Here is a 144,179-nt window from a genome sequence, read left to right as displayed (position 1 = left end):
GGTGGGACAAATCGAATTCATAGCTGAGGCCATATCTGCCAAAAAACAAGCAGATCTGCTATTGGATCTGTGGCAAAGCCAATATGATCCAAAGCATCAAAACATGATTTTTTTAATAAAACTAATCAAAATAAGATCAAAATAAAATTTAAACAGTAAAACAAAGGAAGAAAGCAATACCAAACCGGGCTGGATGACCTGGGACTCCCGATCCTTCGAGGGCTCACCCGTATCGGTACTAGCATCCTCTTTGCCTCCTTGATCCAGATGTTGACCAGCAGATTTGTGATGTACAGGATGGTTGTGCCCTAGAGATAGTTCTATAACTAGGGTTGTTGTGCCCTAGAGATCTAGGATTTTGGCTTAAGGTTAGGGTTTCAATAGGTTAGGGTTTTTGAAGCTAACTCTTTCTTGGAGTTTTTAGCCTTTTTTGAAAGAGTTCGTCTGCGACCCCTCATTTTTAACTTCATATACCCTTAAGTAGCCACCAAAAATGGATATACAAGGGCCCAATACCTGTTGGAAAGGATATACATCCATAATCAACAAATCTCGAGTCAAACATATCAAAATTTGGGGCACAGATTTGGGCGGCACGGGTCGTGTTGTACAAACCAAATTTGGTCCAAATTGCGATTTTTCACTTTTGGTGTGTTTGTCAGCCTCTTGTGAAGCTACCAGAAAACATTTGGGTCAAAAAAAATTGTTTTAATATTTTTAAATATTTTTTTGGTAAAATAGGACATTTGCAAGACGACGTGGGCGACATGCCCCATGTCACCCAAACCAAAACTTGTCTAAATTGATGTTTTTAAATTTGGGTGTCTTCTTCAGCCTCTTGTAAAGCTGTTAGAGAATCTTTGGGTCAAAATGGATTTTTTTACTATTTTTAATGTTTGTTTTGGTAAAACAAGGCATTTACAAAAATTTAGGCCAAAACAATCATCTGCTGGGTTTGGGCTGACAAAATGGTTCCGGCTCACAGGGTAAGTTGTGTCCTATGGATTTTGGGTTTACTAGGCCAATTTGATCCTAAGGATCTGAGAAAACCACAAAACTTGCTAGAATTAAGCGGGGTGTCTATAGTTGCCCCTCTTTGACACTCCTTGTCCTTCGAGGGAAGGAGAGTTGCAAAGAAGTAGACACGCTGTCGTTCCCTGTTCTTCAAGGGGCAGACGAACGTGCACTCCCTATCCTTCGAGGCATAGGTGAGTAGCAATAGTAGACTCTCTGACACTCCCTATCCTTCGAGGGGCAGAAGGATGTCAAAGATTAATGTCATCCCAACGTCATGTGGGCAGATGGCACACCAACTATCCATCCAAGTCATTTCACTCTCATCCTACGGTTTTCAGCGTGAGATGTTGGCGAGTTACACAAGCTTGAAACTCGAGGTGGATTTTACAGCGATATCACTTGACCTCAAGGTTTTCTCAGTTTGAAAATTTTAACCTTGACAATTTCTTTGATTTCCTTAGGGGTTTCCCAAGGCTGTCTATAGGAAAATTCTTTCTATAGGACGAGATTTGTCTGATCAATTTTGAGCAGAGAGGTGAGGCAGCAACGCGGTAATTGCGACATCGCGGTGTTCATCATATACGGGCGTCCAAGCTCCTTTATTTTTGAAAAGTGTTTTAGAAATTTTGAAAGAAGGAAGGGATTTGAAACAGAACCCGGAGCAGGGACAAGCTACAATTTTAACAAAAAAAATAAAGTTTTTGAAAACATGAGACATATGGTGAAAATTTTGAAAAGGAAAAGATATTTCGAAAGACGAGGTTGGTTATCATTTTTAACTCTTGCAACCATAGAGCCCTCTAAGCAGTTTAGCGTCATGTAGCGATGGACGATACACCCGACCTTTTACATCATACAGGGATAGACAGTACCTGTCTCAGCTCTTTTACGTCGCACGAGTTTGGCATTGAACTTGATAACCCGACCTTTTACATCATACGTGGCTAGACATTACCTGTCTCGACTCTTTTAAGTCGCATGAGTTTGACGTTGAACTAGATGATCTGACCTTTTATGTCATACCCTATACGTATTAGCTCGACTTTTTAACGTCGCACGAGTTTGACATATTAGCTCATTTTTTTAGTGTCATACGAGTTTGACATTAGCTCGGCTTTTTAATATAGCATGAGTTTAACAATCTAAATCCTGGTTGGTAGTTTAGGCTCATGCCACCATGGAGCAAAAGATTTTTCTGAAATTGGTTGGCAGTTTAGACTCATGCCACCGAGGAGCAAAACATTTTGAAGCCGGTTGGCAGCTTAGGCTCATGCCACCGAGGAGCAAAAGATTTTGGAATCGGTTGCCAGTTTAAGCTCATGCCGCCAAGGAGCAGAAGATTTTGAAATCAGTTGGCAGTTTAGGCTTATGCCACCAAGGAGCGTATGGAATATTGTGATTTTTTTTTAATTTAGAAAGATTGGTTTAATTGAAAAAAAAGGTTTTTGGCAAAAAAATTTGGGCGACACGAGGCGTGTCGCCCTCACAGGCTAGGCGACATCAAGTGTGTCGCCCATTTCAAATTTTTAATTTTTTTAATTTTTTAATTTTTATTTTATTTTTTATTATGTTTTGGTTGGGCGACACCAGGTGTGTCACCCATAAAAATGTTTTCTATTATTATTATTATTATTATTATTATTATTATTATTATTATTATTATTATTATTATTATTATTATTATTATTATTATTATTATTATTGTTATTATTATTATTATTATTATTGTTATTGTTATTATTGTTATTGTTATTGTTATTATTGTTATTGTTATTATTGTTATTGTTACTATTATTATTGTTATTATTGTTATTGTTATTATTGTTATTGTTGTTGTTATTATTGTTATTGTTATTATTATTATTGTTATTGTTATTATTGTTATTGTTATTGTTATTATTGTTATTGTTATTGTTATTATTGTTATTGTTATTATTGTTATTGTTACTATTATTATTGTTATTATTGTTATTGTTATTATTGTTATTGTTGTTGTTATTATTGTTATTGTTATTATTATTATTGTTATTGTTATTATTGTTATTATTATTATTATTGTTATTATTATTATTCTTATTATTCTTATTATTATTATTCTTATTATTATTATTATTATTATTATTATTATTATTATTATTATTATTATTATTATTATTATTATTATTATTAGTATTATATTAGTATTATTAGTATTATTATTATTACTATTATTATTATTAAAGTGTTGCTGCCCCTGTTGTGAGGTCTTTCTCAAATGTTCCCCTGTTGTGGGGAGTTTGAAATTTATTTTTTTATTGCCCTTGTTGGGGGTGTTTGCTAAGCTTGCCCTTGTAAGTGTGCAATTTTATTCATCGAAGCATAGTAGAACATTTTCTTTGCACATACTTTTCAAACTGAATATTTACAAACTCAGCCCCCTAGTTGTAGAGTTTTTGTCTCGAATTTCTGACTATTGGGTAGTTGTATGCACACGCAGGGATGAGCTTGTCCCATTTTTCCTTAGGGGATCCAATCGAGAGAAAAACACTCCCAGACTAACCAATATCATCATTGGAGAGGTTCACCCATCTCTGATATGTGGTACTTGGTAGTTATACTCATACAACCATGGAGTGCCTGGCTAGTTACAAGCCTTCATAACAGGCATAGGAAATTGGCTTCGAGAGCGAGGCCAGCGTGACTAACAGTTTAGCCTCTTGTAGTGATGGAGGAAATCCTTTCTAAAAGGGATATTTTTTTGAAAATGAATGATTTAAAAGTGAATTTGAGAAGCATTTTCAAAAGGGACGAGCCTTACAGTTGTGCTACTTGTGGCCCCTTTGGTGGTTATTTTCTTTATTATGTTTTACCCAAAGATGATGAAAGGGTTTCCTTGTGGGATCGTGAGAACTCAAAAGTTCTCGAAGATATCTTTTTACCTTTGGAGCTTTCACGTGTGCTTCACGGGTTCATGGAGAAATTTCTGGATTCTTGTCAGGCTTCCATCTTGGAGAGGTCTCGATGTTCTCGATGGGTTTGTCGAAATCACTTCGACCTTCCATTCATGTCACCCTCCGACATCTTTCTGAGTTGATTTTGTTGGGAAACTGTAGGGTTTAAGAGGAGTCTTCGTCCTCAGGGTCTTCTTGCGTAGTTTTGTTGGAACTTGCAAATACTTGTTTGTATTTGAGTGGAAAGCTCCTTCTTGGAGATTTCTTTTTTTTTTTTTTTTTACCAGTGATGCCTTTTCAGGTTTTCACCACTCCATTTTTTTTTTTTTAACCCGTGATGCAGTTTTAGGTTTTCACCACATCCATTTCTTCTTTTTTTTTTACCCGTGATGCCTTGTTAAGTTTTCACCACGTCTATTTATTATTATTGTTATTATTATCTTTTATTTTTGTTTTTGATGCCTTGTCAAGTTTTCATCACGCTTTTGAGCCCATTACAGGTAGTATTTCCTGAGATACATTGCATTAATGGGGTCGTTGAGTACCCCTCATGATTTTTGACCTTGCCTGCGTACGCTTGGGTAACCACGAATGGTCCCACCCAATTAGGTTTGATTTTTCCTAAAGGGTGTGGATCCCCTTCTTTGAACTGTCGAGGAACAACTTTCCTTTAATATGCCCTCTTGATTCTATGCTAGTAAGCAACGATATTTTGTGTTGCTCATAATCATTTTTCATCCAAATTAATGAGGGCAGCGATTCGTGCTTCGACCTTTTGTTCCTCATCTGAATTTTTATGATTAAGGACTTGGAGAGATGCTATCTCAACCTTGATGGGTAGCACTGCTTCCATACCATACACCAATGAGTATGGGGTCATGCCAGTAGGAGTCTTCTCAGTTGTCTGATAGGCCCATAAGGCGTCATTTAGCTTTACATGCCAATCTTTCCCTCCTTATATTATTTTGTCTATGATTCTAAGAAGTCCTTTGTTTATGGCCTCTGCTTGTCCGTTTCCTTAAGGGTAGTAAGGTGTGGAGTGCGTTATCCCGAACCTTTTGCACACATTAGTGATATTTTCATTTTTGAGATTGGATCCATTGTCAGTGATGATTGACTCAGGAACATCAAATTTGAATACGATATTGTTGTTCATGAAACGAGCAACATGTTGGCCTTCAATTTTAACAAATGATGCAGCCTCTACCCATTTGGTGAAGTATTATGTAGCACGGTGGCCGTTTGAGGCTTTTGATGATATCATTCCAATGTTATCAAGACCCCACATGGCGAAGGGCCTTACGAGCGGCATTGAGTTGAGTGATACGGAAGGTGCATGGATGAGGTATCCATAGAGTTGACATTTGAGACACCTCTTAACGAACTTCCAGCAGTCTTCAGCCATGGTGGTCAAGTAACGCTTGAATTTCTAAGGTAAGGTAGCTGCCCCAAAACAGATAAGCAGCACGCTATTATTGTGCGGCCACCCTGTAACACTAAACCATTAAAGGGACAATCACGACTGGTAAATTTTGACGCTGATATCTCACTCGTCCTAAATCGGATTGAACTCAAATTTGGTGAACATGTTGGTCTAGTCAAGACGAGCGATTCCATATGTGGTACGCCCCGTGACGATACGCGAGTGCGAAGAAAAGTTAGAGAGAAGTTGATGATCCGTGAAGAAAGTGCAGGAAATTCAGCAGCGTCATGCCTCGCTCAAGTGGAAAAATCACGCTGCTCGCAAGCCCGATCGACGCAAGACCAATTCCATTGTGGGCGTAAGGTCTTGGGGCATCTCTAATCCGAACCCCGTACATGATTAACGGTTGAATTCTGCACACGAAGCTGACAAACAGATTGTAAATTTTGTAGCCTGAATCCTTGATTCCGACCAAAATTTGAAACTTGGAAAATCTTCATTCGGCCATGGAATCGAGTTGTGTTTGGTGCCCCGTGATCGTAGCGGCATGCTCAGTGTGATTCAACGAAGAAAACATAGAAAAACATCAAGGAATGAACACACTGTCGATCAAAAGTTTCAAGATAGACTCAATTTTCAAGTCACATGATCGTGCACCAAAAAAACGATCCATGGCTCAAAGTTGGTATCAAATCGATCTCCATACCAAGTCCTACAAGAAAAAAAAATCATCTTACGATCAATCGGGTATCAAAACGACCCCGGATCAGCCATGCACGATCACACAAGGACTGTTATGGAACTCCACAACATGTTAGAAAGGGCCAAATCCGTCATTTTTCACTCTATTTTCTAATTTCTTTTAATTCAATTTAATCTTAATTGTAAAAAATTAGGGATACTTTTGATTATCCACCCATGTTTGGGGTACACCTTTATATATATGTACCATCATTGTACACAAGCAGGGAAGAGTAAGAGGCATACACACACAAGAGAGAGTTTTCACTTAATACAAGTTTCTTTTCTTACTATTGTTGTGTCACTCTTCAGAGAGGGAGTGAGGTGAGATAAACCTTTGATCGGTTCCCCTAGGTTGAGGTAAACTTTCTCTCTCTTTTTTTTCTATTTTTCTTCTCTCTCTCTTCTCCCCTTTCTTCTCTTCTTCTTCGTCTGAGTCCCTCACAGGAGTCATGCACTGCAGTGATAGTGTCATGCATGCCTCTCCCTTGGTCTCACAGGACGCGCATGGCGATGGCAGCACCATGCGTGAGGCTCCTTCCCCTTCTACTCGTCTGTTTCTTCCTTCAAGCAAGGTCTGTAGATGGCGCTGTCTATCGCTGCCCATAGACGTGGCTTTGACATCTCTGCGAAGAACCCTGACGGAAGGTTTGTTGCCACTGCAGGGATCTTTCCCTATCGAGCGCCTAGTGTAGACGGCGATACTTATCACCACCTGCGAGGGGCTTCGACAACACCTATCGTCGTCAGCCAGGGCTTTGGCAATGCCTATCACCGTCTCAAGCCTCTTCCACGTGCTCGGTGTTTGTCGCCATTCTCCCTGCATCCCACGCCCATCGCCGTGCGACCTAGGAGAAATTATTGGCGTGTGCCTCTCAGGAGCTAGCGGCGTCCACAAGGGATGCGCCGTCTCCTTGGATCGTCCACCATGACACCTATTGACATACGAATTTCCCCTTCTCTTTGCCATCTCGTTCTTTCCTCTTCACCTCTTTCTCCTCTCACTTGACGGAGGGTAGAACTAGTCTATCACCGACGCGCTAACATCGGTTTCGAGTAGTATTACCGCCGAGCTGGTCCTGAGAACCATGCCCATCATGCTACTGGCCCAAGTCAGTAATCTCTGGTTGTCATGCTAGTGTCACCTCTATGTTGAGCTCTTTTCTCTTTTCTCTCTTTCACCGAGCCTTGCACTTCATCGCCTTCTCATTTTAACATGCATTTCCCTAAGACAAGGGTGGGTCCCTTCAACCCACTTGTCTTACAAGGTAACCATAGAAGTGTTGTGCAGAAAAACAAGAGGGTTACAAGTTAATGGAGGAGATTTCAAACCAGCTCAAGCAGCTGAGGGGCTTTCTTTGTGATCTACGAGGCTGCCCACGCGAGCCAGCCTGAGTAAGTCCCGAACCCACCTAAAATTCCTCTCTCCTTGGTTGGTATACCTATCCTTGCCCTCGAGCAAGGTTATGAGAGATCAATCTCCACGCCTGGGTTCATCAGAAACCCGAGACATGTGCCGCCAGATCGCCTAGATCTGGAGGACGAGATCAAGGCACCAAACCAGCTTGACGACTCCATTAGGGACTCACTACCCCTTAGTCGGTTCTCTCTTGTTTGACTAATTTTCTTTTTTACTTTATGCACCTTTTTCTATGGCACTTGGGTTGTTCAATCTGTTTATCGAGGTCGGGTACTTCCTTATCCCTGCACTCGTGGATGTCTCAGGAAAGCGAGCCACTCAAGCAACATTCCCTACTCTACTTCTGAGTCAAGACTTACGATCAGGCTCCCAAGTTCTCACCTGGATTGGTGTGAGAGGGGACTTAAAGGTCCTTGGCTCCCCGCTTTCTCGTCCAAGTGGACTCCCCACCAAGGCCCTTGCATGGGTAGCACCCCTGCTGCGGCACACCCTAGCGAATCTCCTGCCAGTCATACTGCTGTGGTACGTCGAAAGGCTGCCCCATCCATCCCTACGAAAGGCAAGCAAAATGCCGTCGCTCCTGAGGTTCGCCACAAGGCAACCCCTTGTGCTCCTTCACTATCCCAAGCCTCCACACTTGGAGGTTCTGTACACAGAGGTGGTGGTCCTGAGGTCTTCACCCCTCACACACACTCAAAGGCTCGTGATCTATCCACTCGAGCCACACCTTGGGGCAACCCTCATGCTGCCTTGAGCTTGCATCTAGGGCTAGGCCTTCTCGGGTCAAACCCTACATGCACCATGCATTCACTTTCTACAGCTCGGGGCAATGCTAGCTCCATACCACCTCTAGCACAGGAGGGTCGACCGTCCCGTCTTCCCTCCCAGCACACAAAGCTTCACCTTGTGAGATACAAGCTCCCTCCCTGTCCCTCACAAACACAAGCTCAGGGGTCTCAGCCTCCTCAGGTCGAACCCATTGACCGAGCCCGGGCTGACCCTCAAGTCACCAGGACGGCTAAACCTAACGGTGCACACAAACCATCTTTGTAGGTCCCTCTCGGATCCAGGCTTAGGCAGAGTCACGAACCAACTTCTTCCTTTGCCGCTTCCCAAATGCCAGGAAAGCACCTGGAGGCCTGGTACCCAAAGGTCTTCCTTAAGAGTACCATCTTGAGCGAGCCCCGAGTCAACCGAACACCCGGGCCTCACAAAGGAATTCGGGGCAACGACTTGATGTCAAACAGAGGCCTCCAAGAACCCAAGCTGCCCATCATCCTTGAGCCCCACTCCCTGCTCCAGCTCACAGACGTGGCCCTCGCATGTTCGAAGAAAACGGGGCAATCTAGGTCTCAGGCTCGATTAATGAGGTCCGCGACCGCCTCAAGATTAAGCAGAAAAGAGGCCTGCGGATCTTGACTAGGGAAACCTCCAAGGCAGTAGAGAGGTCACCACCCTTGACGATTTCCTGCCATGTAATCCCTTCTTCCCTCTTTAAACTTCAGAACTTGAGCAAGTCCAAGAATATTGTTTGGTGATCACCACTCAGAAGTCACGGTCTCAAGACCGTCAAGAACTGGTCCTCACAAAATTGGCATACAAATCCTGAGTCCTATCGGGGCAAGCTAAGCCCCTCCAAACTGCTTGCCACGCACGACTCACCAGCCTCAACAGTCCGCGGCATCACCTGACTCTGGCCTCCCAAAAGAAACGGTCAGTGTCATGGTGATCAATGACATGAACGGTGCTCAGGAGGAGTGGATGAACAAGTTCAAGGAAATGATGCAAGCCATCCTCGGAAAGATGGAGCGCCTAGATGCCTCCAGGTCCCTTTCTTCATCTGATTCCCCGATCAGTGAGGACACAGCTCTTAGGCAGACTCCCCCTCCGGTCTCCCAAGACAACACCTCTTCTTGCGAGGTCTCCCAAACCGACATAGAAGCTATGGTGGCCCATAGCCTCAAGAACAAGGTCTCGGGCATGCGAGAGACGCCACTCTACCTAAGGTTGTATCCTTCGTACATTGACTAGGTGTAGTTTCCCTCGAATTATAAAAAAGGGAAACTCCCCCTGTTCAATGGTATCACGTCTCCTCACCAGCATACGACCCACTTCCAAGCAGCCTGACGGGAGACGACAATTGACGGACTTCTCCTCCTCTGCCAATTCGTCGAGACCTTCCAAGGACCAGCCTTCCAGTGGTATGCTCAGCTTTGCCAAACTCGGTGGACACACTTGGCAAGAAATGGAGCAGTTGTTCTACTATGCTTCTATGAAGTCTAAGGGAACGTTGAAATCATCGAGCTCCTCACCTTGATGCAAGATCTTGGTGAGCCGGTTGACAAGTTTGTCACCCCATGGAGAGAGATGGCTACCTTTCACGCCACTCCTATGACCGAGAAGGAAGCAGTCCATACCTCATACAAAACATGCTTCCCGAGATTGCCCTACATGTCGAGGCATCCAATCCACCCTCCATGTTAGATCTCTAAGGCAGTTCGTATCGAAGGATTGGTCAAGCACCACAGAAGGATGACGGGGCACCCTCTATCCTTCGTGCTTTTTTCTCTATAATGCTCGAAGAAGGCATCGCCACCCCACAGTTGAAAGGCAGCCCAAGTTCTTGCCTCTAGGAACCGAGAACCTTTGGTGCGTACGACTAGATATGAGGTCATGACATCAGCAACTGCATCGGCTTCCATAAACTCTTAGCAGAAAAGATGCAACAGTGCCAAGAGGTTCAGGGTGACCCGGCAAGACACACTCAAGTCCCCCTTCCGCCTGTGCAAGAAGACCCCCTGATGCAAGCCTAGCAAAATACTGAGCAAGACCCTCTGCAGGCCCTCTTCGAGGTAATGCTTTAGCAGGGTCTTGTCACCCCCAAGTCAGCCAGACAACCTACGCATCTTGGCCGAGGCACGAAAAAACTCTGGTGCCTCTATCACTAAGTGTGGGGTCCCGAACGCAGGAATGCACTGGGTTCGAGGCCATGGTCGCAGAGAAAGTTCAGCAAGGCCACAATCGTCTGTTCGGTTCTCTCAGGACATGTCCAAGCCCTCACTTCCATATAACTGAAAGCCTCCCTACAAGCCCTTCATGAGCATGCATTGGACCTTTCAGAGGCCTCGACCTCTCAGCCGTGAGAAGTCTACCATGGGTGAAGTAGGCTCAAATCCCTGAAACGTGAGGCAGTCCACCAAGCTAGGGCCACTCACTGTTCTGATAGGGCGGTCCAAACACCCTCTCAAGGATCCCGAAGGAGACGGCGAGCACCTAAGTCAGCACGTCAAAGGAATCATCTTCCTCAGCCACTAGTCGAGGAAGAATTCCTTAGGCCCCTTCCTCAATTGCCGACCTTGTGAGACTTCATCCCAAGAGCAACTCGCCTTATCTTATCGTCCAATCAGGTAGACGACCTTGAGTTATCAATATCTCAGGAGTTGGCCAAAATGGGTGATGACGTTAAAAGCACCCCACAACAGTCAAAGCTGGGGCATGACCTTAAATACCCCTTGCAAACGTCTAATTTCGACGACGACGTAAAAGCTGCCCGGAATGTTTTAACTCTTTTTCTCCTTCCCCCTCCTCTATTGCTTCTGTAGGTACCGCTCGACGATGCCCAGATTTTGACACTCTAAACAAAGAGTTCGAAGCCACTAACCTCACCATGTTGCAGTAAGAACGCCTCAAAGAAATACTGGCCTAGGCGGTAGAATTCTCTACAGCCGTCGACGCCCTTTCAACTCGAGCATAGACCGAGTCATCTTCAGATGCTTGTTCCAAAGAGGGCATCCGCATGGTGCGAATCTTTGAAGTACCAACCAGAACGGGGCAAATGGGTCTAATATCGGGAAATAAGCTACAACCCACACCTCAAAAGCTCAAGGTCCTCAAACTTCCTGATCCTTCACTTTCCCCTAAACCTAAACCTCAGACTTTTATACCCCTAATACAAGTCCCTATCACCTCCTCATCAACCCAGACCGCACTGGCTGAGCAACAAAGTCAACTAGTGTCACAAACCAAAACCCAACCAAAGCATGTTCCTAAGCCTACCCTGCCAGCTACACCAGTGACTGGATCAGGAACGTAGAAGACTAATGAGGATAAAGTGAAGTACGATGTAATTGGGTACTTGAGAAAGCTTCCATCCCTTTTAAGTATCTATGACACCCTCTTGCTGTTTGGAGACTATCATATGGCTCTGGTCCAAGCTCTTTCTAACCCATAGGTGTACGAGATTGAGGTGGAACCTATTGAGGTTGACTTAACCATTCTAAGTGGATGCCTGGAAATCTCCTTTTTCAAAGATGACTTTCAATTGGGAGGCAAATTCCACATCTTCGTAAATGGTGAACTGCACGCCTACCCTCTCAATCGGATCATGCTAGACGGAGGGTCATTAGTTAACCTGATCCTAAGAAGGATTCTCACCCGACTAGGATTAGGTTCTGACAACCTCACTCCTACCCACATCACTATGCAAGGGTTCAACCAGTCAGGAGAAAAGCCAGCTGCCACAATGCATCTTCGGCTCAAGATCAGTGATCTTAACGATTATGCTCAGTTCCATGTAATCGACACTGATACCTCTTACAACGTCCTCCTTGGTCGTCCTTGGCTTCACGATCAAGGGGTTGTCCCTTCCACGCTCCACCAATGTTTTAAGTACAGTCGAGATGGAAGGTAACACACGGTCTATGCTGAAAAAAGGCCGTTCCCGGTAGCTGAAACTCACTACGACGACACACCTTCTAGAACCAGAAAAGCTAAAAGATGATGACCGAAAGTCTGTGAGAGAGACAGGACCTTCGTCTCATGACGACGTTGAGGATCTGAGGAGAATGATCACAGACATGTTCAAAGTAGAGGAAAGACAAGGCAAGATCGTCCCTTTAACCCCCATTCACCTAAGTATACCTTGCCACCTCTCCAAGGTCATGGTATCCTCTCCCAAAGACAAAGCTTCTCCCTTTACTTCTAATTTTCCAGAATGAAACGACGAGTGAGAAGTAGCCCTGATCTCGAGGAAGCCCCAGAGGTGGACCTTCCAACACCAACGGTCACCTTTACATCTAACCAGCAAAAGGTTTTGCATGTCCCCATCACTCTCTTAGAGGCAGAACTGGTGCACCAACTGCCACAGAAGGTGCTCCAAATTCCGTCCTCCTTGAACAAGGAGATCATCGGCTGCCAAAAGAGGATCCTACACTTCTCGGGTGTTGTTGAAGAAGTACATACCGACAAGAGTCATCCCTCTGGCTCTCAGAAACAAGACCCCATGATAGAGCTGAGAAAAGCGGTTCGTAATCTCCAGAGCCAATTGGAGATCATGCGCATCGCTTCAAAGCATTTAATGGGGTTTGTCCCTGAAACTAAGGCTTATGATGAGCTTAAGACCAATGCACCTTGAATCATAGCTAAAGCTCCGCCAAACTGGAGCATTTACAACAAGAAGGCTCATCGAATCATGAAAACCATGAATTATGAGTCCTTCTCCAATCAAACACTCAGGGGTGAGGAAGCAACTGCTTCCCCATTTGAGATCATCGAAGCCACAACAGGCTGCCCCAAGACAAAGCAAGGGGTAGGCTATTCTCTCTCGTCTCAAACCATGACCGGGAGGAAGCAATGAAAAAGAAAGGAAAGTCAAAAGAATTGTTTCATTCACAAATCAAGAGAATGTTACAAGCTGCCTTCCTTTATAATGGAAAAAAACGAAAAAGAAAAAGAGAAAGAAGGCGTCATCAAAATCGATCAATCATTTCATGGATTTTTCCCCTGTACAATGTGGCCGATGGTTTCACCCATTCAATATCGTTCTTCAGCTCTACTACTAGCCCCGCCTCTTGCTCCATCAAAGTGGTCACTTCTCCCAAAGAATACTGGAGGGCCAAAGTGTTATCAGAAAGCACTTTATCCTTCGCTTCCCAATCTGCAGTCTCTTTCTCCAGCTTGTCAAGCTTATGTGTCAGCTCTAATACCTGTGCTCTTAGAGCCATCATCATGCGATGGCGGGGTGATGTCCTCCTTAGCAAGGCGTGATCTCTAGGATTTCGCGGCATCCAGCTGCTGCGATTGATTGTTTACCAATTCACAGTAGCGCAGAAGAGAAGACTCCAAAGGTGGCAACCATAAGCTTTCCAGCTACTGCGCAGTTGCTTCTTATCGTAGGGCATTCACCCTCCATCCCTCCAGCTCATTGACAACTCTGTCAAAATAAGGAAGGAGTTCGGGCACATTCCCTAGGGCAATCTCCCTCAACCATTGGATCGCCGCTCCAAGCTTTTCAAAAGACAGCTCCTTCAGCTGCTTGAGACCTGTCTGAAGCATCACAAAAATGAGGCCTGACAACCAGTTGAGAGAAGGCCTGAGCAATAAAGCAGGAGCAACCACAACATGAGGACCCTAGCTACAGCCAAGGTCTCAAGTTCCTCAGGAGCAACCTCAAGCTGCTCTGGTACTTCGGCAACAACTTTGTCGCTCTAGCCCCTGGACATGACCACATCAGGATCAATCCTTTCATGTCCAGCCACCGTCGCCTCGTCCTCTATAAGCCCCACAACCGCATTCAGGGCAAGGCTGACCTCCTCTACTGGAACCACTACCTCAGTCTTGAGTGGCACCTCGATAGTCTCCTAGCCTGGGGCAGGGACCCCTCCTTGTGTCCCCTCCTTTAGAGCCATCCCCACCTCAGGAGGTTCGACACCCTCTCCCTCTCCTTCTTCGCCCTGATCTGCCACGATGATCATTTCATCAACAGGCTCTCCCACGACACTTAACCCCTCTACAGTCACAAGCACTGCCCTAAGGCCCAGCGGACTTGACTCCTCAGAGCGTCCTGCTTCTCCACTCCCCACAGATCTATCACTCGAGGCAGCTACCTCCTGCTGCTCGAATGGTCCCTCTTCAGCTCTTGGGGGTTCGTCCTCTTCTATTATCACGACCTCTATCAAGGTTTCCCTTTCTTCGGCAGCCACATTGTCAGAATTCTAGAGGCCCTAGCTGCCTCTGCCGCCTCGTCAAGACTAGCCTCTTCAGCCCCGTTCACTTCCATCGGCACTAGCCCCACCCTTTCAGCCACAGTCGGGGTAGTAAACTCTGAGGCACTGACTTGAATCTCTAAAGAGCTAGGAGAAAGCTCAAGCGAAAGAGAGGGCGAGGCCACAAGAGCAGAAGGTGAAGGGGAAACGGCCAGAGACGCACAGCCCTCTGAAGTAGCCAAGGGAGAGGAGCCATCACTTGGCTCGAGAACCACAGGGACCTTGCTCCCTTTGTGCCTGAAGCCTTAGTTGCCTTCTAAGCTAGGGTCGTCCGCTTTTTCTCCTTTCCTTTCGCTGACTCGGGTGAAGCAGCCTACGTTTATTCTTCACTGGCTCGGGTGCAACGGCCTATGTTTTCTTCTTCACTGCCAACTCGGGCGCAACAACCTGCTTTTTCTTCTTTCCTTTCACGGGTTCCAATGCAGCGGCCCACTTTCTCTTCTTCCCTTTTGTCTGCTCAGGCTCAACAGCCTTTGAAGTCCCGAACTTGGAAGAATTAGCGGCCAATTTGCTATGAGGTCCGTTCCTTATCAGCTCATTTAAATCCTGGTTCGAACGCCCTTCATACCCGGGACTTTACGACCTTCCTTCCATTTGAAGATCTCAGAGAGGTGGTAAAAAATATTCTCTGTCTTCTTCTCCAAATTAAGAAACCGCGGCAAAAACTTGTTCATGGTAAGTCGGCGAGGCTGCCCAAGTATGCGTCAATCATAAAGAAAGCCTAGGGTAAAGATTTCTCCTAACGGAGGGGTCTTAGCCAATTTTCACTGCCGGGTGTCTTGGCTCAAACAACCATCCTCCCTTTTCCTGGGGTGATCCGGGTCCCAATACCCCTTGTTTGTGATTCTCCACCAATGATCGTGGGCTTTTGTTGCCTGTGTGGTTATACTAAATTGGAGCAGCACATACTTTTTGACCCTGGTGGTGTCCAGGCATGTGGCCCATGCAGTGCGAACGTGCCTCAGGTGCCAAGTCTCCCAGTGGGTTCCCAATTCATCCTTCTTCCAGTAGGCTGCCCTGCTATGCCTCTTCTCAAAGAGCACAAAGAGCGTGCACCCCTGATCTAGCCCATGCTTCCATGCGAATTGGTGAGGAAAGTAGCCCTCAAGCTTCGCACCATGGACAGTGCGATAGGCGATAACGCGGCCTCTGACACTTAGCATATACATCAATTCTTTCGGGCTGGTGAAGTCACCATCCAGGTGATGGCACAGCTCATCTACGTATGCATAGTCTGTGAGTCTTCCAACTAGAAACTCCACCCGGGTCATGTGGAGGTGTTGAAAATTAGGTTGCACGCATGGCCCGGGGGATGGAAAATTTCCTTTTGCCCAGCAATCTTCAGCAAGAATGGACACATGTTGTCCTCCAACTCCTTAGTTCTAAGGTATGTGTCACGAAAGTAAGCTCCATGCCAGCCGTACACGTAATGAACTGGGAAAGGGGTCTTGAAATCCCTTAGGAAGGCCTCACCTCGACTATGCCATTTTTCCCCCCTTCATCCCCCTGGTACAGTCACCCCCTTGAAATGGCACCCAAGCCATAATAAATTCTGCACAATACGGGCTGTACAAGCCCTTATTCCCTCCCCCGTGCCATGTCACAGGTCACATAAAAGGTGCCGGGATGAATGATGTCTGACTCTCCCAGTAGGGCAAATTTGCACAAGAAAAGTGCCAAGTAAGCTGCCAAGAAGACGTCCATTCTTCTTCGACAGCTCAAAAACTAGTTGGGTTTCCTTCCCCTCTTTTCTCAGAGATGGACTAACTTCATCTGTATAGTCGCCATAAACGAATGCTACCCACTTGGCGAAGGTAACCCGTCCTTTCTTGAGCTCATCATAGAGTTGTTGGTAGATCTCGAACAACTCACGAAGCCCAGCCGACGGGGATTCTTCGCATACATTTTCTCCTTTGAAAATGACTGAGTTTGGGGGAATAAACGCATCATACATGGCACCGAGGAGCGGTAGCCCTCCGACAAAGTGCAGGTCAATCAGCGAATCGTTGCCTCTCTTTGACCAAGCAGCCATGTGTTGCTAGCATGTCTCCAAGTCTCGAACAACACTTTGACCATGTTTGAGCAACGGTCGTAGTAGCCCAACGAGCACTTGAGGGCAGCCGGTAAAGAAGCCAGTCTCAAAATATCCCTGAAGTCCCTCAACACTGGATCCAAGAGGAATAGCCCTTTAGGTACCGGTGCTCCCCTTGCACCCGCAGACCGGAAGACGATCATTGCATGCCCGGGGGTCGCTTGCCTAGGGTCAGCAAGTTCGCATTAGAGGCTACGTTCTGGTGTAGGCAATGCAGAAGGCCTACCTCTTCCTCTATGCTAACGGCTCCATTATTATCTTCCCTCGTCACCAACTGAAAGGGGCACTCACGAAGGTGACGCTCAGAGGCCACCTCGAATCACATAAGGTTTTGGTGAGCCATATTGGTTCACCTCTCGCCCAACTTTCGTCGGTGAAAACGTTAGTTCTATGCTCCCCTTCTCACAGGAGGTTCTTCACGTATGGAATGGCCCCCGAAGACTCGACCATTAGAACAAGAATGACGGACGTTAGGAGGTTGCGAAGAAATTGCGCCCACTAAGCTGTTATCACCGTCTCATAGACAAGCGCTGGACTATCACCGTCGGCCCACGGAGATGGAATAGCTGTCTCGTAGTCAAAGGCAAGACTATCTCCACTAGAAGGGAATCTCCATCTCACGATCAACCAAGTAATATCGACGCCCTGCGAACCAAGGCGTATTAATGCCTCGCTCTAGCTGTCAACACACGCCATTCGTGTGACCATTGAAATCTGGACATACGGTCTGACACTTGCGACGTGGCCTGTAGCCGCACGTGCGGAGGGTGACCATTTGCAGTCCCACAACTCCAAACCTCTTCGCCCTTTATGGTCTCGTAACCCTCTGGGTCCTCACAGGCACCTCCCCTTTGCCCGGAATTCACCTCTGCCCACAGAGAAAATGCTTCCCACCTTTTGCTAGTCACCAGAGTTAGCAAAAACCCACTGAAAGTCCCCAGAAAAAGCTCCCCTAAGTCCCTACGACCCTGTGGATTTCCCTGCACCCTGGTTTCCCACTTCAACAGTTCACTAAAGCTCATCGAAATTTCGCTAAGTTTCTAGTGAGCTTAATGCAACCCCTTCTCCTTCTCCTCCAACAACCAGAGAGCGAAGAAAGCCCTCTGAACTCTTTGCGACCTCCCCTTCAGCAACAGAATGACTAGAAGAGTATTGGAACTCCGGCTGGGCACCTCTGCAAATCCTGCTAAGGCCCCAAGAAGCCCTGTTCCTTACTCAGAAAGCCTCGACACTTCCCAACAAGGTTTGTAATCACACTGTGAAGCTTCGCACCTCTTGAAGCTTGCCAAAAAATCCCTAAGGGCTTGTCTCTGCAAGATTTTGGTTCGAAAGTGCTCGTCGAAAAGCCCTTGTCAGGAAGCTTTGACTCTCTCTCTCTCTCTCTCTCTCTCTCTCTAAAACGCTTTCTAGTGTTTTACCCTTCGATAAAATAGTAGACTAGGGTTTCTCCACTTTTCATACCCCGTAGTACCTGAAACTACCAACGACAAACTCGAAATGATGCTCCAATCCTCAGCTTGATGAGACCGAGCCAGGGCATGCCAAGCCCGAGACCTGAAGCGTCATCGCTGTGAGCCTCATCAAAAGGCTATCATTGCGCACCCCATCAAGACTTATCGCGACGCGCTTAGACCAGACACTTTCGCCATGCATGTCATTCAGAAGGCTATCGCCGTGTGCCCCACCAAGACTTACTGCCACGTGCTTCACTAGGGGACCCAACTTAGTGTCATGCGTATGCCGTAACGCCTTAACGCTCCCCATTGGACTTTCATCTCTCATCCTTGAGAACTACATTCCCTACATCAGAATCTCACTCCTCAGGGGCCCAGTCTTCAGTGACGGCTCTCTTCACCCACGAAGTCATATCCCCTCATCGCTACTGCCACGGTCTGCCCTGCATGACCTTAAACTGAACTGCCACGATTCACGCTGCATGACCTTAAACTACACTGCCACGGTCCGCGCTGCATGACCTTAAATTACACTGCCACGGTCTGCACTGCATGACCTTAAGCTGCACTGCCACGGTCTGCACTGCATGACCTTAAACTGCACTACCATGGTCTGCGCTGCATGACCTTAAACTGGACTGCCACGGTCCGCGCTACATGACGTTAAATTGCACTGCCACAGTTCACACTGCATGACCTTACATTGCACTGGCATGGTCCGTGCTGCATGGCTTTAAACTGCAGTACCAAGATCACAGCTGCATGAACTTAAACTACATTGCCGCAGTCCATGTTGCATGACCTTAAACTGTACTGCCACGGTCCGTGCTGCATGACCTTAAACTGCACCACTGTGGTCCATGCAGCAAGACCTTAACTGCACTTCCACGGTCCATACTGCATGACCTTAAACTGCACAACCATAGTCCTTGTTACATGACTCAAAACTGTACGCCCATAGTCCGAACTATCTGACATTAAATTATAGCAGAGGTTTAGTTGTACGACCTCAAACTGCAAAGTCCTTGTCACATGACTTTAAACTTGCGACTGTGGTCCAGTTGTGTGACCTTAAACCATAGTGCGTGTCCTGACCGCATGACAATAAAAGGCTTAGCACCATGGTCCAAACTATATGACCCTAAACTATAGCGGAGGTCTAGTTGCACGACCACAAACTGCATGGTCCTAGTTGTATGACTTTAAACTGTATAGCTGTGGTCCGAGCTACAAGACCTTAAAACTATAATGCACGGTGTGACAAATAGTCCATATGCATAACTCTAACTAAACCCTCAGTTGAGTTAGATGTATGCAAGGGTCGTACTCGCCCTGTCATCTCCAGAGAGTTAAGGCCGTTCTTACCCATTAAACCCACGGAGAGGTTCATCTGTGCTCTAGCCCGTCAGAGTTCCATGCATACCGATATTCATTATCCCCATGGAGTCACACTAGCCCTCCTAATCCCCAGTGAAGCCTCTCCTCGAAGGGCCATAACCTTCATCTTAATCCCCCTTTTTATGCATAGCCTTAACTATCTTTATCCCCAAGGAGTCAGATGGCAGTCCACAGACCTATCCCCCATGGAGATTCATCTACATGGCGACCCACACCATGGTCCATGTTGCATTACACTAAACTGCACAGCCACGGTCCATGCTAAACTACATAGCCATGGCCCAAACTATATGACCTTAAACTATAGAGGAGGTATAGTTGCACGACTTAAACTGCACGGTCCTGGTTGCATGACCTAAAACTGCATAACCATGGTCCAAGCTATATGACCTTAAATCATAGTGTGCGTCCTGGCCACATGACATGAAACTGCTTTGCCCAGGTCTAGAAGGAACGACCTTAAAACTTGCCCCAGTTACCTGCACACCCCTTTCACTTGCATCTTCGTGCATGCTTTCCCTAACCACCCATTTGTGTGCGAGTACCCTTTTCTTCTTCCCAGTGAGCCTACTAGGCGCACACGCCCTTTACGTGCATCTCCACACATGTCTTCCTTAGCCGACCTATTCGTGTGCGCGTACCACCTTCACCATCTTTCACCATCCCCCAGTGAGTCTTACCCATTCTCACCAAATGGCAAGCCACCTTAGCACTCGTATTCGCCTCAGCTAGTGGGTCGCCACATTTCACCTACCATCCAATCAACTTGTTTATCGTGAAAATCAAAGAGATCTACAGATGTAGATCACTCTAATCTGACTCTTTAAACTGATAAATGAAATGAAAAGCAATGGTAGAGAAGGTGGGAACAAACGAATTCAGATCTGAGATCAGATCTGCCCAAAAACGATCAGATCTACTCTCGGATATGTGGCAGAGCCAATGTGATCTGAAGCATTTCAAAACATGATTTTCAATCAAAATAAATCATAGATCGATCAAAATAAAATAAATACAATGAAAGAAAAGATGAAATGAAGGTGAAGAGACTACCGGACTAGGCCGAATGGCCTTGGCTTCCCGAGCCTTTGAGGGCTCGCCCTTATTAGAACCAGTTCCTTTTGCGCTTTTGGTCTAGATGTCAATCAGCAAGTCTCTAGTGGTAGTTGTGCCTTGGAAAAATGGCTTAGAACTAGGATTCTAGGCTTAGGTTAGATAGGGTTTTCTCTTTGATTTTTCTCTCAAATCTCTATCTCCTGCACCACTCTAAGGTTTCTAATCTTTATCTCTAGGGTTTTTTCACTCTCATCCCAAAAAACCTCCTCCTGTTTTTCTCTTCGTCCGCCCTAAATGGTCCCCAAAAAGGAAAATTTGTTGGGGAGAATATCTTCCAGTGACCAACCAACAAACTCAGTCAAAAACACATTTTTAAGAGGTCTTAGAGCTAGGCGACACGGGTTGTGTCGCTTGGGAAGCACGGGGCATGTCACCTAGGCAGCACAGGTGGTGTCACCTAAGCGGCACAAGTAGTGTTGCTTGGGCGGACATACCAATTTTTGTCAAAATTGAGATTTCTCATTTTTGGTGTGTTCCTTAGCCTCTTATGAAGCTCTTAGAGAAAATTTGAGTCAAAATATATATTTTTACTATTTTAATGAGTTTTTTGGTGAAACTAGGAATTTACAGAAACCTGGGTCAAAACAGGGTTTCTGTAGGGTTCTGGGCAGGCCAACTGGAACCGGATCACGAGGTAGGCTATGTGAACTATGGATTTCGGTTTACTAGGTTAAGTGTAGTCCTAAGGGTTAAGAAAACCATAGAATTTGCTAGATTTAAATGGGTTGTCTACAGTTGCCCCTCTTTGGAATTCCCTATCCTTCGGGGGACAGATGAGTGGCAAAGAAGTAGACACTCTCGTGTTCCCTGTCCTTCGAGGGGAAGATGAACGTCAAAGATTTCTTCCTGAGGTCACATGGCCAGAGGGCACACTAACTATCCCTCCAAATCATTGCACTCATCGAGCTCACCCACCTAGGGCATTTTTCCTCCTAGGGTTTTCGGTGTGAGATGTCGATGAGTTACATAAGCTTGAAACACGAGTTCGATTTTCTGGACAGGCCACTTAACTTCAAGGGTCTTGTAGTTTGAAAATTTTATCCCTGGAACTTTCTTCAATCTCTTCAGGGTTTCTCAAGGCTGTCTATAACGAAAGGCTTTTTATAGGAAGAGACTTGTTTGGTCGAAACCGAAATGAGTGATGAGGCAGCAACGCGGCAATCGCAGACAACACGGTAATCATCATATACGGGTGTCCATAATCCTTCGTTTTAAAAGTAATTTTAGAAAATTTGAAAGTAGGGGGAGATTTGAAATAGCACCTGGAGCAGGGACAGGTCACGAGTTTAACAAAGAAATTAAAGTGTTTGAAATCACAAACATATAGTGAAAATTTTGAAAAGAGAAAGATATTTGAAAACAAAGTTGGTTATCAGTTTTAGCTCCTGCAACCATAAAGCCCTCAAAGCAGTTTAATGTCACGCAACGATGGACCATACACCCGACCCTTTTACATCATAAAGGGATATACATTTGAACAAGGTGGTTGTGCCTTGAACACATTGAACATGGTGTTTGTGCCTTGAACAACATTGAACAATGTGGTTGTGCCCCGGATACACCCAACCTTTTGCATCATACGGGGCTAGACGTTACCTGCCTCGACTCTTTTATGTCGCACGATTTTAACGTTGAACTGGATACACCCAACCTTTAGCGTCATATGGGGCTAGACATTTTCCATTGAACAAGGGGTGGTTGTGCCCTGAATACACCCGACCTTTTGCATCTTACGGGAATAGACGTTACCTGTCTCGGCTCTTTTACATCACACGAGTTTGATGTTGAATTGAATCTTGGTTGGCAGTTTAAGCTCATGCCACTATGGAGCATTGAACTGGATTGGACTTTGGTTAGCAGTCTAGGCTCATGCCACCGCAGAGCGTTTTTATTTTTTTGAATGTTTTTTAAATTTTCTAGAAAATTGGTTGGCAGTTTAGCTAATGCCATCGAGGAGCGTTGATAAAAAAAACCATGGCAAACCATGTTTGATACATGGAAGTCTCCAAACTTAAGTGGGGGCATGTTTTTTTTTTTAAAAAAAGTTTGGGCGACACAGGGCGTGTCGCCGCCCAAGTTTGGGCGACACAGCTGGTGCTGCCCACCTAAAAATATATAGATATATATATTTTTATTGAAAGTTTGAGAATAAAAACAAAGAGGTTTTGACATAAAAACATGGGCGACACTAGTAGTGTCGCTCGGGCGGCATTAGGAGTGCCACTCATACAAGTTGGGATTTAAATGGGATATGAGAGATGTGAGCGACACTAGTGGTGTCGCCCACATAGGCCGGGTGACAGTAGGCGTGTTGCTCAAAAAGTATATATATAATTTATTATTATTATTATTATTTCTATTATTGATTAACGGGTTGGGCGACACGGACCGTGTCGCCTGGGCCGCACAAGGCATGCCGCTAAGCAAATTTTTTGTTTTTTTTGGTATCAGGTTGGGCGAAACAGACCATGTTTCCCGTGCGGCACGAGGTGTGCAGCCAAGCAAATGTTTTTTTTTTGGTATGAAGTTGGGCGACAAGGACCGTGTCGCTCGGGCAGCACGAGGCATGCTGCCAAGCAAAGAAATTTTTTTTATTTTTTATTTATTGCCTCTATTGGGGATTCTTGTAATAATTGTGCAGTTGATTCATTGAAGCATAACAGAACACTTTACTTGCACCCACTTCTCAAACTGAAATTTTGACAAACTCAGCCCCCCTAGTTGTAGGGTTTTTTTCTCGAATATCCAGCTATCGAACCGTCATACGCACATACGGGGATGAGCTCGCGGCCTCAGGGGATCCAGTAGAGAGAAAAGCTCTCCCAGACTAGCCAATTTCGTCATTGTCGAGATTCACCCATCTCCAATATGTGGTAGTTGGTAGTTATACTCATACAACCATAGAGTGCCTGGTTAGTTTCAAGCCTTCATAACAATCATAGGAAGTTGGGTTTGAGAGCGAGGCCAGATTGATTAACAATTTAGCCTGTTGTCGTGATGGAGGAAATCCCTTATAAAAGGAGAAAGCTTTTGAAAATGAATGATTTTAACAATCAAATTGAAACAACATTTTCAAAAGGGATGGGCCTTACAGTTTTGCCACCTGTGGCCCCTTTAGTGGTGATTTTCTTTGGTATATTTTACCCAGAGATGATGAAAGGATTCCCTTGCAGAATCGTGAGAACTCAGAAAGCACGAAGTTATTTTCTTACATTTGGAGCTCTCATCCTCTCCTTCACAGATCCATGAAGAGTCCTCTAGATTCTTGCCGGGCTTTCCTCTTAGAGGGTCTCGATGTTTTTCAGGGTTCATCAAAATCACTTCGATTTTCCATTCATGTCACCCTCCTACGTCTTTCTCAATTAGTTATGTTGGGAACTTGTAGGGTTTAGGAGGAGTCTTCATCCTCAGGGTCGGCTTGCGTAGTGTTATTGGAACTTGCAAGTACTTGTTTGTACTTGAGTGCTTTGCATCGAAAGCTCCTTTTTGGAGATATTTTTATTCCTTTTTAACCATGGAACCTTTCAGGTCTTCACCACGTCCTTTTTTTTGTTTTTTTATTTTTCTTTGTGATACCTTTTCAGGTTTTCACCACATTGTTTAGCCCGTTACGGGTAGTATTTTTTGAGATACATTGCATTAATGGGGTCATTGAGTTCGTACCCCTCTTGATTTTTGATTTTATAAGAATTTCCTACATGCACTTGGGTAGCCACGAATGACCCCTCCCAATTAGGTTTGAACTTGCCTAAAGGGTGTGGATTTGTAGGAGTGTGGAAGATTTTCTTGAGTACCATGTCTTCTTCTCTAAATTGTCAAGGAACAACTTTTCTTTGGTATGACCTTTCGATTCTATGTTGATAAGCAACGATGTTTTGTGTTGCTCATAGTCGTTTTCATCCAAATTAATGAGGGTAGCGATTCGTGCTTCGACCATTTGTTCCTCATCTAAATTTTTAGGAATAAGGATTCAGAGAGATGGTATCTCAACCTCGATAGGTAGCATTGCTTCCATACCATACACCAATAAGTATGGGGTCACGCCAGTAGGAGTCTTCTCAGTTGTCTGGTAGGCCCATAGGTGTCATTTAGCTTTTCGTGCGAATCTTTCCCACCTTCTATTATTTTGTTTATGATTTTGAGAAGTCCTTTATTTGTGGCTTCTGCTTGTCCGTTTCTGCGAGGGTAGTAAGGTGTGGAGAATTTATGTGTTATCCCAAACCTTTTGCACAGAATGGATCCATTATCAGTGATGATTGACTTAGGAACACCGAGTCTGAATACGATATTGTTCTTAATGAAATGGGTAACATGTTGGCCTTCAATTTTAACAAATGATGCGGCCTCTACGCATTTGGTGAAGTATTCTGTAGCCGTTAATATAAAACGGTGCGCATTTGAGGCTTTTAGAGATATCATTCCAATGATATCAAGACCCCACATGGCGAAGGGCCATACGGGAGGTGTTGAGTTGAGTGATACGGACGGTGCAGGGATGAGGTCTCCATAGGGTTGACATTTGGGACACCTCTTAACAAACTTCCAGAAGTCATAAGCCATGCTGGTCCAGTAGTAGCCTTGGCGCCTGACTTTCTGCGCTAAGGCGGTTGCCCCACAATGACCTCCTTTATTGTGCAACTCTGTTAGTACTTGGTCAATTTCTGGCTGATTGAGGCACCATAGAATGATGCCATCAAAGGATTTCATGAACAAGAGGTCACCTCTTACTATGAATCTCATGGAAAACCTTCGAAGGGCTTCTTTATCCTCTTTGGTGGCTCCTTTAGGGTATAAACCATATTTTAGCAGGGACAAAACATCGTGGAATCACAGTCTTTCTTTGACTAGCGCATCTGAAACCACGAAAGATACTTCCCCATCGTTCTCATTCTCTTGCTCTATTTCTTTTTCAATCCTCGTTGGGGAAGGGTCATATTTGTTGTTGATGTAGAATGGGAGCGTGGTGATTTTTGATGGAATATCGACTATTGAAGCAAGGGTGTCAGCGAACCGATTATTTTCCTTAGTTATGTACTGAAAGGTGATTTTCTTAAAATATCGAATCATCTTTTCCACCTTTTCTTGATAGGGTTTGAGCTTTTCTTTTTTCACCCTCCAAATCCTTGAACTTGGTTTATGACGAGTAAGGAGTCACCAATCACTTGTATTTGTTGGATTTTCATTCCCATGGCATTCTCAAGCCCGGTTATCAAGGCTTCGTATTCAGCAACGTTATTGGTACATGGAAAATTCAATTTGATGGCTGTTGCATTAAAATCTTCTCGGGTGAGCATAATATAACTCCTACACCTGACCCATATTCATTCTTTGCACCGTCAAAGTATATCTCCCAAATTGAGTCCTCAATTGTGAAGAGGTTCTCATCGCGGAGATTCGTGTTAACAGGAATGTGATCTGGCAGTGCGTGTTCAGCTAAGTGGTCAGTATTGGATTGTCGTTTGACTGATTTTTTAGTGACATATTTGATGTCGAACTCGCTCAATAATATTCTCCACTTCCCCAAACGTCTGTTGAGGACTAAACTCTCCAATCGGTACTTGAGTGGGTCAATTTTTTATATGAGTTTGACTGAATGAGATAAGACATAATGTCTTAATTTCTGCTGGGCCCACATAAGTGTTAAGTAGTGCTTCTCCACATCCGTGTATCTTGTCTCATAGTCGACCATGGTTTTGCTGATATAGTATATCATTTGTTCATTTCCATGGTCATTATATTGTCCTAACTTTACCCCCATGGTCTTGTCTTTCACTAACATGTATAAGAACATTTTTTTATCTAGACTTGGAGGACTAAGGATGGGAGGTTTGGTGAGGTACTCCTTGATTTTATCGAATGCTCCTTGGCATTCATTGTCCCATATGAATAGGGTGTCCTTCTTAAGGAGTCTATTGAATGGTGCGCACATGTCTGCCAGTTGTGATATGAAACACCTTATGGCATGTATGCGACCGTGAATCCCAGGGATTTCTCTGATGTTTTGGGGAGGAGGCATTTTAGTGATGGCTTGTATTTTGGACGAGTCCACCTCAATGCCTCTTTGACTTATTATAAATCCTAGTAATTTGTCGGATTCAACTCCAAAGGCATTGAGTTTGAGTTGATGTTTCCGGAGTCTTTTGAAAATGGTTCTCAGGTTGGTGAGATGATCAGACATCGTCTTCGACTTGACCAGAATATCGTCGACATAGTCTTCCATGATGGTATGCATTACATCGTGGAAGATGCTTGTCATTGCCCATTGATAAGTTGCTCTTGCATTTTTGAGATCGAAGGGCATGAATTTGTTGCAGTAAGTTCCCCATTGTGTTATGAATGATGTCTTGGTTTGGTCTTCTTCTACCATGAGGATCTGGTTGTAACCCGAGAAGTCGTCCATAAATGAAAACATCTCGTGATTTGTAGTGTTGTCGACCAAGGTATCTATGTTTGGTAACGAAAAATTGTCTTTGAGACATGCCTTATTGAGGTCTCTGTAATCGACACACACTCGGATCCTCCCGTCTTTCTTGGGTACAACCACTATATTGGCCAACCATGCTGAGTAATCGACGGGGGTAATGAACTTCGCCTTAAGCAGTGTGTCGATTTCTTCTTTAATTTTGAGGTCAAGGTGGGTCTTTTGATATCGGAGTTTCTGCCTTACAGGCTTTGCCAATTCGTTGAATATTAGGTGATGTTGCACTAATGTGGGATCTACCCCTGACATATCATCGTATGACCAGGTGAAGACATCATGATATTCTTTCAGAAATGAAATTATATTTTCCCGCTTGTCAGAAGAAAAGGAGGTTCTAATCTTAGTTTACCTTGGGTCCTTCTCAGTTTCTAGGTTTACGTCAATCGTCACTTCTACGATAGCCATTGGGTCACCATCAAACCTCTTCTTGAACTGCTCAACATGGAAAGTGACATCCAATTCATCATCTTGGGTATTATGCACCGGTATTGGGCTATCTTGAGCGTTTTCCGTTTTGGAAAATTCCTTTTCATTGTTATCAACTTCATCATGTTTAGAATTTTCACCAGTTTTCGAAATATTGGAAAATGTGTCCCTTATGGTACTCGCGAGAGGAATGTTGGGGACTGGACACACATGGTGGTTAGATGGCCACCCCGCACCTATCCGGTTTTTGGCACCAAGACTTGAAGGTGCTGCTGGTATGCTCCTAGGGATTCTCGAGATAAAGGAATGATCGACCAATTTCGTCCCTGGATTGGTGTTGGTGGATGAGAACCCTTGGCTGTGTTAGAGCCAACTGTGCACACCTCCTCCACATCTAGGTCAGCATATAGGTCTTCAATTCGTAGTCCTTGTGTGTGCTGAGATGTGGAAGAGGGACTATCCCCTGTTGGGGATTCGAGGATCACTTTTGACCATTTGGAGGACGAGCATCGAGAGGATCGAGGTGATGAATGCCCCCTAATATGAAGTGCGGAGGGTTTGAAGGTTTTATCCTGCTTTAAAATAGGGTAAGAGTACACCCAAGCCCTCTTCGATCCCCTTTTCCAGTTTTGGCTTTAGGTGATGCATAACTCGCTTCCTTTACACCTAGCTTTTGAATTCCCAAACCATAACCAAGTTGGAAGCCTTGGGAGAGGAGCATGTGCAAGGCTTCGAGGGACCTGAAGCCGAATCGACGTTGGCATTGGATAATCTCCTCCATTGATGCAGAAGTTTGCAAAATTTGAGGAATGATGTCGCTGGCCTCTTGGCATAAAGTGGCACAATCAGCTTGCTCGAAGGAAGAGAGCGGATTTCCCTGAGCTCGATCCGTACGGCTAGCTTTCCGCTATGTGTGTTAGGATTGAGAAAAGAAGGGGGGTCGGCACAAACCTTTGCAACGCCATTTTTGGTTGGAAATTTTAGGCATTGATGTAGCGTGGAGGCGACCACGAAGTTTTTGTGGAGCCTTCCTAGCAACATGTTGAAAGAAGGTTTTATGTCCAAGACATAAAACTTTATCGGTTGAATGGTGGGGCCAATCTTGAGTGTAAGAGGCAATATGCCCTCAGCTTGTCTCGTAATCCCATCATATGCATCGATGGTTAACTAACACGGTTTGAAGTCATCTGGGCTTTTGCCTATCTGCTTCACCATTTTCATAGGGCATATATTCAAGGATGCCTCATTATCAACCAGCACCCTCCTTATCTCACATCCTTTCATGAAAATAGTGATATGAAGAGGCTGGATGTGAAAGCGATTGACATTAGCTGGGATGTCCTCGTCCATGAATATGATTGGAGTTGGTGCCATTAGTGTGTTGATCATTCCACATAACTCATCCGGTTGTGTGTTGTTCGAGATGTGGGTCTTAGCAAGAACCTTTTCAATTTGGGCTCTATGTGCCTGCGAATTCGCAAGCAGCTCCAAGATGGATATTTGAGCTTAGATCTTCTCGAGATGAGTCGGTAGATCATAGGTGCTTGCGGATCCTTGAGTTCTTTTATTAGGTTCATGATCCGCAACCCCTGCTGGTGGTTTGACTATTGAAGTGGCTCCCATTCGTTCATCAAGAGTGTCCACCATCGATTGGATGGGTTTGAACAATCGAGCTCTTTGGGTTAAGGAATCAACTTCGTCAACCTGGAGCTCGATAGGGTCATCCCTAACAAGAATAATGGGAGACCTCGGGGTGTTGACCCCTTGTTTGGAAGATGATCCTTTTTCATCAGCTTTGACCATGTTAATCTTGAGGGCATCATCTTCGTCATACTGGTCCCACTTAGGAGGATCATCAGAGTTCGAGGACAAAGAATTTCCTCTAAGAAGACTCAAAAGATCTTCTTCAACTTCTTGGAGATGATGTTCAAGGGAAAATATGAATTGGCTGAAATCATCTTCTTCGTCTCTATTTTCAATCATGTGAATGATAACCTCCTCCTTTGAGTTACTCGGAGCTTCTGCTTCTTCGGCCATTGTGGCCATATTTTTGGGGAGAGGGTTTGTGAAGATACCCTTCTTTTGATTAGGTTCTTTAACAAGTTAATTTCTAAGTCCGACTGTGATGTCGCCCCTATTAATCAACCCTTGAATCACTCGCTTCAAGTAGAAACAATTTTGGGTACCGTGGGAATGGTTTCTATGCTACTTTCACCATCTATTCTTACCCTTAACCTCAAATGGTGGTTCAGATGGTGACGGGAGTTGAACCATGTTTTTCCTCAAGAGTAACTCCAACACTTTTTCTAACGGGTATTTGAGAGGAGTGTAGTTGTCCTCTCGCCTTCGATTATTATTTTGAGCATTAGCTCTAGGCTGAACCCTTCGATTTTGATTCCTATTATTGTGCTGGGTGGTTGAACCTTGAGCCGGTTCGTTAACGACAATTTCGTTAACCTGACCAAAATATTTCCCCTTACCGTTGCTCTTATTTTTATTCTAGGAAGTCGTGATGGGTTTGTTTTCCGGCCTAGTACTGAGGGGTGTCCCTCTCGCCCTTTCATGTCGCTCCACCAGCTCGATCATGGAGTCAAAAGAGTGGGGGATAAGTCCCTGGCTAAAGAAGGTCCTGTATTCAGGAGCGGCATTTTCTTAGGCCATGGAGATTTTAGCTGGGTCCGGATATTCGATAACCTGCATCATCGCCTCACAAAACCGATCGATAAAATCCTCGAAGGATTCTGCTGGGTTTTGTTTGGTTGCATTGAGTTTGCCCAGGGAAAGAGATCTTGGTGTCGACCCACAGTAATGAGAGACGAACTGGTTGAACATTTCGTTTGGAGTTATGTGTGGTTTAGCGGTCATTATTCTCCTATGCCAGTTTAAAGCCTCGTCAGTCAAAGTTTGTGAAAACAGGGCCTTCAACTGGTTAGGCCTGTCTGGCAAGGCTCGGATAGAGAGGAGGTATGCATTGACGTGAATATCTGGGTCACTCTTCCCATTGAATTTGTTTTTAAAATCTGGGATGACAAACCCAGGGGGAAGCCTCCAAGGGTCTCTTGGACATAGGACTTTGGGGGTAGAAATCATGCATGCCCATTCTTATGAACATATCCTGCATCGCTTTTGAAGTGATTTCTTGTTGAGTATTTAACGTGACAGTAGGCCCACCGGTCTGTGGGTTCCCAAGTGTAGATTGGTAAGTTGAGATTTGGGGTAGATGTGGGCTTGTATGGGCATAAGGTTGATGGGCCGCAGTCACCGGGATAGTTTGATACATTTGTCCCTGAGGGGCGTATTGACCCATAGGTGTCGCCATTGGTTTTGGAAATGACACGGTTTGTTGGATTGGGTGAACTAAAGGGGCCGATTGAAGAATCAACTGACTCGGTTGTGCTTGGGGTTGGCCTATACCGCTAACTTGGTTTGGGTTTAACTTGTGAGCTGGGGGATGAACTGTGTAACCTAAGTCAACCAGACTTTGAAGGGCAGCTTGGATGCCCATCTCGCCTAAGGGTTGATCTAAATTGACGCCTATGCTCTATACAATGTTAAGAACATCATGGGCGGTACTATGGTGGCTCGAGTTTGGATTGGATCTCTTAGACCTAGGTGGGTCTTGGTTCTAAGACCGCTGCATCTCGAGGTTATCTTGGTTCGAGTTGTGGGAATTAGCGTTAGATGCCGCATGAATTTCTTCCCTCGCATGGCTCCTATTTTGGTTGCCTAAGGTTAGAAGGCTCCTACTGTGGCTACGTAGGGTTCCCTGGAGGACAATGCCTGGCCGGACCCCTTAGCGGTTTAAAGTTTTTGGGCAGAGCCAACTTTTCTGACCATACAGAGCTCAGGGTTAAGAGTGGATCCCTGGGACTCGGCTTGTAATTGAAGACCTGAGCATTGGCTAATGGATTGGCCGCCTAAGGTCTGTTGATAATTCCAAGGGATTGCAACATACTAGTCCATAGGTTTAGGCAAGTTAGGCTTAGAGTCAATGATGGAGTGATCATCATAGTCGTCTTGAGTGGTTGACATGGTGATTGCTTTTGGCAGGGTTCTAGAATCTAGACTTAGGTAAGATCTAAACTCGACGATTTAAGGTAGACCTATCCTATCTCTAGGGGTAAAACCCTGACTAAGACCTAGGCTAAGATTAGGCTGGAACCTAGACTTGCTAGACTGAATGGGTTCTGGTTCAGACCCTGAACTAGGGTAAGCCTAGTCTAGCTCTAGAGGCAACTCTATGCTTAGACCTACGCTAGAACCTAGGCTAAGATCTAGACTAGATGGTGCATGAGTCTCGGCATAGGTCAAGGGTGGGTTCAGGTTCTGACCAAGGTGTTAGCCTGGTTCGAACTTGGACTGAGCTGGGTGTAAGCCTGGGCTTGGACCTAGAGGGTTTTGAAACTCAGATCGGATGTGGACTCAGACTAGATCAAGATGAGCTAGGAATGAGCCTTCGGCTCGGATCAAGAGGGGGCCTAGGTTTAGACTTGGGTGTGAACCTGGTTCGGACCTAAGTTAGGATGGGTAGATGCCTGGACTTGGACTTAGTGTGGTGTGGACCTGGAATGGATCAAAGATGAGCCAGGAACGAGATTTCGACTCGGACCAAGAGGGAGCCTAGGTTCGGACCTGGGTTTGAACCTGGGCTAGGTTGGGTACAAGATAGGATTTAGACCTAGAGAGTTTTGATGATCAGACCAAACGTGCACCTGGACTGGATCAAAGATGAGCTAGGAACGAGCCTTCGACTCGGACAAAGAGGGGCCCTAGGTTCCGACCAAGGCAAAACCTGTTTCGGACATGGGCTAGGCTGAGTATAAGTCTGAACTTGGACCCAAAAGCTTAAGCTCGAACCAAAAGTGGGTCCGGACTGGAATCTAAGATTAACCGATAAAAAATAAGCAAGAAAGCACACGAAAATTAGGCCCGGACTTGAATCTAAGATTCACCGATCAGGAATAAGCAAGCAAGCACACAAAAACGGTTGACCTAGTCTGATTATGGGTAGGCTTGGCTTGAGAGTGGGTTCCTAACTATTGAAATGCGGTTAAGCTGATATAGGTCCCCACATAGGTCCAGGCGTTCTATTATAGGATGCTCACTGGGCCCTGCCATATGCGAAATTTCTTTGAGGGAAAGGATTACGGAAGGATGTTCACAGTTAAAGTTACGCAAATCCCAACCTCCTCGGCTCTCAATACTAGGTTCCCCTCACGTCGTTAATGTGGATTTTGGGGGTTTTTGAAAAATTTGTTTTCTGAATTTTCGGGATTCCCAGTCGGTGTGTGCTAGAGTGTGTAAAGAAGCACGCAAATGAAAATAAAGTCAAGCACACATGCATAATATAAGAAAGAAAATAAGTGAGCGCTCGACGTTGATAACGCCTAGCAGTGCGCGCTTCGAGGCGAAACTTGCTCGAGGCACAATACAAATGGAGGGGTGAGGAACCCCTAAGAATGTATGGTCAAAGCAGTGAAACTAGGCATAGTTCGTGCTAAGTCGAACGTGACCTGAGTCGTGGATGACTTGAACGGAACACGATTCAGAGAGGGTGCAAGCAACCCTCAATCAATTGTTTTTTTTTTTTTTTTTTGTATTTTATATTTATTTTTCTTTTAAAATTTGATGAAAAAAAACTAAACTAAGAATGATGAAAGCAGCGAAAACAAGAATTAACAAACTAGAATGAAATCAGAAAGTCAAGAATAGAGCAGACCTACCTAAAGTAAAATATTTTTTTATATTTTTTAAAAAATTTATTTTAAGCCAAAAATTGGTGAACAAGCACAAAAAAGGCTCTGAAACAGCCTTGTGGGAACCCAGAAGTTTTCTAGGACCTTGGTGATAGGGCGCCACAGGTCATGTGGCCCAAAAAATGTTTTTTTATTTTTTATTTGTTATTTTTTATTTTTATCATGTTGATCTTGATGAAATAAGGCTACTGAAACTTTCAGAAGCAGAAAAATAGAATTTTTGATGAAATAAAATTAAAACAAAGTGAAACATAAGAACAACAGATAGAACAGACTTGTATCAAGAAAAATATTTTTTTGGTATTTTTAAAGATTTTATTTTTCTATGAAATTTTGTTAAAAGCCACAAACGAGATCTAGGACCAAGCCTAAAAAAATTTTAAAAAATTCTGAACTGGGCGACAGGGGGAACCAGAGGGCGTGTCGCCTTGGACCTAGGCGGCACGCCTAGTGTCTCCCAGATAATTTATATATATATATATATATATATATATATTTTCTTGTAGATATTGATAAAATAAGCTTACTATAAACTTAGAGAAACAAAAAATAAAATATGTTTTTATGAAAATAAATTAAAATAAAGCGATAGGAGGGGACTGCAAATCAAACATCAAAATATTTTTTTGTATTTTTAAATATTTTATTTTGACCTGAAACTTTGGAATAAATCGCAAAATGATACCTATAAAATTCTTGTAAAGTTTCAAAATATTCTGATATTTTTGAAAATTTGATGCTCGGATCACGTTGGATTTGCCCCATGGTGGGCGCCAAACTGTTTATAGTGAAAAATCAGAGAGATCTACAGATGTAGATCACTATGATCTGAAACTTTAAACTGATAAATGAAATGAAAATAAATGGTCGAGAAGGTGGGAACAATCGTATTCAGATTTGAGATCAGATTTGCCTAGAAACGAGCATATCTACTCTCGGATCTGTGGTGGAGCCAGCGTGATGTGAAGCATTTCAAAACACAATTTTTAATCAAAAAGTTTCAAACCAGATTAAAATAATATAAATACAATGAAAAAAAAGAGGAAATGAAGGTGAAGAGAATACTTGGCTTCTCGAGCCTTTGAGGGCTTGCCCGTATCAGAACTTGTTCCTTTTGCCCTTCTGGTCCAATGTCAATAAGCAAGTCTCTGGTGGTATGCCCTGGAAAAATGGCTTAGAACTAGGATTCTACCCTTAGGTTAGATATGGTTTTCTCTCTGAGTTTTTCTCTCAGATCTATATCTCCTACAACACACTAAGTTTTCTAATCTCTATCTCCTACAACACACTAAGTTTTCTAATCTCTATCTCTAGGGTTTTTTCTTTCTCGTCCCAAAAAACGTCCTCCCATTTCTCTCTCCGTCCCCCCTAAATGTCCCCAAAATATGCTAAAATGGAGGAAAAATTTGTTGGGGAGAATATCCTTCCATGACCAACCAAAAACTCAGTCAACAACAGGTTTTTAAGAGGTCTCAGATTTGGGTGACACGGGTTGTGTCGCCTGGGTGGCACAGGGCATGTTGCCTAGGTGGCATGGGTTGTGTCGCCTAGGTGGCACGGGTCGTGTCACCTAGGTGGCACGGGTCGTGTGGCCTAGGTGGCACGGGTCGTGTGGCCTAGGTGGCACGGGTCATGTCATCTGGGCGGCACGCCCCATGTCACACACACCAAATTTGTTGAAATTGATATTTCTCACTTCTAGTGCACTCGTCAGCCTCTTGTGAAGCTCTCAGAGAAAATTTGGGTCAAAACGGACTTTTTTACTATTTTTAATGAGTTTTTTGGTAAAATAGGCACTAACAGAAATCTAGGTCGAAACAGGGTTTCTGCAGGGTTCTGGGCAGACCAACTGGTTCCGGATCACGAGATAGGCTATGTGAACTATGGATTTGGGTTTACTAGGTTAAGTTTTTTCATAAGGGTTCAAAAACTCATGGAATTTGCCAGATTTAAAATGGGGTGTCTACACAACTCTCCACAAGCAACTTCATGCCATCCTCCCAAACGAGTCAAAGTCATCACCAGACCCACTTTGTGGCCTCTAGAGACTGCCACTCCTTACTACTACGGTCCAACTATATGACCCTAAACTATAGTGCACGTCCTAGCCGCATGACATTAACAGGCTGTGCACAGGTCTCGAAGTCACGACCCTAAAACATGTCTTCTCAAAAAAATGGACATGGTATACACCTAGACAAGGGAACACCGTGAGTAAAAATGACGGACGGGCATGGTCACGAAACCATGTTTAAAAGAGTTCGAGGAAAAAAGAAACCCAGGCACGCTGAAAAGCCCAAGAGGACACTTTGAGAAAAGATGGATGAAAAGGGTTGACATGACCACAAAGTCATGGGTAAAAGAGCTTAGAAATAACATAAGTTGGTGAAAACCGTCTTCACGGTGCCACTTCTCCTATTCAAGTGAAAACCGACGAAAGGGCGCGTGGACCGACAAGACAAGCTGACGCACAACTATCGCCTCAGTCGACATTCAATTTTCAAATGGTCACGATGCTACTGAGGTCTGCCTAAAGTCCTTAAAAGCTAGCATCCAGTCGCAGGCCAGATGGCTCGTTAGGGAGTGAGAGCACATAAGATCTCCCCTGTTTCATGGTTCATCAGGGAGTGAGAGCTGCATAAGATCTCCCCAGTTCCATTGCTCATTAGGGAGTGAGAGATGTATAAGATCTCCCACATTTCAACAACAACAAGAGTCGTTGAGGGTGAGGGCGATGACTAAAAGATCCCTCTGGAAAATGCTAAGAGCATTCACAAAGGCAAGAAACTAAGGAAGCCAAGGTCTAACCTGCCACAGGCTTCAGGGTAGTCTTCGCCCCATCAACATTACACCATTATTTCAAGTATAGCTGAGACGGGAAACAGCATACGGTCTATACTAACAAAAGACCGTTCCCTGTGGCCGAAACTCACTATGCCGATGCTAAATATTACTTCACGGATCTGGCGTCACCACATAAGCCAAAAGATGGACGTCACAAGTCTACAATCAAGACAGTGTCTTTGTCTCATGAAGATGTTGAGGATGTTGGGAGAACATTGGTGAACATGTTCAAAGAAGAAGAAAGGCAAGACAAACGTTTACCCTTAAGCACCCTTCATTCTAACATCCAAACCATCATCCCTCAAGAAACTCCTCTCTTGAAAAGGAATTTTCGCCCTCTGCCCCCAGTTATGAGCCACCTTGGCCGGAAGATTAACCAGAGGTTATTCCTGAGATTGAGCAAACCATGAGGATGGAATTCCCAGCTCCAAGGATCACCTTTATGTCGGATCAACAAAATGTCCTACATATCCTCATTACGCTCTTGAAAGCTGAAGTGGTGCGACAATCGCCACGAAATATTTTTCAAAATCCGGTTGCTATAAGTACAGAGGATGCTCCTCGGACCGATGACCAGTTGAAAATTCTACTTTTCCCCGACCTCTTAAGAGGAGAGCAGATCGATAAAAAGCAACTTTCTTCCACTTAAGGGCAGGATCCCCTAGCAAGCTTAAGAATTGAAGTTCGTAGTCTCTAGAGACAGTTGGAGGTCATCTGTATTGCTTCAAAACATCTCAAGGAGTTCGTGCCGAAGACTAAAAGCTATGATGAGCTTGAAGTAAATGCGCCACTAATGGAGGCCGAAGCCCCTCTTGATTAGACTATCTATAGCAACCAAGCTCACCAAAACTTGAGAAAATGAACTTTGAGCCTTTGGCCAATCAGACATTGAGAAGAAAAAGCAACGACTCCCCATTTTGAAGCTATCCAAGCCACAACAGCCCACCATGAGGCTAAACAAGGCCGAGGGCATTAGACTCTTGGGGCAATAAAAATGCCGAGAGGCATTCAAAAAAGAAACCAAGCATCAAAAGTAAAAAGAGAATCAAATCATGTAGCAAAATCAATCAAAAGAGAGAAGCACTTTGATCATTAGTTAAAAACTTTTACAATGTACTGACAAGAGAAAATGACATGTTCAGAAACTATCGATCATCTTATTGATCTCTGCGCTATGTGCTGCAGGAGAAGTCTCGGTGCCCTAGCCTTGCTCCTTTAGTTCCGCCACTGTTTGAGTCTCCTCTGCCATCACCATAGTTTCCGACTCAATTGTGCCATTGAGTTCAAACAAATATTAAACCAATGAAGCCTCCATGGCCCTCCTCTGAACCATCACCATCTCAAGGCCCGAGAATTCCTGTCTCAATATTCGCATCTCTTCTCTGATTTTGATCGTTCTCTTGAAGCTTCCTTACGCCTCCCTCTTGAGATCCTGCCGACGGCAAGTTATCATGGCCTTCTTCTCGATGCAAGCATCTATCTCATTACGACGACACAAGATCCACTATTTCAAGAAGGCTAGCCTGTTAGTATCTTCCTCATGATGTAGCACCCCCAACAGCCATCTCTCCAACTCGTTTGGAGTTGCATTAAAATGGGAAAGCACTTCTGTCACACCCCAAGAATTTACAGTACTGTTATTCTTGAGATGTGACAGACAAAACATATATACATCTATTGATAGGAAAAATTTACAGTGGCGGGGTCTTACAAAATAAATAAAGAAAGCTAGCACAACAACAGTATCTTCCAAGGTTGATCTTGACTAGCACTCAAATTGAATCCGTAGTTATCCTGAAAAAAATGTTTACCATAGTTTGATGAGTTTGGCTACTCAGTAAGTGCATCATAATCCTAAAAATAATCATGATTGAAATATATCAATATTTTTCAAAATGAGATATATTAACAGAAATGCATCAACAGTTTCACTTTCAATAAATGCATAATTAAGTATAATCTGAGTAATTGAAATGCTTATAACACTTTTAACGGCAGTACATAATTCAAAGGATTTCACAAAATACCCTACTGGCGTCCCAAGTAGGTCAACTATATACCCCATCAGCATCCTGATGGGTCCACTTAATCCCTATCGGCGTCCCAGATAGGTTCACATAATCCCTGCAGGTCCACTTATACCTCACCGGCGTACCGGATGAGTCCACTTAATCCCTACCGGCGTCCCAGAGAGGTCCACTTATACCGCACCGGCGAACCGGATGAGTCCACTTGCATACTTAAATTATTTCTAAATCTCTTTAAACATTCGAAAGCAGCAATATCATGTACTCAATATATCACTGAAATCATTAATATGAATTTCACTGAAACCATTAATAACAGTCATTTTCAATAACATTTCTAAAATAACCAATCAAATATTTTGGGCTCAAATTTAGAAAGGTAGCAGTTCGTAAAGACGTTCTAGCATAATTGCCAATTTAATATATAAAGAAAAACTCTTATAGAAATTCAAGAATACAGAATTATCACAATTTATTTCTAACATAGAAAAAATATCACAATTTTTATTAAAAAGATTATTTTTCAAGATAATGAGGTCGTGTGCGCATAAAATTTATCGTGCCTAAAATTCATGATAATAAGCAGAAATAATTATTTCATTTTATTTTTAAAAAGAATAGATTATTTTTCGAGACAATGAGGTCACTTACACATAAAACTAATAAAATAAAGATCCTAGACGGAAATATCACTATATATTAAAAATAGACTAATTTTTGGGAAGACGATGTCACTTACCCACAAATATTTGAGAGGGAACTTCGATAAAATTCTGCTACAGAGAGAGAGAGATCTCAAAATTTTTTAGGGTAGGAGTGCTCACCTCCCATATTTAAATTCTTAGAACGTATTATTATAATATTTTATTACGCTCTACCTCATACCTGAGGTGTCGCGTTAAGCGTCTGCTTTCAACATACGAAAACCACGTCCGCTAAAGGACGTTGCCAGCTGCAAGCAACAACTGCAAAGGCTGCAAACAAAAGCAGCAGCAAAGGTTTTAAACCAAGTAAAAGTTTTTGAAAATAGTGACGGTCCCCAAGGACCATCATACTCAAACAGACCATCACCTATTTAAAAGCATATTTTCACATTTTTTTTTTTTTTTTTTTTTTTTTTTTGTATTTTGAAATTTTAGGATTGTTACATTCTTCCCCCTTAAAGAAATTTAGTCCTCTAAATTTGTGTATCGGATTATTGAAAAATATTTTTAAATTTCCTAAGAATCTTAAACCTATTGCTCTAATACCATAATTGTCACACCCCAAGAATTTACAGTACTGTTATTCCTGAGATGTGACAGACAAAACATATATGCATCTATTGATAGGACAAATTTACAGTGGCGGGGTCTTACAAAATAAATAAAGAAAGCCGGCACAACAACAGTATCTTCCAAGGTTGATCTTGACTAGCACTCAAAATGAATCCGTAGTTCTCCTGAAAAAATGTTTACCATAGTTTGATGAGTTTGGCTACTCAGTAAGTGATCATCATAATCCCAAAAATAATCATGATTGAAAGATATCAATATTTTTCAAAATAAGATCTATTAACCGAATTGCATCAACAGTTTCACTTTCAATAAATGCATAATTAAGTATAATCCGAGTAATTGAAATGCTTATAACACTTTTAACGGCAGTACATAATTCAAAGGATTTCACAAAATACCCTACTGGCATCCCAAGTAGGTCACCTATATACCCCATCAGCGTCCTGATGGGTCCACTTAATCCCTATCGGCGTCCCAGATAGGTTCACTTAATCCCTGCAGGTCCACTTATACCTCACCGGGGTACCGGATGAGTCCACTTAATCCCTACCGGCGTCCCAGATAGGTCCACTTATACCTCACCGGCGAACCGGATGAGTCCACTTGCATACTTAAATTATTTCTAAATCTCTTTAAACATTCGAAAGCCGCAATATCATGTACTCAATATATCAATGAAATCATTAATATGAATTTCACTGAAACCATTAATAACAGTCACTTTCAATAACATTTCTAAAATAACCAATCAAATATTTTGGGCTCAAATTTAGAAAGGTAGCAGTTCGTAAAGACGTTCTAGCATAATTGCCAATTTAATATATATAGAAAAACTCTTATAGAAATTCAAGAATACGGAATTATCACAATTTATTTCTAACATAGATAAAATATCACAATTTTTACTAAATAGATTATTTTTCAAGATAATGAGGTCGTGTGCGCATAAAATTTATTGTGCCTAAAATTCATGATAATAAGCAGAAATAATTATTTCATTTGATTTTTAAAAAGAATAGATTATTTTTCGAGATAATGAGGTCACTTACACATAAAACTAATAAAATAAAGATCCTAGACGGAAATATCACTATTTATTAAAAATAGACTAATATTTGGGAAGACGATGTCACTTACCCACAAATATTTGAGAGGGAACTTCGATAAAATTCTGCTACAGAGAGAGAGAGATCTCAAACTTTTCTAGGGTAGGAGTGCTCACCTCCCCTATTTAAATTCTTAGAACGTATTATTATAATATTTTATTACGCTCTACCTCATACTTGAGGTGTCGCGTTAAGCGTCTGCTTTCAACATACGAAAACCACGTCCGCTAAAGGACGTTGCCAGCTGCAAGCAACAACTGCAAAGGTTGCAAACAAAAGCAGCAGCAAAGGTTTTAAACCAAGTAAAAGTTTTTGAAAATAGTGACGGTCCCCAAGGACCATCATACTCAAACAGACCATCACCTATTTAAAAGCATCCTTTCACCTTTTTTTTTTTTTTTTTTGTTTTTTTAATTTTGAAATTTTAGGATTGTTACATTCTTCCTCCCTTAAAGAAATTTAGTCCTCTAAATTTGTTTACCGGATTATTGAAAAAGATTTTAAAATTTCCTAAGAATCTTAAACCTATTGCTCTGATACCATAATTGTCACACCCCAAGAATTTACAGTACTGTGAGTTTGGCTACTCAGTAAGTGATCATCATAATCCTAAAAATAATCATGATTGAAAGATATCAATATTTTTCAAAATGAGATCTATTAACAGAAATGCATCAACAGTTTCACTTTCAATAAATGCATAATTAAGTATAATCCGAGTAATTGAAATGCTTATAACACTTTTAACGGCAGTACATAATTCAAAGGATTTCACAAAATACCCTACTGGCGTCTCAAGTAGGTCACCTATATACCCCATCAGCGTCCTGATGGGTCCACTTAATCTCTATCGACGTCCCAGATAGGTCCACTTAATCCCTTCAGGTCCATTTATACGTCACCGGCGTACCGGATGAGTCCACTTAATCCCTACCGGCGTCCCAGATAGGTCCACTTATACCTCACCGGCGAACCGGATGAGTCCACTTGCATACTTAAATTATTTCTAAATCTCTTTAAACATTCGAAAGCAGCAATATCATGTACTCAATATATCACTGAAATCATTAATATGAATTTCACTGAAACCATTAATAACAGTCACTTTCAATAAGATTTCTAAAATAACCAATCAAATATTTTGGGCTCAAATTTAGAAAGGTAGCAGTTCGTAAAGACGTTCTAGCATAATTGCCAATTTAATATATATATAGAAAAACTCTTATAGAAATTCAAGAATACGAAATTATCACAATTTATTTCTAACATAGATAAAATATCACAATTTTTATTAAAAAGATTATTTTTCAAGATAATGAGGTCGTGTGCGCATAAAATTTATTGTGCCTAAAATTCATGATAATAAGCAGAAATAATTATTTCATTTTATTTTTAAAAAGAATGGATTATTTTTCGAGACAATGAGGTCACTTACACATAAAACTGATAAAATAAAGATCCTAGACGGAAATATCACTATTTATTAAAAATAGAATAATTTTTGGGAAGACGATGTCACTTACCCACAAATATTTGAAAGGGAACTTCGATAAAATTCGGCTAGAGAGAGAGAGAGATCTCAAAATTTTCTAGGGTAGGAGTGCTCACCTCCCCTATTTAAATTCTTAGAACGTATTATTATAATATTTTATTACGCTCTACCTCATACCTGAGGTGTCGCGTTAAGCGTCTGCTTTCAACATACGAAAACTACGTTCGCTAAAGGACGTTGCCCGCTGCAAGCAGCAACTGCAAAGGCTGCAAACCAAAGCAGCAGCAAAAGTTTGAAACCAAGTAAAATTTTTTGAAAATAGTGACGGTCCCTAAGGACCATCATACTCAAACAGACCATCACCTATTTAAAAGCATCTTTTCCCCTTTCTTTTTTTTTTTTTTTTTTTTTTTTTGAAATTTTGGGATTGTTACATTCTGGTTCCGTCTTTCTTTTGTGCCAATTTTTTTTGAAATTTTAGGATTGTTACAACTTCTGGTGCACTCCCAATTGTGGTTGTCGCAGCAAACTCCTTCAGTCTTGCCAAAGTTTGGCTTAGCTCGTTGAAAGGCAACTCCCTTAAGCCCTGAAGGCCTACTCGAAGCATGTCTGCAATCATGTTGAAAACCTAGCTAAAAATGGGTCTAGATGGTGTTTTTGTTCCTGGGATTACTGCTTCTGTAGAAGCCTCAACCTGCCCCGGTTCTTTAGTGTCAGCCTTCCTGCCTTGACCTTCTCCCATGGGGACCTCTACTTCTATCCCAGCCAGTTCTGAAGAAACATGTTCCCCTTGCTCTTCATCTTCCTAAACTGCCACTTCAGCATTGGCAAGTTCAAGAATTGCCTCCTCTCCAGCCAATTCAGCTCTATCGATGGCTTATTCCATTTGGCTTGCACCTTCAACGGCCAGAACCTCAGCCACGAAGAGCTCAGTTCCGTCATATTCATGGCTTGGGACCATGGAGGTAGCAACCTCTTGGTGCCCAGGCGCATCAACTACGGCTCTTCTTCTTGAGTCATAGTCCCTGCCTTGGTTGGGACACTGAGCTCTTGATGCACAAAGACCATATCAACATCAGATTCCCTTCCTGGAGTAGTGTCTTGGGGACCCGCAGCCTCATCAGTACCCGTCCGAGCTGCCTCCGACTTAGGGATTTCCCCTTTATTTACCGCCACAAGATCCAGAGTCACCTCCTGTTTAGAAGATCAGAAGAGGAAGAGCTACCTCCTGGTTCTGACATCAAAGGAAGGTTGACACTCTTGCCCCTCCAAGTACGCTCACTAACTGAAGACGGTGCATGAGTATTGGCTGTGGTCGAGCGTTTTCTTTTCTTCTCCCTGCCGGAGTAGGAGCGGTTGCTTCAGAGCCACCTCCTTGAGAAGGCCCTCCAGCCAATTTACTGTGGGGACCACTCCCGATTAGGGCATTCAAGTCCTATGGGAGACGCTTTTCATAACCAGAGACTTGCCTCTCCTCATCCCACTCGAAGATGGAACTAAGATTATCGAAGACACTCCCAGTCCTCGTCTTCATCGCAAGAAATTCTGGTGAGGCCTCATCAGCTGATATCTCATGCGAAAACCCTAAAGCTCGCCAGTTAGAGGGATAATCTACGACAAATACTACATCAGGAGCAAGAGCATCTGCCAGTCTCCTTTGCTTGGTATCTTGGCACCAGTTACCGTTCACCCCTTTCCAAGGGTGATCTTTATCCCAATATCCCTTGCTGGTGATTCTCCACCAATGCACATAGGCCTTGGTTGTTCGGACCCTCCTGCCCAAGTGAGGTAATACATATTTGGTGGTTTCTAGACACATAGACCAAGCAATCCGTATGTGCTCTGGCAGCCAGCACTCAGAGAAAGTTCCAACTCTTCCGTCTTCCCCTTGATCACCTTACTACGGTGCTTTTTAAAGAACACCGGGAAGGGGTAGCCTTGATCAAGCCCGTGCTGACGGGCAAAGCAGTGGGGGAAATACCCCTCTAACCTGGCACCGTACGGAGTCTGATAAGGTAGAACTCCCCCTCTGATGCTTCAGATGAACATGAGCTCTTTAGTAGTTGTTGGAGGTCCGTCTAGCTCCTTCCTTAACTCATCAATGAAAGCACGGTTGGTGAAGCTCCCTATCGGGAAGGGGACCGACCTCATGTTGAAAAAGTCATTCTCAAATAGACCCCGGGCCTCCCCTGGGTTATGAAAAGATAGCCCTCTGGTTGGCAATCATCATCAAGAAGGGCCACAGTTTATTTCCTAAGCACTGATGCTTGACATATGTGTCAGGGAAATAGGCCCTTAGCCACCCGTACATGTAATGGATGGGGAATGGTGTTTTAAAATCCCCAGGAAATGCCTCTCCTCCTACAATGCCATTCCCTCCCTCTTTGCCCTTGTAGGCCTTTCCATGGGAGATGGCCCCCAAGCCATGGTAAATGTTACACAAGACTGGGTGAGCAAGGGCATACCCATGCCCTCTGGCCATATTGCATGCCACATATAGTACAGCTGGACGAATGTTGTCTCCCCATCCAGAGAGCACATATTTGCACAAAAATAAGGCAAAATAAGCGACGAAGAAGACACGGTCATCCTCGATCTCAAGTTGATATACATGAGGCATCTCCTTTGCAACTGCCTTCCCTTTCCCCTTCGGAGTGCCCTGACCACCCTGGGATAATCCCCACAAAAGAATTTCACCCATTCCGTGAAGGTGACCTTGCCATTGCTAGACTGGCAATCGACTGGTAGGCCATGAAGATTTTTTGAAGACTGGCGGGCTACTCTTAATCCCCTAGGCTAGCACAACCGAAGATGACCGAGTTTGGGGGCACGAACTCGTCATACATAGCCCCGATCATCGGGAGACCTCCAATAAAATGAAGATCTAGTAAAGAGATTCTTGCTTCTCCATATCCAAGAAGCCAGGTATTACTAACATGGCTCCACGTCTCTAGTAACACCTTTACTATGTAGGAGCAATGGTCATCGTAGCTGCCCGAACACTAGACTGCTTCTAATAATGAAGCACATTCAAGAGTACTTCTTTACAACCCCAATACCTTGGTAGTCAAGGAAGAGTATCCCTTCAATTATTGTGCTCCCTTTGAATTCAGAGGCCTTTTGCTTACCACATTAGTTGTCCCTTTAATTGTACCATTCGTTTTCCTAAGGTAGGCAAGTTCTCTCCGGAAGCGATGTTCTGATGCATACAGTGTACTGATGTTATCTTCATTGCCCTCGCGTACTTCGAAACAAATGGGATCTGTAATGAAAGTGACACTGAGGGGCCACTTTGGTTCACATACTGACTGGGTTAGCCAAATGGGCTCACCCCTTGATAAAACCTCGATTGTGAAATCATAGGCGTCGATTTCTCCCTCCCTTGGAAGCCTCTTCACATCAGTAATTTGATAAGAAGAACTAGCCATTATAAAAGGTTTAGTTGTGTACTCCCAAAAAGTTGTTAAGACACCAATCAGTGCCGGTTGTGTCTGTTAAAACCTAGCGTCAGCTGTGTCTACCAACCCTCAGCACCGGTTGAGCTTATTGATGGTCAATGCCGATTGCATGCTAATGGCCAGCGTCGACTGAGTCTGACGACACTCACCACCAGTTGAGCTTATCGATACCCAGCGCCGATTCCAGCGTCGATTCCGTGCCAATGGCTAGTGCCGACTGAGTCTGTCAACACTTAACGTCGGTTAAGATTGCGAAGGCCCAATGCCGGTTGTGTCCAAAGGCCAGCGCCGATTATGATTGGATCTCTCACATGTGCCACGCCTCGAACTCTGATGTGCCGACTGACAACCATCACCACGTCTCTCGAAACCGCACGATTTCTAAGGGTGAAGGTTCACCTCCCACGACTGTTCACCTTCCCTGCAACCATTTTGTCCCTTCGATTTCTCGTTTTTGGCCAGAAATCCCATTGATAGACTTCCCCCACCTGTGTTTTTGGTCGGAAATTCACCAAAACCTCTGCAAAATCACAACAACGTTGGAAAAACTCACTTAGAGATTTTCCTCTGTCGCATTTTTTTGCAGGGAAGTCACCAAAACCTTTGAAAAATCATTACAGTCCCCGTGAAACCCCTTAAAACTTCCAGGGTATAGTTCATAATTAAGTTCACCATTATTTATATCTTTTAGCATGTTTTTAACCTATTCAGCAAATAGCCTAGGAAGACCAGCAATGAATTGTCCTTTCCAGTAACTAGCTCTACAGTTTTCAACTGTTAGGAGTCTAGACGTAAATGTATCTTTATACCATTTATAATGAGAGAGGGTAGGACATCTTCAGTTTTATAATAGATCTCATTGCCTATAAAATATAGGGCAATAGTATAAATTAGGGTATTAACACACTCATCTTCAGTAACCTGAATTGTTTATATTTGGTCAGGTTGTATTGCTCTTGTTGTAGTATACTGCTTTTTAACAGTCAGGATATAATTCTTTTTTGCTTCCGTGAGATAATTATCCAACCATCCTCTTAATTGACCGATAAAACCTACAATAACGGATTTAGCTACATCAATGTCTTGATTTCCATTGTTAATGCTCGCTGTGGCATACATCATCATATGTCTGAGCAGGGTAAGGATTTGATACTCACTAAGGGTATCCAGGTTCCATTCAACAATGGCTTTGCCATCTTACATGGTAGATCTCATAAGAATATCTTCTTCATGTTGGATATCTACTGGAGAAGGTTTAGAATAGTAGATCTTTGTAGGAGTTGTTGGTCTTGTCTTAATACCATATCCTACTTTATTAATTTCAGAAAACTAGCTATTGAGTGATTATTTAAATATTTGTTCCAAATTATCAACATCCTGTTCATAACAATCATCAGTAATATCTTCAATCATGTTATTGGAAGTTTCAGGGATTTTTTCTTAAGTTTTCCCTTTTCATCAATTTTTAGATTTCCCAATCTAGAAATAACTTCATCTAGGAATTCAGAACTTGCAGGCTGTAATCTGAACCTGTTTTTATGCAACTCTAGTGAAGGTTTCAAAACTAGTGGAGCAGTGGTTTTGATACAGGATGGAACATTTTTAGATGATGAAGCTTTATCCTCCACTACTTTTTTAGTCATTAAATGTTCAATTATATGTGCCTGCTGCCTTGAGGATTTAGGATAGAGGTTTGTATAATTATTTTGTTCAATAATTTTCTTAAATCCTTCCATTATTAAGAGTATTTGGAACTTTTTCGTATGGGGCAGTTGTAGTCCCCATAACATCCGTAATAATATTTTTAGGTTGATGCCTAGATTTTACTTCTCATTTATCTATTTTATATGTATTGTATTGTAAACTTATTGTATTAATATTAAGAGATTTTCTGACATATCTTTTTTCTATATAATCAAATGGGAAATTTAATTTATTTTGTCTGGAAAAAATTTCTACGAACCATCTAAAAAAGAACATATTTCCTCCAGCCATTTGCATAGCTTCAATATATTTTTCTTAATATATTGTCGTGATCTTTGAGTTCCTTTATTTAAGAACCATTCCCTAACTTCTTTATTATGATCAGAATTGAAACCAGCTTCAATTTTTCCATAATTAATCTGAAATATTTTAATTTCAATTGCATTAACTTGGGGGTCATATTCAACATCAGAAAAGGTTGGTTCAGGTGATGCTGGCCTAGAATTTTCTGTCTTAGGTGTTTCTACATTATAAATAGGTTGTATACTGCCAACCCTTTATAATCCTTGTATAATAGCATCAACATGTTAGTGTTCATTGTTTGAAGATAATTTTTAGCACCATGGGTCCCCGATGCGAAACAAAGGGAGAAGCCGGTCAATAAAGCCTAACAAATAGTGGAAATTTTGACAATCTTAGAATGGCTCCAGAACAGGTCAAGATCTTCATAGAGACTCCTAAAAATCTCCTGCCAAGTTTCATCATATTCCAACATGTCTAAGGCAATGCAGACTGAGAAACAGTTTTGGCACAATCAGCCTCTAATACCCTGAAACGGACCCCTATAACTAGAGCTCTATTTTCTATGCATCAAATTGTTTTGGGAGCACCTCCAGAAGTATAATTATGAGTATGGCGAAACTGGCGAAGCGCCCTCTAAGGGAAATACCCCTCTCTGAAATGCTGCTCTACTAGAATAAGACATGAATGCCCCATAGCAGGCAGCAATAGGGATACATTTTCAAGACCCTTGATCACCCAATCAAAGGATGACAACTCGCCAAGTACCCTGAGATAATGGTCGACGTCATGAGGTCAGGTGGTATCATTGACATACGCTAGTTCCAAAGTAGAAGATACAGCCGTCGTTGATCGAGGAGGACAGACAATGGTGATGTGTTCATAGGCTCAAATTTGTAAAAAACAGTACCCAAAATCACCCCAAAAGATCACACAATAGGATTCATGGAACCCGGAATCATCCTAGGCAGTTTGACCTAGGCCACACTAGCCGTGTCGCCCGACGCAAGCACTCCCGGATAGAGTCGGGCTTTTTCTATTAAACATGTGTTGCAGAAATATGGGTTCCAGAGCCCAAAACAATACAAAAACTGAGTTCCAGGGGCAAAATAAAATAAAATTGTGTTAAAAAAATATACCTGCAAAATCAAGACACTACCCTCAATAAATCGGTCACCTCATGGGACCCGGTCGTGAAGACCCCGGTAAATGCCCGCTAACACGGTCGGAACAATGGTGTAACCCGCTCATTCCCATAAGGCATGAACTAAATGAATAAGAGAACTGCAAATTGTGTTACGACCACTCAAAAAAAGAATAGAGCCCAATAACATAAAAAGAAAAATACGGATCTGTTTGGTGGTTCGAGATTGCTCTCTATTCCAGGCCAGCAACTCCATATCAACCCACTGACAATGTGAAGAATAAGCAGCCCCCAACAGTCACGTACCTATTATGGAGTGATCGTCGGTGGCAGTAGAGGGCTGATAAGCAATCTGGGCTAAGTGCAAGCCAGAAATCCCGGCGACTTCCTCCAAAGTTGGCGTTGTCTCACTTATAGAAAGAAAGAAGGTGTTTGTTTGATAGTTGAACCTCTCAGCAAGAGCCTCGAGGACTGAAAAGTTCACATGGCAAGACGCCATGTTTAAGATGCTTATCATCGAAATTGAAGCCAAAAGGGCTATGAGCTCGGGCCACTGCCGAGCAGAAAGAAACCTATCCGGGAACCAAGGTCTGATGATAGGAAAGCCATTGAAATGTCGGGGAACTTCACCCGATCGAAGACCCTGTGAGATATGGAAGGGCAGACCTTCTGAGAAGTGCCTAACCTTAGGAAAAGGGGGGGAATCCTCCTCCTCTCTTTTGTTGTCAACCGCTCGAAAACCTTACCCTTTGAGATCGCATTGTCCTTCTTAGGAGCCACGAAAGCCTGAAGGCGAGAGCAAGAAAAACCTGTAAAAACAGAGGGAAGATGATGGAGGAGGATGAAAATGGGAGGAAAAGAAAAAGATATTGAAAGATGAAAGAAGAAGGGGAAGGGGGTGATTTTTATAGAAATAAAAGAAATCCGATCCAAAAACAGACCTGTAGTTATCCATTTCGGTCAACAGAGGGTTTAGATAACCCTAAAACCAAGCAAATGATAAATATCACTTTTGGAGGTCGGAGGTCTGGGTGACCGCCTGATGTCGCCCAGTTTTGTACTCAGACATGGGCGACACCACCCATGTCGCCCACTAAGTTTTGAAAGAAAAACAAACCTTTCCACATGTTTAAAATAAATAAATAATATTTTGTAGGGCGACATGCCTAATGTCGCCCAACCTGTGAGGGTGACATTCCTCGGTCGCCTGAGCGACACCACTAGTGTCGCCCAAATATTTTTGTCCAAAATTTCTTTTTCTTAAATCCCAGCATTTGCAATAAAAAATAAATGAATAAATTTAGGTGGGCGACACCAGTCATGTCGCTCAGACCTGGGCGACTCCACCAGTGCTGCTAGGGCGACACGGCTAGTGTCGCCCAATATTGCTTTTTCCAAAAACACCCCCACTCAAATTTGGGGCTTTTCCAGGGATCAAACTTGGTTTTATATGGTGTTTTTTTGACTTTTTATCGAACATTTTAATTTTCAAAAATCTTCAAATTTTCCTAATTTGCATGAGCCTAAACTTCCAACCAATTCTCCAAAAATAAAAATGCAAAAAAAAAAAAAAAAATTGAAAAGAAAAGAAAAGAAAACGCTCCTCAGTGGCATGAGCCTAAACTACTAACCAATTTTCTAAAATAAGTTGTTACAACTGTTTTCAAGAATTTTAATTAATTTTCAAAAGTTTCAATTGCTCCTCGGTGGCATGAGCCTAAACTTCCAACCAATTTTCCAAAATTTAAAAAACATAAATTCAAAAAGAAAATGCTCCTTTGTGGCATGAGCTTAAACTGCCAACCAAAGCTAATTCAGTTCAATGTCAAACTCGTGTGACGTAAAAGAGCTGAGGCAGGTACTATCTAGCCCCGTATGATGCAAAAGGTTGGGGATATCTAGAGCACAACTACCCTGTTCGATGGAAAAACATCAAACTTGTGGGACATAAAAGAGCGAAGCAGGTACTGTCTCGCCCCGTATGACGTAAAAGGTCGGGTGTATCTAGGGGACAACCACCCTGTTTGATGCAAAAATGTCAAACTCGTGCGATAACAAAGGGCTGAGGCAGGTACCATCTATCCCCATATGACATAAAAGGGTCGGGTGTATTCCATCTATCCCCGTATTGACGTAAAGGAGTCGGGTGCATGGTCCATCGTTGCATGACGCTAAATTGGTAAGAGGGATATATGAATGCAAGAGTTGAAACTACCAACCAACTTTGTTTTTCGAAATATCTTTCCCTTTTCAAAAATTTTCACTATATGTCTTGTGTTTTAAAAAACATTAATTTCATTGTTAAAATCGTAACGTGTCCCTGCTCCGGGTTCTATTTCAAATCTCCCCCTATTTTCGAAACTTTTAAAATGACTTTTAAAACGAAGGAGCTTGGACACCTGTATATGATGATTACTGTGTTGTCGTGATTACTGTGTTGCTGTGATTACCATGTTGCAGCGATTACCGCGTTGCTGCATCATCTCTCTCTTCGGAACGGCCAGACAAGTCTCTTCTTATAGAAAGCCTTTTTCTATAGACAACCTTAGGAAACCCTAAGGTGATCAAAGAAAATGCCAGGGTAAAAAAATTTCAAACTGCAAAACCCCTGAACTTAAGTGGCATGGCCAAAAAATCCAACTCGAGTTTCAAGCTTGTGTAACTCATCGACATCTCACACCGAAAACCCTGCGAGGAAAAATGCCCTAGGTGAGCTTCGTGAGCGTAATGAATTGGAGGGATTAGTTGGTGTGCCCTTTGACCACGTAAAATCAGGATGAATTATCTTTGACGTTCACCTGCCCCTCGAAGGACAGGGAACATTAGAGTGTCTACTTCGTTGCCACTCACCTGTCCCTCGAAGGACAGGGAACGCCAGAGTGTCTACTTTTTTGCTACTCACCTGTCCCTCGAAGGACAGGGAATTACAACTGTAGACACCCCATTTTAAATCGAGCAAATTTTATGGTTTCTTGGACCCTTAGGATCACATTTAACCTATTAAACCCAAATCCATAGTTCACACAATCTACCTTGTAACCCAGAACCAGTTTGCCTACCTAGAACCCTGTAAAAACCTTGTTTTGACCTAGATTTCTGCAAACACCCCGTTATACTAAAAACAATCATTAAATATAATAAAAAAATTAATTTTGACCCAGATTTTTTCTGGTAGCTTCGCAAAAGGCTAAGGAACACACCCAAGCTTGAAAATTTTAATTTAGACATATTGTGACTTGGACGACACTAGCAGTGTTGCTTAGATTTGGGTGACACTACTAGTATCGCCCAAGCGGTGTCCGGTTAGGTGCCTCGATCTCGCCTCCTTGGATCTAGGTGATCAGGTGACACGTGTCTAAGGTTCGGAAGACCCGAGACCTGAGATCGCTCTCTCGGGAACCTTGTTCACAGAACAAGGGCGGTGTCCAACTAGTGAGAGAGGAATTTGGGTTTTGAGGCGGGACTTACCTCACGTGGGTCTGTGATACACTAGGGCTCGCTCGCGTGGGTGGCCTCTTAGATCACGTTGGAAAGCCCCCTTGGCCAATGGGCAGTTTGGAAATGCCTCCCTTGACCTGTTTCTCCTTTCCTGCAAATACATACACATACGTAAGACGTACTAACAAGTGGATCTAGGAACCCTAACTTGTCGAAGATAAAATAAAATAAAATGGAGTGAAATGAAAAGTAAAATGGAATGAGATGAAATGAAAATGAAAGAGCTGAATTGAAATAAAAAATAAAAATAAAATAAAATTAGAAAATAGAATTAGGATTAAAATGGAATGAAGTGAAGGGAAATAAATAAAATGAAGTAAAATAAAATAAAAGGGATTGGAAGAAAATAAAATAAGATGTGACGATTAAAATAAAAGAAATAGATTGAATAAAGTATGGTGAGATAAAATGAGTGTGGTAAAAATGGAATAAATTGGAATGGACTAAAGTAAAGTAAATGAAATGAAATAAAAGAAAGGACTAGAAAAAGTAAAATGTGATAGTTTTAAAATAAAAAAAAAAGGAGTTTAAATGAGGGAGAGTTTGACATGTAAGACAGAATTGAGTAATATAATATAAATAAATAAAAAGACACATTCGAGGGAAGGAGAGATGGGGTCATTTGTTTATTTGGATGAGAGAGAAAGTGCTTTGCTGGGCTATTGAGAGAGAAGAGGAAGGGAGAAATATAATAATAAAAAAGAAAAGTTCTTTTGGTTGAGAGAGAGACGTTTGAAATTGGGTTTTTAGAGGAGGGGAGAGAGTTAGATGTATGGATAGAGGTGAAGGGAAATACAAAAGGGGATTCTTGACATGAAAGAAAGACAGACCTATGTGATATTTTGCTGGGGAAATACCTTTTTTTTTGTTTTTAAACAATAATCACCCTTTATAATTGTGGCAATCTGATCACTCACAGATAGTCTTAACAAAAACAATATAAATTCTAAAACTAAATAACACATAAATAAAATAAATCTCAACTACTTGATGTCATTCATACAACTTAATATCGTGCTTGAGAATATAAAATAAAATAACGAACAAATAAAAGAAAAGATGTGGGAAATTATCTCAACCGGGCTTTTTACACCCCACACCGAGTCACCACATCCAATGGCACGGGATCAGCGGTCTAGTTTCAATCTCGAATCGGGAAAGTTAATTTCAACCAAACTAGGTAACAACCCTTAAATCTCTACAAAACCCTAACTCCAAAATAATTAGGCTCAAACCCTAATTTTCCTAACCCTTAGATTAGATCATGAGAGAGAGAGAGTCTCTATGTTGGGGTGTGTCCCCTAGGGTGTTTTTAGGGGTGAGAGTAGAGAGAGAAAATCAGAGAGTAGAGAGAGGGGTGTGGCCCCTAGGGAGGAGAGAGAGAGTTTATGGGAGAGAGAGAGAGAGGTGTGTAGAGATTGGGGAGAACACTCCTATTTATAGTGAAATTTATGTCTAGAGTTTCTTTAGAGTTTCCCATAGTTTACCTCTTTCTTGAGATTGAATATAGATTGTTGATCAAGGTAACTTGTAAGGTGAGAGATCTAAGCCATCTATTCCATAAATGGGCCATCAACATTATGGAAGGTGAATGAACTATTATCCCCTTTTCTTTAAACCATTTTCCCATCAGTATATTTAAATAAATAAAATATCATGTAATCCATAAAATTGCCTGATCCATCTCACATATTTCATAATAATATATCAACAAATATCAAGTAAATAAAGACTACCAAATATGAACATGATAAGGTCAATATTTACCATCTATTCAAATTGACCATATCGTTTTAAAACAAACTTGCCAAAATACAAAATAAGTTGGTCATTATTTCCTTTCCAAGACATGACTACATGACATCAGATGCTATTTCCAAAATTAAACAACTTAAAAACAAATCCAATCAAAGAGCATCCAAAAGGGTGGGGCGTGATGTGGCACGTGCGGGCCCTAACATGCCATATGGTGGGCCCATGTGCATTATGGACCCCCATGGAATTTTTTATAAAAATATATTATTCTAAAATTGAATAAAACAATTTAAAATATATATTTTTAAAACTTTGTAAGAACATCAACTGTATTTTTATAAGTCCAAAAATCACAAATAAAATATTGAGAGATTCATAAAAATTCAAATAATAAATCGAAAATCATTTCAGTAATAAAATGAATACAATTAAATTAATATGATGGGAAAAGGATCCATATGGTTTTACGAATCCAATCTGTAATAATGGGGTACTCCACCTTCAACAGTGGACTACAGACCACACTAGCTTTATCGAAACGACCCAGTGTTTTCCATGACCCACAGTCCAAGCAAGGGCTCATTAGTGGGTCACCAAAGTCAAGTTGATGAATCAAGTGGTCGCAATCCCAGTCTGTGGATTATAGATCCTCCCCTATAGATGAGTCAAGTTCACCACGATCTGATGCGACCACAGCTCTTTGGCGCATAGGGGTATCTCTCGCACATGCATACGCTTCACCCAAAGGTGGATACCTGACTTTCCCGAAGAATCTATCAATATGCATGTCGCGTGATGGAACATGAATGAGGTTTTGGCCCCCGTCTTAGTAGGCCTACCATCACAAACAAGGGTCATACAGTTCCTCGGCTCACTCTTCTAGACATAAGCTGTGACCTCATCAAGGGCTAACCCAAAACCCTCCTCTCTTAGTTATTTATGCCTAAGTTCCTTGGGTTTTCCATCTGACTAGCCTAGATCGATAAGCACAGTTTAATATAAGCAAACATCATTCGTTTAGTATGGTCCTTGAGGAACCATACTCCTACTGAGTTTATGTTTTACTATAATAAAAGTATTTCATTACACACTCAAAAGGTCTTTAAAGGCCACATAAACCCAACATCTCCCACTTGGCCTTTGAAGGCCTTACATTCTCTCTTTCTCACTTTCTCTCTCTCACATTGCTTACAAAAATATTAGGGACAACTCCCTTAGTTAGAGGGTCTGCAATCATCAAATCTGTAGATATGTAGCTGATCTCGATCTCTTTCAATCTCACGTCATTTCTCAGGTGATAAAAATAAGGCTTAACATGCTTGGAGTTCTTGTGAAACCGAGGCTTCTTAGAGCACAAATAACCACAGTGTTATCGTAGAAAATCACGTTGCCTCACAACATACAGTATGAAAATTAAGTTAATTAAGAAACTTCTTAATCTACATGGCCTCCTTGGCTGCTAGACAACATGCCACATACTTTGGATTCTATTGTGAACAAGGCCACAATATCTTGTTTTTTTGACTTCCAAGAAACCGCACCCCCTCCAAGCATAAACACATACCCCGATGTAGACTTCTCATCATCTGGATCCGCGAGATAGCTTGCATCTAAATATCCCTCTATTGCTATTTCAGTTCCCCCTTATATGTGAGCGCATAGTTCATGGTCCCCTTTAAATATCTGGGAATTCTTTTTACATCTTTTCAATGCTCCTCTCATGAATTACTTTGAAAACGGCTCACCAGACTGATGACGAAAGACAAGTCTGGCCTTGTTCCCTTCATGACATATAGAAGGGACCCAACTGCGCTCTTGTATGACACTCTCTCCGTGGCTCTTATATCCATGTCTTCGGTAGGATACATCTTATTACTAAGCTCCATCTTTTTGTCAATTGGGGTAAACATGGGCTTACATATACTCATATCAAACTTTTTCAGAATCCTCTTACAATAGGTTGCCTAGGAAAGTTGGATAGTCTTCTCTCTCCTGTTTCTTATTATCTTGAAGCCCAACACATATGAAGCTTCTCCAAGATCCTTCATATCGAAGTGTTGTGCAAAGAAAATTTTTGTCTCTACTACTAGAGCAATTGAGCTACTAACAATTAGCATATCATCCACACATAACGATATAAAGACCACATCACTCCCACTGACCATTTGATTTATGTAATAATCCTCATTATTTGTGGAGAACCCTACAAGAGCAAGGGTCTCCTAAAATTTTATATACCACTGTCGCGATGCTTGTTTCAGGTAAAAAACGGATTTATTAAGTTTGCATACTACGTTCTCTTTCCCTTTTTCCTCAAATCCCTCAGATTGAGCCATGTAAATTTTTTCTTTTAAATCCCTATTTAGAAAGGCTCTTTTGACATCCATTTGATGAACCTCAAAGTTAAAATGGGTTACTATAAGTATAAGGATTCGGATGGATGGAAATTTGACAACAGGGGAAAAAGTTTCCTCATATTCTATCACTTTTTTCTGGGTGAAACCCTTTGCAACCAACCGAGCTTTATATTTTTCTATTTTCCCTTCAAAGTTCAAATTTTTCTTGAAAATCCACTTACAACCAATGCCCAAACGTTTTTCAGGTAGAAGAAATAATTCCCATGCATGGTTTTGGTTAATGAAAGCGTACTCATCTTTCATAGATTCTACCAAGTATTCCCTTTCACGACAGGTCAAGGCTTCAGGGTAACTTCTAGGTTCTGAATCTGGATGTTCCCTAACCTTATCAAAATGTTCTCCAAGGTAGACAAAAATGTTCTAGGTTAAGAGGTGATCTACTGACTTAGTTACTTCGTCTTGGGTTGGTTTGGAAGTTTCAGGTTCAGGGTGTCAAACTACATCCCTGTTTTGGGCCTCCTCCTAAAATGGGCTTGTTTTCTACTCACCCTTGCTTCAAGGAACTCTTCCCTGAAGAAGTGAACATCACGGCTTTCAATAACCGCTCTTGTTTCAAGGTTTTAGAATCGATACCCCTTATCATGATCTGGGTAACTAATGAAAATGGATTTGACAATTTTGGGTTGCAATTTGGTTCTATTTTGATTTAGGATAAGGACATGGGCTGAGCAATCCCAAACTTTAAGGTGTTCAAGGAAGGGAGTATGACTTGTGAAAATTTCATAAGGAGTAAGTGGGGCAACTTTTGTGGGAGTTCGGTTAAGGATGTAACATGTCGTTAATACAGCTTCTCCCCAAAATGCTAATGAGAGATTTGCATGCCCCATCATACTCCTTACCATTTCCACTAAGGTCATATTCTTTCTCTCAGCTACATCATTTTGTTCAGGAGTATAAGGCGTACTGATGGATGATCCCATTTTCAATGCAAAATTCTTTCAAAAAGTCAAATGAATATTCTCCCCCTCTATCGATTCTAAGGATTTTAATTTTCAGGTTGGTTTGATTCTCTACCTGGGCCTTATATTCTTTGAATTTTTCTAGGTCCTTTGAGCTTTCATGAATAAGGTACACATGGCCATATCACGAGTGGTCATCTATAAAAGAGATAAAATATCTTTTTTCACTTTTGGTGGTCACATTTATAGGTCCACATATGTCACTATGAATGATTTCCAATACGCTAGTAGCTCTTTTTACCCTGGTGGTATTTTTCCTTGCACACAATACTCGCACACTTTCGATAAATCTCCCTTATAATTTTGAAAAATCCCGTCCCTTTTTAATCTTTCCATTCGTTTGATATTAATGTGTCCTAACCTCATATGTCATAGGGTACCATCTAATTCATTTTAGGAAGAGAATTCATTAAATGAATCACTTGCATAGATTCATTGGGCTTCATGCTTATGTCATCCAAATCTATAACTAGCGTATGAAACACATGCACATACTCTGCAAACTTCATACCTTCTACCATTTTTAAATCATTGTACCTTCTCATAGCCATAGTTTGCTTCATGAGAGAGGGTTCAACATAATCTCTTTCAATTTTATCAAAAATCTGACGTGTAGTATAGATTGACTCGTACTCAGAAGCATACGAGTCATTCATAGCACATAAAAGAATGTACTTGCATCTCAAGTTCCTCCTCTTCCAATTGTCGTACTCATCTTCGATTATTTGAGATGAGTCGTCAATTGGACGACGAGGTCGGCCCTCAAAGCGTACCTCATGCAAGTTTTCTTCATAGAACACAAATTTTATTTTTCTTTTCCATGAAGCAAAGTTGGTCCCATATATTTCTATTCTTACGCAAAAATAAGAAAAGACTCCTAATGAAAATCAAGTAAAACTAGCTTTGTTGCCAATGAAAGAAAGACTTATGTGATCTTTTGCTAGGAAGAAACAATTTTTTTTTAAATAGTAATCACCCCTTATAATTTTGGCAATAAGATCACTCACAGATGGTCTTATTACAAACAATAGAAATTCCAAAAATAAATAACACATCAATAAAATAAATCTCAACTACTTGATGCCATTCATACAACCTAATATTGTGCTTGAGAATATAAAATAAAAGAATAAACAAATAAAAGAAAAGACATCGGAGATTACCTCAATCGAGATTTTTACATCCCACACCAAGTCACTACATCCAATGGCGTGGGATCAGCGGTCTAGCTTCAATCTAGAACCGGGAAAGCTAATTTCGGCCAAACTAGGTAACCACCTTTAAATCTCTACAAAACCCTAACTCTAAAATAATTAGGCTCAGACTCTAATTTTCCCAACCCTTAGATTAGATCATGAGAGAGAGAGAGTCTCTATGGTGGGGCGTGCCCCTTAGTTTTTAAGAGAGAGAGAGAGTCTCTATGTTGGGGTGTGCCCCTTACGGTCTTTTGAGGAGAGAGAGAAAGTAGGAGAGAAAATCTGAGAGTAAAGAGAGAGAGAGAGAGGTGTGTAGAGATGAGGTAGAGCACCCCTATTTATAGTAAAATTTAGGTCTAGGGTTTCCCATAGTTTGCCTCTTTCTTGAGATTGAATATGGACCGTTGATCAAGGTGATTTGTGGAGTGAGAGATCTGAGCCATCTATTCCATAGATGAGCCATCAACATTATGGAAGGTGCATGAAACATTACCCCCCTTTCCTTAAACCATTTACCCATCAATATATATATAAATAAAATAAATATCATGCATTCCATAAAATTGCATGATCCATCTCACATATTCCGTAAAAATATATCAACAAATATCAAGTAAATAAATACTACCAAATATGAACAAGACAAGGCCAATATTTACTTTCTATTCAAATTGACCATATCCTTTTAAAAAAAACTTGCCAAAATACAAAATAAGTCATACTCATTATTTCCTTTTCAAGATATGACTACATGACATAAGATGCTATTTCCAAAATTAAATAACTTAAAAGCAAATCCAATCAAAGAGCATCCAAAAGGGTGGGGCATGTCGCCCTTATGTGGCACGTGTGGCCCCCCACCCACATGCCACATGGTGGGCCCATGTGCACCATGGGCCCCCATGGAATTTTTTATAAAAATATATTATTTTAAAATTGAATAAAATAATTTAAAATATATATTTGAACGTTTAAAACTTTGTAAGAATAATAACTGTATTTTTATAAGTCTAAAAATCACAAATAAAATATTGAGAGATTCATAAAAATTCAAATAATAAATCTAAAATCATTTCACTAATAAATGAACACAATTAAATTAATATGATGGAAAAATGATCCATATGGTTTTAGGAATCATATTTGTAATAATGGGGTATTCCACCTTCAACTGTGGACTACAGACCACACTAGTTTTATCGAACCGACCTAGTGTTTCTCATGACCCACAGTCCAAGCAGGGGCTTATTAGCGGGTCACCAAAGTCAGGTCGATGAATTAAGGGGTCGCAATCCTAGTCTGTGGATTATAGATCATCCCTTAGAGGCGAGTCAAGGTCACCACGATCTGATGCAACCACAGCTCTATGGCTCATAGGGGTATCTCGCGCACATGCATACGCTTCACCCAAAGGTGGTTATCTGGCTTTACCATATGATCTATCAATATGCATGTCATATGATGGAACATGGATGAGGTTTTGGCCCCTGTCTCAGTAGGCCTACTATCTCACACAAGCGTCACACAGTCCCTCGGCTCACTAATCTAGGCATAAGCTCCGATCTCATCAAGGGCTAACCTAAAACCCTCCTCAGTTAATTCTTTATGCCTAGGTGCCTTGGGTTTTCTAACCCACTGGCCTAGATCGATAAGCACATCTGGTATAAGCAAACATCATTCGTTTAGTATGGTCATCGAGGGACCACACTCCCATTGAGTTTATGTTTCACTATAATAAAAGTATTTCATTACCACTCATATAGCTTTTAAAGGCCACATAAACCTAACATGACATGTGGAGGGAAGTAATAATAATAATTAAAAAAAGGTTTGACTTGAGGGAGTGAGAGAGATGTGGAAAATTGATTTTTCGAGTTTAAAGAGGAAGAGGGTTGTTTTGATGGGTTTTTTTTTTATATGAACAAAATTACTTGAGAGAGGGAAATAGGCTTTGAGTAATTGAGTCGAAAAGAGGAGGGATGAAACTTTCATAACGAAACGAAAAAGAAAAAAGAGGGTAATGTGTATGAGATGGGTTTTAGAGTGAGAAAACGAGAGTTGCAAGACAGAGCACAGGACCTTGGGGGACGTGAGAGAATCAAACGAGAAGAGATTGAGGAAACGGTAGACTGATGGCAAAGTTGGCTACGTGAAATAGAAAGAGAGGCGGAGATGGCTAGAAGATATGGGTGGAGACGTGTGGAAGATGGTTGCAGCAGTGAATGGCAGCAAAGGTTTGGGGAACAACTGATGATTACAGAGTAGTGAGGTGGTCAAGCTGGTGGACATTAGTGGTGGAGGTGGAAAGTGAAGCGGAGGAGAGGGGCCTGGTTTCGATGAAGGATGGCAGAGAGGGAAAAGGGGCGTGATGGGTTGATGTTGCAACAGCAAGGTAGTCGCAATTGAGTGGTGAGAGGATGAGGGAACAGTGACAGTAGCGTGGTGGTTAATCGTAACAGCAAGGTGGTGGCTGTGACTGTTTGCTGGTTGGGAATTAAGCGAAAAGAAGATAAGAGTAGCAAAGTGATGGTGACTGATGAGTGGTCTAGAGAGAGAGAACAAGAGGGAGATAGCAGGGATGGATGAAACGAGAGAAGGGAAGAAGAGAGGAGGCGGTGAAGTGGGTAAGGAAGGTGGCTGCTTGATTGTGGGTGCGACAGTAAGTGAAGAGGGGTGGTGTTGCAACCAACTAATAGAGAGTAATGAGAAAGGAGCATCAAGCAGTGAAGAAGATGATGGCGGCTGAGATAAGAGGCCGTGAGATGGGCGCATGGCAGCGGTGGTGCTCACAATTGGGCTTCTGAAGAGAGAAAGAAAGATGAGAGGATAGGAGGGGAAGATGATGGCTGCCGGCAATGGACCCCGGTTGTGCACACGGTGTTAGTCTAGGATGGGTCACGCACGACGTTGGGGTAGGATGGATCGTACATGGCAATGTGGGAAGAGGAGCCCTCACGACGATGAGGGAGGAGGAATCTACGAGATGGCGATAGGTATAGGTTCACTCACAGTGATAGGTAGAGGTTCGCCATGATAGGTTATATTCACGAGCAGCGATATGATGGGATTATATTTGCACGACGTTAGGGGAAGAATGATTTGGGGCATGGTGGTCTCACGGGACCATGGGACGTGAGAGAGAGGAGTCACCACTAGGGTGTACCAAGAAGGGTGCTATGAGGGAGTATGGAGAAAGAAAAGAAATGGGACGAAAATGAGGGATCATCAGGAAAAGAAGGAGGAGGTATACCCGAGGGTCCACATGGAGGAAGTGGTTATGCAGGAAATCAAAGAGAAAGAAAAGGGAAAATTGGTGGTCATGTTGGACCACGAGAAGGGAAGAGAGAGATCGTGATCATGCAAGACCACAAAAGAAAGGGAGGGGGAAAGAGAATGAGAGATGGGAGAGAAAGAAAGACAAAGAGAGAGAGAGATGACAAAGACGGTGACTGTCCCTACTGCTTGTGCAAGCTACAAGGCGTGCCACTTGGGACGGGATTCAGAGCATCATCTCAGTCATGAGAAGGATGAGAGAGAGAAAGAGGGAAAGAGAACGGGAGAAGAGATAAAGAAAAAGAGGAGAAAATAAAAATAGAAAATTACCTTTTAAACCAAGGGATACCGACTAAAGATTTCTCTCTCGTTCCTCTCTCTCCAGAAAAGTGACCCAACAATAGACAAGATAAAAATTTTATTAAGCAAGTGAAGGTCCTGTGTACAATGAGAGTACGTAGTATATATAGAATTTTGACCAAATATGGGTGGATTGATAAAAAATAAACCTAATTGCTTGAAATTAAGATTTAACTGAATTAAAAGAAATTAGAAAATAGGGTGCAAAATGATATATTTGCCCCTTCCTAACAATTTTTGAAATTTCAGGACAGTCCCTATGTTGCTCTAGAACGTGCATGATTTTTCATGGATGATCAAGGGTTGTTCTGATGCCCATTCAATAGAAAGATGATTATTTTCTTGTAGGGCCCGACACAGCGATCGATTTGATACCAACTTCGAGCCATGGATCGTGTTTTTAGGGCACGATCATGTGACTTGAAATTTGAATGAATCTTGAAACTTTGGATTGATTGTGTGCTCGTTCCTTGATGTTTTTCTATGATTTCTTCATTGAATCACACCGAGCATGTCGTCATGATCATGGGGCAACAAACACAACTCGATCTTGTGCTCGGACGAAGATTTTGCAATTTTGGAGTTTTTGGCGAAATCTAGAATTTCGACGATGGAATTTGCAGTCAATTTGTCGGCTTCGTGTGCAGAATCCGACCATTCACCATGTACGGGATTTTGATTAGAGATAGCCCTAGACCTTATGCACGCGATGGAACTGGTTTCGTGTTGATCGGGTTTACAAGTGGCGTGATTTGGCCGCTCAAGTGAGACATGACGCTACTGATTTTCCTGTACTTTTCTTCATGGATAAGCAATTTTTCTTTAGCTTTTCTTCACGCTCGGGCATCATTGCGGGGCGTGCCACATATTGAAACACTCGTCTTGATGAGACAAACACTCTCCATCAAGTTTGAGCACGATTTGATATCAGATGAGGGAGATATAAGCATCACGATTCACTATTTGTGACTGTCCCTTTAATGGAGTTGAGTTGCGGGGTGGCCGCACGGGAATAGCTTGCATCTCCTCCTGTTTCGCTCTTTTGCCTAAAACTTCTTCTTGGAATGTCCGTTCAAGCTGAAATTTGAACTCTGAAGGTTTTCAGCCATGTCGGATCTAATGGAGTGGCCCCATTGCAATTTGATATACTAAAAATATAGCTCTAGTTTTAGGGTCCGTTTCAGGGTGCTAGAGGCTGATTTTGTCGAAACTATTTCTTAGCATGCATTGACTTAGACATGTCAGAATGTGAAGAAACTTGGCAAAAGATTTTTGAGAGTCCTTATGAAGATCTAAGCCAGTTCTAGGGCTATTATGAGATTGTCAAAATTTCCACTGTTTGTTAGGCTTTATTGACCGGGGTACTCATGATGATGAAAAATGACTTCCAACAACATGCCCCATCAAATTTTGTGCTTCGAGAGAAATGATAAGTACAATCATTCAAAAAATTTTCCCTGGCTAGCCACAGGACTACGTGAATGTCGAGAAAGTCCACGCAATGTTGTAACTAAGATGCTTAGACATTTGGATGCAATGTACTGATCCATCCGTGGAGACTTTAAGGGAGAATAGAATTTTGAGGGATCTATTAAAGTCCTCACCCTCAAGGGGCTATTGGTGATTCTGACAGCTTGAAGATTTTGTAAAGATCTCATTGGTCAGAATCGGGCCTATTTGGAGGCCAAATGCTATTGACGTTTGGTCAGCATTGTTTGCTGCTACTCCAGGTTTACTTTTGATGATCAGGGTATATCTGTAGGTCCCATCCAGCAGGGTCCAGTTGGGGGCTTTTGACCTATCCCGAAGATCTGGGCTTGTCAACGAGAGGGAATTTTGGCAAGGTTGCCTCGTAGGCCCCATCCTGTCAGGTCCAGTCGGGGGTTTTTTACAAGCCTATCTTGAAAATTTGGGCAAGTTGGCTAAGGAAGGTTTTTGGTGAGGTGATCTCATGGCGAGACATCACTCTGAAGTCTTTGGCAGGTTAGGCCCTGGCTTTGTCAGTTTCTTGCCTTCGTGGGGATCTTTAGCATTTTGGACAGATTTTTTGGTCATCATCCTCACCCTCAGAGACCTCTTTGTTTTTCGAGTTGAAGTGTGGGAGATCTTATGAGGCTTTCACTCTCGGATGAGCCACTTTACGTTGTAATTGGATGATGGCAGTTGCAGATTTTGTGTAGACCTCATTAGCCAGGATTATGATTGTTTGACTATTGGGTGTCAGCTGAGGTTGTGGTGTTCCATCAACCTGCTTTTGTTTGTTCAAGCACCTTTTGCTGGTTTTCACCTGGACTGGGGAAGTGGCATCGTAGAGACGATTTTCGCCAACTTCCTTTATTTTTTGGATCTTTTACCCATGACCTTGCTGCCATGTCCACCTTTTTCATCCATTTTTCCTCACGACGCCCTTTCGGGGTTTTCATTGTGCCCGAGTTTTTATTCACGGAACTCTTTTACTCATGGTTTCGTGACCATGCCCATCCGTCATATTTACTCATGACGTTCCCTTTTTGTGAAGGAGTGTTTAGGGTCATGCCTTTGAGACCTGTGTGAAGCCTTTTAACATCATGCGGCCAGGACATGCACTACAGTTACGCTCATACAGCTGGACCGTGGTGGTGATGAATGACAGTCTATGGAGGCCATGGAGTGAGTATGGTGGTAGTTTTGACTCACTTTGGGGAGATGGCACGAGGCTACCTATGAACGATGGATGATGTATGAATGGTGGGTGAAAAGTGGTGACCCACTAACTGACGATGAGAATGGATGGTGGAATGGTTTGTTGTTTTGTGAGCATGGGTGAAAAACTCACTGGGAATGATGGATGGTAATAATGAAATGAATGGACTTATTGGGGAAGTAATGAAGGTGGTACACACGCACGAATGAGTCGGTTAGGGAAGGCATGCATGAAGATGCACGTAAAGGGCATGTGCGCATGTGTGGTGGCATCTTTAAGGTCATGCCTCTTGGACCTGGGTGAAGCAGTTTAACGTCATGTGGCCAGGATATGCACTATGGTTTAAGGTCATATAGCTTGGATCATGGTTATGCAGTTTAAAGTCATGCAACTAGAACCATACAGTTTTAGGTCGTACAATTAGACCTCTACTATAGTTTAAGGTCATATAGTTTGGACCATGCAATTTTGGGTCGTGCACCTGGACCATGTCTGTGCAGTTTAAGGACATGTAGTAAAGACCAACGTGTGGGTCACCATGTAGGTGAAGCTCCATGAGGGATAGATCTGTGTATAGCAATCTGATTCCCTAAGGATAAAATAGTTAAGGTCATACACAAGCAGAGATCTTTAGATGAAGATGGTGACCCTACAATGGGTGCCTAACGAAAGTGAACTTCACTGGGGACTAAGAGAGCCATTGTGACTCCACGAGGATAAGGAGTAATGGTATGCATGTAACTTTGCTGAGAATGACAGGCCAGAGCACATGTGTAACCCCACTGGGGATAGTGGTAGAACACGCTTGGCGGTAATGGGGTCTAACATAAGGGTATGCATGTCTGAGTGGTGTGACTCAACTTGAAAAATGGAGGCCAGGAGAGTCTTCAAGTGATGATGATGCATGGAATGGGTACAATGGGTGGTGAAAGCACCCAATCAGGAGTAGGGGTATATGGTTGAGACTGCGGTACGCCTCTTTGAGATATTAATTTGTAGAGACGGGCGCATGCCTTGTATGCTTTGCTTTAAAGCCTCACAGTCAAAACTGTGGTACACCTCTTTACTAAATGGCTTTATAGAGGCGATCGCATACCTTGATGGTTACATGCTTTGCTTTGAAGCTTCACTGTCGAAGCTGTGGTACACCGCTTTGTGATATGGCTTTGTAGAGGCGGATGCATGCTTTGAAGTGCATGCTATGCTTTGAAGCCTCACAGCCGGAACCGAGGTACACCTTAATTAGAGAAGACATGTCGGAGGGGTGGTATCTTTTTACTGGGGGCTTGTGAAGAAGGATGTAGTAGGGGATGTGTAGGAGGATGTCATGTAATAACCCCATAGAGCCATGTAAGCACAAGAAACAGTTTATAGTCATGTGAATGGACTAAATGTTGCCCAGTTTAATGTTTTGCTACAGGGACGTTTGACATTTTTACTCGTGATGACCCGTAGGGGGGATCAACACACCCATCATTTGAGAGTGAGTACCCCGAAGGGTTTCCACCACACACCCTTTTATTTGACAATCTTGCCCATAGTGTCCTTGCGGGTTTTCGCTATGCCCATCTTTTTTCTTTTTGACATATTTTTCCCATGATGACCTTTAGGGGTGCACACCATGTCTGTCAATTTTTTTTTGTGGAAGCATGTTTAAGGTCATGCTACCATAACCATCAATTTGACGTGTTTTAAGGTCATCCGCCAAGACTTGAGGGCATCCTGCCTCCGAGACCGTATGTTATGTAGTTTAACGTCATGCCACTAGGATGCGTACTAAAGTTTATGGTCGTATAGCTTGGACCGTGGCAATGCAGTTTAGGGTCTTGTATCTCAGACCGTGCAGTTTAAGGTCTTTCAACTAGACCTCCACTATAGTTTAAGGTCGTATAGTTTAGACCGTGGCTATGCATTTTAAGGTCATGCAGCATAGAATATGCAGTTTAAGGTTGTGCAAATAGACCTATGCTACAGTTTAAGGTTGTATAATTTGGGCCATGGCTATGTAGTTTAGGATCATGCAGCTGGACCACAGCTGTGCAGTTTAGGGGGGATCATGTTGCATGGACCATGGCTGTGCAGTTTAAGGTCATGCAGTATGGACCACAATTGCGTAGTTTAAGGTTATGCAGCATGGACCACGGCTGTGCAGTTTAAGGTTATGCAGCGCGGACCACAACTGTGCAGTTTAAGGTCATGCAGCGCGGACCACGGCTGTGCAGTTTAAGGTCATGCAGCTTGGACCACGGTTGTGGAGATTAAGGTCATGCAGCATGGACCATGGCTATGCAGTTTAAGGTCATCCAGTGCGGACCACAGCTGTGCAGTTTAATGTCTTGCAGCACGGACCACGGCTTTGTAGTTTAAGTCATGCAGCATAGACCATGGCTGTGAAGTTTAAGATCATGCAACACAGATGACGGCTGTGCAGTTGAAGGTCATGCAACACAGACCACGACTGTGTAGTTTAAGGTCATGCAGCGTCGACCATGGCTATGTAGTTTAAGGTCATGCAACATGGACCACGGCTGTACAGTTTAAGTTCATGCAGCATGGACCACGACTGTGCAGTTTAAGGTCATGCAACGCAGACCACGACTATGCGGTTTAAAGTCATGCAGCATGGACCACGGCTGTGCAGTTAAGGTCATGTAGCATGGACCATTGTGTGGAATCATTCTACTATTTCAGTCTCCCCATTGTTAATAAGATTTTGGATAATGTCTCCAATGGCAAGACACTCAGTCTTATGACCAAGTGACTTATGGTATCGGTAATAATTGGGCTCGTCATCCCTCCCGACCTCCTTCGGCCTTTTTGATGCAGGTTGTTTGATCACTCACTTTGATAGGAGAGTTTTCAGCAACATGGGGATCATAGACTATTGAAAGGAATACCTCTTGTGTCGAAAAAAATTGATTATGTTCTTGGGGACATCTATTGGAAGGTATTTTTCATCAACATGAGGCCCCCGCTCAAAAAAGGCCTAGCAAGTAGTGGAATTTTTTACAGTCTCAGAATAGCCCCATAACTGGCTAGGATCTTCATGAGGTCTCTCAAAAGTCTCCTGCCACGTTTCATCGCATTGAGACATATCCAAGGTAGTGCAGACTGAGAAACAGTTCCGGTAGAATCGGCCACTAGCACCCTGAAACGGACCCCTATAACTAGAGCAACATTTTTTAGCATCTCAAATTGTTGTGGTACTACCACCATTAGGTCCAATACAGATGACAACCCCCAGGGGTCAAGTTTTCACCCAAACAGACACTTCAGGACGAAGTTATAGGTGAAAGAGTGAAATAAGAGGAGCCGCACACTTCCCGGGCGGCCACCCTGCAACACTTTATTATTAAAGGGACAGTCACGACCGGTGACTTTCGATGCTCGTACCTTGACTGTCTTACGTCAGATCGCGCTCAAATTTGGTGAGCATTTTTGTCTAGTCAAGACAAGTGATTTGATCTGTGGCACTCTTGTGACGATACCCGAGCGCGAAGAAACGCTGGAGAGAAGTTGCTGATCTATGAAGAAAGTGCAAAAAGTTCAACAGCGTCATGCCTCGCTCAAGCGGCCAAATTACACCACTTGCGAGCTCGGTCGACAAGAGATCAATTCCATTGCGAGCGTAAGGTCTCGGCTCATCTCTGACCTGAACGCTGAACATGATGAACAGTCAGATTTTGCACACGAAGCCGACAAACAGACTATAAATTCCATCGTCGGAATCCTTAATTCTGACCAAAATTCCAAACTTGCAAAATTTTCGTTCGGCCACGGAATCGAGCTACGTTTGGTGCCTCGTGATCGTAGAGGCATGCTCAGTGTGATTTAGCGAATAAAACACAGGAAATCGTCAAGGAATGAACACACTATTGATTCTAAGTTTCAAGATCTACTCAAAATTCAAGTCACATGATCATGCACCAAAAACACGATCCATGACTCGAAGTTGGTATCAAAGCGATCGACATGCTGAGCCTTACAAGAAAACAATCATCTTACGATCAACTGGGCATCATAACGATCCTGGATCAGCCATGCAAGAACACGTAATTCTTAGGGCAACACATGGACAATTATGGAATTCCACAACTTGTTAAGAAGGGGCAAATCTATCATTTTGCACCCTATTTTGTAATTTCTTTTAAAACAATTTAATCTTAATTTCCAGCAATTAGGGTTACTTTTGATCATCCATCCATGTTTGGGGCACATTTTTATATATACGTACCACCATTGTACGCAAAACAGGAGAAAGCAAACATACACACACAAGAGAGAGTTTTCACTTAATAAAAGTTGCTCTTTCTTACAATTGTGGTGTTACACTTAAGAGATAGGGCGAGGTGAGAGAAAATTTTGACCGATACCCTTAAGGTTGAGGTAAATCTTCTCTCTCTCCTTTTTTTTTCTTGTTCTCTCTCCCTTCTCCCCTCTCAATTCTTTTTCTTTTCTTGTTCTCTCTCCCTTCTCCCCTCTCTCTTCCCTCTTCTTCGTCTGAGTCCCTCGCGGAGGTCGTGCACGGCAGTGGCAGTGTCGTACATGGCTCTCCCTTGGTCTCGCAGGTTGCGCATGGTGATGACAACACCATGTGCGAGTCTCCCTCCCCTCCTTCTCGCTTGTCTCTTTCTCTTAGTGAAGTCTGTAGACGACGTTGCCTATTGTCGCCCACAGACGTAGCTTTGATGTCTCGTTGATGAACTTAGACGGTGAACTGTATTGCCACCTACAGGAGTCTTCCTTTACTGCGCATCTAACGTAGATGGCGATACTTATCGCCGTCCGCTAGTGGCTCTGACAACACCCATCACCGTCCGTGAGATTCCTCCATGCGTCTAGAGCCTTTTGCCGTTCCCCCTGCATCCCACGCCTATCGTCGTGCGACCTAGGAGAAACCATCGTCGTGTGCCTTGTCAGGAACTAGCGCCCTCCACAAGTGATGCGTCGCCTCCTTGCATTGCCCCATCACGATGTCTATCGACGTCCAGCTTTCCCCTTCTCCTCGTCGTCTCGTTCTTTTCTCTCCACCTCTTTCTCTTCTCACTTGACTAAAGGTGGGCTTAGACTAGCACCACCGTGTCGACCTCTGTTTCGAGTAGTATTGCCGTCGTGCTGGTCCTTGGACCATGCCCGTCTTGCTACCACTCCGAGTCGGTAACTTCTATCCGTCATGCTAGTATCGCCCTTTCGTCAAGTTCTCTTCTCCTTTCTACCTTTCGTCTAACCTTGCACTTCATCTCCTTCTCTCATGAACGTGCATTACCCTAAGACAAGGGTGGGTCCTTTTCAACCCACGTCTTACAAATTAGCCATAGAAGTGTTGTGTAGAAAAACAAGAGGATTACAGGTCAAGGGAGGCGATTTCGAACCAGCTCTAGCACCTGGGAGGCCTCCTTCGTGATCTAAGTGGGTGCCCACATGAGCCAGCCCAAGTAAGTTCCGAACCCACCTAAAATTCCTCTCTCATTGGTTGGTATACCTGCCCTTGCCCTCGAGCAAGGTTCTGAGAGAGCGATCTCAAGTCTCGGGTCCACTAGAGACCTAAGACACGTGCCACCAGATCACCTAGATCCAGAGGGCGAGATCGAGGCACCTAACAAGCTTGGCGACTCCACTAAGGATTTACTACCCCTTAGTCGGTTCGCTCTTGTTTGACCAGTTTCCTTATTTACTTTTTGCACTCATTTCTATGGCACCTGGGTTGTTCAACCCGTTCATTCAGGTTGGGGATTTCCTTATCCGTGCACTCGTAGATATCCCCGAGAAGTGAGCCGCTCAAGCCTCCTTGGCTACTCTCCTTCTGAGTCATGACTCATGGTCTGGCTCTCAGGTTCTCACCTGAGTCAGTGCAAGAGGGGATTTAAAGGTCCCTGTCTCCAGGCTTTCTCACCCTAGTGGACTGTCACACCCCAAGAATTTACAATACTGTTATTCTTGAGATGTGACAGGCAAAACATATATACATCTATTGATAGGACAAATTTACAGTGGCGAGGTCTTACAAAGTAAATAAAGAAAGCTAGCACAACAACAGTATCTTCCAAGGTTGATCTTGACTAGCACTCAAAATGAATCCGCAGTTATCCTGAAAAATGTTTACCATAGTTTGATGAGTTTGGCTACTCAGTAAGTGATCATCATAATCCCAAAAATAATCATGTTTGAAAGATATCAATATTTTCCAAAATGAGATCTATTAACAGAAATGCATCAACAGTTTCACTTTCAATAAATGCATAATTAAGTATAATCCGAGTAATTGAAATGCTTATAACACTTTAACGGCAGTACATAACTCAAAGGATTTCACAAAATACCCTACTGGCGTCCCATGTAGGTCACCTATATACCCCATCAGCGTCCTGATGGGTCCACTTAATTCCTATCGGCGTCCCAGATAGGTCCACTTAATCCCTGCAGGTCCACTTATACCTCACCGGCGTACCGGATGAGTCCACTTAATCCCTATCGGCGTCCCTTTTTTTTTTTGAAATTTTAGGATTGTTACATTCTTCCCCCCTTAAAGAAATTTAGTCCACTAAATTTTTGTACCTGATTACTGAAAAAGATAGGGGTATTTTTCTCTGATTTCATCTTCTCGTTCCCAAGTCGACTCTTTTCTTGAATGGTACTGCCATAATACACGGATCAAAGGAATCTCCTTGTTACGCAACACTTGCACCCTTCTATCCAGTATCAAAATTGGCTGCTCAATGAAGGATAGGTCCTTCCTGATCGGTAAAGGTTCATATTTTAAGATATGGGATGGGTCGGGCTGATATTTTCGTAGTGAAGATACATGAAAGATATTATGGACATTTGCCAATCCGGGGTGGTAAGGCAAGTCTATAAGCGACACCTCTGATTCTTTCCAGGATTTCAAATGGTCCGATGTAACGTGGGCTCAACTTTCCTTTCTTGCCGAATCTCATAATGCCCTTTATTGGTGAGATTTTTAGGAAAACTCGATCACTTTCCTCAAATTCAAGATCTCTCCTTCGGTTATTGGCATAACTCTTTTGCCGACATTGAGCTGTCCTGAGCTTTTCACTAATTAATGTTATTTTATCTGTGGTTATCTAGACAATTTCGGGCCCCAAAAGCTTTCTTTCACCAACCTCGTCCCAACATATGGGTGACCTGCATTTCCTTCCATACAGGGCTTCATATGGTGCCATCTGAATACTGGCTTGGAAGCTATTATTATAAGCAAACTCAATCAGGGGTAAATGGTCATCCCAGCTTCCTGTAAGGTCAATAACACAGGCCCTCAGCATATCTTCCAAGGTTTGGATGGTCCTCTCCGATTGTCCATCAGTTTGGGGGTGAAAGGCAGTACTAAAGGTGAGTCTCGTCCCCGTGGCTGACTGTAGTCTAGCCCAAAATTTAGAAGTAAACCGAGTATCTCTGTCCGATACAATACTGACAGGAACTCCATGCAACCGCACTATTTCCTTAATGTACAACTGAGCCAGTCGATCCAAAGTGTACGTCGTGCGAATCGGTAGAAAGTGGGCAGCGTTGGTTAACCGGTCCACAATGACCCAAATGCTATCATATCCTGAATTTGTTCTAGGCAAGCCAAAGACAAAATCCATAGAGATGTGCTCCCACTTCCATTCTGGCACCGGTAAAGGCTGCAACAACCCAGCGGGCCTTTGATGTTCAGCTTTTATTTGCTGGCATGTTAGGCATTTAGACACAAATAGTGCTACCTCTTTTTTCGTATTATTCCACCAAAAGGTTTTCTTCAGGTCCTGATACATTTTAATACTTCCGAGATGTATTGTATAACGAGAATGATGTGCTTCTTCTAAGATAGCTTTCTTTACACTCTCATCATTTGGGACACAAACCCGACCTTTAAATCTTAGCAAATCCTCACTACATATAGAGAATTCATCTCTCTTTCCTTGCTTCACCTCTTCTATAATTGTTACAAGCTGAGGGTCTTTCTTTTGTGCCAATCGAATCTGTTGGATTAATTGGGGTTCCGCCTTAATGTTGGCAATCATACTTACCACACCATTAATGGACGGAGTTGGATGCCAATCCACTATTTCCTCTAACAATCGTATTTCTTGGATCATTAGATGAGCTAAGACTCCCGTAGATTTTCGACTTAGAGCGTCAGCCACAACGTTAGCTTTTCCTGAATGATAATGGATTGTACAATCATAATCTTTTAAGAAATCCATCCATCTTATCTGCCGCATATTTAAATCTTTCTGAGAGAAAAGGTATTTCAAACTCTTATGATCCGTGTATATTACGAATTGCTCACCATATAGATAATGCCTCCATATTTTCAAAGCGAATACTATTGCAGCTAGCTTCAAATCATGAATTGGATATTTTTTCTCATATTCTTTCAACTGTCTGGATGCATATGCCACTACTTTCCCATATTGCATTAATACACAGCCCAAACCTTTATGTGAAGCATCACTATAAATCACAAATCCTCCACTCCCCTCAGGAATAGTTAAAATAGGTGCTGAAGTTAATCGAACTTTTAGTTCTTGAAAACTCTCCTCACATTCACTTGTCCACTCAAATTTGACATTATTCTGTGTCAATCGAGTCAATAGGATTGCGATTCGAGAAAATCCCTCTACAAATTTTCTGTAATATCCTACCATTCCCAAAAAGCTTCGAACTTCAGTCACATTACTTGGTTGTTTCCAATTAACAACGGCTTCAACCTTTGAAGGATCAACTGATAGACCTTTCTTTGATATGACATGTCCTAAAAATGTCACTTGTTCAAGCCAAAATTCACATTTATTAAGTTTGACATACAATTTCTTTTCTCTTAATATTTGCAATACCATTCTTACATGCTGCTCATGTTCCTTCTCATTCTTGGAATAAATTAAAATATCATCGATGAATACCTCAATAAATTTATCCAAAAAGGGCCTAAAGATGCGATTCATCAAATCCATAAATGCAGCCGGTGCATTAGTTAATCCAAAAGGCATAACTAAAAATTCATAATGGCCATACCTTGTTCTGAAAGCTGTCTTGAGTACATCTTCACTTTTAATCTTAAGCTGATGGTATCCAGATCTAAGATCAATTTTTGAAAACACTTGTGATCCTTGTAATTGATCAAATAAATCATCAATTCTAGGTAATGGATACTTATTTTTCATTGTCACTTTGTTCAACTGTCTATAATCAATACACAATCTCATAGTCTCATCTCTCTTTTTGACAAACAGTACTGGAGCACCCCAAGGTGACACACTGGGCCTGATAAAACCTTTATCTAATATTCTTCCAATTGTTGTTTCAGTTCTTTAAGTTCTGCAGGAGCCATTCTGTAAGGTGCCTTAGAAATTGGTGCTACCCCTGGCACTAATTCAATGGAGAATTCAATTTCCCTGTCCAGCGGTAATCCTGACAATTCTTCAGGAAAAACATCGGGAAATTCTCGGATAACCGGAGTGGTATCCAAATTTATTTCTTCCTTCCTATCTTCTTTGATATAGGCAAGAAAGCCTTGACACCCTTTTCGAAGGAGGCGATTAGCTCGAATACAAGAGATTAAATATGATGGGGAGTCTTCTTTGACACCATTGAAGTAAAATACTGGTTGATTCAGAATACTAAAGGTAACAACTTTCTTATAACAATCAATACTTGCATGGTATGCAGAAAGCCAATCCATGCCTAAGATTACATCAAAATCTTGAATTTTCAGGAGAATTAAATCAACCAATAGTTCCTTTTCTTCTATCTTTATTACACATGATTTCTACATTATATTGGTGTTAATTGAATCTCCCATCGGTGTGGCTACCTCTAGAATGTATTCTAATTGTTCTGGTTCTATCTTTAAGTGGCATGCAAAGTGTTGTGACACAAATGAATGAGTAGATCCAGGATCAATCAAAACATGAGCTACTTTTTGGAAGATAGTAAGAGTAACTTGGATCACTGATTTTGAGGCCTAAGGATCTTGCTCGGTACTCGCAAATACTTTTCCCTTCATCTGAGGCTTTGGAGCTATCTCTCCCTGCTTTGGAAGCTGTTGTGTCTGTAAGCTAGGACATTGTTTAATCTGGTGTCCCAATTTTCCACATTTAAAACAGGCTCCGGTATTCCAATAACAAGGGCTTGATCTATGATTTTTCCCACATTTTCTACATGGTTCTATTGGGTTTTGAAATGGCGAGGGCCTTGGCTTCTTGTTTGGCCTTTCAAACTGTTGTCGATTAGATGATGTAGGTCTAACATGACTGTTCTGATTTTTCGTCGTTTGGTAATCTTCAAAATCTTTTTCGACAAATTGGGCACGATCCACTATTTCAGCATAAGTTCTTGATTTCAAGACTAATATTCTGCTTCTAATAGCTGGCCTGAGACCCCTTTCAAATTTCTTCACCTTTCTTGCCTCATTGTTAATCATATGTGGTGCAAACCTGGCCAATTCAGTAAACTTGGCCTCGTACTGTGCTACTGTCCTATTTCCTTGGATTAATTCTAGAAATTCCATTTCTTTTTGGTCTCGAATAAAATCTGGGAAATATTTTTCATTAAATGCCTCTAGAAATACTTCCCAAGTCAAGGTTTTATTTTCTTTGACCAATACTCCTTTTGTCATTCGCCACCAGTGATGTGCCTCACCTTCTAACATAAAAACTGCCAAGGCCACCTTCCTATGATCAGGACATTCCATAACCTCGACTATTTTTTCCAATTACATAATCCATCCCTCGGCTTCCAGTGGGTTTACAACACACTTAAAAGAAGGTGGGTTTAATTTCTTAAATTGTTCGATATTGCTTCCACCATTTCCTGTAACTGACTGCCTGGGTGGATTGTTGTTTTCCATGTGATGTTGCATTAGAGCAACCATATTTTTCAAGGCTTTGTGAATTCCTTCCATATTGGCTTCAGCTATTCTGGATCTTGACTTTATCCCGGTCTGTACACACAATAAATGTGATTTTTAAGTACATTCTTTTTAAATTTCCTAAGGATCTTAAACCTATTGCTCTGATACCATAGTTGTCACACCCCAAGAATTTACAATACTGTTATTCCTGAGATGTGACAGGCAAAACATATATACATCTATTGATAGGACAAATTTACAGTGGCGAGGTCTTACAAAGTAAATAAAGAAAGCTAGCACAACAACAATATCTTCCAAGGTTGATCTTGACTAGCACTCAAAATGAATCCGCAGTTATTCTGAAAAATGTTTACCATAGTTTGATGAGTTTGGCTACTCAGTAAGTGATCATCATAATCCAAAAAATAATCATGTTTGAAAGATATCAATATTTTCCAAAATGAGATCTATTAACAGAAATGCATCAACAGTTTCACTTTCAATAAATGCATAATTAAGTATAATCCGAGTAATTGAAATGCTTATAACACTTTTAACGACAGTACATAATTCAAAGGATTTCACAAAATACCCTACTGGCGTCCCAAGTAGGTCACCTATATACCCCATCAGCATCCTGATGGGTCCACTTAATCCCTATCGGCGTCCCAGATAGGTCCACTTAATCCCTGCAGGTCCACTTATACCTCACCGGCGTACCGGATGAGTCCACTTAATCCCTACCGACGTCCCAGATAGGTCCACTTATACCTCACCGGCGAACCGGATGAGTCCACTTGCATACTTAAATTATTTCTAAATCTCTTTAAACATTCGAAAGCAGCAATATCATGTACTCAACATATCATTGAAATCATTAATATGAATTTCACTTAAACCATTAATAACAGTCACTCTCTATAACATTTCAAAAATAACCAATCAAATATTTTGGGCTCAAATTTAGAAAGGTAGCAGTTTGTAAAGGCATTCTAGCATAATTGCCAATTTAATATGTATAGAAAAACTCTTATAGAAATTCAAGAATACAGAATTATCACAATTTATGGGATATCAATCCACAAATAAACATTTCACAACAATACTATAATCAATTGCAAAAATGTATATTTTTTTAAATAATAAGGCAGTCATTTGCACATGAATTTTACAATGTCTAAATATTCAAAACAGTAGAAAGAAATATCACAATTTTACTAAAAGCAGAAATATCACATTTATTTCTAACAATAAACAAGAAAAATAAATAAATTTATTTTTCTAATTTACAGCATTCAAAATTTCTAACATAGATAAAATATCACAATTTTTATTAAAAAGATTATTTTTCAAGATAATGAGGTCGCGCATAAAATTTATCGCACCTAAAAGTCATGATAATAAGCAGAAATAATTATTTCATTTCATTTTTAAAAAGAATGGATTATTTTTTGAGACAATGGGGTCACTTACACACAAAACTTATAAAATAAAGATCCTGGACGGAAATAGCACTATTTATTAAAAACAGACTATTTTTCAAGAAGACGATGTCACTTACTCACAAATATTTGAGAGGGAACTTCGATAAAATTCGGCTAGAGAGAGAGAGATCTCAAAATTTTCTAGGGTAGGAGTGCTCACCTCCCCTATTTAAATTCTTAGAACGTATTATTATAATATTTTATTACGCTCTACCTCATATCTGAGGTGTCGCGTTAAGCGTCTGCTTTTAACATACGAAAACCACGTCCGCTAAAGGACGTTGCCATCTGCAAGCAGCAAGCAAAAGCAAGCAAGCAAAAGCAGGCAAGCAAAAGTTAAACCAAGTAAAACTTTTTGAAAATAGTGATGGTCCCTAAGGACCATTATACTCAAACAGACCATCACCTATTTAAAAGCATCTTTTCTCTTCGTTTTTTTTTTTTTTTTTTTTTGAAATTTTAGGATTGTTACATGGACCCTCCACCGAGGCCCCTTGCATGGTCAGCACTTCAGTTGTCGTGCACCCTGCTACTGGCAAGTCTCCTGCCAGTCATACTATTGTTATACGTCGGAAGGCTGCCCCATCCATCCCTATGAAATGCAAACAAACTGTCGTCGCTCCTAAGTCTTGTCGCAAGGCAAACCCACGTGCTCCTTCACTACGTTGAGGCCCCACACCTGGACGGTCGGTACACAGAAGCGGAGCCCTTGAGGTCTTCACCCCTCATACACACTCAAAGGCTCGTGGTCTATCCACTCAAGCTGCACCTTAGGGCGACCCTCATGTTGCCTTGAGATCACATCCAGGGAAAGGCCTTCTCGGGCCAAACCCTGCATGCGCCATGCATTCGCTTTCCACAGCTTGGGGTAGCAATTGCTTTATGCCACCTCGAGAACAGGAGCGTCGACCGCTTTGTCTTCGCTCCCGGCACACACAGGTTCACCTTGTGAGAGACAAGCTCTCGCCTCGTCCCTCACAAACACAAGCTCATGGGTCTCGGCCTCCACAGGTTGAACCCATTGACAAGGCCCGGGCTGACTCCCAAGTCCCCGGACGGCTAACCCTAAAGGTGCACACGCACATCTTCGCAGGTCCTTTTCGGAGCTAGACTCAGGCAGAGTCACGAGCTGGCCCCTCTTTCCTTTGCCACTCTCCTGACACCAGGCAAGAACCTCGAGCCTTGGTACTCAAAGGTCTTTCCTAAGAGTACCATCTTGAGCCAGCCTCGAGTCATCCAAACACCCGGCCTCACAAGGGAACTCGGGGCAACGACTCAATGTCGGATAGAGGCCTCCAACCTCCAGCCTTCAAAACAAGAACCCAAGCTCCGCTCCATCCTTGGGCCCCACTCCCTGCTCCAGCTCATAGACATGGCCCTCATCTGTCCAAAGAAAACGGGGCAATCAAGGTCTCAAGCTCGGTTCTACAATGAGGTCCACAACCACCTCAAGATCAACCAGTAGAGAGGCCTACAGATGCTGATAAGAGAAACCTCCAAGGCAGTCGAAGTCTCCACCCCTGACGACCTCTTACCTTCTAATCCCTTTGTTCCCTCTTCAAACTCAGGAGCTTGAGTAAGTCCAAGAGTACTGCTCAGTGATCACCACCCAGAAGCCACGGTCCCAAGACCGTCAAGAACCGGTCCGCACAAGATCGGCATACAAAGCTCGAGTCCATTCGTGGCAAGTTGAACCCCTCCAAACTGACTGGCCGCGTGTGACTTTTCAGCCTCGGTAGTCCGCTGCATCATCTGATTCTGACCTTCCGGAGGAAATGGTCAGTGTTATGGTGATCAATGACCCGATTGATGCTCAGGAGGAGTGGATGAACAAGTTCGAGGAAATGATTCAAGCCATCCTCGGAAAGATGGAGCACCAAGAGGCCTCTAGGGCCCCTTCTACGCTTGACTTCCCGACCGGCGAGGACACAGCTCCTAGGCAGGCTCCCCCACCGGTCTCTCAAGACAGCTCCTCTTCTCACGGGGTCTCTCAAACTGACATAGATGATATGGTGGTCCATAGCCCCAAGAAAACGGTCCCGGTCATGTAGGAGACGCCACTCTACCAAAAGCCATATCCTTCGTACATTGACCAGGTGTCGTTTCCCCCGAACTACTAAAAAGGTAAACTCCCCCTATTCAATGGTACCACGTCTCCTCACCAGCATACTGCCCACTTCCAAGCGGCCTGTCAGGAGACAGAAACTGATGGACATCTTCTCCTCCGCCAGTTCGTCGAAACTCTCGAAGGACCAGCCTTCCAGTGGTATGCTCGGTTGAAGCCGAACTCGATAGACACTTGGCAAGAAATAGAGCAGTTTGTTCTACAAATGCTTCTACGAAGTCCAAAGGAACGTGGAAACCATCGAGCTCCTCACCTTGATGCAAGACCTTGGTGAGCCAGTTGATAAATTCATCACCTGATGGAGAGAGTTGGTGACCTTTCACGCCACTCCCATGACTGAGAAGGAAGCAGTTCAGACCTGTATACGAATCATGCTTCCTGAGTTCGCCCTACATGTTGAGGAATCCAATCCGCCCTCCATGTCAGAGCTCATCTCTAAGGCAGTCCGTATTGAGGGATTGTTTAAGCACGACAACACTCGTCAACTTGCCAGCTCAAACTCTTACCCCCAACAGTCGGGGCAATCAAAAGGCAATAGTCAGTGCTGCCATCACTGTTGATGACATTAAAGGCTTGGCTTCTCAAACCCTAGACCTCTCCAAGGCACAGGCATCTCCTACCAGGGGCAAGCAGCCACCCTACAACAGCGTCCCGCAGCCCAAAAACTCTGGGCAAAGCGACTATTGGCCCAGTAATAGAATAAGGTTACCCCTTCGACACGGAGTGGACACCAGCACTGCTTCGACTATTGCTAGAACATAACATGATACAGTTGCCGGAGGACAATACTGCGGAGTTGGCTAAGCAGGAGGCAAATGAGAAGTACTATGCCTGTCAAAGGACGGTCTGCCACCCCACTCATGACTGCTATAAGCTCAACTATACTATCAAAGTCCTTATCAACAAGGGTCAGATAAAGCTTGAAGAATTGAAAAAGGCGTTCAGGGTAGTTGAGGCATCTCACATAATCACAATCCAAAAAGAAGACGAGGCACCTGCCATCCTTCGTGCATGCTTCTCCATAATGCTCGAAGAAGGAATCGCCACCCCAAAGCCAATAAGGTAGCCTAAGTTCCTACCTCCAAGGATCGAGAACCTCTGGTGTGCACATCACTGGATACGAGGCCATGATGTCAGCGAGTGCACTGGCTTTCATAAGCTCTTGGCCGAAAAGATGCAGCAGTGTTAGGAAGTTCAAGGGGACCCGACAAGACACCCTCGAGTCCCTCTCCCACCTGTCCCAATGCAAGCCCAAGGAAGCACCGAGCAAGACCCCCTCTAGGCCCTTTTCAAAGCATTGCTTCACCAGGGTCTCGTCACCCCCAAGTCTGCCAGGCAGCTGAGATGCCTCCCCCGGGGCACTGAAAAACTCTGGTGCCCCTATCACCTAGTGTGGGGCCATGAACTCAATGACTGCTCCGGATTCAAGACCATAGTCATGGAGGAAGTCTAGCAAGGTTGCATCGACTGGGTGATTCTTCCATAACACGTCCAAGCCCTCGTTCCCGTTCAAGGAGAAGCCACCCTACAAACCCCTCATGAGTATGCACTGGACTCCTTAGGGCCTTCGACCTCTCAGCCCTGGGAAGTCTACCATTGGTGAAGCAGGCTCAAGTCCCTTAGATGCGAGGAAGACTACCAGGCTACCTCCTCTCGTTAGCCTGATAGGGCAGTCCAAACACCCCCTCGAGGATCCTGAAGGAGATGGCAAACACCTAGGTTAGCCCGCCTAAGGAATCATCTTCCTCAGCCATCAGACGAGGAAGAATTCTTCGAACCCCTTCCTCTGCTACCGACCTTGCAGGACTTCATCCTAGGTACAACTCGCCTCATCTTGTTGTCCAATCAGGTAGATGGCCCTGAGTCATCAATATCTCAAGAGTTGGCCAAAATGGGTAATGACATTAAAAGCACCACACAATAGTCAAAGCCGAGGCAAGACCTTAAATAACCCCCTATAAAAGTCCAACTCTGGCGGCGATGTAAAAAGCTGTCCGAAATGTTCTAACCCTTCTTCTCTTTTCCTCTCCTTTATTCCTTCTACAGGTACTGCTCAACAATGCCCAAACTTTGGCTCTCTAAACAGGGAGTTCGGAGACACCAGCTTCACCATGCCATATCAAGAACGCCTCAGAGAAATGCTGGTCCAAGCGACAGGATTCTTGATAGCCGCCGATGCCCTGGATACCCAAGCTAAAACCAAGCCATCTTTGAGCTCCTGCTCCCATGAAGCCTCCCACATGGTGCAAATCTTGAAAGTACCAGCTAGCACGGGAAAATGGGTCTAAGATCGAGAAAGATGCTATAGCCCACACCTTAAAAGTTCAAGGTCCTCAAATTTCTTGATCCTTCACTTTCCCCTAAACCTAAACCTTAAACCTCTACATCCCTAGTACAAATTCCTATTATTGTCCCACCTACCCCGACCACACTGGCTGAACAGCAAAGTCAGCCAGTGTCATAAACCAAGACTCAACCAAGACTTGTTCCTAAGACTACCCTACCACCTACACAAGTGATTGGATCCGAAGCACAGAAGAAAATTGAGGATAAAGTAAAATACAATGTAATTGAGCACTTGAGAAAGCTTTCAGCCCTTTTGAGCATCTATGATGCCCTCTTGCTGTCTAGAGACTACCGCATGGCTTTGGTCCAAGCACTCTCTAACCCAGAGGTACACGGGACTGAGGTGGAACCCATCGAGGTCGACCCAGCCATTCTAAGCGGGTGCCTGACAATCTCCTTTTTCGAAGATGACCTTCAGCTAGTAGGCAAATTCCATAATCTCCCCCCTCTTCATGAATGGTGACCTGCACGCTTACCCTCTCAATTGGATCATGCCAGAAAAAGGGTCAGCAGTTAACCTTATCGCAAGAAGGATTCTCACCCGACTGGGATTAGGGTCAGATGACCTCACTCCTACCCGACTTCACTGTGCAAAGGTTCAACCAGTCAGGAGAAAAGCCAATCGGCATAGTGCGCTTTCGCCTCAAGATCGGTGACCTCAATGATTATGCTCGATTTCACATACTCGACAGCGATACCTCATACAACATCCTGCTTGGTCGTCCTTGGCTTCATGATCAGGGGGTGGTTCCTTCCAGGCTCTACCAATGTTTCAAGTACAGCCGAGATGGAAGACAACACACGGTCTATGCCGCTCCCCGTAGCTAAGACTCACTACGCCGACGCTATGTACTATTTCACAGACCTTCTTGCACCAAAAAAGTCAAAGGATGATGATCAGAAGTTTGTGAGAGAGACAGGATGTTTGTCTCATGACAACGTTGAGGATCTGGGGCGGATGATTATAGATATGTTCAAAGAAGAGGAAAGACACGACAAGATCCCCCTTTCGACCTCTATCCACCCAAGTATACCTTGCCACCTCTCCAAGGTCATGGTGTCCTCTTCCAAAGGTGAAGCTTCTCCTTCTACTTCTAATTCTCCAGAACAAAACAACGAGTCAGAAGAAGCCCTTGAGCCTGAGGAAGCCCAAGAGGTGAACCTGCCAGCACCTAAGGTCACTGACACATCAGACCAGCAAAAGGTTCTGCATGTCCCCATCGCCCTTCTAGAGACAGATCTGGTGCGCCAACCGCCACAGAAGGTGCTCTAGGTTCCGTCCTCCCTGAACAAGGGGATAATCGGTAGCCAAAAGAAGGGCTTACACTTCTCCATGATTGTCGAAGAAGTACAGGTGGACAATAGTCAGCCCTCCGGCTCTCAGGAACTAGACCCCATGGCAGTGTTGAGAAGTGAGGTGTGTATCCTCCAGAATCAATTGAAGGCTATCCGCGTCGCTTCAAAACCCTTGAGGGAGTTTGTCCCTGAGACCAAGGCCTACGACGAGCTCAAAAGTAATGCACCTCGAATCAAAGCCAAAGCTCCCCGAGACTGGAGCATTTACACCAAGCAGGCTCATCAAATCATGAGAACCATAAATTATGAGCCCCTCTCTAATCAAACACTCAGGGGTGAGGAAGCAATTGCTCCCCCGTTCGAGGTCATTGAAGCCACAACAAGCTTCCACAAGATGAAGCAAGGAGTGGGCTATTATTTTTCATCCCAAACCATGAAAGGGCAAAATCAAAGAAATAGAAAGAAAAGTCAAAAGAATTGTTTCATTCACAAATGAAGCCTCTTTTATTTATAATAAAAAGAAGAACTAAAAAGAAGGCATCATCAAAATCGATCGATTGCCTCATCTTTCCTCTGTACGCTGCAGCCGATGTCTTCGCACGCTCAATCTCGTTCTTCAGCCCTGCCACCAGCCCTACTTTATGCTCTAAAAGGGGGGTCACTTCTATCAAGGAACATTGGAGGGCCAAAGCATCATCAAGAAGCACCTTGTCCCTCGCTTCCCAATCCGTAGCCTCCTTCACCAGCTTGTCAAGCTTTTGCGTCAGCTCGAATATCTTTGCCTTCAGGGCCACCACCTTATGGCGGAGGGCGATGGCCCCCACAACAAGTTTTGATCTCCGGGAGTCTACGACATCTAGCTGCTATGATTGAGTGTTTACCAATTCACGGTAGCATAGAAGAGAAGACTCCAAAGGCGGCAACTGTGAGTTTTCCAGTCGCTGCGCAGTCGCTTCTTCTCATAGGTGCTTCGCCCTCCATCCTCAATACTATCAAAATAGGGGACCGCTTTAGGCACATTTATTATGACGACCCCCCACAATCGCAACAGCATTGTGCCAATCTCTTCAAGGGGCAGCTCTTCCAGCTTCTGGAAACCCCCCCGCAACATGGCAGGAGAACCACATCAGGAGAGCTCTCGGCTGTAGCCAAAACCTCAGGCTCTCCAAATTCAAGAGCAACCTCATGACGCTCTGGTGCCTCGACAACGGCTTCCTCACTTTGGTCCTTGGTCATGATCGCGTCAGCCCCGATCCTTTCATGTCCAGACACTGTCACCTTGACCTCTGCAAGCGCAACAACTGCAGCTGACGCGAGGTCAGCTTCCGCGCCTAGTGTTGTGACCTCAATCTCATGATGCCCCATAGCAGCTTCCTCCTCTAAGGCATCGACCACTCCCCATGGTCCCTCTTCTGGGACCGTCCCCACCTCGGGAGGTTCGACACCTTCTCCCTTTCCTTCCCCTTCCTTGTCTTCCGAGGTGATCCTTCAGCGGAGGGCTCCCCGATGGCACTCGCCTCCTCTACGGTCATGGGTTCCACCCCTGGACCCTCCAAGCCTAGCCCCTCAAAGCTTCCTACTTTTGTGCTCCCCACAGATGCACCGCTCGAGGCATCCCCCTCTTGCTTCTCGGATGGCCCTTCGTTGATTCCTAGGGCACCAGTCTCTTCTATTGCCCTGAGCGCTACCAAGATTTCCCTTTCCTCATTCGGCTTAACAATTGTCGGCACTCCAAGGCCCTCTCCGCCTCCACCACCTCGTCAAGAGCAGTCCCACCATCCCCGTCTACCATCATTGGGACCGAGCCAGCCCCTTCAGCCTCAGGTGTAACTTCTTGATCTGAAGTAATTCCAATCAGGGCAGTAGACTCTGAGGAATCAGCTTGAGTCTTTGAGGAGCCAGGAGAAGATTTGGGTGAAGGAGAAAGTGAGGCCTCAAGAGCAGAAGGCGACGGGAAGATGTCAGGAGACACATAGCCCTCTGAAGAAGCCAAGAGTGAAGAGTCATCTTCTGACTCACAAGTCGCCGAGACGATGCTCCCTTTGCACCCCAAAGTCTTAATTCCCTCCTTTGCTCGGGCACGAGGAGTCACTTAAGTAGCCCGCTTTTCCTTCTACTCCTTCATCGGCTTGGACTTGGCAGCCTGCCCTTCCTTTTTCCCCTTCGTCAGCTCGGGTGCGGCAACCGGCTTTCTCTTAGTCCCCTAAGCCAGCTTAGGCTTAGCAGCCTTCCTTTTCTTTTTTACAGGTTTAAGCTTGATGGCTTGCTCTTTCTTCCTTCCTTCCAATGGCTCAAACGTAGAAACTTGCCTCTTCTTCTTTGCTAGCTTAGGTACAGCAGCTAGCTTTCACTTCTTCCCTTTCGCCTACTTAGGAGCACCACCCTTCGAGGTCCCAGACTTGGAGGAACTAGCATCTAGCTTTCTATGAGAGCTGCTCCCTATCAGAGACTTTACGGCCTTCTTTCCATTTGACAATAGCTGGGAGTTGATAAAAAATACTCTATGACCCCTTCTCCATATTGAGAAATCGTGACAAAGACTGGTCCACGGCAATTTGGCGAGGCCGCACAAGTATGCGCCAGTCATAAGGGAAGCCTAGGGTAAAGATTTCACCTAAGGGAGGGGTCTTAGCCAGTTTCTGCTGCCTGGCATCTTGGCTCCAGTGGCTATCCTCCCTTTTCTAGGGGTGGTCCGCGTCCCAGTACCCCTTGTTCGTAATTCTCCACCAATTCTCGTGGGCCTGAGTCACTCGTGCCATTCTGTCGAAATGGGGCGGCACATACTTGTTGACCGTGGTGGCCTCCAAGCATGTGGCCTAAGCCCTATGGACGTGCCTCAGATGCTAGATCTCCATGTGGGTTCCCAACTTATCCGTCTTTCAACGGGCAGCCTTGCTATGTCATTTCTCAAAGAACATCGAGAACAAACAGCCCTGATCCAACCCATGCTGCTGGGCAAATCAGTGAGGAAAATAACCCTCAAGCTTCGCACCATGGATAGTGCGATAGGCAAGAATGCCACCTCAAACACTCAGCGTATACATCAATTTTTTAGGGCTGGTGCAGTCACCATCCAGGTGGTGGTGCAGCTCATCGACATATGCGCAATCGGTGAGGCTTCCAATTGAAAATGCCACCCGGGTCATATGAAGATGATTGTTGACAAACAGGCTACGCAGATGGCTCGGGGGAGGAAAATTTTCCTTCTGGCCGACAATCTTTAGCAAAAATGGACACAAGTTGTCCTCCAGCTCTATGGTTCTACGGTATGTATCCCAAAAGTAAGCTCCAAGCCAGCCATACACATAGTGAACCGGGAAAGCGATCTTGAAATCTCTTAAGAAGGCCTCACCATCTCTTATGTCGTTCCCTCCTTCTTCCCCTTTATATGCTCTTCCCTTGGAGATGGCCCACAGGCCATGATAAATGCTCCACAATGCGAGCGCGTATTCTCTCCCCTACGTCATGTCACAAGCCACATAAAAGGTGTTAGGATGAATGTCGTCTGACCCCCCAAGAAGTGAAAATTTACAAAGAAATAGTGCCAAGTATGCCGCCAGGACGACGTGCTCATTCTTCCTCCGCAGCTCGAAAACTGGCGGGGTTTCCTTCTCCCCCTTCTTCGGCAATGGGCCACCCTCATTTACACAGGTGCCGAAGAAGAATTTTACCCACTTGGCAAATGAAACTTGCCCCTTTTTGGCCTCATCATAGAGTCACTGATAGACTTCAAACAATTCCCGAAGCCCGGTCGGTGGGGCTTCGTTACCCACTTTTTCGCTTAAAAAAATGACTGAGTTTGGGGGAATAAACTCATCATACATGGCGTTGAGGAGCGCCAGCCCACCGACGAAGTGCAGGTCATCAGTGAAATCCCTGCCTCTCTATGACCAAGCAGCCATGTGTTGCTAGCATGGCTCCAATTCTCCAATAACACTTTAACCGTGTTTGAACTGTGGTCGTAATAGCGCACCGAGCACTAGAGGGTAGCCAATAAAGAAGCCAGCCCCAAAATATCCCTGAAGTCCCACAACACTTTTAGGGTCCAGGAGGAATAACCCTTTAGGTACTGGTGCTCCCCTTGCACCCGCAAATCGAGGAGGACCATCTCATGCTTGGGGTCTCCACCATTAGCTTGCCTAGAATCGGCAGGTTCGCGTTTGAGGATACATTTTGATACAAGCAATGCAAAAGGCCTACCCCTTCCTTTATGCTCTTGTTTCCATCATTATCTTCCGTCGCCAACAATTGGATGGGGGCGCTCACAAAGGTGATGCTTAAAGGCCACCTGGGTTCACACAAGGCTCGGGTAAGCCAGATCGGCTCACCTCTCACCAAGATTTTACCAGTGAAGGTGTCAATACCAAGCTCCCCTTCTTGCGGGAGGTTCATCATGTCTCGAATGGCCCTCACGACTCGGCCATCGGAACAAAAGCGAAGGGCGCTAAACGGCCACGAAGAAACTGCACTCATTAAGGAAGGACTATCGCCATCTTCCCACTAAATACTATCGCCATCTCGCAGTCAAAGTCAAGACTATCGCCGTCTGCCACTTAGAAGGAATCGTTGTCTCATGATAATTCAACAGCCGTCGACGTGCCGTGAACCAAGCACATTAATGTCTCGCTCCATTCGTCAACACGCACCGCACGTGCGGCCCTTGAAATCTAGACATGCTGCCTGACACTTGTGGCATGGCCTATCACCACGCGTGCAGAGGGTGACCCATCGCAGTCTCATGACTCCTCACCTCCTCGACCAATATGGTCTCCCAACCCTTCGATTTCCCATTGGCGCTTTCTTCTGCTCGTCAGGAATCTACTCCAATCCACGGGAAAACCCTCTCCTGCCTTCTGCTTGTTATTGGAGTTGGAAAAAACCACTGGAAATCCCCAAAAGCTTCCCTGCGACCCCGTGAATTGCCCTTCTCCCAGGTTTCTCACTTCAACAGTCCACCAAAGCTCACCGAAATTCTGTTAAAATCCCGGTGAACTTAATACAGCCCCTTCTCCTTCTCCTCTGACAACCAGAGAGTTGGTAAAGCCCTCTGAGCTCTTTGCGACCTCCCCCTCAGAAGCAGAATGGCCGGAGAAGCACTCGAACGCCAGCGGCGCACCTCTGCAAATTCTGCCAAGGACCCGAGGGATCCTCTTCCTTGATCAGAAATCTTCGATGTTGACCGAAAACTGTTCGCAAGCATGCTGCGAAGCTTCACACCTCAAGAAAAATCCCCAAGGACCATTCTCTACAAGTTGTGGCTGAGCAGTGCTTGGAGGAAAACCCTCGCTAGGAGCTTTGTCTCTCTCTCTCTAAAAAGCCCTTCTACTTTTTTACCCTTTGGTAAAATAGTAATGTGGGCTTTCTCCCCCTTTTATATCCCACAGTATCAGAGATTGCCCCTTACAAACTCAGAATGACACTCTAGTCCCCAACTCTTGATGGCGATAAGGCTAGACAGGGGCAGTCAAGCCTGAGATCCGAAGCAGCATCGCAGCGCACCTCATCAAGACTTCGTCCAGGGGACTAGCGCTACGTGCTTTGTTCAGAAGGTTGTCACCGCACGTCTCGATCAGAGACTACCACCTAACGCTTCATCAGGAGGCTATTGTCGCGCACCCCATCAAGGAGTTACCACCCTACGTCTGGCAAAGGGCTACTGCCGCGCGCTTCACCAAGGGACCTGACGTCATAATCCGGGTCTAATGTTGGACTTAGCGTCATACGAAGGCCCTGGTGTTCCCCTCCAGACCATCTTCCCACATCCTCAGGAAGTTCATTACCTACACCACAACCTCGCCCCTCAATGATCTCAGTTTCTGGTAATGGCTCTATTCCCTCCATCTTTATGGTTCCCACCACATGACCTTAAAGTGCATCGCCATGGTTCGCACTGCATGACCTTAGACTGCATCGCCATGGTCGGCGCTGCATGACCTTAAACTGCATTGCCAGGGTCCGTGCTGTATGACCTTAAACTGCATCGCCATGGTCCATGCTGCATGACCTTAAATTGCATCACCATGGTTCGCACTGCATGACCTTAAACTGCATCGCCTTGGTCCGCTCTGCATGACCTTAAACTGCATTGTCATGGTCCGCGTTGCATGATCTTAAACTGCATCGCCATGGTCCACGTTGCATGACCTTAAACTGCATCGACATGGTCCACGCTGCATGACCTTAAACTGCATCGCCATGGTCCGCGCTGCATGACCTTAAACTGCATCACCATGGTCTGCACCGCATGACCTTAAACTGCATCGCCGTGGTCTGCGCTATCTGACCTTAAACTGCATCGTCATAGTCCGTGTTGCATGATCTTAAACAACATCTCCATGGTCTACGCTGCATGACCTTAAATTGCATCGCCATGATCCACGCTGCATGACCTTAAACTGCATCCCCATAGTCCTTGTCTCACAACTCAAAACTGTATGACCTCAAACAATAGCGGAGGTCTAGTTGCACGACCTCAAACTGCAAAGTCCTTGTCACATGACTTTAAACGTATGACCATGGTCCAGCTGTGTAACCTTAAACCATAGTGCACGTCTTGGCTGCATGATGTTAAAAGGCTTTGCACCATGATCTGAACTGTATGACCTTGAACTATAGTGGAGGTCTAATTGCATGACCTCAAACTGCAAAGTCCTTATCACATGACTTTAAACTTACGACCATGGTCCAGCTATGTGACCTTAAACTATAGTGCACGTCCTAGCCGCATGATGTTAAAAGGCTTAGCACCACGGTCCGAACTGTACGACCTTAAACTATAGCGCAGGTCTAGTTGCATGACCTCAAACTGTAAAGTCCTTGTCACATGACTTTAAACTTACGATCATGGTCCAGCTACGTGACCTTAAACCATAGTGCATGTCCTAGTCGCAAGATGTTAAAAGTCCTAGCACCACGTTCTAAACTATATGACCTTAAACTGTAGCAGAGTTCTAGTTGCACGATCACAAACTGCATGGTCCTGACTGTATAACTTTAAATTGCACAACCATGGTCCGAGCTATAAGACCCTAATTCTATAATAGCGCGTCGAATGGTCCATATGCATAACTCCGCCTGGACCCCCAATGGAGTTAGATGCATGTAAGGGTTGTACTCATCCCATCATCTCCAAAGAGTTAAAGACATCCTTCTTTCAACCCACCGGGGGCGGGGGATTCATCCATGCCCTAGCCTCTCGGAGTTTTGTGCACACCGATATTCATTATCCCCATGGAGTAACACTGGCCCTCCTAATCCCCAGTGAATCTTTTCTCATTAACTACCCATCATAGGGTCATAACCTCCATCTACATCTCTTCACATGAGGATAGCCTTAACTATCTTTATCCCCAGGGAGTCAGATTGCTATCCACATACCTACCCCCATACAACCCTACTGACATGGCGACTCATACATAGTCCATGCTGCATGACCTTAAGCTGCATAGCCACGGTCCAAACTATATGACCATAAACTATAGTGGAGGTCTAGTCGATTGACCTTAAACTTCAAGGTCTTAATTGCATGACTTTAAACTGCTTAACCATGATCCAAGCTATATGACCTTAAACCATAGTGCACATCCTGACTGCATGACGTTAAACTTCTACGCCCAGGTCCAGGAGGCATGACCTTAAAGACGCCCTATGTGCGTGCACACCTCCCTTTTTGTGTGCATCTTCACGCATGTCTTCCTTAACCGACCCAATGGTGCGCACAAACCCTCTTCTTCTTCTCTTCAGTGAGTCAACGTACGCGCCCACACCCTTTACGTGCATCGCCATGCACGTCTTCCCCAGCCGGCCTATTCATGTGTGTGGTCCACCTACACTACTTTCATTGCACCCCCAATGAGTCTACGTACACGCACACACCCTTCATGTGCATCACCACGCATGTCTTCCCTAGCCTGACATTCGTGTGCGCGGGCAACCTACACCACTTCCATTGCTTCCCCAATGAGTTTACATACGAGTACACACCCTTTAGGTGCATTATCACGCACATCTTCCCTAGCCGACCCATTCTTGTGCGTAACCCACCTTCACCATCATTCATCTTATTCCCCAAAGTCTTACCCATGCTCACCAAACATCTCGCCGCCAGCTAGTGGGTCACCACTTTTACCTAACCATCCAATCAACTCTTTACAAGAAACTTCATGCCACCTTCCCAAATGAGTCAAAGTCACCCCCAAACTCACTCTATGACCTCTACGAACTGCCACTCCTTATCGCTATGGTCCAGTTGTTTAGTGCACATCCCAGTTGCATGACGTTAGAAGGCTTCACATAGGTCTCGAAGGCACGACCCTAAAATTGCCTTCTCTAAAAAAAAAAACGGGCATGGTCCACATTTGGACAAGGGAAAGCCATAAGTAAAAATGAAAGATGGGCATGGTCATGAAACCATGAGTAAGAGAGTTCTGTGGAAAAATAAATCCAGGCATGGTGAAAACCCTAAAAGAGCACCATGAGAAAAAATGGATGAAAAGGGTGGACATGACCACAAAGTCATGAGTTAAAGAGCTTGGAAATAATAGAAGTCGGTGAAAACCATCTTAATGCCACTTCCCCTGTTCAAGAGAAAACCCGCAAAAGGGTGCTTGGACCGACAAAGCAGGTTGAAAGCCTCATAAGATCTCCCTAGCTTCCATGGCTTGTTTGGGAGTGAGAGCCTCATAAGATCTCCTAAGTTTTCATGGCTTATCAGGGAGTGAGAGCCTCACAAGATCTCCCCAGTTTCAACGGCTCGTGAGGGAGTGAGAGCCTCATAAGATCTCCCCAATTCAGAAAAAATAGAGAGCCCTTGAGGGTGAGGATGATGACGAAAAGATCCCTCCAGAAATGCTAAGGGCCATTATGAAGGCAAGAGACTGACAAGGCTAAGGTTGCCACAGGATTCAGGCTACGTCTCGCTAAAGCCCTCTAGCTAGTAGGGGACCAGACTTTCTGGCGAGTCAGAAGCCCCCAACTGGACTCCGCTAGATAAGACCTACAAAGATACCCTACACATCAAAGGCAAACATGGTGTAACAGTAGTGCCGACCAGAGGTTTGTAGCATTTGTCCTTCAAAAGAGGTCTGGTTATGTACGAGGAGATCGTAACAAAGGCGTCATGCTCCAGAACCATAGAGAGTCCTTGAGGGTGAGGGTGATGATGAAAAGATCCTTTCATAAATGCTAAGGGCCATTACGAAGGCTAGAGATTGACAAGGCCGTGGATGCCATGGGATTCAAGGTACGTCTTGCCAAAGCCCTCTAGCCAGCAGGGGACCAGACTTTCGAGAGGGCCAGAAGCCCTAGACTGGACTCTGCTAGATGGGACCTACAGGGATACCTTGCACATTAAAGGAAAACTTGGTGTAGTAGAAGTGCCGACCAGAGGTTCATAGCATTTGGCCTACAAAAAGGGCCTGGTTCTGTATGAGGAGGTCGTAACAAGGGCCTCATGTTCCAGACCCACAAATAGTCTCTTGAAGGTGTGGACTCTATGAAGATCCCTCAAACTTCCCAAATGATTGCACTTATCGATTCTCTCTAAGCACAACATTTGGTGGGACATGCTGTTGGAAGGTATTTTTCTTCAACATGTGGCCCCCACTCAATAAAGGCCTAGCAAGTAGTGGAAATTTTGACACTCTTAGAATAGCCCCAGAACTGACTAGGATCTCTCAAAAGTCTCTTGCTAAGTTTTGTCACCTTCCGACATGTCTAAGGCAGTGCAAACTGAGAAAGAGTTCCGATAGAATCGACCTCTAGCACACTGAAATGGACCTCTATAACTAGAACTATATTTTCAACATCTCAAATTATTATGGAACCACCACCATTGGATCCGTCACGATGAAAAACTCTAAGGGGTCAAGTTTTAGCCCAAACAGACACTCCAGGAAGAAGTTATAGGTGAAAGAGTGGAACAGGAGGACCTGCACACTAATCCCGTGCGGCCACCCTGCAACACTACTCCATTAAAGGAACAGTCACAACCAATGACTTTTGATGCTCATATCTCAGCCGTCTCATATCGGATTGCATTCAAGTTTGGTAAGCATGTTCATCTAGTCAAGACGAATGATTCGATATTGGCACGCCCCGTGACGATACTTGAGCGCGAAGAAAAGCTAGAGAGACCGTGAAGAAAGTGCAAGAAATTCAGCAGCCTCGCGCCTCGCTCGAGCGGCTAAATCAGGTGCCTGCGAGCCCGATCGACGTAATACCAATTCCATTGCGAGCGTAAGGTCTTGAGCCATCTTTGACTCGAACCTCGTATGTCAAGAACGGTCGGAATATGCACACGAAGCCAACGAATAGACTACAAATTCTGACCAAAATTCCAACTTGCAAAAATCTTCGTTCGGCCACGGAATCGAGCTGTGTTTGGTACCCTGTGATCGTAGCAGCATGCTCAGTGTGATTCAGTGAAGAAAACATAGGAAAATGTCAAGGAACGAACACACTATCGATTTGAAGTTTCAAGATCTACTCAAAATTCAAGTCACATGATCGTGTACCAAAAAAATGATCCATGGCTCGAAGTTGATATCAAATCAATCGCCATGCCGAGCCTTACAATAAAACAATCATCTTATGATCAATTGGGCATCATAACGACCTCGGATCTGCCATGCAAGAACACCTTGGGCAACACAGGGGACTGTTTTAGAATTTCATAGCTTGTTAGGAAGGGGCAAATCTGTCATTTTGTTTCATATTTTCTAGTTTCTTTTAAGTCAATTTAATCTTAATTTCTAGCAATTAGGGCTACTTTTGATTATCCACCCATGTTTGGGCCACACTTCTATATATACGTACCACTATTGCAAGCATAAAAGGAGAAGGCAGATACATACACACACAAGAGAGAGTTTTCACTTAATACAAGTTTCTCTTTCTTATAATTGTGGTGTTACGCTTGAGAGAGATTTTCCGTTGAGAGAAACTTTCGATCGGTACTCTTAGAGTTGAGGTAAATCTTCTCTCTCCTATTTTTCTTTTCTTCTTCTCTCTCCCTTCTCCCTTCTCTCTTCCAGCTTCTTCGTCTTAGTCCCTCGTGGAGGTTGTGCACGGCAGTGGTAGTGTCGTGCATGCCTCTCCCTTAGTCTCACAGGTTGCGCATCGTGATGGCAGCAACTCTCCCTCCCCTCCTCGTCTGTCTCTTTCTCTTAGTGAAGTCTGTAGACGACGCTGCCCATCACAGCCCACAGATGTAGCTTTGAAGTCTTGGTGAAGAACTTAGACGGTAAAGTGTGTTACTGCCTGCAAGAGTCTTCCTCTGCCTTGCATCTAACGTAGACGGCGATACCTATCACCGCCCGCTAGAGGCCCTTGCAACACCCATCGTTGTCCGCGAGATTCCTCTGTGCGTCTGGTGCCTATCGCCGTTCCCCCTGCATCCCACGCCTATCATCATGTGACGTAGGAGAAACCATGACCGTGTGCCTTGTCAAGAGCTAGCGCCGTCCACAAGGGATGCGTCGCCTCCTTGCATTGGCCCATCGCGATGTCTATCGACGTTCAACTTTCCCCTTCTCTTCACCGTCTCGTTCTTTTCTCTCCACCTCTTTCTCTTCTCACTTAACTGAAGGTGGGCTTAGATTAGCATCGTCGTGTCGAGCTTAGTTTCGAGTAGTATTGCCGTTGTGCTGATCCTTGACCATGCCCGTCCTACTACCACTTCGAGTTAGCAATTTCTGGTCGTCATGCTAGTCTTGCCCTTCCATCAAGTTCTCTTCTCCTTTTTATCTTTCGTCTAACCTTGCACTACATCGTCTTCTCCCATGAACGTGCATTGCCCTAAGACAAGGGTGGGTCCTTTTCTACCCACTTGTCTTACAAATTAACCATAGAAGTGTTGTGCAGAAAAACATGAGGATTACAGGTCAAGGGAGGCGATTTTGAACCAGCTTCAGCAGTTGGGGGGCCTTCTTCGTGATCTTAGAGGGTGCCCACGTGAGCTAGCATGAGTAAGTCCTGAACCCACCTAAAATTCCTCTCTCATTTATTGGTATACCTGCCTTTGATCTAGAGCAAGGTTCCAAGAGAGCGATCTCAAGTCCTGGGTGCACCAGAGACCCGAGACACGTGCCACCAGATCACCTAGATCCGGAGGGCGAGATCAAGGCACCTAACCAATACAGAGTCTTCAATCTCCTTATGCCCATAGAGTATGATCAAGATAAGCTGGGGGAGATTTCTGGTAGTAACTGGGATTTTCTGCCGCTGAGGTAACGTATCTTTTTTATGCTTTGGCTACAATGCCTTTTACTAGTTCTCCACTCCCAATCCGAAGAAAGGATGAAAAATGGATAGGCAATGAGGGAGGCGAGGGTGGGCATACCCTTTCTTCTGATGGTGTTGTTTCGATGACCCGATACGGTGCACGTGAGATAGTAAATGAGGTTTGGTGCCCCGAGGGAGTATGCTCATGCTTATGAGACTTCAACACCACTTGACACAAGGTTCTTATCGTTTCATCTTTCGACCTCATCTCAGCTTGCAACTACCTCAATGTGGCCTTAAGCTGCGCTACCTCATCTTCATAGGCTTTCAATAGTTCACTGACCGCTCCGATTTCGCCCTTAGCCATTCTTGATGGCTCCTTACAATTAAGAAAGGAACTGAACCTTCCATCATTGTCTCAAGGGACAAGTGAGGCACTCATGGCACGAGGAGAGCAGAGCATTGGTTTTATAGGGAAGCATGTTATTCCCCAGGCATGGAGAAACCACTTGAACAAGCTTCCAAGAGGGAAGGGAGAGCTCGTTTCATCTAGTACTGGGGAACATTTTTTGTCGGAGGGAGAGAAAGAGAGGGAAGTAGCATCATTAGGGCTACCGAGAGACAACTGTCCATCATATGCCCAAGATCATGTGATGAATCCCTAGAAAGAAGGAAGGAGAGTGGCCAGTGGCAAGGTTCCCTTCTTATTCTGAAGATTGATCTCGACAACGGGTTTCTCAAGCCCTTGCAGCGGCTCAACAATATCATTTTTCTCTTCAGCTTCATCTTGAGGAATTGAGATGTCAAGGAAAACTTCGAGCGGAAATGATGGATCATTCTCTTGCATTATGGGAAGGAAACCTGTCTCTTCATGAATCAACCCCTCCACCACCAAGGGATCATGGCCAGCACCCTCGATGGGCTCAGCTTCCATTTCGCTTGAGGCACTAGGACTGCCACGCAGCAGTATCTTCCGACTCAACAGGAGTCAAGGGGAAAGTAGTTCGGATCCATGAGCTGCCTCGAGTTCAGTATGCTCGAAGAAGGCTTTGCTCTTGGTGACCTAACCAAAAAATGGGTTCGAGCATCTGATCAGATGATGGTACGATTGACTCAGTATTGATGGGCTCATTGGGGTCAAACTGGCTCTTTGTCCCATTCGTAGATTTGTCCTTGCCCTGAGTGGGACTTGGACCTTCATAGATAATAGGCTTCATTATCCCCTGAGTAACCGTTTTGGTATTCTCCTCATTCGATGCTTTTCTGGCATCATCTACATCAAGGGGAGTTAGGGGAAAGAAAGGGCTCTCATCTTTGGCAGAGAAGTCTTCCATGGTGTCCTCTTCTTCGCCTTTAGAACTAAGGGAAGTTTTGGATCTGTGCATGTGTGCACGTTGCTCAGGCGTGCCTTAGGTGGGCGGGGGGATTGGCGCGTGTGCGCCCTCTGCAGAAGGACTTCAGATGAAATGGTGGTCAACCCTGACTCGAGCAGTGTGTCCTGCTTTAAGAGGCACGATGCCATGTTCGAGTGTGTGTGACGGAATGGCCGTGTGACCATCCCTCACAGAGTGAATAGGCATGTGCCGGGAAGGGGGACTAGGAGGTTCCCCTTCGTGTGCTTGGGTAGACACGACAACAACAAGGCTGCCTCGAGCGGTGTAGTGCGTATGCAAAGGATGTGCAGGGCCAGGTCCATGAAGAGTCGAACCCTGACAGTGCCTCGAGGTAACTTGAGGGTTGCCCCGAGTGATGCAGTGTACATGCGAAAGATGTGCAAGGCTAGGTTCAAGAAGCCTCGAACCCTGTCAATGTCCTGAGGTAACCTAAGGGTTGCCCCGAGGTGTGGCTAGCATGGATGCTTTACTAGCTTTGTTGTGTGTGTGAGGTGGTGGCTTCAGAGCCACCTCCTCCTAGTGTCGATCCTCTTGTTACAACGGCCCGAACTGAAAAAGAATGGGGGGTAACCTTACGGCGACCCGCAGGAGCATTGACAGATGAACTGTCAGTTGTCAGAGAGGGAGGGGTAGGCTTCGAGCTCCCTCGAGCAGTGGGACCGACAAGTGAGTTGCCGATAGCAGGGTGCGTGCTATGTGTGATGGCATATGTGCCACCAATGCAAGGTGAGTTGACAGAAGGTCCACCATTGCAAGGAGGTAGGGAGTGAGGGCTTGTAGGTCCATCCTCACCTTTATCCAGGTGATGACCTGGGAACACGACACAAGGTCGATGCTCAGGAGAAAAGTCAGGCACGAGGTTCGCGGAACTTGTTCCCGATGAAGACTCACGAGTGCGGGGATTACGAAAACCCCGATTCGGATGAATGTGTTAAGTAACCCTAAAGACGGGTGTGTGTATAGTGAGCAGGAATAAAGAGAAGGGAAAGTCAAACTAGAACGATCCAATGATGGGCTAGCGTGTCCTCAATGGAGTCGCAAGGTGATTAGGTAACTCGATCTTGCATCCCCAGATCAAGGTGATTGGATGACACATGTCTCGGGTTCGAAAGATCCAGGACCTAAGATCGCTCTCTCGGGAACCTTGTTTACAGAGCAAAGGCAGGTGTCCAACTAGTGAGAGAGGAATTTGGATCGTGAGGTGGGACTTACCTCGCGTGGGTCCGTAACACACTCGGGCTGGCTCGCGTGGGCTCCCTCTTAGATCATGTTGGAAAGGCCCCCTGGCCTATAGCCAGTTTGAAATCGCCTCCTTTGATCTGTTTCTCCTTTCTTGCAAATACATACACACGTGTAAGACGTCCCAACAAGTGGGTCTGGGGACCCTGACTTGTCGAAGATAAAATAAAATAAAATGGAGTGAAATGAAAAGTAAAGTGGAATGAGATGAAATGAAAATGAAAGAAATGAATTGAAATAAAAAATAAAAATAAAATAAAATTAGAAAATGGAATTAGGATTAAAATGGAATGAAGTGAAGTGAAATAAATAAATTGAAGTAAAATAAAATAAAAGGGATTGAAAGAAAATAAAAAAAGATGAGACGATTAAAATAAAATAAATGGAGTGAATAAAGTATGGTGAATAAAATGGGTGTGGCAAAAATGGAATAAAATGGAATGGACTAAAGTAAAGTAAATGGAATGAAATAGAAAGGAAGTAGTAGAAAAAGTAAAATGCAATAGTTTTAAAATAAAAACAAAAAGAATTTAAAGGAGGAAGAGTTTGACATGTGGGAGAGAAGTGAGTAATATAATATAAAAAATAGACACGTTTGAGGGAAGGAGATGGGGACATTTGTATATTTGGATGAGAGAGATTGCTTTGTTGGGCTATTGAGTGAGAAGAGGAAGGCAGGAATACAATAATAAAAAAGAAAAGTGCTTTTGGTTTAGAGAGAGAGGAGTTTGAAATTGGGTTATTTTATTGTGCGGGGAGGGGAAAGAGTTGGACGCATGGATAGAGGTGAAGGGAAATAAATATGCTTGACATGTGGAGGGCAGTAATAAAAAAAACAAAAAAAAGGGTTTGACTTAAGGGAGAGAGAGAGATGTGGGAAATTGGGTTTTGAGAGGTTAAAGAGGAAGAGGGTTGTTTTGAGGGGTTTTTTTTTTATTACGGATGAAATGAGTGTTTTAAAAATCGGCGAGTCGCACCGGATTTGTTCGGTTCGACTAGCGAGCCAGTACAGCTCGTGTCGATTCCAACATAAAATCGGGAACCATCTGGTTTTAGAGAAGAACCGTCGGTTTCAATCTGATTCTGTCCGGTTCTACCCTGTTCAGCCATGTTCCCTGTACGCGTGTGACACGCACTTGCACGCGTGCGACACACACGTGTGAGGTTACCTTAATATTTCTACACAAACATTTTAATCTATGTTATATAGGTATTTATATACCAAAGTGAAATATCCATCTTTCGATATGGGATAATTCCCAAACATCATTAAATGAAAAGAGAATTTAAATATATTCTATTAATCATCAAGTTATAACTACATATGATGAGGTGGCGTGGTGGTTAAAATTTTGTTTCTTCATGTGATGTCTCAAGGTCGAGTCCTCCCGTGAGCGTTATTTTTTTATGTTATATAGTTTTTGTTCTATATATTGTATAAATATTTTTGTAAATAATATAAAAGCATAAAAAAGTGAAAAATAAAAAAGTTAAATTTTTGTATAGCAGTTAATTTTTGTTTGTATAATGGTATAATTATTTTTTTAAATAATATGAAAGGCATAAAAAAATAAAACATAAAAAGTTTATTCTATTTGAAATCTCCATCTTTATACAAACAATTTATTTCACTAAATTTATTATAGAAACCTAAAAAAATAAATCTTTGAAACTTTGAAGTGTTATTTCCAAAATTTGTACGCATTTTATTAAATTTTACGTTGATAACCAAATTTTTTATTTTATTTATTAATTTTTACTTTACAAATCATGTAATGTACTATTTTTCTTACAGTGGTCAATAATACATTTTAAATTAGATAATATTATAAAATATTTTTAATTTGTTATTATTCGTCTAATAAAATAATTATAAAATGTAAACTAATAATTATAATTTCAATATATAATATTATAATTAGTTAAGGTTTTAATAATTTTGGATTGTAGTGAGTTAGGCTATAATAATTTGGATTTTTTTAGCGGCTTAGGGTTTTTCGCCAAAACGAGATTTTAATGGCCATTCTTTCATTGATTAGTCTACTCTTTATAATAGTCCATGTATAATTATATATTTTATCTATGAGAATTCTATGATTTTTCTTTTATGTGATGTAAATTTATTGGTTAACATAAGTTTATACAGGGAAAGAGCATCTCAATATTCACAAATTGAAGAGATGAAAAAAATGAAAGTTAATAATGTAGTACCTTCATTTCTTATTGGATTCCTAAAAAAAATATTTATAATGAATTTTAATAATTTTTTCGAATTTTTTTGAAGCTTTAATCTGACCGATTCAGCTGATTTTCAATCCGAATCGTCGATTTACCGATCTAGATCGATTTTTGAGATGCCCAATCCAGATCACCGATCCGCTTTTTAAACCATTAGATAAAACAATAATACTTAAGAGAGGGAAAGAGGCTTTGAGTAATTGAGTTGAAAAGGGTAGGGACGAAACTTTCATAATGAAACGAAACGAAACGAAAATAAAAAAAGAGGGTAATGGGTATGAGATGGGTTTTCCTTGGTGGGTTTTTAGAGTGACAAAATGAGAGTTGCTGGAGAGAGCACAGGACCCTGGGGGACGCGAGAGAATCGAGCGAGAAGAGATTGAGGAAACGGCAAACTGATGGCGAATATGGCTGCGTGAAATAGCAAGTGAGGCAGAGATGGCTAGAAGAGATGGGTGGAGACGTGTAGAAGATGGTTGCAGCAGTGAATGACAGCACAGGTTTGGGGAACAGCTGATGATCAGAGAGCAGTGAGGTGGTCAAGCTAGCGGAAGTTGGTGGTGGAGGTGGAAAGAGAAGCGAATGAGAGGGGCCTGGTATGGATGAAGGATGGCGGAGAGGGAAAAGGGGCGCGATGGGTTGATGTTGCAGCAGCAAGGCAGCCACAATTGAGAGGTGAGAGGATGAGGGAACAGTGACAGCAGCGTGGTGGTGAATCGGAGCAGCAAGTTGGTGGCTGTGACTGCTTGCTGGCTGGGAATTAAGCGAGAAGAAGATAGGATCAGCAAGGTGATGGTGACTGATGAGTGGTCTAGAGAGAGAGAAGAACAAGAGGATGGATGAAACGAGAGAAGGGAAGAAGAGACGAGGCGGTGAATTGGGCAGAGAAGGTGGCTGCCTGATTGTGGGTGCGACAAAGTGAAAAAGGGTGGTGCTGTAGCCAACTAACAGAGAGTAATGAGCGAGGAGCAGCAAGCAGTGAAGAAGATGATGGCAGCTGAGATAAGAGGCCGTGAGATTGGCGCACGGCAGTGGTGGTGCTCCCAATTGCGCTTCGAGAGAGAGAAAAAAATCGAGAGAGAGAAAGAAAGACAAAATGGATAGGACGGAAAGACGGTGGCGGCCCGCAATTGACCTGGGTCGCGCACACGGCGTTGGTGCAGGATAGGTCGCGCATGGCGTTGGGATGACGTTGGGGTAAGATGGATCGTACACGGCAATGCGGGAAGAGGAGCACGCACGACGATAAGGGAGGAGGAATGCAAGAGACGGCGATAGCTAAAGGTTCACATGCCGCGATAGTTAGAGGTTCGCGCGGCGATAGGTTATGTTCACGCGTGGCGCCGTGATGAGATTATATTCGCACGATGTTAGGGAAAGAAGGATTTGGAGCATGGTGATCTCACTAGACCATGCGATGTGAGAGAAAGGGAGTCAGGGTGTACCACGAAAGTTGCTGCGAGGGAGTATGGAAAAAGAAAAAAAAGGTGCGAGGGAGTATGGAAAAAGAAAAAAAAAAAAAAAAAAGGGAGGAATATGAGGAATCCTTAAGAAAAGAAGGAGGAAGTGGACCCGAAGGTCTACATGGAAAAAGTGGTTATGCAAGAAATAAAAGAGAGAAAAGGAAAAATTAGTAGTCATGTTACACCACGAGGAGGAAAAAGAGAGACTGTGATCATACAAGACCACACAAAAGAAAGAGAAGGAAAAGAATGAGAAAAGGGAGAGAAAGAGAGAGAAATGATAAAGACGATGACTATCCCTACTGCTCGTACAGGCTACGAGGCCTGCCACCTGGGACGAGACTCAAACCACCATCTCAGTCATGAGAAGGATGAGAAGAGAGAGAAAAAAAAAAAAAAAGAGGGAAAGAGAACAAGAGAATAGAGAGAATGAAAAAAAGAAGAAAATAAAAATAGAAAATTACCTTTTAAACCAAGGAGTACAGACTAAAGATTTCTCTCCCCTTCCTCTCTCTCTAAAAACGTGACTCAACAATAAATAAGATTAAAATTTTATTAAGCAAGTGAAGCCTGTGTATAATGAGAGTATGTAGTATATATAGAATTGTGCCCAATCATGGATGGATTGATCAAAATTAAACCTAATTATTAAGTATTAAGATTTCACTTAATGAAAAGAAATTAGAAAATAAGGTGTAAAATGATATATTTGCTCCTTCTTAACAATTTGTGGAATTCCAGGACAATCTCTGTGTTGCCTAGAACGTGCATGATTTTTCATAAATGATTCGGGGTTATTCTCATGCATGTTTGATCGAAAGATGATTGTTTTGTTTTAGGGCTCGGCATGGCGATCGATTTGATACCAACTTCGAGTCATGGATCGTGTTTTTAGGGCACAATCATGTGACTTGAAATTTGACTAAGTTTTGAAACTTTGGATTGATTGTGTACTCGTTCTTTGATGTTTTTCTGTGATTTCTTCACTGGATCACACAGAGCATGCCGTCACGATCGCGAGGTAACAAACGTAGCTCGATTCCGTGCCCCGACAAAGATTTTGCAACATTGGAGTTTTGGCCGGAATTTGGAATTTCGGCGATAGAATTTTAAGTCACTTCGTCGGCTTTGTGTGCGGAATCCGACAGTTCATCATGTACGGAGTTCGAACGAGAGATAACCCTAGAATTTACGCACGTGATGGAACTAGTTTCACATCGATCGGGTTCGCGAGCGACATGATTTGGCCGCTCGAGCGAGGCACGGCGCTGCTGATTTTCTGCACTTTCTTCACGGATCAGCAATTTCTCTCTAGCTTTTCTTCGTGCTCGTGAGTTGACGCTGAGCGTGTCACATATTGAAACGCTCGAATTGACGAGACGAACATGCTTCATCAAGTTTGAGTGTGATCCGATCTTGGACGAGGAAGATATACGCGTTGCAAGTCACTGTTTGTGACTATCCCTTTAATGAAGTTGAGTTGTAGGGTGGCCGCACAGGAATAGCGTGCGGCTCCTCTTGTTTCGCTCTTTTGCCTATAACTTCTTCCTGAAATGTTTGTTCAAGCTGAAATTTGACCCATAGGAGTTTTCAACAGTGCTGGATCCAATGGCGGTGGTCCCACAGTAAATTGAGACACCTAAAATATAGCTCTAGTTATAGGTTTGTTTCAGGATGCTAGAGGCTGATTCTGTCGCAATTGTTTCTCAGTCTGCACCGCCTTAAACATGTCGGAATGCGACGAAACTTGGTAGGAGACTTTTGAGAGTCCTTATGAGGATCTTGGTCAGTTTTGGGGCAATTATGAGACTGACAAAATTTCCACAATTATTTAGGCTTTATTGACCGAGGACCCATGAGGAATGAAAAATGACTTCCAACAGTGTCGCCCAAACCTTTTGGGCCTAAAGTTGAAATTTCTCCTAGGAAAATGGTTTCTTACCCTTTTATGATGATATTTACCCAATGCTTTTGGGCGACACCTGCCGTGTCGCCTTGATTCATACCCCAAAATTGGCATCTTTGACGGCGGGATTTGTTTGTTACGCATGTATATCCTTCCCAACAAGTTTTGACCCCGATCAAACCTCTTTTTTCATGGTCATTTGAGGGGAACGACTGGAGATAGAGATCAAAACCTTAGAGAGATTAGAAACCTTAGAGATAGCTTCAAAAAACCTTAGCCTCCTGAGACCTTAACCCTTAAGCCTAAGAAAAATTAGACCTACAACACAACAACCCTAGATCAAAAACCATTTTCCAGGGCACAAAAACCCTTTTTGCCGGGGAGACTTGCCTGTCAACATCCAAATCAGAGATACAACAGAGGACTGGTTCTGATACGAGTGAGCCTTAGAAGGCTTGAGAGTCCTGGGTCATCTGGTTCGGTTTAGTATCATTTCCTTTCATTTTATTTCTTCTGATTTATTGTTTTCATTTTATTTTGATCTGTTCATTTGCTTAAAAATCGTACTTTGTAATGTCTTGGATCATGCTAACCCTGCCATAGATATGAATTCGATTTGTTCTACTTTCGTTACCACTTTATTTACTTCTTTTTCATTAGTTTAAGGTGTCAAGATCCGATAGATCTTCATTGGAGGATCCGTCATATTTTGCATCATAAACAACTAACCCCACTTCTTCTTCTTCCACTTCTTGTTCATCTCCTTTCTCTTCTATATCTATTGCAGACACAACTCGATATTGTCCAAGCTTTGAGGTCCTGGACAAAGAACTCAAGGGAACCAATATAAGCAAGTTGCATCGGAGGTGGCTGAAAACGACACTAACACAGGCGGCTGGATTCTTAACAGTCGCTGACGTTCTGGCAGCACAAGCCAAAGTAGAGCCATCTTCCTCCACTGAGAAGCAGAAAAGGTCTAACTTGAAGAAACCCTAGTGGCCTCCTGAGCCCAACTTCGAGAAGAGGCTGAGGGAACAAGAGGACAGAGCTTATATTCTCAGGAAGTATGTTACATGGTGCAGATCTCCAAAGCATCACCCAGCACGGGGCAAATGAGCTTGAGATCGGGGAAGTTGCTGCAACCTCCACTTCAGAGGCCAAAGGTCTTGAAGTTCCCTGGACCACCACTCCTTCCTCAAACAATCCACCCATCCTCAAGTTCTCTGGGATGTTTCCTCGCCCAAATACCTCAGACTATCCACCCATCCTCAAGTTCCTTAGGATGCTTCCTCACCCAAATACCTCAAACAATTCACCCATCCACTAGTTCTTTGGGATGCCTCTGGTCCAATATACCCAACCACCTCCTAAGTCAAAACCGCAAACCTCCACTCCACTAAAATAAATCCCTGTATGCCAATCTACCTAGACCGCCCAAACCAAGCCGGCTGTGTAACGAAGGCAGCTAGCAGACCAAAATAAACCCCCTCCACCAAAACCTGTTCCTCAACCTATTATACCACCCAAGTCAGTGGCAGGGCCGAGAACAACAAAGGATGACGTGGAAAAGGTGAAATACGATGTGATAGGACACCTGAGGAAGCTTCAAGGGACTACCGTATGGCTTTGTTTCAGGCTCTTTCTGATTCAGAAGTGTACGAGACCAAGGTGGAACCCATTGAGGTGGACTCAAAAATCTTGAGTTGTTATATGGTGCAACCACCCTCTCTTCGTGACTGGTGAGTTACATGCATGCCCCATCAATCGAATTATGCTGGATGGAGGGTCAGCAGTCAACCTTATCCCAAGGAGAATTCTCACTCGATTGAGATTAGGGTCTGAAGATCTCACTTGGACTCATATCACAGTCCAAGGGTTGAACCAGTCAGGAGAGAAGCTGGCTGGCAAGGTTTGCCTTCGTCTCAAGATCGATAAATTAAGCGATTACGCTCAATTTCATGTAATTGACGTAGACACCTCCTACAACATCCTTCTCGACCGCCCTTGGCTTCATGACTAAGGGATGGTTCCGTCCACATTGCATCAGTGCTTCAAGTATAGTCGAGATGGGAGAAAGTATACAGTCTATGCCGATAAAATATCGTTCTTGTAGTCGAAACTCACTATGTTGATGCCAAGTATTACTTCACAGATTTGGTGTCAGCTCAAAAGCCAAATGATGATGACTGGAAGTCTGTGAGGAGGACAAAGCTCTCGCCTCATGATGATGTTGAGGACATCAAGCGAACACTCTTAAATATGTTCGAAGAAGAGGGAAGACATGGCAAAATCCTCCCCCAGACTGCCATTCATCCGAGTATGCCATCTTCCATCTCTGAGGAAACTCCATCTTCGCCTAAAGATGAGGCTTCCCCCTCTGCTTCCAGTCCTAAGCCACCTTTGTGAGCAGATGAACCATAAGTCGCTCTTGAGACTAAAGAAGTCATGGGGATAGATGTCTTGGCACCAAAGGTCACCTACATGCCGGATCATCAAAAAGTCCTGCATGTCCCCATTGTACTCTTGAAAGCAGAACTGACACACCAGCCACCACGTAAGGTACTCCAAATCTCGGTTTCCTTAAGCCAAGAGGATGTTTCTCGTCTCATCGCAGGGTTCGCTCAAGCCAGTAGTCAGCTACAGGTCTTGCACTTCCCTGATTATGTGGGAGGAGAGAAGTCGGAGAAAGGACAACCCTCTTGCCTTCAAGAGCAGGATCCCCTGGCAAAGTTAAGAAGTGAAGTTCGCAATCTCCAGAACCAATTGGAGGTTATGTGTATCACTTCAAAACCTTTAAAGGAGTTCATGCCTGAGACAAAGAGCTATGACGAGCTTGAAGTGAATGCACCTCGAATAGAAGCAAAAGCCCTCCTAATTGGACTACTTACAGTGAGCAGGCTCATCAAATAATGAGAAAAATGAATTATGAGCCATTGTTCAACCAAACGTTAAGAGGGGAGGAGGGAACTGCTCTCCCATTAGAGGTCATTGAAACCACAACAGCTTGTCACAAGACAAAGCAAGGCATAGAGTTTTCTTTCCCAAAAGGGCAGAAACAGTGAGTGCCCTAAAATGCAGAGACACAAAAAGAATAAAGTCACACATCAGAATGAGACAGAGGAGAAATATAAGTATTTCATTCATGAAGTCAGAGATCATTATGAGTGTCATTATACAAAGAAAGAAAATGACAAAAAGGGACAAAATGACAGTTTCAAAAATGATCAATGATCTCATTGATCTTTGCTATGGATGCAACAGAAGAAGCTTTGACATGCCGAATGCGTCTTTTCAGATCAATCGCCAATTGAGCCTCTTGTTCCAAGGAGACGGTTTCCTCCCCAAGGTGTAGTCAAGGGCTGATATTTCCTTGGCTAAGACGTCATCTTTTGTTTCCCAAGCTTTTGCCTCCTTCTGGAGCCCATCAAACGCCTCCCTCATCCTCCGTATCTCTGCCTTTAGGGCCGTCATCCTTTAGCCCCTTTGTTGAGGCAGATCTCCGAGAAGCCGCAACATCCGTCTTCTATGTATGGGCCTCAATTGATTCACGGTGATGCATGACAGAGGCTTCCCGAGAGGCCAAGTGAGAATCCTCTAATTGTCGTGCAGCTGTTTCCTGGTCAAGTGCCTCTATTCGCCATCGCTCCAGCTCGTTTATGATGCCATCAAAGTATGAGAGGACCTCTTGTGTGTGCCATAGGAGGAAAATTTACCTTAACTTCTGGATTGCATCATCAAGATAGGTGAAGGGCAGTTCCTTTAAATTTCAAGCGCCCACACGAAGCATATCCATGATCATGCCAGACACCCTGTTGAAACTAGGCATGGACAGTGTTGCTGGGGCCACCACTACGGAAAGAGCTTCGGTTTCAAATTTTGGGCTCGAAGGGATGATAACCATGTGAGTCACTAGCTCTTCTGGAGATCTCGTGAAGCCCAAAGCCTTGGGCTCCTTAGATTCAAAGGGAGCCCTAGTCTCAGGATGCTCGACCCCCTAAATGTTAGTCTCCGTCGCCTGGCCCTTCACTCATGGTCCTGTTCTCATCAAGTTCAACCCTCTCAAGGCTGGATTCTACTCCTAGGCCCTCAGTCACAGTCTCGCCCTCAGCAGACTCAATCCTCATAGGATCAGCTTCTCCTTGGCTCTCAATATTTGAAGCTACCATACCAGTCTCAGCAGGCTTGGCCCCTTTAGGGTCAACTTCTTCTCCTTGCTCCTCTCTTTCTGGAGTAGTCTCAATATATGGTCAGGAACAACCTCCTCACCTTGACCTTCGCCTGTTGAGGCCACCACTCCAGTCTCAACATGCTCCAAAGAAGCCTCCTCCCCTTGCCTCTCACCCTCTGGTATGACCCTGATAAGTTTAGGGCCAACCTCTTCTCCTTGCCCTTCCTGCTCCTGATCTGCCACCTCCTCCCGTTGGCCTTCATCCTCTGGGACCACTGCTCCAATCTCAGCCCCTTCATCTTCGAGATCTGCTCTCTCTGGGGCCACTACCTTTGAGCCATCAAAATTTTCCCCTGAGAATGGCCCGAGTCTTCATCACCCATAACTTCATCACCCGGGGCAATAGCTTCTTGATACTTAGCTGCGTCGTCAATCATAGGTTCCTCCTCCCGAGGGATGTTCGGGGCTTCACTACCCATGACTACAGCCTCAGTCGCGGTAACAACCTTCTGAGGTTCAGAGGCCCTGTCAACTTCGAGTTCCTCCCCTTGAGCAAAAATGGCAGGACCTTCATCTCCTGCGTCTTTAATCTCCATTGGAACCGAATCTAACTCAAGAGTCACTCTTGGAACTTGGGGCACCACCCCAAGCTCAGGTGTTCCCTCTCTATCAGAAGCAATGATGATGGGCTCAGAGGAGCCAGACTCATTTACCTCAATCTCTGAAGAGGTAGAAAACATCTCAGGAGAGGTAGAGGATGGTGGAGAAAGGTCAGAGGATGACTCAGAAGGATTAGAGAACGAATATGAGGAGGCAGAAGATGAAGAGCTATCTGCCTGTTCAAGAATAACAGGAAGTTTGACACTCCTGCATTTTGGAGAAGGCCTGACAGCCCGAGATGGTGCACGAGTATTAGTGGGGGGCAGTGAGCTTCCTTTTCTTTCCTCCTACCTGGAAGGAACAGTCGTCTCAGAACTCCTCTCACGAGAAGAGTCTGCAGCAAGAGCGTTGTGCGGGCTGCACCCTATCAATGCATTCAAGTCTTGAATTAGGTGCCCTTTATGACCAGGGACCTTTCGACGCTCCTTCCATTGAAAGATAGTGGTGAGGTTGTCAAAAAGACTCCCCATCTTCTTCTCCATGGCAAGAAGCTGTGGCAAAGAGTCGTCCACTGTTATCTCTATCTCTAGGGATATCCTAAGAGCCTGCCAGTTCTTGGAATAGTCCAGGGTAAAAACCTCGCCTAGAGGAGTCTTGATGATCTTCCTCTGCTTAGTATCTGGGTGCTAGTTATAGTTCTCCCCTTTCCAGGGGTGATCAACCTCCCAATATCCCTGGCTGGTGATCCTCCACTAGCACGCATAATCCTTGGTCGCTCTGACCCTCTTGTCAAAGTGCGGTAGAACATACTTGTTGAGCTCTATCATTTCTAAACATGTGGACCATGCAGTGCGAATATGCTCTGGTAGCCACGATTCATGAAGAGTCCCTAGCTCTTCCTTCTTTCCTTTGTTCACTATTTCATGGCGCTTCTCGAAGAATACAGAGAAGGGGCTACCCTGATTGAGCTCGTGTTGATGAGCGAAACGATGGGGGAAGTACCCTTCGAGCTTGACACTATAGGGGGTTCATTAGGGCAAAAATCCCCCTCCGATACTCAAGATAAACCTGTGCTCCTGAATGGTAGTAGGAGTGCCATCCAGCTCCTTACTCATCTCGTCAATAAAAGGCCAATCAGTATGGCCCATGACCGGAAAGGGGACCCCACGGATGCTACAAGTCTCATTCACGAACAAATTACGAGCATTCCCCGGGGTGAGAAAGACAACCTTCTGCCTAGCAATACTCATCAGGAAGGGGCACATCTTCTCCCTCATGCCTGGATTTCTGACATAAGTGTGGGGGAAATAGGCTCCTAGTCACCCCTACACATAATGAATGGGGAATGGTGTCTTGAAGTCCCTAGGGAAAGCTTCACTTTCGACAAGGCCATTGCCCCCTCCTTGCCTTTATAGGCCTTCCCTCTTGAGAGAGCTCCCAATCCATGTAGATGTTGCACAGGACTGGTTGCACAAAGGCATACTGACGCCCCCTCGCTATGTCACAAGCCACATAAAGAGTGCTTGGACGGATTGTATATGCTCCTCAATGGAGAACGAACTTGCATAAGATCTAACAAGGAGATCCCTACTTTACCATGTCCAAGGAACTGTGTATTACTTCCATGACTCCATGTCTCTAGGAATACCTTGATGGTATTCAAGCATCGGTCGAAATAGCTTCCTGAACACTGCACGACAGTTAATAGAGAGGCACGCTTGAGAGTACTTCTGTACATTAATGGTCCAGGAAGGGTACCCCTTCAAATATTGGTGCTCCCCTTGCACTCGGAGACCATATCAGTCCCTTTGTCTTTACCATGCTCTTTCCCAACGTGGCCAAGTTCTCACCAGAAGCCACGTTCCTATGCATGCAATGGAGGAGGGCCACCCCTTCTTCAATACTGAAATTCCCATCATTGCCTTCCCGGACCTCAAAACGAATCAGGTTGGTAATGAAAGTGGCGCTAAGGGGCCACTCCGGTTTGCATATTGGTTCCGACAATTAAATGGGTCCACCCCTGACCAGACTCTCATTAGTAAATTCACTGGTGCCAAGCTCTCCTCCTCTGGGATGGTTCTTCATGTCAGACATTTTGTATGAAGACGCGGCCATCAGACTAAGCTTAAGGGCACACTATCATGTGTGAATCACTTAGGCACAAGACTATCACTGTGCGTTAAAGGCACTGACTAGCACCACGTGTGACTAACGCCTCTTGTGTCGATTAAAACTCAACGACACATGTGTTTGTCAAGGGCTAATGCTGGCTGTGTTTTCAAGGGCTAACGCCGGCCGTGTTTGTCAAGGGCTAACGCCGACTGTGTTTACAATGGCTAAAGTCAGCTTTATTTATCACGACTATCGCCGCCTATGATTCTTGAGCAGCACCATCTATGTTCAAATCTCTCACACATGCCACAGATTACGCACGTGTCACCTTGAATCCTGGGTTCACCTCTTGACAACTACCAGCCGCGACATGGTCTAGCACACGTCCTCGCAGATGTGGATGACAACCGTTACCTCCCAGTGACTGTTCGCTGCCAGTGACTATTCACTGCCTTGCGACTTCTCGAATTCTAGCTAAGAACCCCATACTCCCACTGGGAAACCCTATACCAATGCCAGAAAACCTGACGCCTATCACTGTCGCACCTTCCCCTCTCTTTCCTGAAGGCAGAAAATCACTAGGAAACTTCCAAAAGCCCCACGAGAGTTTGTCGTCAAAACACTGATGAGGTCTCCGGCCTCCCTCTTTCACTTATACGGCACGATAGAGCCTTCACCAAGACCCCCTGTGGCTTCTCTGCAGATGCCGGAAACCCTCTGTGAATGCCCTGTGAGTATTTTGCCATTACCCCCAGTGGAGTCACACCTTGCTCTAGCCTGTCATCCCCACCAAAGCTACTACCATGACACAACCCTTCATCCCCAGGGAGTTCTATTGACTGTTAATCCCAAGGGGTACGCACCACGAACATTCCTCATCTGGATTCATTATATCCACTATGAGGCAGGCTGTCGTTCACATCCTTATTCCCCATGAAGCCTCATCCTTCCCCCCCAAGGAGTCACACTCACCCCCTAATCCCCAGTGAAGTCCGCTTCTTTTTGCCATCCCTCGTCAAGCCACCATCTCCATCTGAGCCCTCTACTTGTATATGGCCTTAATCATTTTATCCTCAGGGAGTCGGATTGCCATCCACATACTTATTCCCCATGGAGCTTCATCTACATGGGGACCCACACAATGGTCTAGATGCACGACCCTAAACTGCATGGTCAAAACTATACGACCTTAAACTGTAACGGAGGTCTAGTTGCATGACCTTAAATTGCATGGTCCTAGCTGCATGACTCTAAACTGCACAACCGTAGTCTAGATGCACGACTCTAAACTGCATGGTCCAAACTATCTGACTTTAAACTGTAGCGATGGTCTAGATGCACGACCCTAAATTGCATGGTCTAAACAATAGGACCTAAAACTTTAGAGGAGGTCTAGTTGCATGACCTTAAACTGCATGGTCCTAGCTACATGACTCTAAACTACACAGTTATGATCTAGATGCGTGACCCTAAACTGCATGGTCCTAACTATACGACCCTAAACTGTAGCGAAGGTCTAGTTGCTCGACCTTAAACTTCATGTTCGATGCTACATGACTTTAAACTGTATAAGCCACGGTCTAAGCTACATGACCCCAAAATTGTAGTGCACGTCCTGGGTGCATGACGTTAAACTGCTTTGCGCAAGTCCAAGAGGCATGACCTTAAATGCGCCCCCACACATACGTGCACAACTCTTCAACACGTACCATTTTCATAAATCCCTAAGTGCATCCATCCCTTATTATCCTCCATCATTCCCCATTGAGTCTCACCCATGCTCACAAAATAACGGTGAGCCATCTTGTCATCAATACTTTCCGTCAGCTAGTGCGTCACCACCATCCACCTTCCATGCCGACACCATCCATCTTTCATAGGCAACCTCGTTCCATCTCAAACCACCACCATACTCACTCCATGGCCTCCACAAACTCCCATTCATCTCTACCAAGGTTCAGCTGTATGACGCTAAACTACAGTACATGTCCTGACCTCATGACGTTAAAAGGCTTCGCACAGGTCCCGGAGGCATGACCCTAAACACACCCTCACTAAAAAAGAATAATGGGAATGGTGTAAACATGAAAAGGGAACGCCATGAGTAAAAAATGATGGATAGGCATGGTCACAAAACCATAAGTAAAAGAGTTCCGTGAATAAAAATTCGGGCATGACATAAACAGAAAAGGGCACCGTGAGTAAAAATGGAAAAGGAAAAGGGTGGGCGTGGCCACAAGGTAACGAGTAAAAAAAAACCCCAAATAAAAAGGGAGTTTGTGGAAACGTCTCTACGACGCCACTTCTCAAGTCCAAGTGAAAACCTATAAAGGGCGCTTGGACCAAGAGAGAAGGTTGATGCAGCACTCACTTTCGTAAGTGGCTCCAGCCAGCACTTCCTTCATCATCAACAACATCGTCCAACAAGGTGAGCAGACTTAGAAAGCATCCCTCAACATCCATTTTCGGTGCTGGGTGAATACATAGCCTAGTCGCCATCCCTTCTTCGTGTTGAGTGAACACGTAGCCCAGTCGCCATTCCTTCTGCAGTGCTAGGTGAACACATAGTCCAGTCAACATCCCTCAAAAAAACAAAACAGTCCCTGAGGATGAGGACTTCAACAGGATCCCTCAAAACTTTCTATCTCTCTTCCTCTCTATTTCTCTATCTCGTTCTCTATCTCTTTTTCTATTCATCTCTCTTTCTCTCCTTATTCCTTTATCTCTTTCTCTATCTCTTTATCTCTTTCTTTCCCTTTCTCTCTCTAGTCTTCTATCTCTTCCTCTACCTCTCTATCTCTCATCTCTCTTTCCCTTCTTCTTTTCTCGTGATATGCACAGTAGTGGCAGCGCCGTGCGTGCCCATCTCTCTTTCTCTTCTTCTCCCTCTCGACATGCATGGCAGTGACAACACCATGTGTATCCTTATTCATCTCTTTCCTTATTTCTCTTTCTCTTGACATGCACGGAAGTGGTATCGCTGTGCGTGTCCCTCTTCCTCTCTCTTTTTCTCTCTCCTCCTCCCTCTTGATATGCACAGTAGTGGCAACGTCGTGCATGTCTCTCTTTCTCTCCTTCTCTCTCTTTCTCTTTATTTCTCTTTCTCTCTCTTTCTCTTTCTCTCTCTTTCTCTATTTTCTCTCTTTCTTTCTTCATCTATTTCTCTTGTGCTTGGTGAACGTTTAGCCCAGTCATTCTCTTCTTCCCTTCTCCTCTCTCCTGACATGCGTAGTAGTGGCAGCGCTGTGCACGTCTCTTTTTTCTCTTTCTCTCTATTTCTCTTTCTCTCTCTTTCTCTATTCTTCTCTCTTTCTTTCTTCCTTTCTTTCTCTCTTCTTCAATGTTGGGTGAACACATAGCACAATCATTCTCTTCTTCTCTTCTTTTCTCTTCTAACATGCGTCGTAAGGGCAGCGCCGCTCATGACTCTGTCTCTTTCTTTGTCTCTTCTTCTCTCTCCTGACAGGCATGGTAGTGGCGGCACTGTGTGTGTCCCTCTCCTCTATTTCTTTCTTTCTCATTCTCTCTCCTGACATGCACGACAGTGGCATCACCGTGCTTGCCTCCCTTTTTCTCTCCTCCTTTTCTATCTCTTTTTCTCTATATTTCTCTCTTTTTCTTTCTCTAGTCTTCTCTCTTTCTTTCTTCGTCTCTTTCTCCCTTCTTCATTGCGGGATGAACACGTAGCCCAGTCATTCTCTTCTTCTCTTCTTCTCTCTCCTGACGTACACAGTAGTGGCAGTGTCATGCATGCCTCTCCTTCTCTCTTTCTTTCTTTCTATCTCTTTCTCTCTAGCTTTCTATCTCTTCATCTACATCTCTCTTTTCTTCTCCTTCGTCTCTTCAAACCTTCTTTGGTGCTGGGTGAACACATAGCCCAGTCATCATTCCTTCTTCGATGTTGAGTGAACACGTAGCCCAGTCATCATCATAAGGTCATCATAAGTACCGTCCGACATGGTGAGGACTTAAAATACATATCTCTCTAAATCAGAAAACAGTCCCTTGAGGGTGAGGACTACGATAGAATCCCTTAAAAGTCTCCTCTCCCCCAAAGTCCCTATGAATGGATCTGTAACAAATGCATCTAAACGTCTGAGAATCCTAGTTACAACATTGCATGGATATCTCCTCGGCATTCATGTGGTCTTGTGGCAAGGAAGAAAAAAGTAATAAAGTCGAAGGAAATTTTTGGAATGTTGTCCTTCTCGATTCTCTCGAAGCACAACATTCGGCAAGGCAAGTTATTTGAAGACATTTTTCAGCACCTTGGATCCTTAATGCGGAATAAAAGAGAAGCCAGTCAATAAAGCCCTAACTTACAACAGAATTTTTCATAGGCTTAGAATTGTCCCAAAATGAGTGATAATGATCTTAAGGACTTCAAAAGGCCACCTGCCAAGTTTTGTCGCCATCAGACTTGTCAAAGGTAGTGCAGACAAAGAAACAATTTTAGAAAAATCAACATCTAGCACCCTGAAACGGATCGTAATTGGAACCCTATTTTCAGTATATCAAAAGGCTATGGGGACCACCGCAATTAGATCCGGCACGGTTGAAAACCCCAAGGGGTCATGTTTCAGCTTAAACGGACACTCCAAGATGAAGTTATGGGTGAAAACCTGGAAAGGGGTAGGCTGCACGTTATTCCTGTGCGACCTCCCTGTACAAATTTCCATTAAAGGAGACTGGTTTTTAAAGTCATGAATAGTAGATACTTCGGGTCACGCTCAATTTTTGCCAGTATGTTTGTCTCGTCAAGATGAGCCTTTTGATATGTGGCACGTCCTATAACGATATCCGAGCAGGGAGAAAAGCTAGATAGAAGATCATGGTCCGTGATCAAGGTTGTAAGAAAATCAGAAGTAGCATGACCAAGTCGAGCAGCCATATCACGACGCTCGCATACCCGATCGACACGAAACCAGTTGCATTGCGTGTGCAAGGTCCACGGTTGAAAACTCCAAGGGGTCAAGTTTTAGCTTAAACAGACACTCCAAGACGAAGTTATGGGTGAAATCCTGAAAGGGGGTGCACCGCATGTTATTCCAATGCGACCTCCCTGTATCAATTTCCATTAAAGGAGACTTGATTTTTACATCGACGCAAAACTAGTTGCATTGCGTGTATAAGGTCCAGGGCTATGTTTGGTCTGAACCCCATGCGTGATAAATGGTTAGATTTGGGTGTACAAAGGTGTTAGATTTTTTGTAAAATTCCGGTCTTCAGAATCCAAGTTCCAGCCAAAAACCCAAGATGGTAAAATCTTTGTTCGGGCACGAAATCGAGCTATATTTGTTACAATGCGATCGTGATGGCATACTCAGTGCAAATCACCAAATGAATAAAGGAAATACATTAAGAAATGAGTGCACTATCGATCAAAAGTTTTCAAGATTAGTACAAATTTCAAGTCGCATGATCGTAGCCTAAAAACACGATCTGTGGCTCAAAGTTAGTATCAAATTGATCGTCATGCCAAGCTCAACGAGAAAGTAATAATCCTTTGGCCAAATGAGTGCTAGAGAAACCCCGAATAGGCCTAGAAAAATTACACATGTTCTATGGTTGCAGCAGGGACTATTTTGAAATTTTGTGTATTGATGAGTAAGGGTAAAATAATAATTTTGCACTCATTTTTAGAATTTTTTTAATTCATATAAATTATAGTTATCATCAATTAGAGTAGATTTTTAGCATCCACCAATGTTTTGGGCCCAACTCTATATATGTCAAGATCTATCTTTCTCCCTCTTCTTCTTCTTCCCTCTTTCTCTCTCCTCTTCTTCTCTCTTTCTCTCTCCCTCTCTCTTTCTCTCTTCTTCTCTCTTTTCTCTCCTGTTCTTTCTTTGTTTCTTTTTCTCTCTTCTCTTTCCTCTTCTTTCTTTCTCCCTTTTCTTCTCTCTTTTCTCTCCTCTTCTTTCTTTGTCTCTTTTTCTCTCTTCTCTCTCCTCTTCTTTCTTTCTCTCTTCTCTCTCCTATTCTTTCTTTCTCTCTCTTCTTCTTCCCTCTTTCTCTCCCCTTATTCTCTCTTTCTCTCTCTCTCTCTTATTCTTTCTTTCTCTCTCCCTATTTTTGCCTCTCTCTTCTCTCTCAACATGCATGGCAGTAGGCACCACCGTGCGTGACCCTCTTTCTCTTCTTTCCTCTTTTCTCTCTGCCCACTTTCCTCTCTCATCCCCCTTCTTTCCTAATCCTTTCTCTCTCTACTTTCCCTTCTTCTTTCTCTGATCTCTTTCATGATCTCTCTGTAGTTTTATTTCTTCTCTCTCTTTCTCTTTCTTTTATGTCTTTCCTTTTCTCTCTCTTTATTCTTTCCTTTCTCTCTCCTCCCCATTCATGCACGGTGGTGCCCATCGTCGAGCATGACGACCTCCTTCTCTTGAAATGTGTATAGTGAGCCGGCCACCCGAGTGGTGGGTCAGGCCTTTGCCTAAGTTCCTCTTTCCCCATGTTGTGCACGGTGATGCTCATCGTCACACATGACCTTTCTTCCTTTATTCTCTGATAAGGACATTGAATCGGGCCCTTTCCTAAGTGGAGGGTCGGGTCATGTCTAAGTCCCTTTTGACATGCATGGTGATGCTTATTGCCACATGTGTCTTTTTTTTCTCTCTCTTCTCTCTCTCTCTCTCTCTCTCTCCTATCATGGATGATAGAACCCATCACTGTACATGTTCTTTTTGTCTCTCTCTCTCCTTTCATGGACAGTGAAACCCATCGTCGTCCATGTTCTCTCTTACTCTCTCTCCTGCTATAGACGGCAAAAACCATCATCGTCCATGTTCTCTCTGTCTGTCTCTCTCCTGTCATGGACGGCAGAACCCATCGTCGTTTCTGTTCTCTCTTATCTTCTGTCTCCTGTCATGGATGGCAGAACCCATCATCGTCCATGTTCTCTCTTACTTTATCTCTCTTGTCATGGATGGCGGAACCCATCGCCGCCAATGTTTCTTTTCTCATATTCGTTCTCCTTTCTTCCTTATCTCCTCTCTCTCTTATTTCTCCTCTCTTCTCCCTTCTCTCTTCTCTCTCTTCTTTCTTCTTTCTTCTCTTCTTCTTCTTCTCTCCCTGTTCTTTATGCTCTCTTCTCTCTCTTATTTCTTCTCTCTTCTCGCATTTCTTTCTTCTTCTCTCTCCCCTCACTCTTCATTCTTCTCTCTCTTCTTTCTTCTCTTTTCTCTCTCTTCTTTCTCCTCCCTTTTCTATCTCTTCTCATTCTCCTCTTTTCCTCTACTTCTTCTATGTTTCTCATTCTTCTTCTCTGTTTCTCTCTCTCTTCTTTCCTCTTCTCTCTTTTCTTCTTTTCTTTCTTCATCTCTCTTTTCTTTTCTTCTTCTTCTTCTCTCTTCTCTTCTCTTCTATTCTCTTCTTCTCCTCTTCTTCTTCTTGTCTCTTCTCTTCTCTTCTCTTCTATTCTCTTCTTATCTTCGTCATCTTTTCTCTTATCTTCTCTTCTATTCTCTTCTTTTCTTTTTCTTCTTCTCTCTGATCCTCTCTTCATCTCTCTTCTTCTCTCCTTCTTTCTTCTATTCTCTTCTTCTTCTCTCTCTGCTGTCTTCTCTTTTATCTCCACTCGCATTTCACTTCTCTTATTTTTTCTCTTCTCTTTTCTCTCTCTCTTCTCTTCTCTTCTCATCTTTTCTTCTACTTCTCTTCTCTTCTCCTTATCTTTTCTTCTACTTCTCTTCTCTTCTCCTTATCTTTTCTTCTACTTCTCTTCTCCTTCTCTCTTCTTTTACCTCTCTTCTCTCTATCTGCTTTTCTTCCTTCTTCTCTCTCACTATTCTTCTCTTACTCCTTCCTCTCCTCTTTTCTCTCTCTTTCTTCTCACTCTTCTTTCTTCTTCCTCGCTCGTTTGACCATGGGACAAGCTAAGTCTAGCACTGTCATGGTAGTCTCGTCGTCGAGCATTATTACCACTGTGTTGGTCTAAGTTACCGTGCTGATCTTGCTGCCACGTCAGACTTGCTATCGTGCCAGGCTGGTTGGTGTTGGTTCTGCCATCTAGTAGTATTATCGTAGTGCCCATCTTGCTACCATGCAAAATGGTAGTACTGCCATCTAGTAGTACTGGTCTAGCTATTGTGTCCGTCTAGCCACTTGGTTAAATTTCTTTTTATTCTCTTTGCTTTCCTCTATTATATTTCTTTCTTCTTCTTTGGAATGCGCACGCTCGTGTGTATTTTCCTAAAGACAAGGTGGGGTCCCTTGGCTCACTTATCTTATAAAATTAACCGTGTGTGTGTGATTACAGAAATAGGAGAGTACAGGTCAAGGGAGGCAATTTCGAACCAGTTGTAGGACTGGGGGCTCTCTGTCATGATCTAAGACAACGCCCATGCGAGTTTGGTGAGGTGTGTCATGCCTCACACCAAAATTCCTCTCTCACCAGTTGGTGTACCTGCCCCTTATTTCTTAACAAGGTTCTTGAGAGAACGGTCTCTAGTCCGGGGTTCTCCTTGAAACTCGCGACACATGCCACAAGGTCATCCCGACCCAAGGGCAAGATCGAGGCATTTAACCATCAAGAAGTTCCTTTGTCAAGCACTGAGCTTCAGTCACCTACCACAAATGTCCAGTTGCCCGCTCTTATGATTAAGAGGTTATCACTCTACATCGATGAAAATAAAAGGGATGAACTAAAAGCTCAGTAAGTAGATCAACGTTATTGCCCTCTGGCTTATATATAATGACATTTATAAACATTTCTGCCAATTTATACAGTAGTCACAATGTAGAGTCATGTATCACAACTCTTTAGCAGGGTAAGAAACAGTATAAGTCAGATATCAAGACATCACATATTGCATAAGCTCGCATTTACTCCATGTCTTATCACAATAACGAAACAGAAACTCAAACGAAACACACAATGCACACAGGTAGAGACTGGAGTTGCCTATTCTTGAAGTAGAAGTCCCATCGATCAGGCCAAGTTAATCCTGTAACTTGGAACTTCTACCCTCACTCAGGAGGGAGAACAATGACAAATGGGTGTCCCATTTTGTAATGTCATTTGACACGTACATAGTCCCCAATCTACTTTGGGGATTTTGATAGGCAGTGGCCTTCCAAGACACGACCCTCTCCTTATGCCTTCAGATGAGAGGGCATTACACTACCACTAGGTAACTCGGTGCATAGTGCTCATATAGATTCAAGGGGCAGACCCTCCCAAATATTCACATTCACATCCCGATCCCATTCCTATCATAGGGGTCGAGGAAAGATCTCAGTTGCTGACATTACTTTCCAATCATAACAGTACAGATCACATCACCAACGGGTAACCCGTTGCGTAGTGCCATATATCGGAAGTTTCACAGTATCATACCACACTACCAATGGGTGTTGCATTACATAGCAGTCCATATCGCAGTCACATTATACCACACTACCAATGGGTGTCCCATTGCGTAGTGGTCTATATTACAACCACATTATACCTAATTGTAGCTTTGTACATTCATTCTCAAGAATTCATTCACTCATGCTTTGCTAATTTATTTTTCAGGAATTCAAAAGCATTCATAGTACATAAGCATGCATATTCAGTGCTTCATGACAGATAATTTCAATCTCTTTATGAGGGGCTTAAGCTTTATTTGGAAACATATAAATCAGTGCACCACTTTTCATGATTCATACAACAGTTTGGGATTCACTACCATTTCTATCGTTGATATACATATGCTAAAGAAGGCATGATATCCAATTCATAAGAAATTTCAACTCAATTGCAACATCAACTTGAAATAGACACATATAGCTTTCAATCAAAGGAAATTTGAGGTCATTTGAGCATCATTTAGTCAGTCAAGAGTTTAGTGCAAAATGGACTACAGTTATGAAATTTCAGCGATTCCTTACAGTAACATGTCCCTACTAACCTCGGTATAACTCTCAATTTAGGAGGAATGTTGATATGGTTTCAAACCCCACTTAAATTAAACACACATATTTTTCAATTGGAGGTGGTTTGAAAGCATTTGGACCTCGTTTGGCCAGTCAAAATCTTAACACAATAAGAATGAAAAGTTTTGAAATCTGTTGTAATTTGATAACAAAGACATGTCCCCCATAAACTGAGATAGAACTTCCAATCTATAAGAAATTTTGGGATGATATAAAAACCAACGTTTAAGTAGAAACACATACCTTTCAAATAAAGGTGATTTGAAGCTATTTGGATATCATTTTATTAGTTAAAAGTTCATTATAAGAACATGTAATTTCTCTGAAAATTCACAGTATGGTCATGGCATACCTCAAGAACAGTCAAATACTTCAAACTTATGGTAGTTATCAACATGAAACCTTTTTCATCTTCCATTAGATGCATGGGAACACTGTTTCACAAATTTTCATGGCTAACAAGAGGAATTCCAGTGCTCATTCTGTCATGCAATTGAAGGCGTAATTTCCTAAAAAGAAATAGGACACATGCAACCACATTTCTTTTCACAATTCGCATACATGCTCAAGCTTAGCTTCATACTTAATCTCATACTTTAATGACCAAGGACATGCAAGGTGTTTGATCCACTTACATGTGTGCACTTGTGCCTCCAAAATCCCTCACTCAGTCCACTTCAAGCTCTGTAACAGTGGGCATAAAAAGGGCTGAGAACTCGAAGTGTTTGGCTACTCAAGGGTGATTAAATGAACATGACGTGAGGGAAAGAGAGAGAGGCTTATGTGTCTCAAAAGTGGGAGGTGGCAGCTTGCGTGCGCGAAGTGGCAGCTGTTGAAGTGTATTTTCTGACACTTGTTATCCTCGGTTTGCATAAAGAGAGAGTAGTTTGCGACCTAAGACCACAAGAATCAAAAAGCCTGTGGACTACGATAGCAGTAGGCCGATAAGCCCTTATATTGCGTATAATTCCTAATGGTCCCAAAATGGCCCCAAAACGTGGCTAAGGTTCCCCCAAGAACGCTCGCTAAGTCTTATCGTAATCCAACAAAACTAGGGTGGATGAGATGCCAAATCCGTTTTCAGAATTCTTCCTCTATCAGCCTTTTTTTTTTTAGCTTCAAACGACCACCAAATTGCGTCCATTGAATTTAGAAGGCTAAAAAACCCTCAGATATCAAATTTCGGGACATTTGGACACCCTTGGACCAACTTGTGGCTGACTTACTAAAAATGGGTAGGCCGCATGTAATCCTGGTGCACCCTCGGAGAACTCCATGACAGCCACAAGAGGTTCATGTGAAGTCATGGCCATGGTAGGGACTCATTTGGAATTACTCAGCTTGTTATGAGCAAGGGGCAAAATCATCATTTTTCCCCCACTTTTAGCACTTATTTAATTCAACAAAAATTGTATTTTCAAGCAATTAGGTTAGATTTTAGGCATCCACCCATGTTTCCCATGGTTGCCTATAAATACCTAGCATGTAATAATTAAAGGGTCTTCTTTTGATCTCTTAGAACAGCTCTTAGCTTAGGGATCATCACATGGTCTCTTGATGTAACACGCGATTGCTGTTAGTAAATAAGTCCCCCTTGTTGCAGTTAATCTCGTTTTTGTCATTTAGAGAGACCAGAGCCAAGACCCACTAGGTAACTTTCTCTCATCGCTACGTGCGTGGTGAGGGGCCAGCAATGAAGCTATTGGCCTGCCATTCTCTCTTTTCCTTTCTTCTCTCTTCATTATTCTTCTCTCCCATATTCATCTTTTTCTTCTTTTTCCTCTTCTCGTCATTCTCTCTTCATTCTTTTCTCTCTCCTCTTTTCCTCCCTTTCTCTCTCATCTCTTCATTCTCTCCCTCTCACTTTCTCTTCCTTCTCTCCTCTTTTCATCTCTTTCTCTCTCCTATCTTCATTCTCTCCCCCTTTCTCTTTTTCTCTTTCTTCTCTCTCCTCTGTCCCTCTCCCTTTCTCTCTCTTTCTTTCTTCTCTCTCCTCTTTTCCTCCTCCTTTCTCTCTCCTCTTTTCCTCTCCTTTTCTCTCTCCTCTTTTCATTCTCTCTCTTCTCTCTTCTCATTTCCTCTCCCTTTCTCTCTCCTCTCTTTATTCTCTCTCTTTATTTTTCTTCTCTCTCCTCTTTCCCTCTCCGTCTCTCTCCTCTCTTCATTCTCTTTCCCTTTCTCTCTTTCTCTTCCTTCTCTCTCCTCTTTCCCTCTCCCTTTCTCTCTTTCTCTTCCTTCTCTCTCCTCTTTCCCTCTCCCTTTCTCTCTTCTCTCTTTATTTTCTCTCTCCCTTTCTCTCTTTCTCTTTCTTCTCTCTCCTCTTTCCCTCTCACATTAACTCTCATCTTCCTCTCTTCTTTTTTTGTCATCATTCTTTCTCTCTTCGTTTTTACCTTCTTTTTCTCTCTTCTCTTTCCCTCTTTCTTCCCTATCCCCATTCTTTCTTTCTCTGTCCTCCTTCCCCCTTTCCTTCTCTTCTCTCTCTTTTCTCTTTCTCTTTCTCCTCTCTCCTATTTCTCTCTTCTCCCTTCTTCTCTCTCCCTTTTCTCCCTCTTCTATCTCCTTCCCCTTTTTCTCTTCTCCTTACTTCCTCTCTCCTCTTCCTCCTTCGTCTTCTCTTATCCTTTCCTTATACGGCGGTACATGCCACTGTTTATGTCCTTCCTGTCACTTCTTCTCTCTTCTTCTCCTTTATGCCTTCTTCTTTCCCTCCTCTATCACTACCCTGGATGGCGGCAAGAGCTGTCGCCTGTCTCTCTCATTCGTTGTCTTCTTTCCCAGACAGCAGCACAAGCCACCGCTTGTCTCTCTCCTTCATTTGTCTCCTTTCTCCAAACGACAGCACAAGCCACCATCTGTATACCTCTTTCATCTATTTCCCTTCCCCAAACTAAAACACAAGCCACCGTCCATATCTCTCCTTTACTCCTCTATCCTCTCTTTTCCCTATTCTATCTCTCTCTATCTCCTCTATCCCTCTTTCATCTATCTCCCTTCCCCAGATGGTAACACAAGCTGTCATCCATATCTCTCCTTTACTCCTCTATCCTCTCTTCGCTCTTTTTTATAGCCTCTTTATTCTCTGTCTTCTCCTCTCTTTCCTCACTCTCACTTTCTATGCTCTCTCTATCTCTCAGTTTCTTTTTCCCTCTTCATCCTTTACTTCCTATCTCTTCTCTCCATTCTTCGTCTCTTCTTCTATCTATCTCCCTCTTCTCCCTTATCTTCATCTTTCTTTACTCCCTTTCTCCATGTACTCAAAACGTCATGGATTTCTCCTTAAGAAGGCGAAAAAAAGCTGCTAGATTGATAAGGAACAGATGAAACTTCCCACCATTCGTCTCCATCGTCTTTGCACTTTTTCCTCTCCAACGTGCGTGTATGCGTATGTCCACATCTAGATAAGCCCGGGTCCCTTGACCCACTTGTCTATATATTCTTATGTCTATGTGTGGTCGTAAGAAGGAAGAAAGGAGGCTAGGCGAACCCAAACCAGTCTCAGACTTGGGGAGCTTTCTTCGTGATCTAAGAGGGTGCCCATGTGAGCCAGCCCAAGCATATCACGGATCCACGTGAGGTAAATCCTGCCTCGTGACCTTCAAATACCTCTCTCATCGGTTGGTTTTCCTGCCTGCATCCTCCCTATGTTGTTCCTGAGAGAGAGGTCTCAGATCTCGGGTCCATCTCGAACCTGCGACTACACCATGTAGTAGATCCGATCAAGAGGGTGAGACTAAGGAGCCTAACCATCTTGGTGCTTCCACTAGGGATACGCTACCCCAACATCGAATAATTCTCGCTTGGCTGCCCTTTTTGTGTTTTCCTGCTTTCTGCACACACACATGACTTCGGGGTTGAACCCCTTTATCCAAGTCGGGGATTTCGTGATCCTTGTACTCATGAAACGCCCTCGAGATCAAGCTCCATGAACTTTGTTCCCAACCTTCCTTTTGAGCATCTGTTTGAACGTATTTTTTAGCACCTTGGTCCTTGGTAAGAAGCTGGTCAATAAAGCCTACAAAACAGTGGAAATTCTCAAAAATCTCAGAATGGCCCCAGAAATGGTCAAGATCTTCATCAACACTTCAAAAGACCACCTGCCAAGTTTCATTACGATCATACATGCCTAAGATAGTGAACACAAAGAAACAATTTCAGCGAAATCGGTCTCTAGCACCCTGAAATGGACCCTGTAACTAGAGCCAAACTTTTGGTGCTTCTAACAACTATGTGACCACTACCAATAGACTCGACAAGGTTAAAAACCCCTATGGGTCATGTTTTGGCTTAATTGGGCACTCCAAGACAAAGTTATGGGTGAAATACCAAAAAGGGTTAGGCCGCACACTATTCTCGTGTGGCCAACTTACTTTAAAACACCATTAAAGGTGATTGCTTTTACAGTCAAAGGCAATCACTTTCGGGGCTTATAACTCACTCGTTCCAAGACAGATCGGTCCCAAATTTTGTGAGTGTGTTCGTCTCATCCTGACGAGTAATTCGATATGTGGTACGCCCCATGACGACGCTCGAGCAGAGAGAAAAACTAAATGAAAGTCGCTGATCAGTGAAAGAAGTTGCAGAAAATTTAGCAGCAGCACGTCTCGTTCAAGCAGCCAGTTCACGACGCTCGCATACCCAATCAGCAAGAAACCAATTGCATTATATGCGTGAGGTCCGAGAATCTCTGATTCGAACCTGGCATACGATGAACTGTTGGATTTCACACACGAAGGCATCAAAGTTGCCGTAAGTTTCGGCTGCTGGATTTTAAGATTTCAATAAAAAATGCAAGAAGACAAAATCTCCATTCGAACAAGAAATCAAGCTACGGTTGTTACAACTTGATCATGACGACATGCTCTGTGTGATTCAATGAAGATATCACAAAGAAACATCAAGGAACAAGCACACAATCGATTCGAAGTTTTCAAGATTCATCCAAGATTCAAGTCTGATGATCATGGCTCAAAAGCATGATTCATGGCTCGAAGATGGTATCAAAATGATCGCCATGCCGAGCCCTACAAGAAAACAATAATCTTTCGATCAAACGGGAATCAGATCTACCCCAGGTCAGTCACAGAAGATCACACAAGTTCTCGGGCAACAACAGGGACTGTTTTGGAATTCCACACGTTGTTAGACAGGGGCAAAACAATCCTTTTGTACCCATTTTTAGAATTTCTTTAAATTCAATTAAATTGTAATTATCTTCAATTCTAGCGTCGGTTGGATTTCTCTCTCTCCTTCTCTTTTGTTGCCAATTGACGAAGCATAGCACAGGTTGTATTTCTCTCTCTCCTTCTCTTTTGAACCCAGTCAGAGAAGCCTAACGCTGGTTGGATTTCTCTTCGTCTCTTTTGAAGCCAGTCGGCGAAGCCTAAAGTCGATTGGATTTCTCTCTCCTTTTCTGTCACAGTTGGTGAAGCCTAGCGCCAGCTCAATCTCTCTCTTGCTTCTCTTCCACCACGACCGATGCAAGCCTAACGCCAGCTGGGTCTCTTTTTCTCTCTTCTTTTGACAGTCGGTGAAACCTAGCGTAGACTACATTTTCTCTCTCTTCTCCTCATAGTCGGTGAGGCCTAGCACCGACTGCATTTTCTCTCTCTTCTCCTCACAATCGATGAAGCCTAGTGCCGATTGCATTTTCCCTCTCTTCTTCTAACAGTCAGCAAAGCCTAGTGTTGACTGTGCTGTTTCTCTCTTCTTCTAACAGTCGTTGAAGTCCAACACAGGCTGTATTTTCTCTCTCTTCTCCTCATATTCACTAAAGCATAACGTTGACTACATTTTTTTTCTCTTCTTTTGAGAAATAGTGAAGCCTAGTGCTGACATATTTTCTCTCTCTTCTTTCGAAACAGTTGGTGAAGCCTAACGACCACTACATTTTCTCTCTCCTCTTCTCTGTATAATAACACAGTCGGTGAAGCCTAGTGCTGATTGCATTTTCTCTCTCTTCCTTCTAACACAGCCAGCAATGCCTAGCGCCGACTACGTCTTCCTTCCCTCTCTCTCATTTATTCTCCCTTCTTTCATACTCGTCTCTTCATTTCTTCTCCCTCCCTCCTCCTGTTCCCTTCTTCTCTTACTTCATTACTTATTCTTTCCTCATAACATCATTCTGTTATGCTTTCATTCGGCTAAGAGGGATTGAGGTTAGCCTCTCATGGTAATCCTGTCATCTAGCCGTAATGTAGTTGTGCCAAGATTACTTGGCCCGCTTTATTATCACTACAGACTAAACATCGTACCTAGCTAGTTGGTATTGCTAATGACTTTTAGTAGTAATCCTGTGAGCCGGACTTAGCTATCGAGCCCATTTTGCTACCACATCAGACCAATTACTTACCAGCTTAGTCACTGCTCTAATCTTCCCTCTCAGTCGAATTCTTCTCCCCCCCGTCTTTCTTCTGTTCTTCTTTTTGAATACACATGCTTGTGTACATTCATCGAAGAGGAAAAGGGTGAGGTCTGTGTCTTATAACCTTTTCCATATATGTGTGTGATTGTAGAAAACAAGAAGAATACAAGTTAATGGAGTTGCTTCCCAACCAGTTTTATTACTCGGGGGCTTTCTTTGTGATCTAAGAGGGCGCCCACGCGAGACAGCCTGAGTAAGTCCCGAACCCACCTTTAAATTCCTCTCTCACCAGTTGGTAACACCGCCCTCTTTCTCGAACAAGGTTCCCAAGAGAGCGACTAAAAAACATCTCGGGTCTTCCCCCAAAACCCGAGACGTGTGCCTTTTGATCCCCGAAAGGATCCGAAGGGCGAGATCGAGGCACATAACCAGCTTGGTGACTCCACTAGGGACTTACTACCCCTTAGTCGGATCGTTCTTGTTTTGGTAGTTTCTTCTTTTATTATCTGCTTTCATTAACTTTTCACATTTTATATATATCTTGCAGGTTCTGAATCCCATTTATCTGGATCGGGGATTTTCTTATCCCCGCATTTGAGAGTGTGCCCAGGGAAAAAGTTCCTTCGACTTCTTTCCCAACCATCCTCTTTAGCAAAGACCCCTTGTCTAACTCCTAGGTCTTAACCTAGACCGGTGTGAGACAGGACTTAAAGGTCCCTCACTCCCCATCTCCTCGCTTTGGTGGAAATTCCACCAAGGCTTCTTGCATCAGCAGCACTTTTGTTGCCCCACATAGCATGCACCTAGTCACCGACAAGTCACTTGCCGGTTGTGTTCCTGAGGTGCATCGGAAGGCTGCCCAATCCCTTTCTGCAAAAGGCAAACAAGCTGCCCTTGCTTCTGTGGGTCGCCATAAGGCTACCCCCCACATTTCTTCACCACTAGTCTCTATCCCTAGAGGCTCAACACATCAAGGAGGAAACCCCACAGTCTCCACCCCTCACACAGACCATAAGGCTCGTGGGCTACCCACTAGAGTCACACTTCGGGGCAACCCCTCTGTTATCTCGAGTCCATGTTCAAGATCGAACCTTACAAGGCCAGGTCCTATGCATGCTACTCATATGCATCCCACCACTCGAGGCAACACGATTGTTATGCCAAACCGAGTACAAAGGAGACGACCCCCTCGTCCTCTTACTCTACCCACACAAGCGCACCCTGTAAGGGGTAGGCCTATACCTGTTCTCTTATAGACGCCTACTTGCAGTTCTTGGCCTCCTAAGGCCAGATCACTTGCACGAGCCTGGGTTGACCCTCAGGTCTCCCATAATCCTTCTTAAGGGGCGCACATTCATCGCCATCACAGATGTCCTCTCACCCTAGACTTGGGCCTTCACTAGACTCAATCCTGCTCCTGCCCACTCCTCCTTCATCGAGCAAGCATCTTCAACCTTGGATCTCGAAGGTTTTCCCCAAGAGTACCATCCGGAACCAGCCCCGTCATTTTGGTCGTGTCTCTAGAGCCCACACGAAACCTTGGGGCATTGACCTGATGGAAGATCGAGTCCTTCGTCCTCCCCGGCCCCAGATGATTCCAATTCCTGACCCTCATCTATTGTCGCACCTGATGGAGACAGGTCTCTCCTGTTCAAGAAGAGCTGACCAGGCTCGACCTATATCACAATTTTGGCGCAAGGTCCATCAAAACCTCAAGGCTAAATGTAATAGAGGTTTGCAAATTTTGACTAGGGAGTTGACTAATGCAGTCACAACAATCAATTCTGACGACCCTCTTCACTTGAATCCCTTCTACCCCCTTTAGACAATGAAGCTTGAAGAAGAGCTCCATGAGCCCGGTGCTGTGGTTACTGTTGTAGAAGAAGACCCAGCCACTCAGTAGCCATGGTCTCAAGACCGTCGAGAACTAGTCCAAACGTGATCAGCATATAAGAGTCAACTTCAGTCAGGGCATGTTGGCTCCCTGTTGACTGACCTACCACGTATGACTCGTCAAGTTCACATGCCCTCAGTTGCCACTAACGTTGACCTTCATAGAGAAACGGTTAGCGTAATGCTTGTAAGCGAGCTCGGTGATGCACAGGAAGAGCGCAAGAACAAGTTTGAGGATATGGTGAGCGCGATGAAGGAAAAGATCGATCATATCAATGCCGCACACCATTCGGCTAACCATGAGGTCAAATCCCATCACCCTGATGGTGCACCTCCATGGCAACCCCCTCCTTCTACCTCACAGAACAGTTCTGTCCCTCATCCCATCTCTCAGACAGACATTGACGCTATGTTCACCCATAGCCTAAAGAACAGACAAATCCCGGGATTCAGGGTTCGACACCTTATCAAAGGCCATACCCCTCAGTATATAAGAAAGGGAAGTTTCCTTTATTCAACGGAACCACGTCCGCGAACCAATATATTGCGCACTTCCAGGCAGCATGTCAAGAAACAGCAGCTGACTGGAGACTTCTTCTCCGACAGTTCGTTGATACTCTCAATGTCCCAACATTTCAATGGTATGTCAGACATCCTCCAAACTCAGTGCATACATGGGAGGAGATAGAGAAACTGTTCTATCAACGCTTCTATGCGGTGGAGAGAGAGAGTCAGACCATCAAATTTCTCACCCTGACTCAAGACCCAGAGGAGACTGTGGATTAGTTCATATCAAGATGGAGAAATTTGGCTTCCCGCCATCCTAATCCTATGCCTGAGAAGGAAGCAGTCCAAACTTGTATGCGGAACATGCGACCCAGGATCACTCTACATGTTGAGGCCTCTAATCTGACCTCCATGTAAGAGTTGATCACTAAATCAGTTCGCATAGAAAGTTTATCACGCCACCATGGTGCGACGCGACAACCATCTACAAGTTCAGCAAATAACCGAGGCAATGGTAACTCTCAGAATAACACACGGGGTAGCCAACAAAAAGGGGTAATCAGTGCAGCTATCATGATCACTGATTCAAAGAAGGCTCCCTCCCAAACGTTAGACCTCTCTAAATGGATAAGCATAGCAAAGGTAGCACTCGAGGTTGGTAACCAACAACAGTCGTAAAATCGGGTACCCTCATCAGCCAACCCTGCTCGGGGTGATTATTTCACCAGGCATAGGAACAAGGTCATCCCTTCCAGAAGGAATGGGTCCCTTCATTGTTCCGGTTATATTAGAACAAAACATGATTCAGCTTCTAGAAACCAAGTTCCCTGAGCAACCTGGCCTTGACACTCAAGCGAATTATTGTGCTTACTATCGGAGGATCAATCATCCCACAGATGACTGCTACATGTTAAAGGATATTATCCAAGCCCTGATTCATTCTGGGCATCCAAGGTCTCCCATGCCGTAACTATCCAAGAGGAAGACGAAATGCCTGGTATCCTTTACGCTTTCTTCATTATAATGCTTCAGAAAGGCATAATCACTCTAAAGCAGGCAAGGAAACCCCGTCATCTTGCTAAGGGGACTAAAGATCGTTGGTGCTCGTACAATCAGATAAGAGGCCATTATCTGTCAGAATGCACAAGTTTCCTTGATATATTCGGAAAGAAAATGCGGAAGTGTCAAGAGTTTTATAACCTCCCCACAAGTGATCCCCAAGTCACTTCTCTATCAGGGCAAGAAGATCTCACAAAGCAGGACCTTCTTGTCACTGACTCTGACTCAGCGAAATCCTTGACTCCCTAACCATGAATAGTCTACCATGGCCGAAGCAGACTCAAGTCCATAAGACAAGAAGCAGTTTGCCAAGCTAGAGTTGTTCGCAGGCCCAACGTGATGAATAAAACATCACCTCTGAAAACCAGAAAGAAACGGGCACCAAGGGCTACTCGCCAAAGAAACAAGACTGCTCAACCCACAGTTGAGTAGGAATTTCTTGGGCCCCTTCCTCTATTGTCAACTTTACTGGACTTCATCCTTGACACGATCCTTCTTCCTTCTTCATCCTATCAAGAAAATGCTCTCGTGTCGTCTCTCACTCAGCATACGTCCAATAAGGGTGACGACGCTAAAAGCATGCCCCAACGGTCTAAGCAAGGGAAAGACCTATAAGACCCCCTGCACCCGTCCAACCTTGGTGATGACGTAGAAAGCTACCCAGATTGGTCTGATAAGGGGAATGACCTTAAAAGTTTCCCACCTTCTAGCCCTTCTCGTTCTTCTTCACTTGCTTCTCATTCCCCCTCTTTTACGTCCCCGGCAAGTACAACCTTGATATGCCAAGACTTCGAGGCTCTCGACCTAGAATTTGAAGGAATCAATATAAGCAGGACGCAGCGAAAATGATTGAGAAAGACCCCGGCACAGGTAGCAGGATTCCTAAAAGTTGATGATGCTCTAGCAGCTAAAGCCAAGGCAAAGCCACCTTCTTCAAAGAATCACAAGAAGTTGAAGCAAAAGAAACCCCAGTGGCCCCCTGAGCCTAACCTCGAACAGGGACTGAGAGAATTGAAGGGGCAAAGCTTTTATTCTCAAGTGGCTTGCCATATGGAGCAAGTCTATGAAGCGCAAGTCATTGCGGAGCAAGCACTACACACATCTGTGCAAGGACTGTGTGATTCATATGAGGGCACTTCACGCCCAACGTTTGCTGAACCCCAAAAAAAGCTCTCCCAGCCAGATTAGCTTCCCATGTTTGAGGTTGACCCTTCTGTCCCTCGATTCGAGAATGGAGCATAAATCATGACATACTCTGGAACCCTATTGGAAGCAGAGATGTACATGGGTCTCTGCGCTTGAGGTTGATGAAAAGACCTCTGAAAATAATGATGGAGAGTTGCAAGAGACCCCAAAAGAATGGGAAGAAGGTGGTTAGGGGACAACTGACGAAGTCGCAGAAATAAATCTTGGAGACAAGTAGATCCCAAACCCACTTTCCTTTCAGTGAATATGTCTCCAGAAGAGAAAGTGGACTTCACTACTTTTTTAGGAGCAAACTTTGACGTCTTTGCTTAGCATTATCATGAGATGCCCGGCTTATACCTACAAGTAGTTGTTCACTATCTCAGCATCAATCCGACTATCAAACATGTCAAAAAGAAATCAAGAAGGTTCAAGCCTGACCTCGAGATGTAGATAGACGCTGAGGTGACCAAACGTAAATAAGCAGGCTTTATTCGTGAAGTCAAGTACCCAAAATGTCTGGAAAATATTATTCCAGTAAAGAAGAAAAATTGTCAAATCATGGTTTGCATTGACTTCCCCAACCTCAATACCGCCTGTCCCAATGATGACTTCCCTTTGCCATTCACAAAGATACTCATCGACTCTACAACTCATTGTCAAATCTTTTCCTTCATGGATGGATACTCCAGGTATAACCATATAAGGATGGCACCCGAAGATGAAGAGGCCACTACATTTCTAACTCCAAAAGGGGTCTTATGTTACACAATGATTCCTTTTGGATTAATGAATGCTGGCGCCACATACCAGAGAGCAATGACGACCATTTTCTAAGACATGATGCACAAAGAGGTGGAGTGTTATGTAAATAACTTGGTGGTAAAATCTGAAGAGAAGGATGCACATATGAGAGATCTTGAAAAGGTGTTCAAGCGATTGCGCCTTCACTAACTAAAAATGAACCCGCTAAAATGCCCTTTTGGCGTGCATTCGGGAAAATTCTTGGGGTTCATCGTCGACATCGAGGGCTTGAAGTTGAGCATGTCAAGATTAAGGCAATCCAAGGAATGCCGTCACCAACTATACTTCGAGAACTGCTTTCCCTCCAAGGACAAACTGGCAAACATTTGCCGGTTCATCTCGAACCTCTTAGGTTGTTGTAAACCCTTTACACACCTGCTAAAGAAAGACACCCCACTCATCTGGGATGAAGCATGTTAGGGGGGCCCTTGATGACATAAAGCATTATTTACTCAACCCTCCAGTGCTCTCTACACCAGTATTGGGAAGACCCCTCTTTCTATATGTGACTGCTTTAGACGAGTCACTCGGAGCGTTGTTTGCACAAAACAATGAAGAGGGAAAAGAGAGTATATTACCTCAGCCGCAGGATGCAAGGGGTCGAAAAGAATTATCCCTCGATAGAAAAGATGTTTCTGGCCTTGATCTTCGTAGTACAAAAACTTCGTCATTACTTGCTTGGTCATGAAGTTAAACTTATATCGAAAGCTGATCCTGTAAAGTTTATCATGACATGCCCATGCTTGTCGGGACGCCATGATAAGTGAGCATTATTGCTGATGGAGTTCGACTTCATGTATTTCCCACCGAAGGCCATCAAGGGCTTGGCTTAGGTGACTTTCTCGCAGCACACTCTGTGCCAGCGAAATCTCCATTATCAGGCGACCTCCCCGAGGAAGAAGTATTTTGTACCGAGCTTGCTCATGCTTGGGAATTGTACTTTGACAGAGCCTTCCAATCAGACCGAGGAGGCACCGGAGTAGTCTTCTTAACCCCGAAAAGAGGAATATGGCCACTTTCTTTCTCCCACCACCAAGCCGGTTCTCATAATGAGGTAGAATATCGGGCCCCTATAATTGGGCTAAAGATAGCCTTCGACCTCGACTTGAAGCAGCTCAAGATTTACGACGACTCTTAGTTGGTAATTTGACAGCTCAAAGGGATCTATGATATGAGAAAATACACTCTCAAGCTTTTTCATGATACTGCAAAATCATATATGGCTCAGCTTGATGACGTATCCCTGAGTCACATCCCTAGGAGGCTAAACTCGCAGGCTGACACACTTGTGAAACTCGACGCTACAATTTAGTTGTCCTCATCGGGACCCACACTTTTTTGGGTGGCGAAATAGAGACACATTGAATTAAGAACCGAGGTTGACGCGGATGACAAGAGAAATATCTTCTCGGAGTGCTCTCCTTATCCGTTCGGTGCACTTCTATCAGCGAAAGAAGTAATCAAGACTGAACAAGAAATAGCACAGAGTCAAGGAGCTAGAAGTCAAACAAGAACCAGAATTCTTTGACTCAATATGTGCAGAAATGAGCAGGTTGAAGATTGGAGGGAGCTCATCACTAGTTTCCTAAACATGGTAGGCTTCCAGAAGATCATGCCGAACACAACAACATACGTCGAATGTCCACGAAGTATACGCTTCTTGAAGGAGATGCTCACTTCAGACGGTCGTTCGACGACATTCTTCTTAGATGTGTGGACATCGGAGAAGCAAACAAGGTCTTAAAAGAAGTACACTCATGCATTTGTGGACTACACCAGTGTGGTCCTAAGCACTATGAACGAATACGTAGGTTGGGATACTATTGGCCTTCCATGATCTCTAATTCCTTAAGCTACGCTAAAAAGTGCCGAGTATGACAAATACACTCTAGCGGGGTTCACTATCCTCCAGAGATCTCACAACCTACGGTTGCATCATGGCCCTTCTCACAATGGGTTATGGACATCTTAGGGCCTATTGACCCTCCTTCCATAATGGGCCATGTTGTTATCCTAGCCGCAACAAATTATTTCTCTAAGTGGGCTGAAGCGGTCCCCCTCAAGCAGGTTCCTTGGACAGCTGTGGCCTATTTTGTTCGACATCATATGATATATCGCTTCGGAGTGCCAGACCGGATTATATCTGACAACGGTCCTTAATTTAGGAGTCATCACATCGATACATGGTTAACCAATTCGGTTTCGAATGGAGGTACCTGACTATGTACCACCCTCAGGTAAATGGATTAACTAAGGCTTTCAATAAGACTTTGTGCAACGTTTTAAGAAAGTGAGTATCAAAAACAAGGAAGCACTGGCATGAGAAGCTTCCCGAAGCATTATGGGCTTATCGTACTACTACACAAAATGCTATTGATTCAACTCGTTATTCTCTAGTCTATGGGGGTGAAGCAGTTGTACCTCTTGAAATACAAATCCCTTCGCTACAAGTCACTATTCACTAAGGAATAACCGAAGATGAGAGAGTCAAGATCTGGTACTAAGAACTAGATGCACTCAATGAAAAGAAGCTAGAGGCACAATAGAGCCTTGAACTCAACCAAGGGAGAATGAAGAAAGCTTTTGACAAGTCTGTCAAGGTTCGCTCATCCACCTGTGGTGATCTAGTCTTAGCTGTCAAGAGACTTATTGTTATGCACGGCCGGTGTAAAGGGAAGTTTGAGCCTAAGTGGGAAGGTCCCTTTATAGTCAAGAAAGTCTTACCCAACAGAGCCTACATATTAGCACATCCTAAGGGAGACGAAGCAATGCCCCCAATCAATGGACGATACTTAAAGAAGTACTATCCGTGATGCATATTCAAAAGAAAAGGACTCAACGCAAAAATAAGAAAGATAGTCCAAACAAATTCCAACTCTTTTTATTGCAGTAAAAATGAGTTACAATTTACAGAGAAACCCATTATTAGGGATGTTACAAGTCTCTTGCATCTGAGGATAAGAGGACAGTTACAAACAAAAAATTGTACTTTTGCTCGTGCATCTGAGAACAAGAGGACAGTTACAGGCCAAAATGCCTGCCCCATGAGGAAGAAGCAAACCCACCAAAGAAAGTCCCTCCTTATAAAGAAGAAGTGAAACCACTTGTACAGTTAGCTTTAATTCATCTGACGAGTAAGAGGATGGTTATAGGCCGGAAGACGAAGTGAACCCACTCCAAGAACTTAGCCTCAGTCCATCCGATGTGTATATCAAACATACAATCCAGATGTCTCATCTAATGTGTACATCAAATATATGACGTAGGATTCATTCGATGTGTGTATAAAACATACAAAGTGGGCTGCCGACAAGGAACTGGCCTATGATGGAAAACATACCTTGTTCACAGTGGATGCCCTTCCACAGAACAACATGGACCTCACTGTTGTCCAGGATGATTTGGCTTCCAACAGGTACCACAAGCCACGCCTTGCCATCATTCACCACTTTTTGCCGGCCCATGAACATCACTGTGCATAGCTCATCGCCGAACATCAAAAATCCTGCACGTAAGTTATTGCCACAAGCGAGTATCACTCTCCGCAACATGATAAGCCACACGTGCTTATGAGCATCGATTGAAGTCAGCACCGGATGTGTCCTCTAAGGCCCAGCGCCGATTGTGCTCCTAATTCCCGACGCCGGTTGCCTTTCTTGAGGATCAACGCCGGTTGTATCAGCACTGGTTGCCTCAGTGCTGGCTCCAATTCTGTTAGCGCCAGACTCGTCACAACTGTTCACTTCACAAGACTCCTCGTTTTCAAAGATTAAGTTTTTGCACCTCCTTAATGGCTGCACGATATTCAGAGGTAACCATACACTTTCCCTGTGACGGTTCACCTCCCACGATGGTTCAACTCCTGCAACCGTATACCTATCACGACGGTCCACCTCCTATGACCGCTCGCCTCCCACCGGAACTTCCCCTAACACGGTTAAAAACCCACTGAAAAATCTTCCCGCCTACATTTGTCACTTGGATGTCACCAGAACCTCACCAAAAACTTCTGTAAACTTTCCCTAAGTCCCCAGTAACCTCTGCAACACCACTAACAACATCGAAAAGTTACCACAACCCCCAGGAAACCCCCTTAAAACTCCCTGGAAAACTCCCAAGACGTGCGGAAATGCTCACTATTCTACTTCCCCCCTCTTTTACATAACAAAACTGCAACTGGAACCTCTTCTATTCCTGGAAAACTCCCCGAAGAACTCTCCTTTCCCACTCCTTTCCCTGCAACTTCACCAAATTCTTGGCAAAGTCTGCTCACCGAAGGCCTTCCCTATAAAACTGTCAGGAATCCAATTGTCTGTCGAAAACCTTCCCTGCAAAACTTTTGCTGGAATCCCATTGCTTGCTGGAACTTCAACCGAGCACTGTCTCCTCACTATTAAGAAATTTTTTTCTTAAGGTTTTTTACCCTTGGTGAAAGGTGAGGGAAAATGGGATTTTACCCCCTTATATAGACCACACTACCTTGAATTGCCCCTCACAAACTGGGAATTCCAATCATGTTTAAGGGAAGCCAAGCGACGATGAGCTGGGTCGAGCTTTGACTCGAGGCCCGAGGTAAATCTCATCGATCCATGCTTAGTGTTGGGTGAATTTCAAACCACCCTAGTGCCGGTTGACTTTACGCCAGGTGAATTTCAAACAACCCTATCGCCGATTGACTTGGCACCGAGTAAGTTTCAAAACCACCCTAGCGCTTGTTAACTTAGTGTCGGTTGTGTTCAAACAGTCTCGTGGGTCGTTCACAGCGTCAGCTGAGTTTTAACAACCCAATGCTGATTGTGTTTTTGAGAACCCAGCGCCAGTTGAACACTTGCAAGAAACAATTATCGCTACACCTGGTGCCGGCTGTGCATCAAGCAGCCTATCGTAACCTACTCCAGGCTGAAGCCTTGTGTGTCCTGTAGTACCCAGGATGTGTCTCGTCATTTCCCAGTGGACTTGCACCCAAGGCGTGACCTATCATCCCCAATGGAGTCAGAAGCGGGCTACTGTCCCTCATCCCAAAGTTGGAGTCACACTCATACTGCTGCCCATTATCCCTAATGGAGTTAGGGTCATTCTTACCTCTTCAATTCCTGGTGGGTCTATTTCACACCAAACTATCTTATCCCCAGGAAGTCACATTGCCTATTCTCCATAAAGTCTTATCTTTCACCTCAGGGAGTACGCTTACCCCCTTAAGCACTAGTGAAGTCTGTTTCTATTGGCCATCCTTCATCAAGTCACCATTTCCATCTGAGCCCTCAGTTGGTGGATGGTCTTAACCATTTTATCCCCAGGGAGTCGAATTACTGCTCACAGACCTATTCCCCATGGAGCTCCACCTGCATGATGACCCAAATACGGTTCGCACGGAATGACCCTAAACTGTACAGGCCTGGTCTAGTTGCATGACCCCAAAACTGCATGGTCTGAACTATATGACCTTAAACTGTAGTGGAGGTCTGGTCGCACGACCCTAAATTGCACGGTCTTAGTTTCATGACTTTAAACTGCAGCACCACAGTCCAGCTGTATCACCTTAAACCATAGTGCACATCCTAGCTGCATGATGATAAAAGGCTCAGTGCCATGGTCCAAACTATATGACCTTAAACTGTAACGGAGGTCTAGTCGCATGATCTTAAACTACATTGTCCTAGTTGTATGAAATTAAATTACATAACCATGGTCTAGCTGTATGACCTTAAACTATAGTGCACGTCCCGACCGTATGACGATAAACTGCTTTGCATAGGCCCAGGAGGCATGACCATAAACTTACCCCCAGATACTCGCACACGCCTTTTTGTCCACTTTTATGCATGCCTTCCCTAACCTACCTATTAGTGTGGGTGTGCCACCTTCATTACCTCCCCAGTGTGTCCATCCACTTCATCACCATAGCTCATTCCCTAGTGAGTCTCACCCATGCTCACAAAACGGCGAACCATCATGCCATCCAAACTCGTTGTAAGTTAGTGGGTCACCATCGTCCACCCACATTTCATGCATCATCCATCTGCCATATGTAGCCTAATGCCATTTCCCCAAGTGATTCAAACCACCACCATACTCAGTCCATGACCATTACAGATTGCCATCCATCTTCATTATGGTTCAGTTGTATGACCTTAAACCATAGTGCACATCTTGGCTGCATGTCGTTAAACTATTTCACATAGGTCCCGGAGGCATGACCCAAAACATGCCTTCATGAAAAAATGAATGATAAAATAATGGGCATGGTGTATACTTGAAAAGGGGAACGTCATGAGTAAAAAAGATGGACGGGCATGGTCATGAAACCTTGAGTAAAAGAGTTCCGTGAATAAAACAAAACTAGGCATGGTGAAATCTCGAAAGAGCATCGTGAGTAAAAAATGGATGAAAAATGTGGACATGACCGAAATTCATGTGGAAAAGAGCCCTAGATAAAAGGAAATTCGTGAAAACCGTCTCTACAGCGTCGCTTCCCAAGTTCAAGCGAAAATCCACAAAGGACACTTGGACCAATAAACAGATTGATGCAGCACTCGCGACTTCAGCCCTCACTCAAAAAGAAGAAATTCCTGGTGTCATAATGACAGGACTCCAAAAATACGACCTTCAAGGAAAAGATTCATATAGCTTAAGTCCAGTTACAAAAGGACTTCAAAGACAGAAGATTCTCCAAGACGGCAAGACAAGTCTCATGAGGAAGAACATTATTCCCACGAGGTCACAAATACACTCTAGAAATAAATAATCCAAAGGAAAGAAACTAACAAAGCCAGTGGGAAACCTGTCAGAGACTTCAGCTCGCCTAGTCGGCTTGCCCAGACCTTCGGGATTGGCTAATAAACCTGCCCTTGACTAGACTCGATAAACGAGACCTACAATGGTACTTTGATCGTCAAAAGCTAACCGAGTGTAGTAGCAACCCGTGTTGATCAAAAGCAAACAACTGAACCCAGACTAAATGGGAATAATTCCCTTCAACATGGCACTCAAATGCCAGATGGACCTGATTCTGATTGACGAGGTCCGTACAAAATCCTCAGCTTCAAAATCACCAATAGTCCACACGAGGGTGAGGATTTTGACAAGATCCCTCAAAAAAGTCTCTTTTCACCTATAGTCTCCATGGACAGACCCGCGAACAATGCATCACTATGTCTGAGCATCCTAGTTACACTGTTACGTGAATATCCTCGACCTTCACGTGGTCTTATAGCTAGAAAGAAAAAAGTAAAAGTTGAAGGAAATTTTTTGAGTGATTGTCCTTCTCATTTCTCATGAAGCACAACAATCGACGGGGCAGGCTGTTTGAACGTATTTTTCAGCACCTTGGTCCCTAGTACGAAGCAGGTCAATAAAGCCTACAAAATAGTAGAAATTCCAGATAGTCTCAGGAAGGCCCCATAACTGGTCACCATCTTCATCAGCACTTCAAAAGACCACCTACTAAGTTTCATAGCGATTAGACATGCTTAAGGCAGTAAACACAAAGAAACAATTTCAACGAAATCGGTCTTTAGCACCCTGAAATGGACCTTGTAATTAGAGCCATATTTTTGGGGCATCAAACAACTATAGGACCACCACCATTAGGTTCAGCATGGTCGAAAAGCTCTATGGGTCAAGTTTCGGGTTATTCAAGCACTCCAAGACAAAGTTATGTGTGAAATATCGAAAAGGGGTAGGCCACACACTATTCCCTTGTGGCCACCCTGCACTAAAACACCATTAAAGGTGGCTATTTTATAGTCACTGACAGTCACTTCATGGGCCTATAACTCATTCATTCCAAGTCAGATCGTTCCCAAATTTGGTGAGCATGTTTGTGTCATCAGGACGAGCAATTCGATATGTGGTACGCCCCGTGACCACGCCCGAGCAGGTAGAAAAACATAACGAAAGTTGCTGATCCGTGAAGGAAGTTGCAAAAAATTCAGCAGCAGCACGCCTCATTCGAGCAGCCAGATCACGACGCTTGCATACCTGATCGGCACGAAACTAATTGTATTATGTGTATGAGGTCTGAGGCTATCTCTTGTCTGAACCTTACGTACGATGAACAATTGGATTTCACACACAAAGGCGTCAAAGCTACTGTAAATTTCGGTTGTCAGATTTCAAGTTTTCGGTCAAAAATTCGTGACGATAAAATCTTCATCTGCACACGAAATCAATCTACGTTTGTTGCAACATGATCGTGATGGGATGCTCAGTGTGATTTAATGAAGAAATCACAAAGAAACATCAAGGAATGAGCACACAATCAATTCGAAGTTTTAAAGATTCAAGTCTCATGATCATGGCTCAAAACATGATTCATGGCTCGAAGATGGTATCAAAATGTTCGCCATGCCGAGCCTTAATAGAAAACAATACTATTTCGATCAAACGGGCATTAGAACGGCCATGGGTCAGCCACGGAAGATCACACAAGTTCTCGAGCAGTAGCAAGACTGTTATGGAATTCTACACATTGTTAGGCAAGGGCAAACAATCCGTTTGCACCCATTTTAGAAATTTCTTTAAATTCAAGTAAATTGTAATTATCTTTAATTCTAGGTAGTTTTTTGACGTACACTCACGTTTTAATCCAATTCTATATAAACAGGCATTACCTTATTATACAAAGGACATATCCATTCTTCTTGGATCAATCAATAAAATTCTTATTTTTGGTTGAGCTTGTGGGTATGTCTTGGAGAGAGAGAGAGAGGAGAGAGAAAAACAGGGCTGGCACCCTTCGGGTAGGTAACTTTCTCTCCTCTCCTCTTTCTCTCTCCTCCCTTCTTTATCTTTTCTTCCATCTTTCTCTCTCCTCCCCTCTTTCTCTCTCCTCCTCTCTTTCTCTCTCCTTCCCTCTATCTCATCTTTATCTCTTTCTCTCTCCTCCCCTCTGTCTCGTCTATATCTTTATCTATCCTCCCTTATTTCTCGTTCTTATCTTTATCCCTCTTCTTTTCATCTCTATCTCCTTCTCTTTTGAAGCTAGTCGACAAAGTCTAGCACTGGTTGGATTTCTCTCCATCCTTCTCTTTTGAAGCCAATCAATGGAGCCTAGTGCTGCTTGAATTTCTCTCTCTTCTTCTCTTTTGAAGCCACTCGGCAAAGCCTAATGCTAGTTGGATTTCTCTCTCTCCTCTTTTGAAGCCAATCGACGAAGCCTAGCACCGGTTGGATTTCTCTCTCTTCTTCTCTTTTGAAGCCAATCGGTGAAGCCTAAAGCTTGTTGAATTTCTCTCTCTCCTTCTCTTTTGAAGCCAATCGGTGAAGTCTAGCGCCGGTTGGATTTTACTCTCTCCTTATCTTTTGAAGCCAGTCGGTGAAGCCGACCGTCGACTGGATTTCTCTCTCCTTTTCTGTCACAGTGGGTAAAGCCTAGTGCCGGCTCGATCTCTCTCTCTTGCTTCTCTTCTACCACGACCGACGTAAGCCTAAGGCCGGTTGAGTCTCTTTCTCGTCCTTCTTCTGACAGTCGGTGAAGACTAGTGCCGATTACATTTTCTCTCTCTTCTCCTCACAGTCGATGAAGCCAGTATCGATTGTATTTTCTCTCTCTTCTCCTCATAGTTAGTGAAGTGTAGCACCGCCTGCATTTTCTCTCTCTTCTTCTTACAGTAGATGAAGCTTAGCACTGACTATATTTTCTCTCTCTTCTTCTGACAGTCGATAAAGCCTAGCACCGATTGTATTTTCTCTCTTTTTCTGAAAAGCAAGCGAAGCCTAACGTTAACAACATTTTCTCTCTCCTCTCCTCAATATAACACAGTCGGTGATGCTTAACACCGACTGTATTTTCTCTCTCTTCCTTCTAGCACAGCTAACAATGCCTAGTGTTGATTGCGCCTTCCTTCCCTCTCTCTCTTTTACTCTCTCACCTTTCATACTATTCTCTTCCTTTTTTCTCCCTCCCTCCTTCTGTTCCCTTCTTTTCTTACTTCATTACTTATCCGTTCCTCATAACCATCATTCTGTTACTCTTTCATTAGACTAAGAGGGATCGAGGTTATCCTTTCATGGTAGTCCTGTCGTCTAGCCATAATGTTGTTGTGTCAGGATTACTTGGCCTGCTTTATTGGCATGATAGCCTAACCATCGTGCCTAGCTAGTTGGTACTGGTAATGACATCTAGTAGTAATCCTGTGAGCCAATCTTAGTTATCGGGCTCGTTTTGCTACCACGTTAGGCCAATTACTGACCAGCTTAGTCACCGCTCTGATCTTCCTGTTCAGTCGAATTCTTTTCTCCCTTATCTTTCTTCTCTTCTTCTTTTGAATGCGCATGCTTGTGTACGTTCATCAAAGAGGAAAAGGGTGAGGTTTTACCCACTTGTCTTATAACCTTACCATATATGTGTGTGATTGTAGAAAGCAAGAAGAATACAAGACAAGGAAGGTGATTCCGAACCAATTTTATTACTGGGGGGTTTTCTTCGTGATCTAAGAGGGCGCCCACGCGAGCTAGCCCAAGTAAGTCCCGAACCCACCTTTAAATTCCTCTCTCACTGGTTGATAATACCTGCCCCCGTTCTTGAACATGGTTCCCAAAAGAGCATTCTAAAAAATGTCCCGGGTCTTCCCTTGAGACCCGAGATATGTGCCACCCGATCCCCAAAAGAATCTGGAGGGTGAGATCGAGGCACCTAACCAATGTCGACCTGATGTTTTGCTCTCAAGTTCTTACCCAAATTGAGGGGAGAAGGGACATGAAAATCCCTTGCTTCAGCATTGGAAGATTCTTTGCCAATGTTCCTTGCATTGGTGACACATTAGCCGCCGCACACCGCATACACCTTGCTACTGGCAAGTCGTTTACCGATACTGCTGCTTGAGGTAGCCATAAGGCCACCCCTTTCCATTCTGCGGCTGACGGTTTATCTGTGGCCACTCCTGAGGGTCGTCGCAAGGCAACCCCTCATTCACTTCCACTTTGAGTCCTCATATTGAGGAACTCGGCACACCAAGGAGGAGGTTCAAGAACATCCACCTTCAACACACGTACCGAGGCTCGTGGTTCATCCACTCGATCTATACCCCTAGGTAACCCTCAGGTCGCTTCGGGTCATCTTCAGGGTTTGGGTATTTTCAGACCTTGTCCATCACATTCTGTTCATGTGCATTGCACTGGTTGGGGTGCCACTGCCGCTGAACCCTCATTGTCCCTCCCGGCACATGTATGTTGACCTTGTGAAGAAGGTTCACACGGCTGTTTCCTCACAAACACCTGCTCAAAACCACCGTTCGAGCCCGAGATGACCCTCAGGTCACCTGAAGCTTCTCTTCAAAGGGCGTACACATGCCGACCCCACGTGTTTGAAGACATTTTCAACACCTTGGTCCCCGGTCAGTAAAGCCTAACAAGTAATGGAAATTTTGATAGTCTCAAAATAGGCCCCAAACAGGCCAAGATCTTCATAAGGACTATCAAAAGTCTCTTGCCAAGTTTCATCGTATTCCAACATGACTAAGGCACTGCTGACTAAGAAACAGTTTTGACAGAATCAACCTCTCGCATGGTGAAACAGACCGTATAACTAGAGCTATATTTTGGTGTCTCAATTTGTTGTGCGACCATTGCCATTACATCCGGCACGATAGAAAACCTCTAGAGGTCAAATTTCAGCATGAACAGACATTACATGAAGAAGTTATAAGTGAAAGAGCGAAACAGGAAGAGTCGCACGCTATTCCCATGCAAACACCCTGCAACTCAACTCCATTAAAGGAGAAGTCATGAACAATGACATTTGATGCTTATATCTCCCTCGTCCAAGATTGGATCACGCTTAAACTTGATGGAGCATGTTCGTCTCGTCGAGACGAGCATTTCGATATGTGTCACATCTCGCGACGATGTCTGAAAGTGAAGAAAAGCTAAGGAGAAGTTGTTGATCCGTGAAGAAAGTGCAAGAAAATCAGTAGCAACATGCCTCGCTCGATAGCCAAATCACGCCTCTTGCGAGCCTGATTGACATGAAACCAGTTCCATCACGTGCGTAAGGTCTAGGGTTATCTCTAATCTTAATCCAGTACATGATGAATGGTCGGATTTTGCACATGAAGCCGACGAAGAGACTATAAATTCTGTCGTCAAATTTCCAGATTCCGGCCAAAACTTCAAAGTTGCAAAATTTTTATTCGGGCATGGAATCGAGTTGCGTTTGTTGCCCCGCGATCATGACATCATGCTCAATGTGTTACAGCAAAGAAATCATAGAAAACAT

The sequence above is a fragment of the Amborella trichopoda genome, chromosome 6 (genome assembly GCF_054954075.1).
Source record: "Amborella trichopoda isolate Santa Cruz 75 chromosome 6, AtrichopodaSantaCruz75HAP2 v2.0, whole genome shotgun sequence".
Taxonomy (NCBI): domain Eukaryota; kingdom Viridiplantae; phylum Streptophyta; class Magnoliopsida; order Amborellales; family Amborellaceae; genus Amborella; species Amborella trichopoda.
The sequence above is the reverse complement of the archived record's forward strand: the minus strand, read 5'-3'. Positions refer to the sequence as shown.